This window comes from Phyllostomus hastatus, unplaced genomic scaffold, assembly GCF_019186645.2.
Source record: "Phyllostomus hastatus isolate PE091 unplaced genomic scaffold, TTU_PhHast_1.1 phas_contig_80, whole genome shotgun sequence".
Lineage (NCBI taxonomy): Eukaryota > Metazoa > Chordata > Mammalia > Chiroptera > Phyllostomidae > Phyllostomus > Phyllostomus hastatus.
Window position 1 is genome coordinate 17,293,150 of NW_025333960.1, and position 144,179 is coordinate 17,437,328.

General features: G+C 40.3%; 4 protein-coding genes and 1 pseudogene across 8 annotated transcripts; 1 reads left to right on the forward strand and 4 right to left on the reverse strand.

Moving 5' to 3' along the window:
* Positions 1 to 874: 874 nt before the first annotated feature.
* ENOSF1 (enolase superfamily member 1) lies at positions 875 to 33,312 on the forward strand. 3 transcript variants are annotated; one of them, XM_045849679.1, is made up of 17 exons: positions 875 to 1,022; positions 6,029 to 6,137; positions 10,936 to 11,051; positions 14,149 to 14,175; positions 16,340 to 16,426; positions 16,772 to 16,798; positions 18,562 to 18,634; positions 18,753 to 18,791; positions 19,203 to 19,285; positions 20,090 to 20,124; positions 22,880 to 22,967; positions 25,318 to 25,452; positions 28,469 to 28,510; positions 29,300 to 29,429; positions 29,694 to 29,793; positions 32,158 to 32,239; positions 32,861 to 33,312. In XM_045849679.1, exons 1-17 carry the CDS (start codon positions 939 to 941, stop codon positions 32,960 to 32,962), a joined length of 1,359 nt encoding a protein of 452 aa, XP_045705635.1. In that variant the 5' UTR covers positions 875 to 938; the 3' UTR covers positions 32,963 to 33,312. The 3 variants fall into 3 exon arrangements, with proteins under 3 accessions (XP_045705635.1, XP_045705636.1, XP_045705637.1); XM_045849681.1 differs by having other exon boundaries at positions 953 to 1,022; positions 6,069 to 6,137; XM_045849680.1 differs by lacking the exon at positions 14,149 to 14,175.
* A 471-nt stretch (positions 33,313 to 33,783) lies between these two features.
* On the reverse strand, positions 33,784 to 42,714 carry TYMS (thymidylate synthetase). The gene is made up of 7 exons (XM_045849682.1): positions 42,406 to 42,714; positions 40,613 to 40,686; positions 39,491 to 39,665; positions 37,116 to 37,217; positions 36,224 to 36,399; positions 35,775 to 35,846; positions 33,784 to 34,397 (listed from the first exon to the last, which is right to left on the reverse strand). Exons 1-7 carry the CDS (start codon positions 42,611 to 42,613, stop codon positions 34,260 to 34,262), a joined length of 945 nt encoding a protein of 314 aa, XP_045705638.1. The 5' UTR covers positions 42,614 to 42,714; the 3' UTR covers positions 33,784 to 34,259.
* A 7,009-nt stretch (positions 42,715 to 49,723) lies between these two features.
* On the reverse strand, positions 49,724 to 82,699 carry CLUL1 (clusterin like 1). Of its 3 annotated transcripts, XM_045850211.1 has the most exons (9): positions 82,596 to 82,699; positions 81,557 to 81,669; positions 80,295 to 80,443; positions 75,488 to 75,655; positions 73,177 to 73,609; positions 65,506 to 65,643; positions 56,974 to 57,188; positions 53,864 to 54,048; positions 49,724 to 50,215 (listed from the first exon to the last, which is right to left on the reverse strand). In XM_045850211.1, coding segments are annotated over exons 2-9 (1,395 nt in total). In that variant the 5' UTR covers positions 81,663 to 81,669; positions 82,596 to 82,699; the 3' UTR covers positions 49,724 to 50,214. The 3 variants fall into 3 exon arrangements, with proteins under 3 accessions (XP_045706167.1, XP_045706166.1, XP_045706165.1); XM_045850210.1 differs by lacking the exon at positions 49,724 to 50,215 and having other exon boundaries at positions 53,860 to 54,048; positions 82,603 to 82,699; XM_045850209.1 differs by lacking the exon at positions 49,724 to 50,215 and having other exon boundaries at positions 53,860 to 54,048.
* A 14,585-nt stretch (positions 82,700 to 97,284) lies between these two features.
* On the reverse strand, positions 97,285 to 97,998 carry LOC123826348 (annotated as a pseudogene).
* A 10,675-nt stretch (positions 97,999 to 108,673) lies between these two features.
* Positions 108,674 to 109,192, reverse strand: CETN1 (centrin 1). The gene has a single exon (XM_045850343.1). The coding sequence runs from the start codon at positions 109,190 to 109,192 to the stop codon at positions 108,674 to 108,676; it is 519 nt and encodes a 172-aa protein (XP_045706299.1).
* Positions 109,193 to 144,179: the final 34,987 nt, after the last annotated feature.

The window sequence follows — 144,179 nt, forward strand, 5'->3', positions numbered from 1 at the left end:
CTGTTGTATTTAATCTTCAAAGTATTCCCCACAGGTAGGAGCTGAATGTCCATGTGCAAAGCAAAAACTCAGCGCTCTATGATATAAAAACTTTGGTGTGTGCAAACCTCAAGTAGGGGGTGGGGGGAAGGAGCAGAGAAATGTTCATAGCTTTCTCTATATTCTCAGGGGGATCCTATGGCTCCGAAAATGAGTCCCTGCAATACAGAGGACAGAACCCAGAGTTTGCAGTCAGGACACTGCCACGTAGTTGTGTGGCCTTAGGCAAGTCATTTAAATCACTTAATTTCTAGGAATCCCTGTTTCTTCACCAGTAAAATGAAAATTAATTACCTTAAAGGGTGGGACAGATAAGAGGTAATGTATTTAAATTTGCATTAGCAGGGGTGTAAGAAATGGTGACCTGCCTCTTAATTTCTCAGGTGGCAACCTGAGGCTTAAATTGCTTGAAGACATCTACGATTTTCTAGGCCACAATTCCCTGGCTGGCCGGCCCCCGACCTGCGGACTCCAGGACGGAGTTTGTGGCGGGAATCTGCTTCTGGGAGTTGGATCATACTCTGGTCAGACCCTGCTTCTTTCTCTTAGGCGCTGTTTCTGGGAAGGTCACCTCGAGAGTTTGCAGGCCAGACAGATCAGAGACCAGCGGGGTACTTGTGGCCCCAAAGTCTGCCGCGGTCCTGAGCGCTCCGCACGGAAGTGCTAGTCAGCACACAGTGCTACCGTGGCGGGGATTGCCAGTGGGTTTCGGGACCCAGGAGCAGAACTTGCTGCTCAGTCCTGGCTTTTTCCTGTGCACTAACCCGTCCTGAGACCTCACAGCCAATTAGCATCCACTGAGCTGGGCTCTGCCCCCCTCTGTCTCCCTCCCACTCCGTGCACGGGATCCCTATCTGAGTTGATCGTACTGGCCGCTCCGGGGCGCCTGCAGCAGTGACATGGTGCAGGGCAGGATCTCCCGGCTCTCGGTCCACGATGTGCGCTTTCCTACGTCGCTCGGGGCCCACGGCTCAGATGCTATGGTAAGTGCCGACCAACCTCGGGCGCCCTCCAGCCTGGCAGATGCCAGGGCCCTGCTTAGGCCTGGGTAGCCCTGCAAGTCCTGGGGAGGTTGCCAATTTTGCAAGAGTTTTGTAAAGGGAGGCCTGGAAAAGGAATAAAGGTATACAGAAGCTTCCCACCCTCCTACGTTTTTTCTTTTTTCTTACTTCCTTTTTACTGGCGTTTAATATTTCCTGTTTTTCCCATTATGATTCACATTTTGCTGAAAATGGTAGAATGCAAAATAAGCAACAAAAGCAAAATGGTTACATGTTTGTTGGGGCTCCACCAACAAAACCCTAGAATGCAACACTGGCTTCTTATGTACTGGGGTTCTTGGTGAAGGAGGCCAGGAAGCGGGTGCATACGCTACAACGTGCTGTGTGACCTAGAACAGACCCTAATGTCTCTGGGCCTCCTGGGCCCATCTGTGAAATGAAGGAGTCACAGTCTGGCTAGGAAACCAGACAAACAAGCTCCTGGTAATTCTGAGTCATGGGGGAGGGGCTGTCATGAAACTACCTGAAAATGTGGTTAGAAGGGACTTGTCACGGTAAAGAGTTATGCAAATTTCAGTCTTCGAAGATGCAGCAGAGGCAGGGACTGTGACTCCTACCTAAATACCGATGGGCATTTCGCTTACTGAGAGTGTTAAAGGACCCCCACCCCCACTCCTACCCCCACGGTCTAGGGCAATGGTTCCCAGACATACGAGTTCTGTGCAGGGTATCTTGAGACCTGTCACCCACTGGATCCTCATTGCCCTACTCAGTCCACCAATGAGATGGCTACATTAGAAAAACAAAGTTGCACGGTATGAATGTGTGAACCCAAGCTGGGAAGTGAGAAACATTCCTGTTAGGATAATGGTGGCTTGTCACCTGAGTCAAGGAAGAGAATGGGCCCCTGAGGGCTCTAATTCACAGTGTAATGCAGTGCTTAAGAGGGTGGAGGGCACACTGATGCCCATTGCCTTACCTGTGTTCTTGTGTACCTGAAATATTTTATAAAAATAGTCCTCATTAAAAAATGCTATCTAAGCATAGTTATACATTTAAAAGAATCATTTATTCTGAGATTAAGTTCTTCCTGATTTTTAAAATCATTATGGTATTATAGTAAATGACATAAAAAAACTCCCAGCCGGCAGTCCTTTGTGGATCTCCAAGTAAATGTTTAAAGTTTTGCTGGCTTGTAAAACTCAAGTGCCTGATCTAGTGCAACTGCCATTGCCTCTCTGAGGTGTACTAGCTGAGGGGAAACTCAGTCTGTCCCAGCCTAGGTCTTCTCATCTGTATAATGAGATCCACTTCATATGTGTAAATGAGATACCTGTGAAGAGCCTGCCACAGAAAAGGCCATCACTAAGTGTTGGCTGTATTACTATTTATATATGAGGAAACTGAAGCAGAAGAGGCTCTGACTGAGCCTTTCCTCGACTTTGAATTTGTGAAGTGTTAAAGGGCCCGGTTTACTGTAGAATGGAATTTATCTCTGCTTTTGAGTGATCTGTGACATACAGGTCAGGAAATATCTGGCGCCTGTGTTGCAAACTTATAAATCCATAAGTATATATCCCCTAGAGATATGGAGTATGTTGTATGCTGATTCTCAAGTGCCTTCTTAAGAGAATGTGCTCCTTTGCAGCTCTTGGTGGCGCTGCCATAACTCTTGTGATTGCTTCCTGTGCCCTCATGGCATGCTGGACTCCGTGATTCAGCTGCATTCAGCACTTGGCAGCAGAGTGAGCATTCCTGATCACGAGCAGTTTATTTTCATGCAGGAGCCTTGAAACTGTCCCCCAAATCAGTTCAAGCAAAGGGTTACAGTTATGATTTCTTATCCGTCTTTTAAGAAACATGGAGTGCTCAGGCCTGCAGTGTATTTACACGTTGCCTGCTTGTCCAGGCCCTTTCTAAGGTCCGAGAGTCCCAGGGCTATGGGCTGACAGCCCAGCTCCAACTGACTCCCTCCACCTCCTAGCCATACTTTTCCTCTCCTGTCGCCACTGTCTGCTGAGCTTCCTGGAGTGGCTGTTTCAGACCTTGTCTTCCTCCTCTGGCCTTCGGTCCTACCCCCTCCTGCCAGCAGTTAGAAGACAATACCCACTGCATCATCAAGAAGAATGAAGACAAATGCACCCTTGGCACCATCTCTGCACATCAGTCTACAAACCAACCCTATCCTCTTCCCCTTTATTCAGTAAATGTGCCCTCACAAACTAACCTATTCTCCTCTTCCCCATTGCCACCCTTCTTGACCCCCTGACCCTCATTCTTATCACCTCCATCTCTAGTATTTTCATCTTTAGTCTCTCCTTTTCCAATGGTTTCTTCCCCATCCACATGGACAGGGCATGCCACTTGTGGAACATACTTTACTTGACCTCAACACCTCTCCACCACTTTCTGTTTCTGCCCCTTCTCTACTGAACGCTAAATTGCTGGTCCATTCCTATTGACCTGTACATCTGCTTCCTCCTCAGTCTGAAGTCGCCTTCTGTCTCCTTCGTTCTTTTGTTATTTCTCTTGTTGAATCCTCTTGCTATTTCTGCTCCCAGGGCCCTTTATGCACTCTCGGCTACCCATCTTCCTGCCGTCTCTCTGCCCCGCTGGCCACCTGCCTTTCTAACTTCTCCCTCTCCCATACAGAACCCCTTCTTTCCTCTCCAGGGCTCAGGTCTTGGCCTTTCCAGTTTCACTGCACTCTTCCACTAACCCCCCTCCATGTTTATGGTTTTAGCACCACTTTTATGCCAAAGATGCCCACATCCCATTTCTGCATCTTCCCTCTTTCCTCAAGTCCAGCTACCATTTGGGAACTTCCTGTTGAGTTTTTCACCTTCATGCTAAACACCATCCATTGAAATCCAAAGTTATCACCTTCCATACTCTGCCTGGATCTTCCTCCTAACTCTTCTGGATCATTCTGCCAGTTACAAGGACTCAAAAGCTTCAAGTCACTCTCAGCTCCTCCTTTGACCCTCACTGAAGGCTTCAGTGAAGGGTTTTCTTTTTCTCTCCATGTAGCCCAGAAACTTCCATGGGTCTTTAATTCTTGGAGTCTCCCTCTGAGCCTTATGTCCCACCTTCTCTCTCAGGAACCCAATGGTTAGGCCAAACCAGAGTAGTCACCAACTCTTAAATATACTCCAGCCTTCCCCTTTTCTGCACCTTCCCTATCTTCACCTGACATAAGATATTCTTTCCTCCCAGATTTTTCATGCCCCTTCCCATTGCTGCAAAGCTCCCCATCCTCCACTGCCCAGCTCAGATTCTTCTTTCATTATAAAGCTCTTCTAGCCCTGGCTAGTATAGCTCAGTGGATTGAGCTTGGGCCTGAGAACCAAAGGGTCACAGGTTCAATTCCCAGTCAGGGCACATGCCTGCATTGCAGGCCAGGTCCCCAGTAGGGGGTGTACAAGAGGCAACCACACATTGATGTTTCTCTCTCTCTCTTTCGCTCTCCCTTCCCTTCTCTCTACAAACAAACAAACAAACAAATAAAAATAAAGCTCTTTTAACTCCCAGTGCGTTCAGCTAATAGTGCTCACTGTCTGGCTTGCACATCATTTGCATCTCTCTCAGAGGCTTACCAGGCTTACCATGTTTTGCCTTGAAGTATTAGAGTTTCTGTAACCATGACTTCTAAACCAGAACTTCTTCAAGGGCAGACATGTCTTGCCCCTCAGCAACCTACTTGCACAATCTCTGATACGTGGCTGGTGCTCACCACACCATCACACCCACTGCCCTTCACTGGGCCTCCACACGCCAGCCACAGGCCTCCTGTCATCACGTATGCCTCCTCTTCCTCCTGAACATGGGGATTTCAATTCCACTTCTTAAACTCAGTTCTCTCATCTGTAAGATAGGGATGATGGCACCTACTTTATAATATTATTGTGGGAATTAAGTTAAATGATGTAAAGCTCTCAGAATAATGTGCCTATAATAATAAATATTATATAACAACAAAATAGTAATAAATATCCCAATGCAAATTTCTTCAATAATTGCATCATCCTACATTCTTTTTATTTTTTTAAACACATTCAGATCTTCTGCCTGGTTTTTGGGGGGTCTTCATTATTTGCCCCCACACCACCCATACAATCTTGTCTTTGTTCACTTACAAAGCAGTGCCCTCACAGGCCTTTTACTTCTCTGTCTCACAAGACCTCTGAGTTTCATATCAATCTCTTCTCCACATGCCTTCACCTGCCCCTTTGCCCACACAATTGTCTTTGGTCCCCTTCTTCATCTTTGCTCTTCTTCCTTGAACTTCTGTGATACGTCTACCCGACCACACATCAGCATAGAACCTGTAGTGTCATAGCAGTTGTTCTCGCCTGGTTCTTGTGTATTAACTTTTCTTTGCCAGTGTATGAGAAATTTCTAGAAATAGATTTGTGGTTTTTTACTTCTGCATCCCCGGTATTGACAAGTAGTGTAGGTTTCATAATCGTTGGTTAGTAAATGATTATTATCAAAATGCCTTTTGATAGAAAGTTCTTTTTAAAAGAACAAAATACAAAACAGGTTAATTTGTCTTCAAGTTTTAATTCTTCATTTTTCCTCAGTAATCCTGGAATTTATGCCTTTGTCTTTTCCAGTTTTATAAGAGAACTTTCTTAAACCTTAGGTTTCAGAATTTGAAGCTGCTTGGGTAACTATTCAAAGAGCTGACCAATAGCTGTGGGTGAAACTCCTGGGTGTAAAACTGAGCTGACTTTCTCTCCAGGACATTTAAATGGCATTAAAAATATACACATTGCACTTGTTAAAGTAATTTGACTCCTTTGGGAGAATGTCACTTTTGTCCATTCAGAGTGCCCACATTTTGGGGGGTAAATCCGGAGTTCCATTAGATTGGAGTTTTTCTTGCATGTCTCCCATTGCAGTTTCTATTCTTAGAGATGTCAGTGTTAGGTTTCAGATTTCTCATGTGTGTTGTATGGGGTTGTGGGGGGACATTTTCCCTGCAGCACACAGACCCTGACTACTCGGCTGCTTATGTCGTCTTAGAGACTGATGCAGAGGATGGACTCAAGGGGCACGGAATTACTTTCACTCTGGGAAAAGGCACTGAAGTTGGTGAGTTGGACATTTTCTTACAGTTCTAGGATGCTTACATTTTAGATTTCAGTTCTGACCTTATTTTTCTCAATATTTACTGCTCAAAGTGAGTATTTCATTGGGAGAAATTAAAAAGTGGCCGTATTTGGCCCTTCTCCTTGTAGTCATGGATAGACTGCAGGAAAATCCTCGAATCTCAGCCCATTTCTCTGCAGAGCTTTGAGGACCTGAACTAAGCAAGTGACTGAGAGGAGCAGACATGCACTCACACAGCGAGGCTTATGGAGATGTGCACAGTGTCTAACTTTTCAAAATACTTCATACTGAGTCAACTTCAAATTTGTTACTCTTTGGCCCTGCCCAACCAATTTCAGAGTTCTCTTTCGGGAAGAGCAGGTTGTGTAGGATGCACATTGAGCCATGAATTAATTAGTCATTCTTCTCTCAGAGCTGGACCAAAGCACAGTGGCGGTCTTGGGGCCCTCATTTTTCAGAGATAAGGAAATTGAGGCCCAGAGAGTCACACAGAACCCCCTCACTGCCCAAAGTGCTTTCTCTCCAGAGCATTTAAATGCAAATTATTTGGGGGTTTTCTCTCAATGCATAATTTATGCACAGGACACAAATTCAAGAAGTACCAAAAAATGACCTTTGCAAGATCAATTGCAATGTATCATTGGAGACAAAACCAAATTGTGATAAGTTTAAGAATTGGGGTCTGGGAAGGGCAGACACAGATTCTTTAACTTTGGTGGTGTTTCTCCTGTTAATATTTGCACTGTCAGCTCTCTCTTAGTTGTAGAATCAAAGTCTTGCCCCACTAAAAGATTTTAATATTGTCAAGCAGATAAAAGGAGAGAGGGGAGACAGAGAAAGCCAAGGAAAACCTTCATGATCTTTAAGAGGATACCACCAAGGTGGCCACTGTTCCAGCTCTCCACAGGGAGGCATTCTGTCATGCCATCAGCCAGTCATTTTGCAACTTCTCTTCAGTGCTTCTGTGTGTCAGAAACTTTGTCAGGCACTGGAGATAATAATTTTAACAAGATAGAGAAAGGAGCCCTGGCCAGATGGCTCAGTTGCTTGGAGCATCATCCCATACACTAAAGGGATGCGGGTTCGATTCCCTATTAGGGCAATGCCTAGGTTGCAGGTTTGATCCCCTGTTGGTCAGACGCATTTGAGAGGCAACCAATTGATGTTGCTCTCTCACATCGATGTCTCTCTTTCTCTTTCTCCCTTCCTCTCTCTCTCTTAAAAAAATCAATAAAAAAACATATCATCAAGTGAGGATTAAAAAGAGACAGAGAGGAAGGAGGGCAGAATTCAACGTACAAAAAGAAGGGATACATAAACTTCTCAGGGTGATACACATAAAAGAAATAATAGTGCAGTGTGAAAATAACTATTTTTTAAAAGTGGGTACAAGTTACATGGAAAAAGAACTAATTCATTGTCCAGGACAGTTAGGGATGGCTTCAGAGCAGAGGTGAAGCTTTGAGATGAGTGTTGAAGGGTGACCAGGAAATTTTACAGGCAGGATACAGAGAATCGGCCATAATTCCCTATCCACCTCTTCATCGTCAATGGTTTACTATTAACGTTTCTCCCAAGGCAGTAACTGTTGACCATGATAGGTTCGTGAGCTGTGTTTCAGCTTCTCCTATGACTTTACTTGTCTCTGGTCTAAGCTGAGCACTTTACAAAGCTGCTTTCTCCATACTGCAAACCATAAGGGTGTGAAAAACTCAGAAAGGTCAGAAGATTTGTTATGGGGTGGACCATTGTAACTACTCTCTGTTAAGAGCCAAGACTTTGAACTTTGCTGACTCACTCGCAGTGGAGGGTCCCTGTAAATGATGCATGCTCCTAAGACAGATATGAAGCTCTTGTGGGCTGGTTGCTGAGGTTAGTGCTTTAGGGCCTTCACAGCCCCTCCCCTCCTCCATTACCCCCACCCCATCCAGTTGTCCCGAGACATCTCAGGCAGGAATAAGTAAGTCCATTTCCATCTCTTTGTGACTTTAATAAGTGGCTCTTTTGCGGTGATGTTGTTGGCTTCTGCCTTTTTCAGACCACAACATGACAGTATCCATTTTAACATTAACCTTGCTGTATATATATCAGGTGACTCACTGCAGTCTCACTGAATGTGTTACAGGGCATTCGCATTAAAGATGAAAAAAGTCCCATTAGCTTATCACTGTTCTCCTACAGTTTCTATCAAATTACTTACCTAATCATTTTTTTATGATTCAAAAAAAGAAAATATTCTTTCCTCATTACTATGAAGAGAGTGCTTGTGTGTGAGAAAGAGAAAGATGGAGAGAGAAAGGAAGGGAGAGTGGGTGGGTAGGTTACGGGGTTTTTTAAATGTATAGAGTAGACTGATACAGTTTTTTTTAAGTAGGAAAAGAAAAAGAAAAAAATTGTAAAGAGACCAAAAACGGCCTTAAGCATTCACACCAGCACTCAGGTTCAGACACTGTGGTCATCCACAGGCTTTACTGACTTGTCCCACCACCCGTGGTGGAGGGTCCCAGAATTGAGTCCTGGATGGATATATTACAGGAGAGAACCCTTGGGTTTAGTCAGCAAGAAGCTGACTTCAAGGGCCAGTTTTTTCCCAGATGAATTTCCCAACTATCACATCAAACATTCAAACCTGAAGTGGACTTTTTCTCCACAGTGAATCAGACCATGACAACCCAAACTTCAATCAAATGCACCAAAGTTAGTTAACTTCTTGCAGTGGCCTCAGTTTGAGCAAGGAAAAGCCACATTCTATAGATCAGCGATTTTCAACTGGTGTGTCATGGCTTAAAACATGCAATACCTATTTATCTGCATTTTGCCATGTACAGTGCACACTTTTTTTTTGCCCAAATTTTTGAGGGAAAAATAAGGATGTACATTATACATGGGTAGTACTAATTCTGTATATATATATATATATATATATATATATATATATATATATATATATATTGTTAATTCTTTTATTTATGCTTATGCATTAAAAGTGTGACTCTAGAAAGCAATGACAATATCCATGTGCAAAATAATACCTTGGAGTATGATAATCAGTTTTGTTTATAAATATAAATAAAATACATAAAAATTCAATTAAAAAATTAATATGAAAGTTTTTTTCCTGAAAGTTTGGGCCAAAAATGTGGGTGCACATTATACATGGTAAAATACGGTAGCCAGGGGCACTGACCTCTCTTCTCTCAGATTGTCAAATTAAGAAATAACTTTAGGAAAAAAATGGCAACAGCCAAAACAATAGCTGTCTGGTGTGAATGAATCAAAATTATAGCTTTGTTTTGGTCAGATGGGCAAAAAAATTAACATATTTTTGCTATGCTGCAGAATTTTAGTATTAGTTTATGTGTGCCATGAGAGGAAAGAGGTTGAGAATCGCTACTCTAGATGAATACATTACTGTGGCTTGTGCATCTCTGAGAGATGTAAGAGACGAGATCATCCTTAACCTGAGTTAATGTATTTGCCCTTTCGACACAAATCAGAGGTGTGCTTCAGTCAATGATTTCTAGTAATCATCTCATCCATGAGATGAAGGTTTGATGTAGATAATGATACACCTCTGTCTGAGTCACTGACTTCCTCTTTAGATGGCTTTAATCCAAGCACCAACCACCAAGGACTGAGGAGGATTTTGTGTTCCCACAACTCTGGGGTATGACTATATGAACTACAATGACTCTGTATCTCACTAACAAAACCCTGAGAGGACACAGCCTGGTTGGTTCAGCCCTAAGTGCTCCGTAGGGGAGCAAGTACATTATTGTCTGAGAGCTATTTCACCCAGAGGCTAGGCATGTTCTAAGAGAATGTTTCAAATACTTTCAAGGGTCTCTCTCCTAGGATGTGATTGGTAGTAAAATTACACCTGAACAATTATCCTATTAAATTACCTGAGAATTTTAATATTGAAGCAATGGCAACACCAGAAAACAAGTTTATCAAATTTTTTTTCAATAAAATAATTGCTTTGGGGTAAGTTGGTGATTTGATTATTTTGGCCATGTACACATAAACAAAGTTTTTACTGAGCAAAGGATATTGGGAATAGAAATTCCCATTCAATTTGTTACTTTACTTATTTTTCATCTGGAATAACAAAACTAAAGCCTTTGTAAGTAAAACACCAAAAATAAATACTTGATGGTAATGCTGACCCAGATTAAATTTAATCTTCACATTACTTATGAAAAATATAGTATAAGTCAATAGTAAGAAACTTAATGTTTATGAATAGTGTTTTCGTATACTTGAACATTTTATATCTATTAGGCTAATTGCATATTCACTTTATTTCATCTTGAATAGCATATTATGTTGTGAATTCAAGATATTTTCTATACTTGACAATAATGAAAAGGCAATTTAAAAAATTCTATAAGTTAATCCTCTTCTTCCTTTGGAACAACGAACTAGCAAAGTGTGGTTTTTGATCTGTCGCAACACTTTACAAAGTGAACAAGAAAATAATTTGGGAACATGATTTAAATTTTCAGATCTACAATCTGTTTTTCACATGGCAACCAACCAAAATGTATTTTCTCGACTCACAAATTAAGTTCAATGTGCAGGTTACACTGTCCCACCTGTGTGCCATGACTGTGATAATCTCAGAAGCTGTGTGTGGGGCAATTTGTAAAAGCATGTACCTTTTGTATTTAAAATTATTTTCATAAAATGCCAACATTAGTTTGCTTGTGGTGCTTGCATGTCTCAATTTGTTGACTTCATACCAGAATATACATGAGAATTAAATCCTCTTTTATAGTTGTCTGTGCTGTGAATGCCCTGGCCCACCACGTGCTTAACAAGGACCTCAGAGACATTGTTGATGATTTCAGAGGTTTCTACAGGCAGCTCACGAGTGATGGGCAGCTCAGATGGGTAAGGGGTCTATTTTGTAAAATGCTGCTATTAATAATGTTACTAATGTCTCTAACATGTCCTTAGTGGAAAATGTAAAAATAACGACAGGTTTACAATGTTAAGGTAAAACGTTTTTAACTTAGATAAATTAGGATTTGAACCATTTGGATAATTCATGTTTTGAGGTAATTGATCCCTTTCTGTAAGACTTGAATCTGGACATTTTGGGTACTGATAGCTATAACAGCCCTTCTGGACTTCATCTCCACTCCCTGAATAGGAAGAAGTGGTCTTGACCCTCTAGAGGATTAAGCACTGAATGGGCAAACTTCCTGGTGGAGAGATCATGTATTATTAGCTTAAGGACAGAAACACAAGAGAAGTTAAGAAGATAGAGACCAGCCCTGACCCAGTGACTCAGTTGGTTGGGGCCTCATCCCATACCCTCAAAAGTTGCAGGTTTCATCTCTGGTCAAAGTACATACCTAGGTTGTGGGTTTGACACCCAGTCGGAGCATGTAGTGGTGTCAACCAATCGATGTTTCTGTCTCAAGTTGATATTTCTCTCTCTCTCTGTCCCCCCTCCTCTCTCTCTAAAATCAATAAACATATCCTTGGGTGAGACTTTTAAAAAAGAAGAAGAGGAGACCAGAGCACCCTTTATGTGTATAGATCTTATTTGAACACAAAGTTCAAGGCATGAAAAAAGTGTGATTCCCAAAGAAAGGATTCTATCACATTAAGACCAGTCATGTAACCAGGACCTTGCCCTTGTCTGCTGACACTGGCTCTGTCTTTTCCTAACTCTGCTCAGTCTTCTGTCTATGAATAGAGAAAAACACGAGAGAATGCTCTTTCACAATGTGGCAGATTTCATTTGTAACTTCTGCAAAGTTAAACTTGATTTTAAAGGAATCCTCTTGAAGAAGCTCCCAGTGGCCAAATCTGGCACAATTCAAGTATCAAAATAAATATGATAGCAATGGCTATCATATATTATATGATAGTATAACTCCTTGAATAACGTAGGCATCCATGAGTCCATTTAGATAGTACACAAACAAGGGAAAGCTTATCAACAGAACACAAACTAATATATAAGGAATGATAATATTATACAATCACCATATTATAACCATCATAACTATGATTGTTTGAGGCAAGAATTTCATTGAGTGCCAAAATGTTAGTGACAATATTAACCACCTTATTAGAAAGGGAACATGGTAACCTCACAGTGCAGAAGCCAAACGGACACTAAATTCCCCAAGTGCTTAAAGTTAAAAGCCCTGAGACTTCAGGTCAAGATGGAGGCATATGTAAACAAAACTCCCCTCCTTGCACAACCACATCAAAATTACAACTAAACTATCAAATAACTAGCACTCAGAACCATCAGAAACTGAGTTGAATGGAAGTTTGATGACTACATAATTAAAGAAACCACATCCATCCAGACTGGTAGGGGGGATGGAGATGTGGGACAGACTAGTCCCACATCCACATGTGGTGGATAAAAATTCGTGAGGGAGCCCTGGCTGATGTGGCTCAGTGGACTGAATGCCAGCCTGCAAATCAGATGGTCAATGGTTTGATTCCCAGTCCAGAGCACATGCCTGGGTTGCAGGCCAGGTCTCCAATAGAGGGGATGCGAGAGACAATCACACATTGTTGTTTCTCTCCCTCTTTCCCTCTCTAAAAATAAATAAATAAAATCTTAAAGAAAGAAAGAACTGGGTCATGTCTTCCAAAAAGTATTTAAAAAAAAATTCGGGAGGGATAGCTTGAGAGGAAGTAGCCCCAGCCCCACACAAGGCCTCCCAGCCCAGGGTTCCAGTGGCAGGAAGATAAGTCCTCATAATTTTTAGCTGCAAAAACCAGCAGGGATTGAGCTGGTGGAAGAAAATTCTTGAGTCCTAAGCAGTTCCTCTTAAAGAACCCACACGTGGACTTACTCAGAGTCACTCTCTCTGAGCTCCAGCACTGGGGTAGCAGCTTGAAAGCCACCAGTGGCATACAGGGAAGAACTGAAGTGTCTGGCATCATGGCAAGAGTTGTGGGATAGCTTTCTCCCAAACAGAAAGGCAAACAGGAAGAGACCGTTTCCCTTTTCTGAGCCCTATGCCCGCAGAGCCATGGAGCTGGCAGGCTGGGGCCATACCCGAGACTCCATCAACCTGCCTAACACTGGTTGCCCTGCTCTGGAGATCCCCAGAGACTCCCGATCCCACCCAACTTACTGGCTGACCTGTATATGAATAGTGGCTTCTCCATATGAAAGGCTGGTCTTGGCTCATGCTTCACAACTTCCTAAATCCTCTCAAACAAGCAATAGCCAGGCTCAGAGAACCCCCAGTCCATGTACCTCTTGCTAAGTGGCCCCAGGCCTGATACTAGCAGCAGCCAGCCTAAGTTCACAGTTTGGCTTTGCCTGGGAAATTCCAAGCACAGCACAAGTAGCAGCCATCTCAGATTGCTTTATAGCTTAGGCAAGATGGCCTTGGAAAAACACAGATGGGGGCTGACCTTGGCCAGCACCATCCAAGAAACCCCAGAGCCCATGCGCCCAGGGGTCAGCTACAGACCACCCAAGGTGGTGGGAACACTACCACCCTGCTCTTGCACAGCTGATACTCCATAGAGGGCAGAGGTTGGTGGTCAGTGGTCAGTAAGTCCTTGTACCTGCCTGGCCTGGGAAAATTCCTCCCATGGACCTGCCAACAGCAATCAAGGCTCAAATATAAAAGGAGGGTGTACTCAGCCCACATGGAGGGTGCACCTCAAGTACCCAGCTTAGGTGATAGGGGAGGCTGTGTCACTGGATCCTCAGGGCACCTACTATCCCAGGCCATACTACAAAGACATGGAGTCAAAAGCAGCTCTACCTAATACATAGAAACAAACACAGGGAGGCTGCCAAAATGAGGAGACAAAGAAACATGGCCCAAATGAAATAACAGGTCAAAGCTCCAGAAAAAGAACTAAACAAAATAGAGATAAGCAGTCTATCAGATTTAAAACTGGAAAAGCTGGTTTTCGTGCTGCCTGACACCTACCAGACCCAATGCACAGAGGCAAGGATTGAATCTTTATGGGTGGTTTTTTTTTTTTTCAGATAACCGGAGATCTGAAAAGACAGCAGGTTTGTAACCTAACAGACCATCTTAAATTCCATTTTAAAATGACCCTTTTTATAAGGAGAACAAAGTGTGTGTAAGGGGTTTGAAACTCAGGGAAAAGTTAATTGGATTTAAAAAACTGCAGCATTCTCTCACTGGGTGATGGTCTTTAGCTGTGTCCTGGGTGGTGATAACCTCACCCTGGTACAATGGCTCAGATACCATCTTGAATTGCTTGCAGTCCCCCTGAGGCAGAAAGGTGGAACTGCTTATGGTCTCCTGGAGTCAGGGTGGGTCATACCTTCATTACCTGGAACAATAGCTTTACTTGCATTGATTACTAAACTTATTAGCTATTAATTAAACTAAAATGTTCCAACTTTTGAGCCCCCATCAGATACAGAGTTCAAAACACTGGTTATAAGGACATTCAAGGAACTTTGTGAGGATCTCAGTAGCATAAAAAAGATCCAGTCAGAAATGGAGGATACACTAATTGAAATAAAGAAAATTTACAGGGAAAAAATAATAGAGTGCATGAAGCTAAGAATTAATGATTTGGAAAGAGGAATGCAAAAAACAACCAATCAGAACAACAAGAAGCAGCCCTGGCTGGCGTAGCTCAGTGGATTGAGCGCGAGCTTGCGAACCAAAGTGTCGCAGGTTCGATTCCCAGCCAGGGTACATTCCTGGTTTGCAGACCATAACCCCCAGTAACCGCACATTGATGTTTCTCTCTCTCTCTCTCTATCTCCCTCCCTTCCCTCTCCAAAAATAAATAAATAAAATCTTTTTAAAAAAAAAGAACAAGAAGAAATGAAAATCAAAGAAAAAAAAGTGAGAGTATTGTAAGCAGCCTGTAGAACAACTTGGAGCAATCCAACATTCACTTCATACTGGTGCCAGAAGAAGAGAAAGAGCAAGAAAATGGAAAGCTATTTGAAAAAATAATGGAAGAAAACTTCCCCAATTTGGTAAAGGAAATAGACATGCAAATCCAGGAAGCACTGAGTCCAAAATAAGATGGGAGTGGGATGTGGGAGAGTGGGTGAGAGGTGAGGGGATGAAGAAGTACAAATAGGTGGTTACAGAGTAGCCATGGGGATGTAAGTACAGTACAGGAAATGGAGTTGCCAAAGGACTTACACCCATGACCCACAGACATGAACAATAGTGGGGGCATTGCCTAAGGAATGGGGGGTGATGGGTGGAGGGGAAAAAAGGGGGGGAAATTAGGACAACTGTAATAGTATAATTAATAAAACATAAGTTAAAAAAATAAAAATGTCAATGGCATTTTTAAAATAAAAGTTGTTCAGGATAAAAAGAAACTGAAGAGACATGGTAACTAAATGGAACATGTGAATAAAGTGAAGTACATTGTTTGGGCCATTGATGGAATTTTATTCCGATCTGTCTTTTAGGTATTAGAATTCTATCAGTGTTCTAGTCCCTGAATTTGATCATTGTGCTGTGGTTATGTAGAGAAATAGCCTTGTTTTTAGGAACTACACACTGAAACATTTAGCGTTGAAGAGGCATGATACCTGCGACTTACTCGTAAATTGCTCAGTAAAATAAATGTTATTTATAATATACTTATGAAAGATAAAATATGTATTATAAATATGCATTTATTATATATAATGTATATATGCACACAAAGTGGCGAGAAAGTAGGTTTACAGTTGTGAGTGAGTATATGTAACAGAGTTTATTCTTATGTTTTATTTATTAATTATTGTTTTATTTTCCATACAAACAACTGAGAGAGAAGAAATATACAGGGGTCTGGCACAAATAAGTCCCTTTTTTTATTACAGAATCATAAGCATGTAATTCTGTAACATAACAATATCACACACAAGCACACCATATGACATTTTAGGTGAAATGTTCAAATTGAAACTATAAATTATTACACCCATGTTATTACCCTACTGAGCACACTGTAGCAGGCCTTACTTCTGCCAGACCCTGCATATGCCGGAGGGGCTTTTTTGCGCTATTCATGCAACTCTTCTGTAGTCACTATTTAAAAAACAAAACAAAACAAAACAAAACAAAACTTAGCATTTTAAGTGAGTTTCAATTGCTGCCTTTTAATTCTTGAAATATGACCCTGGCTAGGAGACCAAATATGCTTTTCATTTCTAAGATGTGCTGTATGTTTTGCTTCCTAACTAGATCGGCCCAGAGAAAGGGGTTGTGCATCTGGCTACGGCAGCTGTTCTCAATGCTGTGTGGGACCTGTGGGCCAAGCAGGAGAGAAAGGTAACTCGCTCAGGCATTTCTGTGGAACAGCACAGCCTGTGCAGAGGAATAAACACTTCCTCTACACGCAGCCTGAAAGACAAATACACAGCAGGCCCCCAAAGGAAGCACAGGCAATTGTTTGATTTTTTTTTCTCCCTTAGAGATATTGGCAGTAGTTAGGAGATCATAGAAGTCAGAAAAGACTGAGAAGGAAGTGGGGGCAGAAGGGTCAGAGGTGAGGAGCCAGGAGGCAGTGTTAGAGACGGGTGGGCAGGTGGGCAGGTGGGCAGGTGTTTGATGGGCGGAGTTCACATTTACTTTCACATGTGATGCATATGGTTTACAAATCTTCTTTTCTTCAAGCCTCTCTGGAAGTTACTTGTTGACATGGTAAGTAAATTCTTTCACATTATAATTGTTTCTGTAAATAAGTGGATATTATAGATTACTTGCCCTTTGATAATCAGTAAATATAGTCAGGACTGTCTGTGGATCACTGGGTGGCCCCATGGGAAGCACGGAGTTAGGTTCCCCGCCCGCCCTGTGGAGCTTTCATATTATTCTTAGAGCCTCTGTTTTCTAACTATGAAAAAGGGATGATCATACCTTCTCTGGGAACCTGGAAGAATTGGTTCAAGGACTAATGAGAGAAGTGATTTATAAACCCTGAAGAGCAAGATATTGTTAACATACTATTTGGTCACTTTGATTTTGAAAGAAAGTGACGGATGAGAACGTTGTGTCTGCACTATATGATTCCATCAGGGCAGGAGCCAAACACTGAAAGATAAACACCTCACTCTATGTTCCCCTCCACCTGTTTATAGCAGGGATGAGCATCTGCACCATCGGGCAGGCCTGGCTTTGAATCCGGGCTCTACCACTTACTGGCTGGGTGACCTTGGACAAGTCACTTCACCTCTGAGCATCAGCTGCCTCAGGGTGATGGTCACTAAAACTCTTGCAATCAACAAATGAAGGCCTCTGTTGTTATTTGGCATCACAATTAAGGAGAAAAGAGGACACTGTGGCCTTAAAGACAGTTGGGCCAGCAGACGTTGTCCCTTCTCTGGAGGAAAGTGAAGACAGGAGGATATCATACCGTCTCTCTGACATGGCTATGGGCGGCATCGGGGGACCATCTGAAGGGGAAGGATGGGACCTCTTGAGCCACCTTCAGGCTCAAGGTTAGCCTTTCAGAGAAATGCAAGAGGAGACCCCAAAACTGAATGACCTGAGGTGCCTGAAATCCCACCTGTGGATTTCTTCTTTTAGATTCTGTTTCCTCTTTCAATGCTAGTACTCATAAAAGAAGCAGAATCTCAACATAGAAAGTTCTTTTATGATTTTTAACGATTATAGTAGAGTATTATTCGTCACAGTAAAACCTGAGTGGGGAAGCTACCAGTTACTTCCTAAGTGTTTGCTCATTGGGATGGGGAGAGGTCTCAGCCAGAGGCCTAACTGAATGTCCTCCCAGCGTGGCCAGAGCCTGAGCCTGGGGCAGGAAGGGGAAAGGAGAGTACAGCCAGTGATGATCCAGTGATGAGTCAGCACACTGGGCACACTCATACTCAATCCACTTTGCTCCTGTCAGCCAAGTGATCACCCCTAGTTGAGAGGAGAGGTTATTGCCCAAGGTTATGCTGCTGGTAAACAGTGAGCACAGGGCTGACACTGAGTGGCCTGGCTCTGAGACCAGCCTTCTCTCCTCCCCCTCTAAGCTGCTCCAGTATAACGGTCAGCCCTGAAGTGTGGAGGCAGAGATGGAGAGTGACATCATGCGCTCATCTACCCACTTAACTAGTTGTCCCATAGAAGAGACAACTGTGCTAGCCTCACACCCCATCCCCTTTCCAGAGCCCAGAATGGGGAGCCTGGAATGAGGAGCCTAGGTTTAGAGGGAGAGGAGGGATGGGGAGGGAGAGGAGGGATGGGGAGGGAGCAAGGGGTCAAAGCATGAGGGCCTAAGGACTTCATCAGGAGGTGGCAATGAGCCTCAGAAGGACTCTGCACCAAGGGTGATGGAATCAAACAGTGTAACACAAATCCCAAAGGCCCTTTCCCCAAAAGGATAAGCCCCATGTATCAGTGTGAGCACAATCCACTTGTGAATTGAGTCCAGCCGTTTCCCCTTCCTGTCACGCTGCCAGGATCCCAGGATGCTGCTATCCTGCATCGATTTCAGGTACATCACTGACATCCTGACTGAAGAGGAAGCCTACGGTGAGTCATATTCAGGTGATGGAACTGGAAGCTCTCTGGTACATGCTGATGTGTAAACCACATAGTGCATGTAGCATTTGTTGTCTAAGAGAGTGATGATGCTTTTTACTTTTTCCAGAAATACTGCAGAAAGGTCAAGTTGGTAAAAAAGAGAGAGGTGGGTTATGAGGAAATTTCCTGCATTATTTTTTATCATTGTTTACTTTTGACTGTCTCTGTCCTTTTGGGGTTCACATTGTCCTCCCAAATGCCTCATGCCCAGCAGCCAGGTCCTCAAAAGCCAGTTGAATCTGGACAAAGAAGCCTCCTGAGTGTGGTTTGACTATGCGGGGAGGCCCTTGGCTAGTGGGCAGTCCTAGAGGGTATCCTGATCACTGTGTAACACCCCCCCTCCCCCGTTTGACATCTTCAGAATGTGCATGATCTTGAATGCATCCTAGAGCTGGACTAGGGGCTGGGTGCAGGATCAGAAAGAGATTCTCTGAGGAGCAGCAGCTTAGCTACAGGCAATCTAATTCTGAAGGCCCCTGGAAAGAACAAAGTGTTGACGAGCATTGTGTTTCCACAGAAGAGCAAATGCTAATGCATGGCTACCCTGCCTACACCACGTCGTGCGCCTGGCTGGGGTACTCAGATGACACGCTGAAGCAGGTAGGCATTTGAACCCAATCTGGTAGACAGGTTTTATATTCCTGGCTTCCTGGAAGAGTTTTAATATTTTCTTGTTAGCCTTTCTAAATCCTTATGGCTCCGAAGCTTCACGCTGGAAGTACTTTTGCTCAAGCAAAAGCAAAGCCATTCACTTTTTGGATGCAGGACTCTGACACGGGACAACTGGGACTCTGTGACCAGTGACTCCCACTTTGGGTTCTGAAAGCCTAGGATTTGATTCCCAGGCAGAAGCAGCAATGTAACATTGTGCAGGTTACACATCATCAAGCTGAGTCTCAGGTTCCTCACTGTGAAATGGGGAAATATTTTCTTACCTCATGGCTGGATATGAGGATTCAGAAAAATGCTGTAAACTGTGTGGTGTTTGCAGCACAGTCATCGTGTGGCTGACTTATCACTCTTTTCCATCTTACCATACTCACCCACAGCTGGGTCAGAGAGAGACTAGATACTGTTTCTTACCCTTACATCCATTAATTCTGTGGATGCCACAGAATATAGCTTTAAAAAGAGGGACATAAAGGCTCCACTCCCCCTCCAGGAATGTTGTGACAATTAAAGAAACAGTTACCATAGAAACGAGGAAAAAAGTTATCCTGTGAGTACAAAGAGTTATGCTTGTTGGCTAAGCTGTTTCTGCTCTGAATTTCAACAACACATGGCTATTCTTCTGGTTCCTGCTAAAACCAGTGTTTGTGAAACCAGATCAGAAATTACTGAGGTGCTCAATAGACCGAGAGAGCTTTTCAGTGTATGCTGATGGCTGTGCTCCTCTCCCCGCAGCTCTGCATGGAGGCCCTGAAGAGCGGCTGGACCAGGTAAGTTATTTGTGTGATAATGAACCTGACTCTTCCAACAGGCAGCATGAGAGGCTCAGCAATGGAAAGGAACCAGGATCAAGAGGCACTAAGAAGGCCAAGATTCTCTCAAGAGCAGTCTGGTGTGTAGAGATACACTAAGAGGCATTTCAGCTTAGGCCATGCTCTTTTTCCAAAGATAAGAGGTGAGGTGATGGCCGGGCGGTTCAGTTGGTTGGAGCCAAAGTCCCATACACCAGAAAAAGGTTACAGATTCGATCCTAGTCAGGAAACATTACCTGGGTTGTGGGCGGTCCCTGGTCAGGGAGCATATGGGAGGCACCTGGTCAATGTTTCTCACATTGATGTTTCTTTCCCTCTCTCCCTTCATCTTTTTCTAAAATCAATAAACATATCCTTGGGTGAGGATTAAAAAAAAAAGATAGACTTGAGTCCTAATTAGAATCATAGAACATCAGAGTTGAAAGAGACCTTGGAGATCACTGGTTTCAAGCACCACTCAGCGTAAGCAAATTCTTAGAAATCCACTGGAAATCCATTCTTTATTATCACTAACAAGCATTGATTGAACTTTTAGTTGAAAACCTCCAGAAGCAGCGAGCTTAACTTTATAAGGCACTTTTGCATTGTTGGAAGGCTTCAAGTGTTGGAAAGAGCTTTAACGTCTCAAGCCCTTTGTTTCCATATAACTTTCAGTCACTAGTCCCAAATCTTCACAGAGTTTCCCAGAGCCAGGCTCTTGAGACAGCCCGTCTCTTCCTCTGGGCCATGTTCTAACCAGACTAACCATCTGCCCTTTTCTGCTATCTCCCTCCTGCGTGGTTATGGAGCCCTGGGCACCCCTGGTGTCTTCCTCTGGGTAAACCAGTTGTCAGTGGCCCTGGATTCTGACATAGTACAGGACACAAAGGGACCATCCTCTCCTCATATAGTCAGTGTGAGTCCATCAGTGTAGCTAAAGGTGGCTCGTTGGCCTGGGAAAAATCACCAGGCTGTACATGACGCTCAGTCAGTCTGGCCACCTGGCTGCCTGCTGCTCAAAGTGTAGTCTGTGGAACAGGTGCATGAACATCCCCTGGAGCTGGTCAGAAATGCAGACTCTCAGGCCTCTCCCCAGACCTGCTGCATCAGAATCTTCATTTTAACATGACTCCTGGGTGATGTGTGTTTGTTTGAGGCAGCAGAATTCTTATGAACCCCTCAGCTAAATGCAGGGTGGTGATTGAGAATTTGAAGGAGGCAGCATGATGTGATAGAAAGAGGCTTACACATGTGATGGATTCAAAATCAAATCTTACCCTTTTCCCTCATTGCCTGCTAGTATTTGCTGTGTGATTATGGGCAAATTGCTTGACCCCTCTGATCCTCATGTTCTTTCTCTATAAATAGGGAATAATATTAACTCATGATTCTCCTCAAAGTTGCTATCTGAAAAGGACCAGCACAATCAGGATTCACAGCAGGTGCTCAGTACATGCTGGCACCTTCCCTCTGGCACATACCCAGGAAAGGTTGGCACAGCCATATCTGGTGAGTCAGAGAGGGCTGAGGGGAGATTGCAAAGACCTCCCATCACAAGAAGCCCACATCCAGAAGCTGAAGCTCTCTTCTGGGATAGAAAGGTGTTTTGTGCTGAGCAGAGGGGAGAGAATGGCAGCAGGTGCCTGAGTGTGTGTGGTGTTCTGCAGGTTCTCTTGTTGGCACGGAGGGTGGGCATCGTACAAAGTAGAGAGAGGACCTCAGGTTCTATCTGGAGCAGCAGACTTGATGTTGAGTGTGCAGGGCAGGGAGGCTGGTGAACAAGGGAGAGGATACCAGCCTCACCCGTGGTAGTGGCACCTCTTGCACGTTGCAGTGTTATAGTCAGAATGACCACACCTCTTCTGACCAGCAAAACAACTTCAGCAGAGTCATGGGGAGCAGTGTGGAGGCCCAGGTCTGGAGAGCAGTTGGGAGTCAAAACAGATTAAGGGAGCCCCTGCAGTGGCCAGCTATGATGTAAAGGAGACCTCTGCTGCTCCCTAGTTATGTGACCAAGGCCCCTGCACCATGGGGTCCCTGTGGCCGACTACTCACTGAGTTGATTTTGGATGAAGCCCTCTGCTCTGGTAAAGGACCATGCAGACAGGGATATTCTGTCAACTCTACTCTTCATTCAGGGTGTGACAGGAAGGCTCACTCGGCTCTCCTTCCCAGTCCACTCTCTCCTCTTTAAGTTTATGGCTTTCTCATCCTTAATTCTTTTTTTTTTAACATTTTGTTTATTTATTTATTTTTAGAGGGGAAGTGAGGGAGAAAGAGAGGGAGGATAACATCAATGTGTGGTTGCCTCTTGCATGCCCCATACTGGGGACCTGGCCTGCAGCCCAGGCATGTGCCCCAACTGGGAATCAAACCAGCAACCCTTGGCTTTGCAGGCCTGTGCTCAGTCCACTGAGCTATACCAGCCGGGTCATCTTTAATTCTTTTTCATGGCACAGCAAAAACTCAGTTAATGTTATTAAAGTCTAATTGCTCTCTCCAGTTTCTTAACTTTAGGTCAGTAGGTAATTTATAGTCATTGCCCTGTGATAGTGAGAAAAGAGATACTATTTGTAGGATTTATTCTCAAGTGATTTGTCTGAAGATTGGGAAAGAGCAAGAAGTCACTAGAAAATGTGATCTGTGAATTATTGACAGAGATGGTCACTTCTGCAGAGAATCCAGTTATCTTTGCTAAATCAGGGCACATAAACCATCAAACCAAATTTTACAGGTTTAAGGTAAAAGTTGGTGCTGATCTCCAGGATGACATCCGTAGGTGCCGACTCATCAGAGACATAATTGGACCTGAGAAGACTTTGGTAAATATCTTCTCCTCCCACTGAGAAATAAGCAGGCTTACAGGAAGTCTTTGTCCAGGGCCAAACTACAAATTTCCAACAAGGATTAAAAAGCATTAAGAGTTTTGAAACTGAATGCCAGAAGAAATACAGCTTTGTGGTTTTGTTACAGCAGGAGAATTCTTTTAAAAATAAACAATTGCAGGGGCTCATGGTTAAAATTTTTTTTATTCTTCAGAACTAGTGAAGATCAGGATTAGGTATAATTCCTTCTTGCTAATATGGATGCACCTGAGCAAGCAAATAGTTCTCCCATGGGTGCCCCACTGTGCCCCAGGGAGATTAATCTCTCAATCTCACTTCTTAACAAGTCTGCCCCACACGTAGCTCACCAGGTAAGTGGGTCTCAGGAAGCCATTGTTGAAGAAATGCTGGAAATGTGACTGAGATATATGAAAGGATCAGTATGCCTAACTGTATAGTCTTGAAAACATTTATTACTATGTGTGAAGTATTTTCATAAAAGGAAGTCACACTAAGATGTTTTTATGAAGTTTCAGAGGCTTGTTTCCCAAGTTAAAATAGACGTTTGGAGTCCTTGACCTAGGATCAGATGTCCCATTATTGATACATGAATTAATGCTACTTTTTTTCTTATGAGGTCATCATCATCTAAATTATTTATAATAATTGACTCTGGGTGTACTGCCCTCTGGTTCTCACAGTGCTCTATGGAGTGCTCTTACCACATGGCGCATTCTCCTAGAGCAGCAGCTTTAACCGGTATGCCACGAGAACGATACTTGACTATTTAGTCAGGGGCATTGCCCTCTTTTCCCTTGGATTGTCAAATAAAAAAAAATGACAACAGCCAACACAACAATAGCCATCTAGTGTGAATGCCCTGTCTTGAACCATAAATATGTAGATCATATAATAGAGTTGCATCTTATTGGTCATGTTGCATAACAAGGCTGTGTCTAATTGGTTAATTCTTGGTACCAGAGATACTTATGTACAAGTATTGGCACCTGGTGTTTTTAAAAGCTTTTACTTATTTTTAGAGACAGGAAGGGAGGTAGAAGGACAGGGAGAGAAAAATCGATGTGTAAGAGATACATTGGTCAGTCACCTCTTGCACACTCCCAACTGGGGATCCAGCCTGTACCCCAGGCATGTGCCCGAACCAGGAACCAAACCAGTGACCCCCTGGCTCACAGGCTGGCATTCAACCTATTGAGCCACACCAGCCAAGGCAACACCTGATTTTTTAAAAAGTCACTTTGGAACAAAAAGTGTAGGTAATTACTATTATTTTTTCCATAAATTAATCAAAATTATGTCTAGTTTTTGTCAGATCGGCAAAAAATATATATTTTTTGGTGTGCTATGGAATTTTAGTAATTAGTTTATGTGTGCCATGAGATGAAAAAGGTGCAATATCGCTGTACAAGAGATGGCTGTTTCTGTGTCTCTCTTCTGGAAGCGTGATAGTGTCAGGGATGGAGGAGCCCTTTGTTAGTTTCTGCAGACCCAGCACCTGGCTCCCAGGCAGGGTCTCTGCACAAAGAGAGCTAGGGCCTTGGAGTAAGGGGCCTAGACTTGAACTTACCACTTACTTGACTTATTATTCGTAGGCAAGTTACTTTTCTGCATGTCAGTTTTAGCTGTAAAATGGGTTAATATGAACTGTTTCATAGAGTTATTATAAATATTAAATGGGGAAAATGCATAAAATGCCTAGTGGCATAGATGCTAAACTAATGGTGGAGTCTGGTTATTTATTACTACGCCAGAAACATGGTAGGCACCCATAAATGACCACTGACCAAACTCAGTATTGGCTGTGCACGATTTAGAATGTGGTAAAACGGTTCCCACAAACAATGAACACTGCAACACGAATGTATTTGGGTGGCACCTAAATGCAGACTGGGTCAGAGCTCCAGGGCCAGTGAACACTTGCCGAGGGCCCAGCTCAGGGCACTTCCGGACATCCCCTCCAAAGACAGACAGTACAGGAAGTCCTCACTTATGTCATCGGTAGGTTCTGTGACTGTAGGTGAAACGATGAGTAAGGAAACCAGCCTTACCATAGGCTAATTGATATAAACAAGAGTAAATTTCCTGCAGCATCTCATAATTTGAAGACTTGCAGTATCTGGAGCCCAAATTCTGGTAGCAGTGGCTGCTCGTTGATTCCCTTTGTTGTGGCTGCATGCTGGTCCTCCAAAGATGGAGTGTCAGGCTCCTTAGGGGAGCCTTGCTCATCAGTTGGTGGTACTAGTGACAGCATTTCCTTTCTGGGAGCCACAGCCCTGCAGCAAGGTCAGCCCCTGGCAGACCTTACCTCCCAGGTCTCTCCTTACAGATGATGGATGCCAATCAGCGCTGGGATGTGCCCGAGGCAGTGGAGTGGATGTCAAAGCTGGCTGAGTTCAAGCCACTGTGGATTGAGGAGCCAACCTCCCCTGATGACATTCTGGGACACGCCACCATCTCCGAGGTAGAAAAACTACAGCTGCTGCTGTCCTGTCACTGTCACGTTATTTTCTGCTTGGTTTTCCAGGGTGGCCACAACAGATCCTAAAATTCTTTCCCTTATCCCCCTTCACTTTTCCTGATGAAGTAGGTGAAGTAATCGTTCACTTCAGTTTATCAACTGACCTTATTTCTATTTATTTTAGAGAAAGTAAATGGCTAAAAGCTGAAAGGCCACGCCAACCATTTTGTCAGTGTTGACAGACATGGTTCTCATGACTACAAATAGAAATCTGATTGACACTAAATATTTTACTCACTGAGAATAAAACAAAAAATGTAGATTCCTCTGGATGACTCAAAAGAAAAGGCTTGCTCAGCTGCGCCAAGGCCAGGCCTCCCCGAGATAAGGCCGTCTGCCTGTTTCCCTCGTACCAGGGCTCTTCTTGCACAAACCCACCCCGACTGGGGGCTGGCCGTGCTCCCTTCCAGGGTTAGTTAGAACCTGACTTGTCAGAACATCTGAGAAACATCTCATCTCTCAGAGAGTCTCCCATTAGCTCAGCTTACAGCACGAATATATAAAACCAGAATGCCAGTTGGTTAATTTAGAAGGAAAATTGTAACTTCTGGGAGATCTAGATTTTGTATCCTCTGACCAGAGCAAGCTCCATGAGTAGCCATATGCAACCGAAGGCTACTGGATGAGTGAGGAATCAGGGCAGGAACTGGTTATGGGGTTTGAGAGTGTGGTGACGTCAGACTGAGGTGGCCCAACACATCCATCTTTGCAGTGCAGATATACCTGCCTCTGTCTGGCCCCAGCCGTGCTGAGGCTTAAACCTCCCTAGACAGTCCTTGTGCAGGCCCTGCTAACATACACCTCTGACCCCCCTTTCATTTTTTCATCTGATACCCTTTTCCCACCACACTGTGCCATTGGGTTAGTACGTTCATTTGGCTTAAAGGCCAGCCCCACCCACCTAGGAGCCTAGGAACAGTTTTTTCTCCTTGAGGCGACTTGGCATTGCTCTACTCTCCCCTCTGTACTTGCTGCTCTTAAAATTTCCCTCTGAGCACAGTCTTAGTCCCCAGTTCCAGGAGGGATGCCTCATTATGTACCTACATGAAGTCACAGGTCCTACTGGGATGTGGGGTCCATGTCTCTCAGTAAATCAACATAAGATTTCCGTATATTCGACACCACAAAAACCCGTGTTTAAGGAGTGCCCTCCACTTTCCCCACTTTACAGCCTGGCTGGAGAGAAAACTAGGATCCATGGAACAGACAGGCGGAACGTGGGGCCAGGGCTCTGAGTGCTGAGGGCAGTAGAAAGAAGGTTGGAACCTCTGCCACCTGGAGGGTCTCCTCAGAAGCTCTCCTGGGCTTCAACCCTCCAAGGGTGTGGGGGAGGCCGTCCCCTCAGACGCATCTGAAGAAGGTGGGGAAGAGAAACCGAGGCTGGGGGAGCTGAGTGAGCCAGCACAGTAGGGCTACGGAGGGACCAGTGGAATGGGAGTGCGTGGTGGGGGCTGTGGAGACGGCAGGTGCATGGGGCCAGGTTATGGGTCCACCTGCTCAGAAGAGGCAGCGGAACACAGCACAGCACTTGAGGTTCTTGAATGAGAGAAGGGGAGTAAAGACAATTTGACTGGTAGCAGTGTGTAGGCTGGGCGACATGGGGGTGTAGGAGAGGTGAGGAATGGGCAGAAAGAGAATGGAGGCTGGGATAGGGGCTAGGGGGCTTTTGCATTAAGTGGGGAGGAGGACAACTAGAATAGGGCAGATTGAGGAAATATTTAAAGGAGGAAATAAAATTTGGTACCTATTCAGAGTTAGAAACATGCTTTAAAGATAGTAGAATGAATAAGTCAAATGGCTGTTCCTCCCCACCATCTTTCTTCCTCTCCATCCCCATTTTTTTTTGAGATAAAGGACCCAGCCTACTTAAATTAGGAGTTTCAGGAACCATAAGCTGTTGGTGCTAATGGCACCTTGGTGACCAGCTGCTCTAACTCCTGACTTGCGGGTAGGCTATGACTCACCCAAATCCACACATCTTGTTAGAGACAGGCCAGGGAGTGGAACTGGGGACACCTGGTTCCTAAATTAAGAATTTTCCTTCAGGAAAGTCAGCATACCTAGTGATTCAGATGCCTCCACTGGCTCTGGAGTCATCTGAAATTTCAAGCTCCGGCTCCACAACTTTCTAAACTTTGATCTAGGACAGTTAATACACCTGTGCGCCTTTTTTCATCTGTGAAATTGGGATCATGATGGCTTCTATCCCACTGAGTTGTGATGAGGAGTCAGTTCACTCAGGGTTTTGCACAAAGCCAGATAAGAGCCCAGAAACTGTTAGCCATTAGCCTCATTGATATTGTTCCCTAAACAATGGGAAAGCCAAGCCATGGAGAAACCAAACATGCCTGAGGGGAGCGTGTGGCTGTGCAGTCCCAGTGGGACCTGGGGAGGTATGGGCCTAGAGCCCAGGTGGTGGGGAGTGAAGTAGCTTCAGCAGGGAAGACAGAAAGAGCAGCATCACCAGAAGATTCCAGTACCTCACCCCCTGAACCCAACCTGTGAAGCAAGATCTGTAGCCACCCACTGAGCTTGAAGGGACAGGGCTCTAGAATAACCACTGAAGGGGGAAAGAAGATGGGAATAAAGAGAGTGGTGACCTATAAGAAGGACTCAGTCAGGGGCTGAACCGCTCGTGTCTGTGACAAGCCGACAGGCCACAGTGGCTCCTGTCTTCTCCCAGTTCCGCCTCACTGCCTGGGCTCCAGACAGAACCTGCACAGCCGGAGCCAGGAAGGGAGCAGCACATGATAAGCACGGCCTTTCCCCTCTGCAGACGCAGGCAGCCCCTCCTGTGTGCTTGCACTTCCCCTTGACTGCCTCGTGCCACTCAGCGGCTGGACATCCTTTCTTCAGCTCTGAATATTTAAACATTAAATAAATAGCTCTAAATTTTAAACACTGAACATTCAGTTCAAAAACTTAGGAAAATAACACCAGGTTGTCTTGTATTTTATAGGCATTGGCCCCATTAGGAATTGGCGTTGCCACAGGAGAACAGGTAAGTGACGTGTCCGTAGGGTCAGTGCACCCCAGCCACCTATTGATGACATTGTCATGTTAGGCTATAAAACTTGTTGTATCTTGAGTTGGGAAATTTTCATAATCTTAGAAATTGGATCATTTTACAGCACTTCATTAGTGTGAAGAGTCAGATATAGTCAGAAGTTTCTGGATTACTCTAAAATTCAATGACTAAGGTCATTCTTATCAAAGTGTCAGAAAGAAATTTATAAGGCAGCAATTTAAACTTGCTGTTATTGCAAGGGCATACAATGCAGTGTGGTTCTGAGAAAGCCAGCTTCCAACTTGAGTAAACATGATTGCGTTCACATTTTGTGTTTACAAGTGAAGCACAAGTGCATGCCAAAACCTGTGGCAGCCAGCCCAGGAGCAGAGCACAGACAGGGAGCAGAGTCTCGGTTTTCCCAGCAGAAGGAGCAGTGCTGCTCTGCCATGGTTGTTTTGCTGTCCGTGCCACCTGCTCATTGCTGTCCTGTATTTCACCCTGATGCCTCATTTCACTATGGCAGTTATTCCTTAAAAGATAGCAAGCAGTGTGACTTCACATGACTCACTGTTCCACCAGCAGACTTGTAAGCAGTGAGCAGGCAGTCCCCACCTGCGCAATCAGAGCATGCCTAATGCCAAGTGAGAACAAAGAATACACACAGTGCAGGTGTTCTGAAGGTCACTAATGAGTGACTTAGAATTGGTGCGTTGTCAGGTTTAGAGATCCTGAAGGCCAAGGCTGATTCTTCTGTTGGTTTTATTGTAATTCTATTTTCAGTGCCACAATAGAGTGATATTTAAGCAGCTCCTACAGGCGAAAGCCCTGCAGTTTCTCCAGATTGACAGCTGCAGGCTGGGAAGTGTCAACGAGAACCTCTCAGTATTGCTGATGGCCAAAAAGTTTGGAAGTAAGGACACAGCAGCCTGGAGACCAAACCTCCATTTCCCCGACCATGAGACACCTGTGGTTCCCTCTGTAGTTTGCCTTTTTTTTTTTTTTGTCTTTTAGGCTTAATCAGGTTATCTTTGATGATTTTCATCTTGGAATTTCATCCCTAAACATTAACGAATGATTTAATCACTTGCAGGCAGTAAGAAATACTGTAATCTTGCACCCCTTCCCTCTCTCTGCCCAACTCTTGGCATTCAGTAGAAACCTGCCTTCATTTCAGTTCCTGTTTGCCCCCATGCCGGTGGAGTCGGCCTCTGTGAATTGGTGCAGCACCTGATTATATTTGACTTCATATCAGTCTCCGCAAGCCTCACGAACAGGTGAGTAATATGGCATTAACTTCAGCTGTGTACTTCCGTCCAGGCCAGATCTTTTTTTAATAAATTGGTATTTTTTTATAGATTTTATTTATTTATTTTAGAGAGGGAAGGGAGGGAGATAGAGAGAGAGAGAAACATCTATGTGCGGTTGCTGGAGGTCATGGCCTGCAACCCAGGCATGTACCCTGACTGGGAATCGAACCTGTGACACTTTGGTTCACAGCCCGCGCTCAGTCCACTGAGCTACGCCAGCCAGGGCTTGGGCCAGATCTTTTAACCCTGCTCTTGTGACCAGAGGCACAAAGAACCCTGCCCATTGGCACCCTCTGTGACTCAAAGACCAAGTTCATTTTGCTTCCACTTCTCCATGAAGGGCAGCAACAAGGAGACCTAGCAGTGAAGTATTTTCTTTTAGAGGGGTAGGTTCTTGGTAATAGAATCACTGTTTAGGAGGTAAGTTTTCAACCAGATGAAAACTGGAACTCCTTCCTCAACCAGCACCTGTTTCTGACTTTCTGAAGCCCCGCTGTCATCATAGGTGTGTTCTCCACTCTGTCCAAGCTCCTCTTCCTGAGTTTTCCCTGATTTGGTCACATCATTATTATTTAGTTCCATCTGATTTCTCAACAGGCCCCAGGTGAGCTTTAAATTAAGACAATCTCCTTTTAGTCATCTATACACATATGGATTTATTATGTTCTTTTCTCTTGGAATTAAACGTGGTGTCACAGAAAGATCCCTAGAAGTATGTAGTGAAAGCAAGAGAACATGTGTGGCAAAGGTAAACACCAAACAATTCAGGATTGTGAGGAAGGAATGGGACCGGTCAGGGTATATAGGGGGCTTCAGTTATAAAGTACTGGCTTCTTTTCCAAGCTGGATAATGAGTAGGCACACACTGCCTTTTAATGTTAGAAGTATTTTATTTTTTAAAGGATTTTTATTTATTTTTAGAGAGAAGATAAGGGAGGGAGAAAGAAAGGGAGAGAAACATCAATGTGTGGTTGCTTCTCATGCACCCCCTACTGGGGAACTGGCCCACAACCCAAGCATGTGCCCAAGACTGGGAATCGAACTGGCAATGCTTCAGTTCACAGGCCAGCACTCAATCCACTGAGTCACACTAGCCAGGGCTGTCATAAATATTTTAAACTATAAAAAAAATCCCAAAAGGACTCATGGACATGGACAACAGTGTGGTGATTGCTGGGGGGAGGAGAAAAAGACTAAATGGTAGTAGAAAAAAATACAATAAAGATTAAATTTTTAGAAATCCCTAAGTTACTCTGATTTTGCCCCTCATATCATTTCTTGAAGGCAGAACCAAGGGGGTTCCAACCAACTTTGAAAGGCTCTGGTCTTGAGAGATGAGAAAAAATGGGTCAGCCCTGAGCCACCATGCACTGTGACCCCAAAGGAGTGGGTGAAAGTGCCTCGTTCCACTCTGGAAAGCAGACCTCACTGCTCAGGAATGCCACTGTGCAAGTAGCGAGCCATAGGCAGACACTGTGCTGTCACACCTCAACACCACTGCTTTGTAATATTCTGTGTGGAACACTGTCCTCTGTTCAGTCCTCAAGGCCTACCTGTCTCTCCCAGGGGGCTGGTTCTTGATCTGTCTCTACAGATTATAGGTAGCAAACAGTAGAGTTGATGACTTAGCATGTATGTCCACCGAAACCACGAGACCCTCTTTAGCCAATTTCTTTGTGTAGCCTCCCCACAGGCACATGCCTGCCCCTCACAGCAGCTGTCATTAGCTGATGACTAAGGTTAGGCAGCAGAGTTAGGCCACTTACCCCAGGTCACAAAACCAGAAAGTAGCTGACACCAAATATGAACAGGTTGGTCTCATTCTAAAACCTGTGCTCTTCTAAATCATGTGTATAGCTAGAAGGAACCCCATTTGGTGATTTTAATCTATTCATCTAAATTTTGGCTAAAGTCACCCAAATAATCCCAGGTCTTTATTGAGTCTAAATTGATTCCTTTTGGGGTTATAAAACCTTTAGTTAGTTAAAACAGACTTCACAATTCAATTCATCCAAACCCCCACACTGCTATATTTCACAGATGAGAAGAACCGGAGGCACAGAGGTTGAGGGAAACATGATTATCAACCAAGCCTTGACAAAGTCCACCCTTTCTTTTCTTAAAATATTTTATTTATTTATTTTTAGAGAGTGGGAGGGAGAGAGGGCAACATCAGTGTGGCTGCCTCTCTGTGTTGATCCTTAGGTTTGTAGACTGGCACTCTATCCACTAAGCCAACCAGCCAGGGCTACCCTTTCTGCTTTAATAGCTGGCAAGAAGTGAATTATCTAACTTAAAGCATTATTGCCCCACCTGATCTCTTCCTCCTAGGATGTGCGAATATGTTGACCACCTGCACGAACATTTCAAGTATCCTGTGATAATCAAGAATGCTTCTTACATGCCTCCCAAGGTGAGCTCTGGTAGGAAGGCATCCCTGAGGAAGCCACTGCTGTATTGGTTTGCATGAGCTAGAGCACAAAGCTTTGACTCCTTAGGAGTTTATTTTCTTATCTAGAAACAAATGGCTCTTTAGTTCATCAACCTCAAATTCCCAAGACCTGAAGGTCAGGGTGTGGGGGTAAAATTTTCGCGCATGAGGCTTCTCTAATGTCAGCCTTTCCTCACAGGTTGAGTCCTTAAAATGTGCACTCCTTGTGCAAAAAAACAAACCAAAAGAAAAAAAAAAAAAGGAAAACCTGGCACTGACCAGCAGATCAGTCAACTGACAAGTTTTAACTACAGCTATGCTATCTGGGCCATTTATCCTCAACATTTTCAAGAGATCAGGCCTTATTTTCACACACAGGGGTTGACCTATCAGAGGAAATTTGATCAGCTCACCAGTCCTGGGAAGTGGCCAATAGGGTGCCCTCTCCTCCATTTCAAACAACCAGAAAATTTATCTTAAAAATATTAACTCAGTTGCCTCTGGCATAGATTTAAAAGCATTTACAGGAGCAGCAGAAATACAGAAATGCTTTTTCTTCCAGGTGGTTACTAGCACTACTCCATTTTTCTTTTTGTCTGATAGGAAGCTGGTTATTCCACAGAAATGAAGGAGGAATCCGTAAAGAAACACCAATATCCAGATGGTGAAGTCTGGAAGAAACTCCTTGCTGCTCAAGGAAACTAAGTGTTCAACCCTCACACCCATTTGTTTCTTTAAGTGAAAAGGCTTAAAATTTCTTCATGCCCATTTGTTTTTTTAAGTGAAAAGGCTTAAAATTTCTTGGGTATGGTTTTACAAAAATTGGGAAAGAAAATCATCATACCAATGAAAACAAATTCAGCTGAAAGTCACATTAACCTCAGGAATCTGCTCAGCAATTATTACTACTTCTTTTAGCAAATAAACACAAACTCTTTTACTTAATACTTAAGCAAATTTAGATTTAACTAACTTGAAATCCAGGAAAATGTTCTTATAAGATTTCTATCAAATGCTGGTACCCAGACATTAATTAAACTGTACTTTGAAAATAAGAAGCAAGTTGCATAATTTGTTGGAACAATTCCTTATTCTACTTAACACTTGTCAAAAATTAGCAGAATAAAAATAGTTCTGCAGCACCGTGGGGTATCTGGTATGCAACAAATATACAAAGATCCCCCTGAAGTGGTGCCGCGTCTCTTTTCCAGCTCAGCCCACGCTCATTACAGAACTCACATCACACTGAAGCTAGTGAGGGCAAAGTGCTATATCACAGACTGTCTTTTATAACCTTAAAAAAACCATTTATCTGAAATAATTTTTACTAATAAAATGTAGCTAGAATTAGATAAATCACAGAAAAAATTTAAAATATAGTTTAGTCAGCATTTCTAAAACACATGCTACTTTCTCAGCAGCATCCAAACAAGAATACAGCATGTTTATTTAAGAGGGTTCAATTCTTCTGTTTTAGGTAGGAACTGTGCAGAACGACAATAGAGAATTAAAAACAAAAACCCAGATGAATGCAGAACAATTCTTTATTATAACAATGTATAAAACAAATAAAATCGTATATATTGATAACCACACCAACTATACATTATGACTGATGTTTAGTTTGCTCAAATTTGAGGGAACAGCTTTAATTCTTGAAATCATTAACCTTCATACAAACATGGGATTGAAATGCACGTTCATGTTTTTGTTAGGAGTGTGTACATTTTTACTATTCTCATTTTATTCATAGTCTCAGCATTTGCATGTACCCTCACTGGGTTGTTAACGGAACTCAAGGCCCTTTGTCACTAACAGAACCAGCACAGGTATATTTGCCAGTGGCACCAGTCTTAATGAATAACTGACAGGTTAGCAACTGATCTTTCACCTAGTTTCTTCTTACTTTAGAGCAAAAAAAATTTCCAACAAAGCACCCAAACTAACAACTAACCCCTAAGAAGATTCACAGTGTCCTTTAAACAACTCCTTTAAAAGCACTCTAAACGGCCATTTCCATTTTAATAGTCGGATGAGGATTGTACCCTTCAATCTTAAAGTCTTCAGCCCTGAAGTCATCGATTGTCTCAACTTTTCGAAGGATTCTGAGCTTTGGGAAAGGCCTTGGTTCTCGCTGAAGCTAAAAACAACGTAAGTGGGGAGGTGGGCAAACAAGACAACCAAAATAAAGTTAAAAAGAAAAAAAAAGGAGTCATCTAAAAAAATAAAGATAAAAAACGATAAAAACATAAGACCATTATTTTGCTGTATCTAATTCTGCTTTAATTCTGCTCCCCATGTCCCTTCATGAAATAAGTACACAGCATTTTATCTACAGGGTGTAATATTGTAGATACCTTTTCCATGGTTATACAATACTGGAGCATAACTAAGCGATGCCCTCATACACATGCAGAGAGGAGGGTACTTTGTGGAATCATTCAGTGTCAGGAGCCTGGTGGCTCACCAAGTGTAAGTTCTTATGATTAATTGCTCTTGGTAAATTTATGAAGGATGGGACACAGTCTTTTACTTTTTATCTGTAATTGTTGGTAGGTACTCAGAATGGTTACGTGAGTCCCATAATCCCCAATCCAACAGTCCCTGGCAGAAAGGGCGAGGAAAGGTGACATCTGTTGACAACAGAAAGGGAGGCACAGTGGCAATGAGGGTATGGACACAGGTGTCCTTAAGTTATTCTGTCCAGCATGACAGGGACGGCCAGAGAGAAGCATCTGTAAGCCTTGAAGTCACCCTCCAAGTCAAAGCAGACCGATTTTCTCAAAGGAGTCTTCTAAGCCTGGACCTAACCTGGAAGGGCCTAAAATGTTTTTGGTTTGTAATTTTTTAAAAAAGATTTTAATTTAATTTTAGAGAGGAGAAGGGAGGGAGAAGAGGGGAGAGAAACATCAATGTATGGTTGCCTTTTGTGAGCCCCCTACTGGGTGCCTGGCTTGCAACTCAGGCATGTACCCTGACTGGGAATCGAACCAGTGACCCTTTGGTTCACAGGCAAGTACTCAATCCACTAAGCCACACCAGCCAGGGCTGGTTTGTCATTTTTATCTTGGGTCTCTTTATGCACAGATACTCATTTTATTGCTATTTCAAATCATTTGTTGGCTGCTACAATTTATGGATTTGAACAGATTTTTGAAAGTTCAGACCTAAATATTGTATTTAGCATAAAATTAAGGCAGAACATTTGCATTTAAATTCTCTAAGTAAAAATATGGTTGAATGCCACCTCTGGGAAGGTCCCAAATTCTCTGGTCTGAATGTGGCTCTCCCTCTCTGACACTGGTACTTAGTCCCCCATGGCACATGTCACATTAGGTGTCTTGGTTGCTGAGACATGTGTTTGCCTTGTCTCTGGCCACCTGCCACCCACCTGTCCCTAAACTGGGGCTCTGCAGTCAAAGCAGGTCACCTTATCTCTGTCATAGCACCAGGAAGAATCAACATTTTATCAAGAAACACAACCAATCTTCAAAGTGCGGTAAATAACAATTCTTACCTGCATTTTCAGCAGCTCAATGTGATTCAGGTAAATGTGCGCATCTCCCAAGGTGTGTACAAAGTCACCTGGCTGAATGGCATGGAAGGAAGCAAAACAGTAAGTGTTTTAGTTTTAATCCCTTTACAACACACCATCATATCATTTCAAAACACATTATATGGAGTAGGCCGACATCTCAAAGCTTTTCAGAAAGTAAAGAATTTAACCAGTGTTGCTTTTAAGAAAAGTTAACTCCTAAAAGTTATCTTGTATTATAAATAACCTATATAAACCTGTTCGTATAGACCACAAGGACAGGAAAGTTCCATGTAAAGTTACAAAGTGAGTCAGTTCATTTTTTATTTAAAACTAATAAGAATTCTGTGCAATTCAGTTTTTTCGTGTTAAAGAGTCCAAGAGCTCAGCACTTTAGACAAGCAACTACCCCCTTCCTAAGCATCGCCCACCTTTAGGCCAGTGAGGTGTGCGATCATGTAGGTGAGCAGGGAGTAGCTGGCGATGTTGAAGGGCACGCCCAGGCCCATGTCTCCTGACCTCTGGTACAGCTGGCAGGACAGCTCACCATTCACCACATAGAACTGGCAAAGGGCATGGCACGGAGGTAGGGCCATGGAAGGGAGATCTGAGGAGCCAGCATGGACAAAAATAAGGAGAGGCGGTTGTTTTAAAGAGCACAGCTATAAGCAAAGTAAAATAGGAGCGACGCACAAACCTACTCGTAAGTGGGGGGTCATGAGAAAGAGCCACTGGGCCATACTGACCCCTGTGACCCACCTTCCCCTCATGGCAAAAGCACACTGTTCCAATCCCAGGAATGGCACAAACCTGACAGGGACCTGTCCATTAGCAGGAGCTTTCTGTGATGTTTACAACTGAAGCAACACCCTCCCATCTGAGCTGAAATTAACTATTTGTGCTACCCTTACAGGAAGCATGAACTCATTTGCAGAGGCCGCAGGAAACTAGGGTGTTGGGAACACCCTTCTGTATTCCAAGTCTCTATAGTGTATGTAGATATTCCACTCAGAGTCTTTATTACACCATGGTAAAGTTTAATTTTAAAATACCATTGCTAAAAGTCTTAATATCAAGGTAAAGGGATCTGAAATGTCATCTGCCCCAATTTAAAATGTTAAAATCTTACAAGTATTTTTATAGGGAATCTGAGGGTGAAAATATGGCCAAGTGTGACGTGCCCAGGGTCACCCGAGGAGCCATGGGGCTGGATCAGTTCCCAGGACCCGTCTCCCGCAGGAGGCCCCCGCACAAGGCCTCCTTGCCTCCCCATGTGCTAATCATACAGTGAGGACATGAGAGGATGGCCAGGACGCTTTCCACCTTTTGGATTCCAAGCACACAGGATGATTCTTCTGTCATCAGGGTTGGTTTTGATTGTGTCAATCACCTTTTGCAGTTGGTCTACTCCTTGACCTGAATAATCTGTAGAATTACCAAAGAGAGAAAACGTGCACACATTTATCACAGCATCTCATGAGATGGCGTCACACGTTGTCTATCACACTGTCCTTCCACAGTTCCCTCTGGCTCATGGTTATAAGATAGCCAATGCACTCCATAAATTTCTTGGATCTCACTGGGTTATGTTTAATTTAAGGCCTGGTCTAGGCTCCTAGGTCTGTCTTCTAGAGCCATAACAAAGTCTATTTTTCTTCCTATATAAAAGTCCTTTAAATATTTGGTTGGTCATGGTGTCACCTCCTCTCCCTCCCCCATTTCAACACTTTCTTCCAGTGGTCCCCAGGAGACTTAGTCTCTACACCCGTCTACCATTTCTGTCATGCCCGATGGACATGCTCTTGTTTATCCATGTCCCACAGAAACTACTAGGCCTTAAATAGAACATACAGTTCCATACACATTAATGACTAACAGAGGACTGTGGATTCCTTTCTGTGACCTTGACAGCATCCTTCCAACAGTTGCATCTAAAATTACAATTTAGCAGGTAAATGCCAAGTCATCTGTAAATATCAGCAAACCCATATTATACCACTTTTGTACTTTTCTCCCATTTGTGGTCTCTGGACTTTAACTCCTGGCCTTCCTTCTAAAGCAGAACTGGAAGCTGAGAAGTACAGAATCTCACATTCTTCTCTGGTTAAATTTCCACTCATTGGTGTCACATTGTTCTAGTCCCGCAGTTCTTAATTTTTTTGGAGGAAAGCTGGACACAGTCAGTTCCGGAAAGGTAGTATCAAAGGTTTTAAAAAGATGAACTGTAATGGAACAGTTCTGTATCTCGACTTTGGTGGTGGCTACACACCATGTGCTAAAACTGCATACCCACATGTGCTAATGAATACACGTGAAACTGGAGAAATCTGATAAGCTCTTGTGGATTTTGCCCATGTCAATTTGTACAAGATGTTACCTTTGGGGTAAACTGGGTAAAAGGTACAGGGACTGCTCTGTACTTGAACTCCTAATTATTTAAAGATTAAAATTTAAATAAAAAGGACAAACACTCTTACTGAAGTCCAAAAGCTGAGCATTCATGCAATGTTAAACTGAGGCCATGATTTTATTAGGCCCCTTAAGCAACAATAGAGACTTGAACACTTGGCAGGATTTCAGGCACAATTTAGGCAGGGAAGCAGCTTCACAGCCTGAGGTGTCCTAGGACAGAGGTTGCAGACCATTTACTTACAGAAATAATTTGGCCCACACAACACTCCTTAAAGTTTACATAACATTAAATGTTCCATTTTAACCATTTTTAGGCTTGCAATCAGTGGCATGAAGTACATTCCCAATGTTGTACAACCATCACCAGCATCCACCTCCAGATCTTTTTCACCTCCCTAAACTGAAACTCCATACCTTTGAACATTAACCACCCCCCACCCCACCCCTGGCCACCACCATTCTATCTATCTCTATGAATTTGCCTAATACAGGTCTGCCCAGCACTTTAAAACTTAATGAAGTTGCCAACATTCAGATCTCAAGATTACACAGAAAATGCATATTTTAGGCTTTAATTGAAGAATTATGACAATGTCAGGCTGACATCTCTTTAGCTGGCTGGAGATGTGACTGTCTCCTTTGGATGATACTCATGCTCTCCAGGTGGAAGGTTTTTGCCCAGCCAGCAAACTGTCACCTCCTGCACACACCATGTATGCACACAGTCAGAGGGACACATCTGCTTTTGTAACCGGACTTAAGGATAAGTGGGACAAAGGGGCAAAGGACTTGGGCTGGATTCAGCAAATGGCACCACCAAGTGACAAGGGGAGGTGGACATCCATTAGTGAGATGTTTCATCTTTCTCCACCAGCAGGGTGGAGGGGAGATGGCAACACCAGAAATGGTTACCACATCAGTGCCACCTACAGTGTGAAGGGCCGCTCAGTGTTGAAAAGGGAGATCGAAGCCTCTGCAAGGCAATCTCTGGGTATTTAGTCCCCCTGATGAACTTCCCACCTTATTCCCTGACACAGCGACCAACTGTGTCATTATTTGCTAATGAAACACGGTACAGAAAGTGCCAAGCACCCAATGCTAATCACTGAGAGTGTGACCTGACCTCCACGAAGTGTAGTTGCAGTTCCCGAACCTGAACCAGCCTCTCACAACATTCAAGTTATGTATCAGCTCCCCAGACAGTGGCTTCTTATCCCCAACACTTCACTTGAAACCATGAAGCTATGAAGGGTGCTCAAATATCTGAGGCAGCACAGTCTCCTCACCTGAATCCATATCTTTGTATTCTGCCCCAAAATGCCTCCACTGAAAGCCATAAACTGGTCCTAAATCTCCCTCTTTTCTGCTAGAGAATCCCAGGCTGTCCAGGAAGTCACGGGACCCATTGGCATCCCAGATTTTCACTCCCCTGGCTGACAGTTCTTTAGCGTTCGTGGACCCCTGGAAGAGATGGGAGAGCAGAGCAGGTGAATTCACTCACCCAGCAGACTTTGGAACCATGTGGGCTCATCCACCAAGAGCCCCCACCAAGCTGCCAACAGGCATTCAATATATCCCTACGCAGCCTGTCCTTTTAAAAAAAATCCTCACCTGAAAATATGTTTATTGATTTGAGAGAGAAAGAGAGAGAGGAGAGAGAGGAGAGAGAGAGAGAGAGAAACATTGATTGGTTGTTTCCCATACATGCCCCTGCCGGGGATCAAACCCACAACCTTTCTGTGTACGGGACAATGCTCCAAACAACTGAGCCACCCAGCCAGGGCAGCCTGTCCTCTCTTTAAGCAGGCTGGTCCCAGCCCAAACTCTGGATGGCCTTCAGGCCAGTCTGATCCCTTCTCTGGAACGACCCCCCCCCAAAAAAACTTTTTTCCTGTTCCTTTCAACGAAATTTTCTAGACTACACACCTCCAAGTCCTTTAATTATTCCCACACCATCTAGTGGTTTCGTGTTTCTTAACCGAATGTGTTGTGTCCAAACATGATTCCCAAAACGAAATTAATGTTTCATGTGCAATCTGTTGGGAGTAACTTAGAGCTGGTATATACAATATTTCTAGTGATTGGCCTAATCAGCACTAGCTTTCCTGGCAAAATGGATGTCACATATCTTCTATGTGTTGTTATTGAATTACGTTTATCCCAACCTACACTTGCATAGTTGACTTGTTTTTGCCAAGACATGCCTCATGTTCATTTCTTTTATATTTCATCTTATTAGATTTGGCGCTTGTCATCCTAACCTGTATCCTGATTGTGCATCTAGGTCAGGGACAGACACCCACTGGCTTCTGGTATCTTCAGGTATGGTGTGCCATAGTGGGTACAAGCAAGACGACAGTCCCACACAACCTAGGCTCTGTGCCTGCTTTCTAACTTCCCTTCTTTACCTTGATAAACCACAACAGCTCCTCCAAAATACCCTTCCAGAACACACGTTTGGTTGTCAGCAGAGGAAATTCATCTGAAAAACAGTTTGCCATATAATTTCAAAATGGGAGAACAGCACATGCCATCCAACTTTCTCTGTGGAAGAAAATTTCCCCAGGACCTTAGGCCCGGGAGTGACCATAGGACCTACTGGAAAACTGCGACCCCTGCCAAGTGGGAGCCCTGGATCAGGGTGGAGCTCCCAGGCTGCAGGGCAAGTCTGCGACACAATTCACACTGAGACTGCCCTCCTGAGCCCCGCAACCACCAGACACACAAGTTCTACATGAGATGGGGACAGGGAAAGAGCACCATCCATTACCCTGCTGGCAAGACTCCTTCACAGAGGTGTGAAGACAACATATAAAGCATGCCTCCGGAAAGCCTGAAGACTCCCAGGGCTATTCCATGATTATCCTGCCAAAGAAAACTTGCTCAGGGGCCAGGGATAGTATATATAACGCTGGTCAAAACTGAAGAATAGTTTTTAAAGATCTACAAAGCAAATAACCTTTATGTTTCAGTTGTACCTAAACAGTAACTGTTTAAAGACTTCATATACATGATCCTATTTACTCTTCAAAACAATCCTCTCAGAGGCATCTTTGTGATCTCCATTTTACAGACACCAGGAATGAATACGGAAGTTTGCATCAAGAAATAGGAAAATAAGAATGTAAAAGCTTGTCTCTACTCAGCTGTATAGTTGATATCCATGTAACCAGGATAAAGTTTCCAAGCACCTAATTTTATCATTATTGCCTGAACATTATTTCCTCCACTCCAAGTACATGGGGAAGTTTAAGCCCAGAGAGGTTAACAAGTAACTTGCCCAAGGTCTAAAAATAGGAGGTGGAGTAAAAACTAGGTTAGTGGTTGATTGAAGGCCAACACTCCTAGAACTGCGGGAAGGTGGATCCTTCTCTGCTCAGCAAAACTCCCAGAGTTGTCCAAGGCAGTTCAGATCTTTTCCACTGCAGATGGGAACTTTCCATTTTCTAGAATGTGTGTGGGGTGCAGGGTTCACACCTGACCACAGCAAATCCGCTTTACTAATAGTGAGGGCCCCCCTTAAAACCACCCCCAGCAGTGTCAAGGATATGTGTCCGTGCACGGCCCCACTCTGCCACTTTGTCTCCTGAAAGCCTGACCCTAGCAACCCCCAAAAGACATTTCTTCCCAGGAGCCATCCCGTTTTAAAGGAAAAAACAAATAGTCACTTCTACTCGGACCATCGAGTTCTTGTTTCAAGGTTTAAGAGGAAAACTGGTTCGCGGGTCTAGAAAGGAAAAAAAAAAAAAAGGTCGGGAACCCCAAGTTCCCGCCCCTGCCTCTCAGTTCACTCTCTTCCCGCCGTCGTTATCGCGCGCACAAAAATTGGCTCCTAATCTGAAAAACTGCTAGACGGAAGGGCCAACACTGAAGAGGAGGGGCGATAACCGGGACAGATCCTCTCCCACCCTAGTTCGGGCAAACACTACAGGATCGTACCCGCTTTGGGGGAGACAACGGGGTGTTAAGTGCACAGGTCTTGGAGCCTGAAGGGCCTGCGTAGTTCTACCCCCCCAGCTCTCTCCCTCCGGTCCGTAAAACTCTACATAGATCAGCTCTCTAATTCATGCCTCAGTTCCGGCGTCTGGGAAGGGAGATTGGGACTAAACCTAGCCCGCGGCCCCCAGAGGTTTCCCAGCTGCAGCTCCAAGCCCACCAGGGCGCCCGCCCGCCAGCCCGTCCCCGGCAAGGCCGCTGTCACCTCTCAGGCTGTAGCGCGCCTGCAGGCCAAACACCGACAGGGTGCCGGTGCCGGTGCGGTCATCCTTTCGGAAGCCACTACGGAGGATATGCTCAATCTGCCCAAGGTACTGCAGTTCCCCGTGGGGCCGCGGCTCGGTGCCCTGCTCCTGTGAGGCGGGCGGCGACGGCGGGAGCAGCTGCGGCCGCTCGGGTCCGGAGGCTGGCATGTTGCTGGCGTGTCCGCAGGCACCCGAACAACGGTGCGCAGAACGTTAAGACCACTTCCGAGCGCCTTTTTTTCCCCGCCATCCTTTCAGCGACTCCGCCCCTTCCTGCCCCATAACCTCCGGTCTTTGCGCCGCGTAGCTCACGGAGCTCACGGGGTCCAAAACGGGCCTGGGTTTGGGAAAGCGCAAGCTTCCCAAAACGGCCGCATAAATGTAGCTCGATTTAAAAGTTGAGAACTTTAAGCCTAGAATGCAATCCGTATCTTGGTACATTGGCCGAGAAAGGCCGCTGTAGTTGGAAAGTCAGGATCGACCGCAATGTTCACTGATTAAAGAGAGTTTGGAACAGTCTGCAAGTATTGGTGAAATACATGAACAAACCCTCCTTATTTGAGCTGTTTTCTTAAAATGGGGGAGCATGCTAACAAGTGATTTGCATTTTCATTTCCTCCCTGAAGGCCCAGCTGGAGCAAGTGTAATAAAACAGCTTATTTACATAGTTAATGAAACCAGAAGTTCTTAAGTTTTTAATACAAAAATTGCAGTTTTAGGGAAATGTTTATAATGTAAATACGGTGGGTGGGCACTAGTTGATAATGAGTTTAAAATGTACTAATACAAAAGTACACACAAGTATAACGGTGCAGCCACGGTGGGGGTGCAAATAGGGATAAGAACTCAAGGTGTTCAGGAAATACTAGAGAAAAATATATGTATGATGTCCTCAATCCCCCACCTGTCTGAGCTGGGGGATGGGACATATGGAGTAGGGCCATTGAGAGCTGTTTTGTGCAGCAGCAGCATTGCATCTAACCTCTGGCATGGTCATTTAACTATCTATGACATTTAACTGGTTTCATAGCTATGTTAAATATCTGTGGCCAGGCTTTGAGCCAGGGGGATGGGAGTGACCTCAACCCTGGATGTAACTGGGAAGCAACCCGCGCCCCCCCACCCCCCACAGGGCGTGCATGAGAGCTTTGAGAAGATTGGCACCACACATGGGGCCATGCCTGCCTAGACTTGCTATGGCAGCCCAGTAAAGCTGGAAGGATACAGGAATGCTGGCATGTGTAACTGATTGTGGGAGGAGTCAGAAATGGGGCTGCAGAGTAACATGGGGTGGGGGGGAGGAATAGGGATTTAAACCCAGGTGTAGCAGCCATACCCAGGTCAGGACTAGGAGGCTTTGGAGGAGTTGGGACCACCTGGCTGTGACAGGAAGGGGGGCCACACAGCTTCAGGGACAGTGAGGACCACATGGCTATGGGGTGCTCTCTTTTGCCACGTGGCTTAGGCAGCAGGAGAGACTTTGGCTGAAACAAAAGGGGTAAAAGGACTCTTGCTGGTGGGCCATGAGAAAGTGCCACATGGCTTTGGATTAACTGGAGATCATAGAGGCTACACAGCTGATGGTGCTGGGAGCCTGAATCACAAACTTCTACTTCTTTTCCTGAGATACGGTACCCAAGACTGGGCGAAGGGAAGAAGGAAGGACTGTGTGTATTTGTAGGTATTCTAAAGAACTTTAGTATTTTAATGAAGACATTAAGTCATTACTCTAAGTCTATATAACTTTTAAATAAATAATGCCTTTACTTTTCACCAGTCTCTGGCATTGAGAGACATCTTTCCTCTTGCAGGGAGCAAAGTGAACCTACTATGGGGAGGGGAACTCCCAGAGAAAAAAGGGGGATCCTTTTGGTAATAATATATCATTCACCACCCGCATCTGTTCTGTAACACAAGCAGTCTTTAAATCAACAAGTGTTCATTGAGCACATAGTAGATGTTCAATAATTTATTGCTGTGTCTGGGGTTAGGCCGAATAAGATGTGGGCTCTGACACATTTTAAACACTATTTCTCACCATTCAGTAAAGTCAATGGTTTATCTTTGTTGTTTTTTTTGTTTGTAATCTCAACAAACAAAAATTTATTATCTGTGCAAGTATTACTGGAACTTGAATGCCAGGTTCTTGAGTCTCAGTGCCATAGAAATGAGCACTGAACTCAGTACAAGATCAAGCAGATAGAGTTTATTGGAAAGAGCTTGTGCACTAGGAAGTCTACCAGAAAAGAGAAGTGGAGCTCCCCAAGGGGTTCTTGTGGCTGGCTTACACAGGGGCCTTGGGTTGTGTGTAGGGGCTTGAGAATTCAGATGAGGTCAGTTGTCCCAAGATCCACAACAGGCGGCTGTTGATCCTGGGGTAGTTATAAGATGTTTTTCCGTGGTTAGAGGACCACCCAAAGGCCCTGTAAAATAATGCTTGCATAAACATTCTGGTTATCATTAAATTGACAAAATGACTATTTTGCAGAACAACATGTTAAGAATGATGTTATTATTATACATTCTTTCCTTTAAAGATGTGGTTAGGTTAATTTTAACTACAGAACTTTATTGAAAGTAGGGAGTCATAGGCCTCCAAGATGGAATTCTTTTAGTCAAGATGGAAGTCCAGTGAGTGTTACCCCTACATTGTCTCACAAGTTTCTGGATTCTTTTTGCTAAAGTGCACCTTTCAAACTCAATGTTACCATATTTAACAGGAAAACAGACTCTGGGAGGAGATAATATTTTTCACTGGCAGCTCTGACTAATCTGTTCAGCAAAAACAATGCTGCATGCCTTTTTGTGGCACAAAGCCTATACAACATAAATTGAACCTCAAAGACAATTTATAAAATACCTGGCCATTTAGGTTAATTGGAGAGAAAAAGAAACTGACCTAAGAACAGACTAAAGAATTGTTTCAGGGAACATTTCACAAGCCTCATAGTCGGAAAGCCCATTTTCTTGCTGTTTGGTTGTATGAGTGCCCACAGAGGCCACAGTACACTGAAATGCATCGGTTCACAGCAGGGTGTCCGACCCATGGCCCATGGGCCGCATACAGCCCAGGATGACCATGAATGCAGCCCAACACAAAACTGTAAATTTACTTAAAACCTTATTTAGTTTTATTACTAAGTTTTAATACTTAGATATGCACATTTTCTATGTTAGCGATCACAAACTTGGGACCTGCTCAACGATTTTAAAAGACTATAGAAAGGGCCACTGCATAATTAAGGTTATTTATGTGAGGGCTTTTTTCCTTATCTGGGGTGGCAGGTATCATGAAAATTATGCATGGACCTTTATTTTGTTCATCAGTTTTCCTTAGTGTTTGTGTATTTAATGTGTGACCCAAAACAACTCTTCTTATTCCAGTGTGGCCCAGAGATGCCAAAAGGTTGGACACCCCTGGCTGACAGGATAGCAGATATTTTCAGTGTATTTAACCCATCACAATACTAGGTTGGCCTTTCCTAGGTCAATGTAGATTCATTCTATTCCTCCTCTAGCATATTCACCACCCCAACCACATTATAGTTTTAAGAAGTTACCTGTATCTCCTTTGGAAATGATGGGCCTCCTGTGTTGTGTTGTACTGTTTGGATAAGGTAGGAGACAGTGGGCTGTCTCCAGATGTGTGGGCGTTCTTTTTGATGGTAGTTTGTGAAGAGACATGCTTGGCCAGAAAATCTAAACCCAGCAAACAGGCTTTATAGGAAAATGGGAACTCATATGGTCTGCCTAGCTTGAGCATGCCCCTAGGTGAAGGAAGCTAAACATGAAGGAACAGTCCTGGTGGGCCAGGAACTACAGAGCTCTTCGTTGCATGATATTGCCCTGCATGTTTTGGCAAGGTTTTAATATGTCTGTAGAAAGTCAACTAAACGCAGGTATTCACTCAACCCCACACCTACCAAAAAGTCTCTCCACACATTTTCAACCATGGGAGGATCTCAGGCTGAAAATATCGCAGATTGCCCAGTTACAAGTTACCTTCTGCGTCTATTAGCCTTTCGTTGTTTTGAGCTGAGTTTAATTGTTCCAGTGGAATATCGGTTGTACCCCAAGGTTAATCTCAAGTCATAAGAGTAGGCTCCCTGCTGACAAAGAGATTCCTCTTCCACTGCGGTACTTGGAGGGTCTTGCATTGATGATAATAGAGAATGGCTCCTTCCCTGGTAGCTGCTCCATAAATGTAGGGTAGAATGAATAATCTCAGGCAGCATGTCATTCATTTATTCATCCAATAAGTACTTATGTCAAGTGCCTACCACCTGTCAGCAAAGAACAGATGAGGTCCCCGGTTTCACAGAACTGATATTCTAGCAGAGGGGAACAATACATAAACACCCGCACAAAACACTCGCAGATAGTGACAGGTACTGTGATGGTTTCTAACTGTGGAAAGAGCTTCAGAGGGTACAGAGGGACTACTTAGGTCTCATCACCAGACCAGACCTTCCTGAGGAGGCCACCTTTGAGCTGAGACCTGAAAAGTGAGAATCCAGTAGGGGAATATCTGGAGAAAGAGCATTGCAACCTGGAGTGCATTGTGCCAGCAGATGTCCCAGCACTTAGGAAAATAAAAATGAAAAACAAGGGTGGTATTGATGCTCTGTTATTCTAGGAAGAAGTAATAATTATTAACTTATTAAGGGAATAGCTCCTTCTCATTAAAAGATCTATTTATATTAGAATTTTCTTTATGTTTAATAGTCATAAAAACTAGTAATAACTTTGTTATTTTAATCAATTATGTGCAAATAGTAATTACAATGGTGACTCAATCCAGCATGAATATGTGATACTTAGATCTTTGTGTCCCAGGAAACTTTTAATTTTTAAAATTTAAAAATATTTACATTTCATTGATCAACAAAAGATGTTCAAGCATAAAAATATATTACATTAGGATAAAGTTCTCTGAGGAAAGTAGAATGGAAATAAGAGTTTAAAGAGAAAATGTAATGAGATAAAATTTCTTACCGTTAAAGGAAAAACTTGGTTGTATATTTTTACATGAAAGATGCTGGGTATCAACTTGTCATATTTAGATTCCATTGGGTAGATTTTAAAGAGGGATGAAATAGTTTCATTTAAAAAATATTAATACTTCAAATACATGGGAAAATTAAAATTTGATATTGTTTCAATTTATATTGAAAAATGACATACAAGAGCCTATATAACTTTTTCAGGTTCTTTATAGGATGTATCAGAAGAAAAACACTTGAATGTTATTGCTTTAGGGATATCTTCCGCTTTTCTTTGCACGACAAACTCTCAAAAAGTGTTGATATAATTAGGTAAAGGAAAGCAGGAAATTAACATTTTTGAGAGTCAGGTAGTTCATAAGAGTGTTCTTTACATAGTCAAAGTTACTATTATTGATGGTTATTATGATTAAGTGTAGTTCTCACAACTACTTTATAAAACAAAAATTCTTACTTGAACTACTTTATAAAGTCACTGAGGTTTAGAGAGTGTCAACATAAGAAACATCCAAATCTGTAAGAACCTTTTTATGAGTTTATTTGAGCCAAACTGATGACAATTGCCAGGAACCTCAACGGATTGAGAAAATGCTTCAGAGAATGGCAGTTCTACATCTTTATGCATTACAATCAAAATAGAGGGCATAAGTGGTTACATGAAATCCATTGGTGATAGATCAGGGAGGCAGGAGAAAGCAAAGTGGGGAAACTTCTGGGATTGGGTAAAAAGTAAAATGGTAGACCACACTTCTTGTAAGTAGGTGGATACAGGATAGTTAAGAGTCAACAATTAACTCAGTAACAATGACGGGATTTGTGGTTTCCACGTTCCTGCTTTGTCTTGTATCTGTGCTTTGAGGTTTCCGGATAAAGGAAATTATTTTGACATTTTAAAGGAATGTTACCATAGATGCAAAAAGGCAATAGATGAGCTTAATTAAGGTAAATAAAGATTGACTTTTGTCAGGGAAGATTCTAGCCCAGGACATGATTACCTGCCATAAACGGCTTTTAGTTAATAAGTTTTCATTTCAGACCACCCTTTGTGGTTACTTTAGGGCCCTGAGTTAATCAGGCTTCCCTCAGTTTGTAAGGTTTAATATGTTGACCCTTTTCATCCACAATAGATTAAGGATCTTGTCCAGTCACACACCTAGAAAATACAGCAGTCAGGATTAAAATCCAGGTCAGCCTGCACGCTCAGGCATTTTACCACCTCGCTGCTTTGAATCTAATCTCTCCCTTTTCTCTTCACTCTACAAGTTTTTGATTGACTATACATTAGTTTCTCTTTACAACTTTTTGGCATCCTCTCTGACAAATGCATAAAATGTATGACTGAATAGGCTGTATTTATTTGAGATTTATTCTATATTAAGAAATCCAGGGCCCTATCAATAGTGCACTAGTTTTTTTATAGCCTCCAGTTATGATCGGAAAGGCTTTGTCTTTATTTGAAGTTGATTATATTGAATGGACCGTCTGTGAACTCTTTCTCTTACAAGCCTTTCTATCAAATAGCCCAAGACTAAGTTGAAAAATGCTTTAAAGGTTTTGAGTCCACTCTTTAATTATACTTCTTTTTATAATTTGAAATACTAATTATAAATATATCTTTCCCTGATATAATTCTTAGTGACGTGTATACTGGCAAATGACTCTCCTGTTATTACATGGAATCAAGGCCCAGATTTTGAGGTTATGCAAGTGTCAGTCAAAAGCACCTTGTGTTTTCCATAAAATATGTATGACATATTGTATAGATAAAAAAGAGAACACTATTGTGTGTATTTTAAAAAGAAACTATACAGTACAGCCATGTTCATAGCAGCACTATTCACAATGTCCAAAAGGTGAAAGCAACCCAAGTGTCTGTCAAAAGGTGAATTGGTAAACAAAATGTGATACATACACACAATGGAGTAGTATCCAGCTTTAAAACACAAGGTAATTCTGACACATGTGACCACATGAATAAACCTTGAGGACATTATGCTAAGCAAAATAAGCCAGTCGCAAAAGAACAAATACTGTATGATCCCATTTATTATGAGGTACCTAGAGTAGTCAAATGTTTAGAGACAGAAAGTATAATGGTGGTTTCAAAGGACTGGGAGGAGGGAGAAATGGAGAGTTATAGTTTAATTGTAACAGAGTTTCAGTTTGGGAAGATGAAAAAGTTGTTGAAATGGATGGTGGTGATGGCTGTACAATACTGTGAATATACTTAATGCCACCAAAATGTGCACTTAAAATGGTTAAATTAGTAAATTTTGTTATGTATGTTTTACCACACATACACACACAAACCTTATGTAGAAGCCATAGATCTTTACTAAACAAAGGCATGAATCATAGATTTATTCAAAAAGTTAATTATTATACATGAAATTCAAGAGCAAATTGAAGAAGAATTCTTTGTTAATTAGAAATTGGGATATATATAGTAGAAGTGATAGAACACAGATACCTTGGTGATTTAATGTTTAATATACAAATACATATAAAGAACTATTAATGTACCACAGAATATAGTAATATGTACATTTGGTATTTTGAAAATGAATTTTTATTGTAACTCAATGTGAATAGTTTTTAGACTGCCATTCAACCTAAGAGAATTAACAATACTCCATAACATGTAAATGGCAAACATCCCTGCAACTACATTTGCTGTGTTATTCCATGTGTTCCAGGATTTTCAGGTCTCAGCTAAGGTGATGATTCTACTTGCTGGAGGTAGGATGTATCAGATCTTCTTACCTTTCTAAAAAAAAGCAATAATCAAAATATTAATAAGTTACTTATAGACTGAGTATATTTTTTAAAAGTGCAGATGAGTAATACAATAAATGCTGTTGGCTTCTGAAAAAATTAACACGAAAATTAATAGCGAAATAACAGAAAATCCTTATGTATGGATAATTTTAATAGCACTATTTGAAGGAATATCACAGTTCCCCTAGTGTGCTGATCTTCTGACCCTGCCTCTGATGTGAAACTAGTGTCTGTTCTGTACTCTGCATATATACAATGTTTGCTCTTAAACTTCTGTTGCTTGTGACTGTTGACCTGGAAAAGGAATATATCTGCCAAGAAGGATTTCCCATGGTAACTGGGCCCCAATTCCTAACCAGAGTCTAACAGCCATTGCTGACAGAGACCTCTCAAGCACACTGCCTGTCCAGGAAAACCCACTAACTGAACAGCCAAGCCTTCTGCACTGTGTTCCTGCAGTCTCAGCCCACCTTAGAAAGGAGTTCCTGGAATCCTATTTCCACCAATGGGCTGAGACCTGCCCTGTCCAATTGGAGCTGAGCAGCTACACCTTCATTTGCATCTTTATAGACCAAGTAGAGTAGCTCCATAACAGTCAATCAGGATACACAATTTCAGCCACTCAGAATAGTGCTATTCAGACAAATAAACAAGGCAAATTTGGATTCTTCATTTGCATAAAAATGGACCAATCAGGGACCATTTTAATGCAAATGGTCCATGCAGGGCAGGTACATTATATAAGTGGGCCTCCCCTGTATCTGAGGAGCACACATTCAGTTCCCACCTGAGACTGCATTTCTCTGGTTTGCAAACTGTCCACCTGAATAAAGTTTCTCCATTTACTCCGCTTCAGACTGGGGACTCCTGTTGGCATTGGCTTGGTGGCAGCAATCTTTTTATTGACATGACTGTTACTTTATTCAAGGGTTTTTTTATGTATGCCTTTCATGATGATCATGTAGGTAAAAACCAATCAACAAATGCATATTGACTGCTTGGGATGTGCGAGACATTCTGTTACAGACTGTAAATGTTGATCCCAGCCCTGGCAAGTGTGAAAGTTGGGATATGGAAATAAAACACTTCTGCAAACCAATCAAGAAAGTCAGGCACTCAAGAAGCTAGATTACTTGAGGAGAGTTCCAGAAGAAGGTTCTAGATATATGCTCCACCCTATAAAATTGGAATTCATATTTTAGCAAGCTACATACTTGCAACTACAGTACCACACAAATATTTACATAATTGGAAATCATGAGGTAATTCTTCATCTTTTCCTTAGTATTTTTCTCTCTCACTGTTGGTAGGTTTGAGAGTGATATAATCTGAATATTGACAAATCTTATTCATTCTACCGAATAGGATGCACAAAAGAAGAAATTCAGTTGGTAAGCAAACTTGGAAGAATGTCCATTCTCTTGAATAATCAAAAACATACAAGTTATAACTAAGATAAAATTTCCATTTATTAGTAAAGTTTTAAAAATTGAAATGCTAGTTAGGAGATGAGAAAGTGGTACTTCAGACATAACCGCTATCAAATAGACAAGAAAAATAAAATGTTAACCTTTAAATAAATAATTCCATTTATTGGAATCCATCTAAGAAAATTAGCAGAAAACGTGAATAAGAAAAAAATAGTAAGATGATAATAGAAGTTTTGTTGAAATGGTGAAATTATGGGTAATTTTTGTCTTCTAAATTTTTGGAATTTGTGATCTTTTTACTTTTAAAATTCAAAAACTCTAAATTAAAAAGAAAAACATTAAGATTGCTTTTGTGAAAGATCATCTTGTGCGCCTTATTAGTAAATATTGTGCTCAGTATCTCAATTTCTCAATATCTTATTTTACATTGTCATTACTCCCTCATCATTACAAAATCTGCAAACAGATGATTTTATTGAAAATATTTTTATTTGGCCCTGGCCAGTGTGGCTCAGTTGGTTTGGGTGTTGCCCTGCAAAGCAAAAGGATGAGGGTTCAATTCCTGGTCAGGGCACATGCCTGGGTTGCAGGTTTGGTCCGTCTCTCCCATCAATGTTTCTCTCCCTCTCTTTCTCCCTCCCTTCCCCTCTCTGTAGAATCAATAAAAGAAAAAAGTTTAAAAATATTTTTATTTGGATATAAGTGCATAGTCAATACCTATTTGAGCACTGGCATATTGTTTTCTTCTCAAAAGCCTATTGTGTCTCACTGTACCCTATAGAGTTCGAGCCCCAGGTATGGCTGTCTGACTTCCCCTTTGATTTTGTGAGTAAGAGAGTATTCTTCCATTTCTTTTAGCTGGGCTGGTCTTGGTTACTACAGCGGAAGAACCCAAACTCACATAGGTGGAGGTTCCTGAACATAGGAAGCACAGAGGGCCCTACTGGGAGAAATGGGTTTAAGGGGACTTCTCAATATCTCTTGTACCAAAACACTCCACTCCTTTTGCTCTGTTTGCTCACACTTTCCCCTTTTTTGGAATTGTTTTTGGAATGTTCTTCCCTTCCACCTCCACATTTTTATTTCATACATATAAAATAAAATATATATTATATGTAAAATAAAATTGCTTATATTTATATATAAAATAACACTGTATATATATATTTTTTTAAGAAAGGAAGGGAGAAGAGTGGCAGGGAGGGAGGGAAGAAAAACAGCAAAGGAGAGAAGGCGAGTGGGGAAGGAAGAGAAAAAAGAAATATGTTCAACTGAGAAATTTCTCCCCCTTCAGGAAAGTAAATGACCCTCCCCTCAACTTCCAGAGGCTCCCACCCTTGGGCACTCATGGAATGGTTTGCAGTACTGTCTCCTGCAAGTATCTTTTACAACCCCATACCGGCCACTGGAGAGAAAGCTCATTTGGGAAAGGATCTTGTTGAATTCACTACTATCCCCTCCACGTTACCTGCACCCTGTGTCTTCACTTAGTAGATGGCTATGATATTGGTTGTTTGACTGATACAAATTGAAACACATTCCTCTAGAACTCACAGGTAAAGGTGGAGGCAGCAAATCCAGTAATAGCTAGCTTAATTATACATTGATGGCGACCTACTAACAAGGTCCTTTATGAATAATAACTGAGAATTAAATTGTAATTATTCTTTAAGGTTGATCATATTACCAAATGAGAGTATTGTATAGTTTTAATTGTGCTACTAATTTAGAAGTTATTTAGCCATAACCTACTTAACCATTTTCTTGTTTTTAGACAATTAGATTGTTTTTAATATTTTACTATCTTAAATAATTTTGCAAATGTACACTTGGGGTAGAGAGAGACTTTTTATCGAATTTAGATTTATTCTTTAGGATTGACTCCAGAAGTAGTTATTTTATCAGGAAGAAATTTTATGGCTCTGGACATATATAATCATGTAGCTTTTAAAAAAGGCAAAAACAGTTTATATCCCCCCAACAACATACAAGAATGCCCATTTCATCACACTCTTATAACGATTTTGTATTTTTTTTCTAATTTTCAAATTTGATAGTCAAAAAATTCTATTTTGTCTTCTTAGTTTTCAGGTATTTGATTATTAATGAGGTTGAACATATTTTTCAGGTATTTTAAAACCAGGTTTTTTTTCTTTTATGAATCATATGTCTGTCAACAAACATTCCTAATCAGGCACTCTGCTTACCAAGTTTTAAAATGTTCCTTAAAATGCTGTACAGCTTTTTCCAGCATGTAGCTTACAAAGTTAGAACTCTCAGCACTTTCTTCAAGAGGGATCTGCAGCGTGAAATTGGGGGAAGGCAGAATGCTTAAGTCCATCATTGTTTCATCTTGTTTGGAAAAATTTCCTTGGCGAATGCCTGGAACTACCTGAGAAGAAGGATTATACAGTAAAGGATTACTAAATCCAGTGCACAATCGGGATTAATTTAATACCACATTAGTCAGGATAGGCTAGGTTGTGCTGAGGTAACACACCCCACCATGTGGTTTCATACAACAAAAATTTATTTCTCACTCATGTAATACGTCCATTAAGGGCTCTGTACCACCTAGACATTCAAGACTCTCATTGACAAAGTCATGTCACCTCTTGGTTATAGTGTATGGGACACATGGCTCTCTTTGTGGCCTCAGTAGAGAAAAAGAATGGGTAAGCACACAACTCTTCACTATCTCAGTCCAGAAATAACCCTTGTCATTTTTGTTCATGTTCATTGACCAGAACTTGCCACACGGTACCACCTAACTGTAAGAGGAGCTGGAAAATTTGAGTGAGCAAATATTAACATAATGCACCAAGTTTTAATACTGAGTTTTCCTACAAAATTTACAATTTATGGTTGTGTATATGATTTTTGTAAGAACCAGTCATCTGAAATGTGTGACACTTACCTCTTAATGGCTTCTCAAGTGGATGTACTTTGATCTTAATACTATAAATGAAATTGTTTTCACATGCAACTTGATGTAACCTAAAGAGAACTAGTTTGAAAATGTTTTTGAATAAATTCCCTTATAAAGAAAACTAAAGCAAAGTGTTAAGAAGACAAATTAAAAACTATTAATTTCTTAATTCTAGCTTATAAGAGAATAGCTAACACAGCTTTTCCTTTCTGGCAAATATAATACATATAAAGACTGCATAAAGCATTTATGTCTAGTTTAATAAATAATTATATAGCTAGCACCATCTAACTACAAACCAAGGGGCATACCGTTTTTCACCTGCTAGAATTTGTATATTTTTTACACAAAGTTCATTTTCAGTAGTTGCTATTACATGGCTTTGCACTTTTATTTTACATGATGAATTAAGAACTGTTTTGAGAAAAGTAACTTTTATAGGCAGATCAGCAAAGGGGGTAAGCCACTGATTCTGGAGAAATGTTGCTTGGGTTTGAATCCCCATCTTCCATTTACTAGCTGTGATCTCAGACAAGTTGTTCAACTTCTCTGTGCCTCATTCTAAAAATTTGGAAAAGAGTATTTCCTATCTTACAGGACCATTGAGGATATTAAATGATTTGATATATGGAGAAGTTCTTAGAACATTGCCTGACACATAGTAGGTGCTCGTTGGTGATGATTATTATAAAAATGTATCATTAAAATCATAATTTATTTTATATGGAGGTTTTTATACTGAAGTACCTTGTTATCAACATAAAGAATTTTAGACAAATATATTAGTGTTACTCAAAAACAGTAGAATGGAATTAAAGTGTAGCATAAAATGGAAAATACTATGATAAAAACAGTTAAATATTGGCTGTACCTTTGTCAAGATTGAAAGTATTGCTAAATGTTTCCTTACATTTTTATTCTTCAACACAAAACTTTTTTCTCATTAAACTAAAAGGCTATATTTGTGAGGATGATCAAATATTTTAAATTATTTTGTTTTCCTAGGGTGTAATCTAGTGAGTAATAGAATCGGAGAGTAAGTAGGGACTGGAACAATGGCTTTCAAAACCTTTTGACTGCGGTCTGCAGTAGCAAATACATTTTACATCATAACTCAAAGCACACATATATCTACATATATGTATACACACATATGTGTACACACACATAAACACAAACATAATGGAAATGAAAATTCCATTATATGCATATGACATTAAATGTAATTAACTATAATACCTTCTCTTATAGTCTGTACTATTCTGTTTGTTGTTTTAGTTTGCTGATTGTGTCTCTCTAGACTTATTTACTAAACCACAGGTGAGCCACAGCCTTGCAGTTTCAAAGAGAGTGAAACATTATTTTACAGAAATTCAATAGGTCAGATTCCCTAGAAGCAGAGTCTGAGACTTTAACACAAGTGATAGTGTTAAGGGTGCCTTCAGGTAAAACTTTTAAGGGGATGAGGCAAGCAAGATTGAAAAGAAGCAGAAGCTAGTCGTGGATGTGGACTCCAGTGACTTCCAGCTTCAGTCTGATCCTTCTGGGAGCTCTGGAGCATAGGTAGCCTCAAGGACAAAGCTTTGGAGAAGGTTGCAGGGCTGAACAGTTAGTAGCAACACCAGCTGGAGATGGCAGTTGGATCCTCAGGGATCAGGATAGGCCACCAGCATTACATGCTGCCCAAAATACTGTATCTTCAATTGCTCTCTCCAATGATTTTTGTACCTGGTTTTTAAAGAAACTTGTCAATACTGACCTCATCAGGATTCGCTACTTGCAGGATTTGCTCACCTGGCTTACTTGCTGATTAATGTAATGTGTGTGGTGGGGAAGGGATGGTCAGGAAAGAAATTCAGTCACTGTTAAAACTAGTAAGAGCTATAATTTAGAGTCCTTGTATAAGGTTCCTTTGTATAAGAAACCTATACTAATCACTTTACAGATACACATTTTAAAGTGGTATTATTAGTTCCATTTTCCAGGTGGAAAAATTGAGGCCTAGAAAGATTGAGGAACTTTCCCAAACTTACTCAGCTGGCAAGTTTCAGAATTAGCTTTTGAACTCAAGTTGTTTAACCTGAAATTCTTCTCTCTTAAAGTCTATATTGGCAAAGTTTCTTCAGGGTTGCCTGTATCAGTAGAACACTTTAGCTCTAAGCAGAATGAGCCATCTCTGGATTAGAAACTATTGTGTTTTAAACAGGTTTTGTTTATAGAAATTTTTGTTTTCTAAAGACCATTCAGTACATCATATCAAGTCAGCTTCTATACAGTCACAATGGAAATATGAATATTCTCCTATAGCTTTCTTCAAATACATAAATTAACAGAAAAATCAATGTATGCATATGTAATCTCCCTATCTGTTCTTGGATCCTCCACTACCTTTATGGAGTTGAAGATGTTCTCAGTTTCTGGAGTCTGGTTTGCCAGTTCAGTCACCCAGCCAAATTCCTTTCTCATCTTCTCCATCAGATATGTAGTATCCCCCAAATGATGCTGAGTCACCTGCAGAATCTGGATATACTGCTGATTGGATATGTTGACCAGTTTAAGGGCCTCATCCACTTTTGTATGTAATTCAGGAACATCAGGACAATCTAGCAAAGAAGAAAGTTATTTGGTAAAGGAAATGGTCCATGAAATTTGGAACTGGGTGATGTGGGTTTAAATCCCAGCTTTTCATCTTTCTACATTATTTCCAGCCTTTTGACTTTGAGTGAGTTTTCAACAAGAAAAAATGAGCAGGAATGAAATAATGTAAAGTGCCTGATCATACAGCACACATTATATAGATTTAGCAAATGTGACTCTTCCTCTTCCTTATTTCTGTGCCGTCTCTGAAGGCCATTAGAGCTACTCACTGATAATCTGATCAGGACACATCAGGAAATATGCTTCCCTGCCCCCTTGAAGTTGAGCATAAACTTCTTCAAAGAAATGTATCTCACTTCTGGAGGAAGCCTTTGAGAACAGTTTGGGATTTATCATGTCCCCTTCCCTCTGACAGTGGAACTGGTTTTGCTCCATGTGGTGCAGGCTCTGTCATCCCAGATGAGGAGATATGCTATGCGGCAGAGCCCTCGTTCAAACTCTGACACGCTGCAGAGTAAGAACTAAAGCTTCGTATTTACAAGCCACTAAGATCCTCCAGTTCTTTGTTATTTTTGCCCAGCAGCCCATCCAAATGGTATCACGGTAATAGGAACTTATATAGGTATGCTGATGAACTGCTGGATAGTATGTAAAGATTATTGGTAGACTATGGAAGTGCTCATGAGTTAGAGCATCTGAAATCATAAGAAATCATTGTTGTAGAGAAAGACCACAGCCTCTATAAACCATGTCTTTTGCTGCTTACTAAAAAACCATGCCTTTAGCAAGATAGGAGTGGGAAAAAATACACCAACCAGAAGCCAGGTGACTACCTCATCTCGGATCTTAAATATCACTTAATGGTTCTTTTTGATACATAGATATAACCCAAGGTTCTTTGGGGCCTCAACTTTTGTGGAGATTGTTTTGGGATCTTCAGGAGAGGGAGACCTTTGTATTTGCAAGTGAACACATTTGCAATAGTGTATGTTTGAAAAATAACTCAAGAAAACATTGTGAAGTTGTCCTGACTGGTGTGGCTCTTGGGCTGGGCATCGTCCTGCAAACGGAAAGGTCACTATTTTGATTCTGGTCAAGGCACATGCCTGGGTTGTGGGTTTGGTCCCCTGTCAGACTGCATTCAGGAGGCAACTGATCAATGTTTCTCTCACACATTGATGTTTCTCTCCCTCACTCTCTCCCTCACTAACCCCCTCTCTAAAAATAAATAAACAAAATTTTTTAAAAAGAGAAAGTAAACAAAGGTAGTCATAGTTAACATGGTACAGTATACATTTGAAAGGAGATACAGATAGTCTTTTAAAATATCTTTATTTGCAACTTCACAGTTGTTTAATTTTAGAATAGAATTTAAATATATTTTTTTAAAATCATGAGGGGAAAGGTGGTGATTTTCCTCATGATCCTACATGATTCTAATCAAGCAGAATTTTATAAGGGATACTCATTTACTCTTTTTAAGAGTGCTACCCAGTAAAAAGATTTCCCTAGAACAAAAGTAGAACTTCATGCAAAACACAATCATATTGGAAAGGAAAAAGTAAAACTTCATTCACACATTTCGTGATATTGTATGTAGAAAATACTGTTATACATGCAGACAAAAATGCTGTTAAAACTAATAAACAATTCTTCAAAGTTGTAGAACACATGACTAACATAAAAATCAGTTGCATTTTATACACTAAAAGTAAACAAATGAAAAATAAAATTAAGAAAACAGTTCCAATTACAATAGTATCAGAGGAAAAAAAATGCTTACGAACAAATTTTTAAAAAGAAGTGCAAGATTTGTACACTGAAAACTAAAAAATATCTTTGGCCCCGACTGGGTAGCTCAGTTGGTTAGAGCATTGTCCTGTGTGCCAAAATTGCAGGTTCAATCCCTGATCAGGGCACACACAAGAGCCAACCAATGAATACATAGATAAGGGAAACAACAAATCAATGTCTCACTCTCTCTCCTTGCTCTCTCAAACAAATAAGTAAAAAATAAATGAATAAAAAAACTTTGAAAGAAATCAAGATGACTTAAATAAATGGAAAACTATCTCTGTTCATGGATTGAGAGAATTAATATTGTTAAGAGAGCAATACTCCAGAAATTGATCCATAGATTTAATGCAATCCCTATCAAAATTCCAGTGGCTCTATGCAGAAAGCAACAAGCTGATCCCAACATTCATGGAAAAGCAAAAGGCACAGAATAGCCAAAACAATCTTGAAAACAAAGAATAAATATGGAGCACACACACACACTCACGCACACACACACACACAAACACTTTGAATTTCAAGACTTACTGCAAAGTACAACAATCAAGATAGTGCAGTATTGGCATACAATAGGCCTATGGCACAATGGAACAGACCTGAGGGTCCAGAAAAGAGCCCTTACATTTTCTGTCAATGGATTTTCAACAAGAATGCCAAGACAATTCTGTGGAAGAATGAATAGTCTTTTCAGTAAGTGGAACAAAGACAACTGGATATATAAGTACAGAAGAAAGAAGTTGGGACTCCTGCTTAACACTATATATAAAAACTAACTCAAAATGTATCAGAGACTTAAATTCAAGAATTAAATCTATAAAACTCTTAGAAGAAACATAGGTATAAATCTTTGTGATCTTGGATTATGATGTTCTCTTAGATAAGACACCAAAATACAAAAAAAAGAAAAGAAGTAGGTAAACAGGACTTCAAATAAAAACTTTTATGCTTCAAAGGTACCATTAAGAAAGTGAAAGGACAGAACACAGGAGAAAATATTTGCAAATAATATATCTGCTAAGGGTCTAGTATCCAGAATATATAAAGAACTCTTACAACTCAACAATAAAAAAAAAGACGATAAAATTAAAGTATGGGCAAAGGATTTGAATAGACATTTCTCCAAAGAAGATATACAAGTGGCCAATAAACACATAAAAAGATGCTTGACATTATAGTGATTAGGGAAATTTAAAAAAACAACAACACAATGAGATACCACTTGACAACCACTAGATTGGCTAAAATAAATGGTTAAGCTGTAACAAGTGTTGGCAAGGATGTGGAGGAATTAGAACCCTCATGCATTTCTGTAGGAATATGAATGGTGCCCCTAGGTTGGAAGAGAGTTTGGAAGTTCCTGAAAATGTTAAATATAGAGTAACCATGTGATGTGTGGCAATTTTACTCCTAGGTATACACTCAAGAGTATTGAAAACATATGTCCACTTATGGTCAAGATGACAGCATAAGTAGACATAGCTCACCTCTTTGCAGAACCACATCAGAATTACAACTAAAATATAGAACAACTGTCACTCAGAACCATCAGAAATAGAGTTGAATGGAAGTCTGAAAACTACAGAATTAAAGAAACCACGTCCTTTCGGACTGGTAGGAGGGCCCAGATGCAGAACGGGCTGGTTCCACATCGTTATGCAGGTGATAAAAATTCAGGAGTGAAATTTCAAGAGAGAGGAGTCCTGGCTCACACCAGGTTCCTCTGCTCAGTGTTCCAGTGCCAGGAGGGTAAGTGCCCACAATTTCTGGCTGCAAAAACCAGTAGGGTTTGAGTCAGTGGAAGAAAGTTCTGATTCCTCAAGCAATTCCACTTCAAGAACCCACACATGGACTCACCTACTCAGACTCACTCTGAGTTCCAGCACCAAGATGGCAGCTTGAAAGGTACATGTGGCATGTAGGGAGAGACTGAAGTGTCTGGCATCAAGAAGGACAGAGGTCATAGTCCCTTTTGTAAACCTTCCCCCACAGAGCCAGAGCTGGCAAGCTGGTGCCATATTTGAGACTCATCAACCTGGCTAACACTGTTTGACCAGTGTAAGAGATCCCCAGAGACTCTGCCCCACCCAACTTACCGGCCCACCCAAGTTGCTTTTCCATATGAATGGCTGCTCTTGGCTCATGTTTCATAACTTCCTAAATCCTCTCAAACAAGCAAGGCTGGCCTCAGGGAGCCCCAGGCCCAGCACTGGCAATAGCCAGCCTATGTTCACAGCTTGGCTCCACCTGGGAATCTCCAAACCCAGCACCAGTAGCAGCCATCTCAGATTGCTTTATAGCTCAGGCAGGGTGGCCCCAGGAAAAACATAGGTGGGGGATGACCTTGGCCTGCAGCACCAACGAAACCCCAGGGCCAGTGGACCCAGTAGACAGCTACAGACCATATCAAAGTACCACCACCCTGCTCCTGCACAGCTGATCCTCTGAGTGCAGAGGTTGGTGGTCAGTGATCACAACCAGTCCTTGAAGCTGACTGGCCTGGGTAAATCCCTCCCATTGACCTGTCAACAGCAACCAAGGCTCAACTACATCCAAGGCTCCTAAGAGGAGGGTATACTCAGGTCACATGAAGGGCACACTGGAGTTCCAGCCTGGGTAATAGGGGAGGCTGTGCCACTAGACCCTACAGGATACCTTCTACATTAGGCCACACTACCAAGACATGGAGTCAAAGCAGCTCTACTTAATACATAGAAACAAACACAGGGAGGCTGTCAAGGTAAAGAGACAAAGATACATGGTCTCTATTAAAGGGACATATCAAAACTCCAGAAAAAGAGCTAAATGAAATGGAGATAAGCAACCTATCAGATGCAGAGTTCAAAACTGGTTATAGGGATGCTCAGGGAACTTTGTGTGGACCTCAGCAGCATAAAAAAGATCCACTCAGAAATGAAGGATACACTAATTGAAATAAAGAACTATCTCCAGGGAAACAACAGTAGAGTAGATGAAGCCAAGAATCAAATCAGTGATTTGGAATATAAGAAGCAAAAAACCCCCAACAACAACCAATCAGAACAAGAAGAAAAAATAACCCAAAGAAATGAGGATGGTATGAGCAGCCTCTGTGCAACTTCAAGAGGCCCATCATAGGGCCTCTTGAAGTTCCAGAAGGAGAAGAGAAAGAGCAAAACATTGGAAACCTATTTGAAACAATAATGAAAGAAAACTTCCCTAATTTGATGAAGGAAATAGACATGCAAGTCCAGGAAGCACAAAGAGTCCCAAACAAGATGAATGCAAAGAGGCCCACTCCAAGACACATCATTAAAATGCCAAAGATTAAAGATAAAGAGAGAATCTTAATAGCAGCAAAAGAAAAGGAGTTAGCTACAGTGGAGTTTCCATGAGGCTATCAGCTGATTTCTCAAAAGAAACTTCGAAGCTAGAAGAGATTGGCAAGAAATATTCAAAGTCATGAAAAGCAAGGGCTTATAGCCACAGTTGCTCTGCCCAGTAAAGCTATCATTTAGAATCAAAGGGCAGATAAAAAGAGCTTCCCAAACAAGAATAAACTAAAGGGGTTCATCATCACCAAACCATTATTATATGAAATATTAAAGGGACTTATTTAATAAAAAGATCAAAACTATGAATAATAAAATGACAATGAACACATTTCTATCAACTATTAAATTAAAAAACACACTAAGCAAACAAGAAGAATGGAAACAGAATCATAGATATGGAGAGCATTTTGATGGTGGCCAGATCAGAGGCAGTGTGGGGGAATGGGTGAAGAGGTGAGAGGATTAAGAAGTACAAAGAAGTAGTTATAGAATAGCCATGGCAAGTAAAGTACAGTATAGGAAATGGAGTAGCCAAAGAATTTATACGCATGACTCATGGACATGAACAGTGGTGTGGGGATTGCCTGAGGGAGTGAGGGTGCTGGGTGGAGGGGGAACAAGGGGGAAAAACTAGGACAACTATCATAGCATAATCAATAAAATACAATAAAAAAACATTTCCACACAACAATTTGTACACAAATGTTCATAGAAATATTATAATAGCCATAAAATTGAAACAAATTGAGTGTCATCAACTGATGAATAGATAAATATGATATATCCACACAATGGAATATTATGCAGTCATAAAAAGGAATAAAGTTCTGATATATGCTATGATGTGGTTGAAACTTGAAACCATTATACTAAGTTAAAGATGTCAGTCACAAAAGATTGTGTATTGTATAATTCCATTCATTTGAAATGCCCAAAATAAGCAAATTGACAGAGACAGAAAGCAGGTTAGTGGTTACCAGGGCTAAGTAGGAGAAGGTGTAGGGGGAAGGGGAAGTGGTAGCTAATGAGTATGGCGTATCTGTGCAGGTAGATATATTCTAAAATTAGATAGTGGTGATGATAATACAACTTTTTTAATATACTAAGAAACACTGAATTGTATCCTTTAAAAGGTTGAGCTTTATGGTATGTCAACCATATTTCAATAAAGCTTTTATTTTTTAAGATAAGATCAGTAGAACCCAGAGAACCTTAAGGCATTTTTAGTCACCACATAGACATAAAAGTAAATGTTTTGAGAGAAGCCCATATGGGAAGAAAGAAAACCCATATTTAGCAGGTGTCTCTTTTGAAATGTGACAATATGTACGCATTAGCTTTTGCTGCATGAAGAGGACGTGAGGTAGAAGAGGCAGAGCGGGGACTTCGTCAGTTCTGGTAATGTTTTATTTCTTAATCTGGGTGGTAGACACATGAAGTTCTATTATTTTATTCTTTATATGTTCAAAATAACATGCACTTTATAATAAAAATTTTAAATGGCATGGGAACACATTAGGACGTCCTTTTCTTTATGCATCGCCTTTGCAGTGATCAGTTTGGGTTTCATGTATCCTGAGTTATGTGCTGTGTGCTGTCTCTGAGGCATTAGCCAATGTATTCTCAGTATCTGGTGCTGTACTCTGATTGTGTTTATACTGTATTATCTAATTTCTTCTGAATTATCTTTTTTCCAGTTTTATTAAGAAGTAACTGACATATGTCAATGTATAAGTCAGCACATCATTGCCATGTATACAGCATGCAATGTAATGCATGATGGATTGGTTTATGTATATATATTGTAAAATGATTCCTGTGTTAGGATTAGTTACTATCCATTTCTCTTATAGACACAATAAAAAGAAGAGAGAAGAAAATTTTTCTTGTGGTGAGACTTCTTAGGATTAACTCTCTTAACATCTTTCATATATGCCACATAGCAGCGTCAGCCAGTCATTACATTGCACATTACATCTCCAGTACCTATTCATGGTATACCTGGAAGTTTGTGTCTTTTGACCACCTTTGTCCAATCCCCTCCCCCATCTTCTGTGTTGTTTTATGATAACCAGTGAGAGATTATTCATTAAAGCTTCTAACTGGATGAAAGGAAGTTAATGATGAAATATTTGAGTGGGACTATTTTTCTAAATGGTTATTATAGCAGTGTATATTTTTCTCTTATAAAAACATCTGTTTCTGTATGCAACCTTACAACTGTGACTTAAAGTACAAGCACTTGTATAATGAGCATCATTAATACTTCAGACACTTTATTTAATCCACAAAACACCAGTATAAAGTAGCTATATTAATCCCATTTTCCAAATGATGAAGCACAGGGGCAGAGAGTAACCCAGTTAGCAATGCGGGAGAAACAAGATCTTTCTCGCTCTAACAAAAAGGTCCAGTTTACGGCTCATATATTCAACCTCCTACTCCAAGTCCTTAGGCACATTTTTTAGAATTTTTTTTCTTTAGAGCTTTAGCAAGGTAAAAAAACAAACAAACAAAAACAAACAAAAACAGAAGCACCAAAATCATAAATTCTTCTTGGTGTTTGCAGGGAATTTTGTGTTCAGGCATTAGTGGGCGGGAAAAGCAACTCTAGTTACCAGAAGTAAAGGGGATGAGGGAGGGGAGGAAGAAATGCAGGAAGAGCCTGGTGGAGAGGATTTCTCTCCTGGGGGTGGGACAAAGGCAGTAGTCAGAGCTCAGAGGAAAAAGTCTGCTTGGAGCTTGTGAGGAGAAGGCACTTCCATTTTTAAATACCAATTAGTACTTAACCCACCAACTGGAAGAAGTCTAATGCCACTTTCAAAAAGAAAAAAGAAATTCACTTGGCTACAAATTTGCTTACCTAATAGGCAGATTGCTTTGGTGGGTTGCCTTTTCTTTTGCAGCAAGAAGGAAGGAGGTGTCCTAATTTGTTCATAGTTCTCTTTTGTACACATTTGTATTTGTTTGGTCTCCAAACATAAAAACTTTTACAGGAACAGGTAGGGAATTTTAAAAAGGGAAAACGTGATGTCACCTACTTTTGAATAATAAAAGTTTATAAACCTACACTGAGCACATCCAACTGGAAATGAGCTTGCAAAAAAAGTACTTGCAGGAAAGCAAATGAATCCACAATGCATGTAAAAGTGACAGTTTTGACTTCTGACCAGAATACTATTAGAACCCTGAGAAAATAAATTTCATTATTTACCTTTCCATAGGTAATCCTGACATTTTTGGCATCTTGCATGAACTTGGACACATTCTGACAAATTCTGGCCACGTTCTCCACACAGCCCTCTGTCCTGCACAGGTACTGTCTTTGAACTCTGGTTTGCAGGGTCAGCGTCTGCAGGTAACACAGCATTTACACATCAGCGTCATTAGAGTCTGTGCTTTAAGGGAGTGGATACAGTGCTTTTCTTTTTCTTACTGGTGCTTTCAAAATCTTCTTCCTGAATTCAATCACAGGAGTGCATGTTGGTGCAACCATTTGCTAAGACAATTTGACATCTGTTAAAAATTGCATATATCCCTTAATTCAGCAATTTCATTGCTACTCTTATTACTCATCATTATTAGTACGTTCCCTTTGCCCCACCTCCAGAAAGACTTTTAGTTTCTGGAAGGGATCATGAGGAATTATTAATGCTAACTGTCTTTCAGAGAGAGATCTGATGGGGTAGGACAGGGTAGCTTTCATTAGTTTTATTCTTTGTATATATGAATTATTTTAAATTTAGTATGTCGCATTTTTATCCTCATTATTTCTGATGTCAATAGGGTTAACTAAACAGGAGATTGTAAGATACTTTTCTCTTTAGACTTGTATTTAAAAAGTCTAATAATTATTGTAATTTTTAAAGCTACAATTGAGAAGTACATTGGAGTTTCAAAGATATTGAACATGTCTGTTTCTTAAACTAAGTAGTAGGGATTTATTTTAATACCTTTTTTTTTGCATTTCATATATATAGTTATAAACTGGGTTGTTTAGGAGAAAGCATCTAAAGCAGATCAACTTTTTTCTGGAAGAATTAATTATATAAAAATGATGATGTGCCCTGGCTGGTGTAGCTCAGTGGATTGAGCATGGGCTGCGAACCAAAGCATCGCAGGTTCAATTCCCAGTCAGGTCACATGCCTGGGTTGTGGGCCAGGTCCTCAGTGGGGGCCACATGAGAGGCAACCACACATTGATGTTTCTCTGTCTCTCTCCCTCCCTTCCAGTCTCTGAAAATAAATAAATAAAATATTTTTTTAAAATGATGATGTAAAAAGAAGCCAATCCAACAGCACACTGACATTCCCAATTGAGTGTTTTATGTTAGGAAAAAAATCATTAATTTATAACCTGTTGATTTTCTGTTATATTTAATCCTCAACATTTAAAGATGAAACATTTCATCTGGAGATGAAGTGTGCAATCCACTGCTTAAAACCCCGTGAGGCATTTGTTAGGACATATGGCGTGTGAGGCAACCATCTCCTTTGCTGGACAGGAAGTCATTTTCTCCAAGCTCCCAGCTCAGAGGCATCTCCTCTTAGTGGCATCTCCTCTTGTCCCCCAGGACCTCCATGGGCAGTTCTACTGTGAAACAAGTTTCTGCTTTATGTACTATTCACTTGCTTATCTTTTCTAGTAGACTCCCACCCCCTTGAGGGATGGGATTTGGTCTTATCCTTTTAATCTTTTTAGTCTTCCACCTATCCTTCTTCTATCATTTCACTTGTGATATAGTAATGTAATTGCGCACTGATCTGTCTGTTTTCCTTTCTCTGGACTGAGCTCCTAAAAGTCGGGGGCTATGTAATAATATTGTCATATTTCCAGCATCTGGATTAATACTTGGTTTACATACCAGGGATGGCAAACCTCGGGTCCCTATGACACCGATTCCTCATTCTACACCACAGCAGTAACTCACCTCACTTCAGTCTCCCCATGACAGAGCCTCGGGACCCCGGGACCATTCTAGGCAGCTGTCTCTGATACACATCAGCTACTATGCACCTGCACCTGTTTCCTCCCACAAAGGAAAATTAAGGTCAGCAAACACTTTCTGAAGTAGGATTGGAACCCAGATCTCCCAGCACCAAGCACTATGCCAAGCTACTACACTGAACAATCTTATTCAACAGGATCTCATCTCTTCTTTCCAGGTGATAGGGGACTTAAGAGTTGGAAAATTTTAGTTTAAGTAATAGCTAATAAGCTTAGTAATCAATGCATGTAAAAGCTTTTGTTCTGAAACAAAAAGCTTTTGGAACTGAAAGTGTGACCCACCCTGAATCCAGTAGACCATCAGCAGTCCCACCTTTGTTCCTGAGAAAGCTGCAAGCAACTCAAGGTGATATCTGAGCCATTGTACTCCAGGGTGAGATGACCACCACCCAGGACACAGCTAAAGACCACCCACCATCTGGGGCACAGCTTAAGACCACTGCCCAAGGTGAGAATGCTGGAGTTGGGTTTTTTTTAATCCAATTAACTCCTCCCTGACTTTCAAAACCCCTCACCACACCTTGTTTATTCTCTGCTATAAAAACCTTGGCCTGAAATTCCAGAAAAGACAAGATGGTCTGTTAGGGTATGAACCTACCATCTTCTCAGATCACTGGCCATCTGAATAAAGCACCCATAAAGATTCACTCCCTGTCTCTACTTATTGGGTTTGGTAGTGACAGGCACCCCGAACTCCAGTGTCTTTTCTGGTTTCACAGGGATTTATAAGTCCAGTGAGGACAATTGAAAAAGCTGTTTTATCAGAAATAAACCCAAGTCTCTATGGTCAATTAATATTTGACAAAGGGGGCAGCAACATAAAATGTAGTAAAAATAGCCTCTTCAACAAATGGTGTTGGGAGAACTGGATAGCTATGTGCAAAAAAAATGAAACTCGAGCACCAACTTACACCTTACAGAAAAATAAATTCAAAATGGATAAAAGACTTAAGTATAAATCGTGACACCATTAAAGTCCTAGAGGAAAATGTAGGCAGGGAAATCTCAGATATTTCACGCAGAAACATTTTTACTGACATGTCCCCTAGAGCAAGGGACATAAAGGAAAGAATAAACAAATGGGACCTCATCAAAATAAAAAAAATTCTGCACAGCTAAAGAAAACAGTATTAAAATAAAGAGAACCAACTGTATGGGAAAACATATTTGCCAATGATACCTCAGACAAGGGTTTGATCTCCAAAATATATAAAGAACTTACACGACTACACTCTAAGAAGACAAGCAACCCAATGAAGAAATGGGCAAAGGACTTGAACAGACACTTCTCCAAGGAGGACATACAGAGGATCCAAAGACATGAAATGATGTTCAATATCGCTAGCTATCAGAGAGATGCAAATTAAAACCACAATGAGATACCACTGCACAACAGTCAGAATGGCCATCATAAACAAAGCAACAAACAACAAGTGTTGGAGAGGTTTTGGAGAAAAGGAGACCCTAGTGCACTGTTGGTGGGACTGCAGACTGGTACAACCACTATGGAAAACAGTATGGAACTTCCTCAGAAAACTAAAAATGGATCTGCCTTTTGACCCAGCAATTTCACTGCTGGGGGTATATCCTAAGAACCCTGAAACACCAATCCAAAAGAACCTTTGCATCCCAATGTTCATAGCAGCACAATTTACAATAGCCAAGTGCTAGAAGCAACCTAGATGCCCATCAGTAAATGAATGGATCAAAAAACTATGGTACATTTGCACAACGGAATTCTATGCAGCAGAAGGAAAGAAGGAGCTCCTACCCTTTGCAACAGCATGGATGGAGCTAGAAAGCATTATGCTAAGTGAAATAAGCCAGGCGGTGAAAGACAAATACCATATGATCTCACCTTTAACAGGGACCTAAACAACAAAACAAAGAAACAAGCAAAATATAACCAAAGACACTGAAATAGAGAACAGGCTGACGGTGACCAGAGGGGAGAGGGGAGGGAATTTCAGGGGAAAAGGGGAAGGGTTTACAGGAACAAGTATAAAGGACACATGGACAAAAACTAGGGAGTGGGTAATGGGGGGAGGTAGGGAGGGATGGGTGGGTGGGCTGGAATGGGAGTAAAAAGCAGAAAACTGTACTTGAACAATGATTAAAATAAATAAAAAAAGAAAAAGAAAAAGCTATATTATTATCTTACAACATGTTCAGGAATTGAGGTCTTGAAAGACCAAAGTAGAAAAGAAATTCTTCCACATGGAGATTAAAATGAAACAACACTCACGAAACTAAAAATAGTATGAAACAAACTATTCTTGCATTTGGTATTGCCTCTTCTCTTTTAATAGTATCCATTATCCAATTTTAGCTGTTTTTCGAATTTTGCTTTTTGGACAATCATGACAAAAACAGCCCATTCATGAGGCCACCTGTGCTCAGTGATCACTCAGTGAATGTTGGCCACTATGCTGAACCAGACATGTGTGATAGTTTCCTATTACTATTGTAACAAATTGCCACAATTTAGTGACTTAAATCAGCATGTGATCTTACAGTTCTGTAGGTCAGAAATTTGAAATGGGTCTCATCTGGCTAAAATCAAGGTGTTGGCAGGGCTGGTTTCCCTAGAGACCCCAGGAGAGAATCCATTTCCACACCTTTCCAGCTTTTGGAGGCCACCTATACATGGTCCCGTTTTCCATCTTCACGGCCAGCCAAGTGCAGTTGAGTCCTTCTCAGGCTGCCATCTCTATTGATTCTTTTCTGTCTCCTGTCCCCACTTAGAAGGATCCTTGGAGGCCCTCGGATAATCCAGAATAATCTCCCTATTTTAAGGTCAATTGATTAGCAACTCAATTTCATCTGCAACGTTACTTTCCCCTTGCCATGTGACCTAACATAATCACAGGTTGTAGGGATTAAGGCACTGACATCTTGGGGAGCTGCTATTCTGCTGACCACAAAGAGTAAAGTTCAAAATATCTTCTCATTGGATGGATTTTCTAGGGCAACAGACTTGTTTTTCACCTGCCACCTGTCCAGAAAAGTGATGGAAACCGCATGTAAATACCTTCTAACCCCTGCCTGCCTATTTTTTTTCTTTTATCCTCATCTGGGACCTTTTTCACTGCTTTTAGAAAGAGGAAAGGAGAGAGAGAAACATTGATGTGAGTGAAGCATCAGTTGGTTGTGTCTTGTACATGCCTGGACCTGGGATCGAACCCACAACCTTTCGAGCCACACCAGCCAAGGCTACCTGCCTATTCTTGATAAATTATCCTCATGTGTTTATCTGCGAAGAGAATGTTTCCTCTGTTGAGTTTGCTGTGCACCATCTGGTTAGGGTAGACGTACTGGATAAAGAAGAATATAAAGGTGTAACACAGGCTCTTTTTGTTTGCTATTTTGATTTTTGTCTTTAATTTTTGCATTTATAGGGGACCGTGGATCTCCAAGTTATCACTGAGGTGAAGGTGGTACAAGAGACAGGGAGTGGGGGTCCACGAACCAGCTGAAAGTAGGGTCTGGTCCAAGAGTGTGTGAATGGGGACTGAGCCCTGGCAGGCTGGTGAAAACCACATTCTGAGTTGGCGGGAGAAGGGAGTTGCAGTGGTTGGGAAATTGTTTCCATTTCAACTTCGTGAATTACTAGTACTCCTGTGCACATCTGAATGTAGCAAATCACATGTAAGATTGCTATACAATGTGAAATATGGTGTAGAAAGGGGGCATAATTTTGTTTTAATGAACATGTTCTTTATTATTGGAATATTACTCCAAGGCAATTGATATCTATTTAAAATTTCAGGCAAAAATTATCCAATATCATCCCCACATTGATATACAGGATCTGGCAGAAGTAAGGACTGCTTGAGTATGGTTGGTAGGGTAATAATATCGGTATAATAACTTATAGTTTTAATTTGAACATTTCACCTAAAATGTCATAAGGTGTGCTTGAATGTGATATTGTTATGTTACAGATTTACATACTTATGATTTTGCAATAAAAGATTTTGTCATTAAAAAGGGTGTTATTTGTGCCGGACCTAATATTTGATCTATTGCCCTTGTGCTTTTCTTGAATATTTGGTGAGCTTGGAATCTCAGAATGGAATACCAGACAAAACACCTGACTTACCAGAAAAGTCCACCAGACCCTGAAATAGAACCTAACAACAATTCCAGGAATGATGGCTGTTCCACTCATAGAACAATAGGACGGGAAGGGTGTAATGCATTTTTTTCCTGGCTTCAGTTTCTGACAGTGTGAGGTAAGCCCCGCCCACACAGAGGCCTGTTATGCAATGTCATGGCAATTTTAAGAATTTGATTCAAATGTTGCCAACTACAGCTGATATAATTGGGAAATATTTTGAAAGAGCCCTTTCCCCCCTGCATACAAAAATATCTATATACAATTAGTATATACAACTTGATGAGTTTGGAAATAAGTATATACCCATGAAATCATTCTCACAATTTATACCATAAAGCTATCTATCACCTCCAAAAATGTCTGCCTGTCCTGTTATTATTAATTATTATTATTATTATTATTGCCAAGAACTCTTAACATAAGCTCTACACTCTTAGCAATTTTTTTAAGTATCCAATAGAGCAAGGGTGTCAAACTCATTTTCACCAGGGGCCACATCAGCCTCGCGGTTACCTTCAAAGGGCCAAATTTAATTTTAGGACTGTATAATGTAACTACTCCCTAACTATAGGGGCAAGGAGCTCAGCACTGCCGCGGGGTAGAAACAAGGTGCCAGGCCAGATAAAACAAGGTGGAGGGCCGGATTTGGCCCACAAGCCTTGTGTTTGCCACCTGAGACATAGAGTATTGTTAACTATGGGCACTATGCTATGCAATAGATCTGTAGCACTTACTTATTTATTTTACAGAACTGAAACTTTGTACCCTGACCACCACCTTCCCATTTCCTCTTCCCTTCAGCACTTGGCAACCACCATTCCACTCTCTGCTTCTATGAGTTTGACTATTTTAGATTCGTCATACAAGTGAGAGCTAATTTATTTGTCCTTCTGTGTTTGGCTCATTTCACTTAGCATCATATCCCCCAGGGTCATCCATGTTGTCACACATGACAGGATTTTGGAAGGAGCCCATTTTATTTTCGGTGTCAGGGGAGCAGCCTCTGTGGTCAGTAGGAAAGAAGTCCCAGGAAGTGCAGATCCTACAGTTGGCTCACACAGCAACTTTCATTTCTGAGATGCTGCGTCCTGGCCACTCTACAGAAGCCTGAAGACGTTTTCTCCTTCTGCCTTGAAAAATGAAGCAGAATTGTTTTTTCGACATGAAATATTGAAACATGGGCATAAGTGGCATTGATAGAAGGCAATGCATATGTTTTACAGAAATTCTTATTTCTGATGTTTTGGGTTTGTCTATGAGAAGTTTCTGTGGTTCTGTGCATAAACGTTACGATTTAAGGAATTACAGTAGTGACACCGAGGAGGCCATGGGGGTACTAAATGTGGCCTGTTCTTATGCAACACTAGGCCTCTTCCCTACTGGGAGTTGAGGATCCTATTATTTTAAAGAAATTCCATGATGTTCCACCAGAATGGAGCTGAGCATCTACAGGAATTTTAGTGAAGGAGGCAACTTTTTTCTTCTCCAAAAGTTCTCACCCTATTCTCATTTTCCTCTTCAGCTTTGATAATTTGCTTTAATTACAGAACATGCCCACCGAACTCTCAACAAGAATGGAAGAGGGACAGTGCTTGGCAGACTTCAGAGCTTCTAAGAGCCTCTGAAACTTTGATTATCCATAAATTGTCACTCTCAGAAACATTGCACAATGACTTAGAAATGTCTACCATTCACAAGCTAAATAAAACTTGATGTTAGTATGAACATCTAAGTAAAAATAATCTTTTAATACTTGCCTTTGTGTTGTTTGGGTGAATCGTCTGTGGCATTCAGCGTCTCAGTAACCGCTGTGCTGACACTTTGATAAAAGGAGAGACTGAAATCACTGAATAGCTGGAAGAAGCTGGGAATGTCCCAGCTTTGCACAGGACTTGCTTTTCTCATTGGCTCTTTGAATAAAGCTGGAAAAAAGTAAGGCTCAAGTAAGTCTGTATCTGACATGAAATATGACTGAAAAGCCTGGTCAAATTCTTGCTGCATCTGTTTGAAGACGTTAAAACTCTTGTTAAAGAGAAATCTCACGTCCACCATCAGCTGGCTGAATACATGCTCTATCTGGGTCACTTGTGCATCTTCCTCCATGACCTTTCCACCAAAAGGGAGATCTTTTTCAGTATCTTCATGGAAAGAAAACAGAAATTGATATATCTTCCTGAAAAACTGTTCAATCTGCGGGGTCAGGGACAGAATAGAATAAGAAATTTATTATCTTTCTGGACTATTTTTTATTGTAAATTTTAAAGTCATCTTATAGTAGTCATTCTAAATCAAGAACAATTCTGGGCAAACTAGGAAAAGGTAATTCAATATAAGATAATTTATTAACACTCTCGTAGTGACTTTGACTTTGACTATAGAAATAGGATCTGAAATTCCTTTTGGTTTATGTTAGCCTATAAAAGGCCTAAAAAGGCCAAGTTTTCAATATTTTTGACAAGCCACAGGCTAATGTACCTAGTGGTGGCTGCCATAACCTGGTCCAACGGGTACTGTGTAAATTGCCTTAAAACTATGAATAAGGCTCTTGTCTTTCACCTCTGTCTTAGTGTCTTAGTTCTTCTCTTTTTTTCCCTTTAGCAGACTACATTAGTGTCTATGCTCTGCTCTTTCTCATTTCATCAAAACATTTACACTAAACTGTAGATGCCTAATACAGCTAAATAGGTTACTTAGGATGTTACTCATTTGCAGTCATCAAAGCCCTTCTTGGCTGTAGTGAAAGGAATGACGCTCTGATTATGGAATTCTCTACTCATTGGGAACAGATTTTCCATCAGTAACACAATGTTCTACTTCATCTTTGTGACACCTAAGTTTGTGCCAGAACATAGTTGCCCTTATATGATAGTAGTATGGTTACTACTGTGTGTTATGGAACATACACCTCACTGCTACTAACTCCCAGTGCTGTTCAAAGAGTTCTCCAGAAATTCTTAGAGTACTCATGCCTTTCTAAAAAAGTAATCTGGGTGGATCATCTGCCTCTCCCTCTGACAGCTTCTGTTTACCTGAATCCATTTACAAAAACAAAACCTTAAAGCCCCAAGAAATTTTCATAAGGCCACACAACTGACACAGATAGGAATGGTCCCCAAACCTCCTGACTTCCAGCCAGTGCTTATTCAACCACATTCTGGTGTATTAGAGAGTGGCAATAAAAATAGAGCAGATGCAATTAACAGGGGAGGCAAATTAACTTGGCATATAAATCATCCTAAGGGTTGCTCACTCTATAATTGGGTATGGCACTGCCAAGCCAGAAGCATACTCTAATTAGTGCATGCTCTAATATGGAGAGGGAAATTTCACTCCATTTCATATTCAGCTCACTTCTTGAAGGGGAAGGGAAATTCAGGCCAATAGAGTAGGAGACTTTATAGGGCAGAGCTCATCCTATTCAGGTCACCCCCCTCTGTGATTCCCTCTGTCCAGAAGATAGCCAAAGGAGACAAAAAAGAAAACATGCCAGTCCTATAAGACATGCATGGATAGGCCTAAAGGGGCCACGAATCTCTGTGTATGCACACTCGTGTGCATGCTGTCATAGAGGGCAAGCCTATTGAAACAGATTCAGGAGGCAAAGAATGTCTTCAAATGTTTGGTCTCCAGGGGAAAATATTAAAGCAGTTTGAAATCAGAGACTATAAGACTATCATTCAGAATACAATCCAGAAAATATTTATTGGATATTTATAATGCTTTAATGAACATAGATGGGATATGGTCCCTGCCTTTAAAGAGCTTACAATCTAGTGGAAATGTGTTCACAAATAATAAATACAAGACAGAAAGAGTCAGGGTGTTTCTAAGAGAGATACATACAGTGTCATTAAATGGTGGAGCAAATACTGAATGGTTGTTTTAACTTATAAATTGTATATACACAGGTGAATCATATATAAGCATGAATGTTAGAGTCTAGATTGCAAAAGGCCAGTATCAGACCAGGCATCTATATTCTAAATATTAATATAAATTAATGTTTTAAAAGTAAGCTGAAGTAGGTACTTAAAAACTTTGAAATCTTATGCTCTCTTATTCCCTTACCATATTTTCCATAGAGGACCAATGAGGTCGGCAGGCTGCATGAAATCTCATGCAGTCACTTTCCAGGCAAGACTTGCATTCGTCCCAGGAATCTGCCAGAGACTCCTGGCATAGCCTTTCTCCCTCTTCCAGGTATTCTTGAACTTCATTCATAAGTTTCAAGGCCTCCTAATTAAAAAGCAGAAGAAAAACATCCTATTTGCATTTCATGACTCAATGTATTGCATACCTCATTTGATTTCACTCTTTAAAAATATGCATAATCTAAGCTACTTCACTCCTTCAGGTCCCTAGCAAGTGACAGATCTACCCAAAGAAAGCTTTCTCTTTGATTAAGAAAAGAGCACTGAGCCCTTGCGGATGTGGCTCAGTTGATTGGGTATTATCTGGCATAGCGAAATGTCACCAGTTGGATTCCTGGTCACGGCACATGCCTGGGTTGTGGGTTCTGTCCCCTGTTGGGACACGTGAGAGAGGCAACCAATCAATGTTTCTCTTCCCCCTTTTTCTCCCTCCCCTCCCTTCTCTCTAAAAATAAATAAATAAATATTTTTTAAAATAAAATCTATTCCCTTCACTAAAAAAGAAAACAAAAGAAAAGAACACTGATGGGTCCCTTTTGAAGACTGTGCAAATCTTACCCATCTGTTCATTTATTCATTCACTAGGTATCTACTGAGTGCTTGCTATGGGACAGACATTGCTAGATGCAGCTGAACCAGCAATGAAGACACAGTCCCTACTCTGGGGAGCAACTGTAATTCACCTATTTACTTGTCTGCCTTTGCATCTAGTCCTTGAGGGATGTGGAAAGCAGTTTTAAGGCTTAGAAAGCTGATGCATTTATTCCTTTCAATTATGCTGCTTTTAATTTTTGTATGTTTTTAACTGCAAGAAAGCACGATTCTTGTATATCAAATCACATCTTCCTATAAATAATTCTAATTGCCAAGATGCTGTTTTGAGCATCTTCATTCTTCTGGTTCATATTCCAAGCACTCCACCTTGTGGCGACTGGGTGTACTTGGCCAGGTCCCACTCTGGGTGGTAAGGAGCCCAGCAGAAGTGACCCTGTCCCTAAGAACCTCAGTCTTGTCCCCTAAGCTCCTCTCAGGCTGGCACCCATGCCAAGACCCCTGGCATCCCTACAGGTGTGAACTTCTGAAGACAGGCTCCCTCTGTGCCCAAGATGTAGTTTAGGGGAATTACGGGGTGTAATGGACCCCCCCCCCCCCATAACAAGACAGCCTCAGAGCTAATGGTCACTCCCTTAAGTGAAGATTACACGAGGGAACAAAGTTTCTGTACTTAAAACCAATTTAGTGTGCATCTTCACCTAGTGGGAAAAAATAATTTACCCTTTTCTGGCATATTAAGCCCGAAGAACACCGGGGCACTGAAAATCTGCATCTCCTTGGCTGGGCTCACGTGGTTCGGCAGCCTTCATGGCAGAATCCTAAGGCTAAGCCAGGTGGCATTTGCTATGTGCCATAAAAGAAAACGGGCAGGGCCGCAGCCTACCAAATGTACCTTGTGACCCAGACAGGACTTTCCCGTTTCCTTGGGCTTTACAGAGCAGCTTTGGAACCCCATACTTCTCAAGAAAGTTTGTCTCACCTTGTCACTGATTTGTAGTAGTTCCCAATTTTCTTCCACTCACACCCAAGAGCATGACAAAAACCAATACCAAATCACATGTCCCAAGTTTTGGTGGGAAATGTTGCCACAGGGGATGTAGATCTCTGGCTTGGGAATGCCCATTCCATTTCCCCCTAAATATCCACATCAATTCAAGTATTTTATATAGACCTGGAGTGGGGGCAAGTTACTTTAAGCCACACTAAGGTTTTCCAGTTCAGTAGGTTTCCTATACTCCCACTAAATATTAGTAGGGAGGGGCTGAGGAGGGGCAGTCCATGATGATGTTGGGTCACCTGAGGATGGGTGGTGCTCTGTCCTGGGAGATTGGGGGCACCAATCACTTATTTGCCAGCTCATAGTTTGTCTGAAGTATCCCCTATTCTAGGGTTAAAGTAATTTTAGAGAGGGAGACTCCTAATTTTTTAAATTATCTTTTTAATTGAATGTCTAGATCTTAAGAGTGTGAATCAATGAACTTTTAATAAGTAGTTTTTAACAAAAATTAAAATTCTATGGGTTATAGGATTCTTCAGGGTCAGAATGAAACCAACATTTGCTTACCTGACCCATCCATAACTGGAGCTTTTTAAAAAAGATTTTATTTATTTATTTTTAGGAAGAGGGGAAGGGAGGGAAAAAGAGAGGGAGAGAAACATCTATGTGTGGTTGCCTCTGGAGCACCCCCTGCTGGGGACCTGGCCTGCAACCCAGGCATGTGTCCTGACTGGGAACTGAATCGGCAACCCTTTGGTTCACAGTCTAGCACTCAATCCACTGAGCCACACCAGCCAGGGCTGGAGCATTCTTTTCATAGTGCTGCACTCTTGGCTTGCCAGGAGGCTGGGGAAAGGGAGAAAAACAGAAAGTCAGTAGGTCCCACAGGCAGAGCACCAGCCAACTTTCTCCCTGGTCGTTCATGACAGCATTTGGATTAACATATTCATTAACATCATTTATAACCTCAGTTTCCCTATCTGTAAATGAAAGTAATGGTGTCATTGGTTCCAGTGGCCAGGCTCACAAGCCCACCATGGAAGACTGCAGCTCAAGAGGCTACCACATTTTCCTCAAAAGGAGCTATTCTTAATTTCCTAAAAATGTTTTGATTGCTGCCAAATGGAAGGAGAGCTTTTAGCTGCTGGTCAGGCAATCTCCTTTCCTTGCTAGGGACCCTGCAGGATGCAGGGTGTAGGTGTGGCCAAAACATCAACCAGTGTGGTGACAGCCTAGCCACAGCTCTGTGGTCAGCCTGTCATACAACCCTGCCTCAGTTGCTCACTGGATGCCAGGAGGCCACAGTGCTCAGAAGTGAAGAGAATTCTAGCAGCTATCTGAAACTTGGTGGTCCCCAAATTTATAGGCGTAGGAAGGAAATATTAGAAACTCTACTTGTATTTTTTAATTTAAAAATAGACTCTGGGAAAGGAAAATGGGGAGTTGTTTACTGGGTAGAGAGTTTTAGTTTTGCAAGATGAAAAGAATTCTGGAGCTTGGTTGTCCAACCATGTGAATGTACTTAATGCTGCAGAACTGTACACTTAAAAACAATTAAGATGTTAAATTTTATATGTGTTTTACCACAATTTTAAAATTTATTTAATGAAAACAAATTTTAAAAGTAACTTACTCTCACTGCTAAAATTTAAAATATTTTCCAAGTTCTATTTGTTAAAGTTTTGATTTCCTCTTTGATTTAAGGGTAATTTTGGAAAACAAACTTTTTAAAAAATTTTAATTGTTTTGAGTATTATGTTGATGGTTAATGCCATTAAACTATGAGCCATGCAAACTAAATCATGTCTATGATTTAGAGGTGGGCTGAGATTTATAATTGCAACATGAATAATTTTTTAAATGTTTTGTTTATTTATCTTTTTAAAGATTTTATATTTATTTTTAGAAGTGGGGTAGGGAGGGAGAAAGAGAGGGAGAGAAACATCAATGTGTGGTTGCCTCTCATGCACCCCACCCCTATAGGGGACCTGGCCTGCAACCCAGGTGTGTGCCCGGACTGGGAATCAAACCAATGACTCTTTGGTTCACAGGCCAGCACTCAATCCACTGAGCCATACCAGCCAGGGCCCATGAACAATTTTTAACATCTTCCATGGACATTTGAGTATAATGTGTATGCTCCGTTGATAAGATACATAGTTTGAGCCACAGCTGTCAGGTAAAGGTATTTGAATTTAAAAATGATTAGGCTGGTGTACTATTTCACATACACTGGTCTATTGTACTTTTGTCAGGAGATTGCATAAGGCCAAGGGCGTGTGAGGACCCTGGGGAAGAGAGGCCTCCACATCCAGAAGCACTGACACTGGCTTCCTCTTTCTCTGGTCACTTGCAGCCAATTGCAATGAATTGCATTTAGGAGGACTCAGTTAAATGATGGCTTTTAATGCCTAGTTTTAACTAAAGTAGTCCTCACTAAATGGACAGGAGGCTAAAAAAAAAGAAAAGAAAGCCCCAGCAGGTTATGAATAATTTCAGCTCAGAAGGACAAGCAGCAAAGGCAGAGCCAACACTTCTTCATTCTGAGCTCTTTATTGGCCAGGTGACAGAGGAAAAAATATGACGATCTAATCTGATTTGGTAAGTGGGCTAAAAAATGTCAAAATATCTAGATTATTTAAAATAGAAACTACCTCCACGCTAGTTAACCACAAACCTCATCCTAAGTGTATTTTGTGCCTTGAGCAAGTATTTTGCGCCAGTGGTAGCAAGTCATGTTTCTAATTTATAAATAAATTAACATGCATATGTTTAGGAGTGAATGCTAACAAATATTTTAGTAATAGGGATAGAGATCAGAAACTCTGGAGACCACTGATCTAGCCAAAAACTCCCTGAACACTTTTGACTGAATATCCTAACTCAGAAGGAACTGAGGATACAGCATTTTTAAGAAAGCAGCATTCCCAAACAGAACTGAGTCCCCAGAATCCCCGGTTTGGAGCCCTGCACAGGCCTGTTCTACAGGGAATATGTTCTGTAAAGAAATTAAAAATGTCCTTCAGACTCTTCCTTCAATAGGGGCTGTTCTCCAAAAAAAAAAAAAAAATCTATTACTAGGGAAAATAAGTAATTAATCAATTTACCTTTATGGTACAATATTTATGGTCTGGATATGTTCAAGAACAGATATTATTTTCAATCCCAGTACCTGTTTTTCTTCTCTGCATTTCTTCAGGGTTTTCATTAGATTTGTATGCTCCTCCTCTCTCCTGTCCATCATGATTTTCATCTGCTTCATACCAACCAAAGCCTTCTTCACCTCTTCATCAGCATCTATCTCCCTAGCCTTGGCAAAACCTAGAAGATATATTGTAATTTTTTTCTTTGAGATCTGATCACATTACAGTGTATTGGTATCTGCATCAAAATACAGTGAATTCACTTATTTTTATGTCTCCTAAATAGAAGCTTAGTTGTTCTTTTATAGCATCAGACTCTGAAAGCAGATCATAACGAATTAGCAGTCAGCCGCCGCATGGACTCAGCAGCCATGCGGGCAATACCTTCTGTTCCTCACTGCGGAGCTCTTGGACAAGTCAGCGTTCATTTAGCCTCATTCCTGCCATTTCCTCTGGGCCTGTTTTCATTTTCCATGTTTGTATTATAGAGAGTTTTGAATTTTCATCACAATTTATATTAAACACCAACTGGGAACCTCAAACCCAGTGAACAATTTCCCTTTCTCTCAGCTTCAATTACCTTCCTAGGATGCATCATACCTCAAAAGTATTTCATATAGTGCAAGATTCTTTAATAGCCTACTGGACATGTCTTACACACTTTTAATGATCTTGTAGTGGGTATAAAATTCATTGTCATTCTCTCCACAATAGCCAACGTGGCTTCCTAAGGAGCTTATTCTTGCCTCCAAATTTAACTACAGGCTGCCCCCACAAAGCAACATTTTAACTAAGTTATTTTTCTAAGTGTTAAGTACCCAAAGCATATATTGTCAAACAAAGGTCAGAAGTTAATGAGCACAGACCAACCAGATTCAATGTCATTATAACCCATTCTCTCACTATCTCAAGAATAACAGCACAGATTACTTTAATTGTTTAAATTTTTCAAATGCTAGAAAAGAATTTCACTGTTCATTAAAACAGCTTAGAGGACACCAAACATCTGGATGATACCAAGAAATGCAGCCAAAATGTTGGCAAGTTCTATCTGCATGATAGCGAACATCTGGATATGAGAATGTTCTCAGATACTCAATTGGAATTTTCTATTTTTATCCAGATGTTTGGCATCACGTCTACTTGGTTTAAGTGCCTTGAGAACGTCTCACCGTGAAACTAGCAGGCTGTAATGAATACGGTTATCTTATAGCTGTAAATCACTGTACATGCCAGCAGGACACGCAAACATGCAAACAGGACATGGCACAGATAACGAAACTAAACACACCCTTCAGGTCTCCGTGGACAGCAGTTTTGTCCTTCCAAGTAGGTGCACAGTGACAGTCTTTCAACCACAGCAGATATACAATAAACACCAGGAGTGGCAGCGTCATGTTCCCGCTGTTGGTGCAAAGGAAAAATAAACCTGCATCAAACGCCTGCTGTCAGGTTGGTTTCTGTCAGCACTAACTGAAAACACATGGTGACTCACAGCATTTTTCTGTCAAATTTTCTTTATGACTTCAGACAATTCCTAGGCCTAGAATATAAATGTTTTTTAAAAAGACAACTCAAGTCTCTAGTTTGTTTACATTCTTTAGGACAGTAAATAAGGTTATCATCTGAAGGACTTGAAATTTAAAGTAATGAACAGTAGGGCTCGAGACACCATAGAATTCAAATTCCATTTTATTTCCTTGTCAACAATAAACATCACCAAACACAGAATTAGCTAAGATATATCAGAGGGATTTCCCCCTCCAACTCTAAATCCTCAAGTGAGTTTTCACCTAGATGGTTGAACACTCAAGCATCTTTTTTAAATTTATTTTTTTATGAAAGCAAAGCAGCCACGCACATTTTCTCATACTTAGAAAGCGTATCAATATATAAAAATAGTTTACAGTTAAATGTTTTTCTTCTCAGATAATGAATCTCCTTTTAGATTTAATTTCATATACATTAACTATAAACATTTCAAATGCAAATGTTTAAAACTTCACAAAGAAAAGTGAGGCAACTGTATGCTTTAGTAAAGCTAAATCTCTAAAATGTTACATTATCTTAACTCTTCCAAAAGGGGGTATTTATCCATTTTATGTATATTAGCTATTTTGGAAAATAAAACCTTCCATTATTCCATCAATATTTCATCAATGTTGAAATTAATCAACATTTGGAATTTTTTAATATAGTAATAAAATCACATAGTACTAGTAGTTACAAAGTTATCATCACACTTTACATACATCTACATCTATCATTTGAAGTAACTCTTATCTCTCTATTGTGACCCTATTTACCAAATGAATCTTAAATATATTTACCACTAACTTCGAAGTATAGTATCTCTCTGGAGAGGTTACCGCCAGCTCCTGGAAGGACCTTCACTTTTCTCTAATTTAATTTTAATATGTGTCAGGTATTTAACCTTGTTCTTTGAATTTGATGACACAGTTCTTAATCCTGTTAACCTAGCTAGCATTTTGAGATTAGGAGTGTGGTTTGAAACTTGGTAGGATTTAGAAAGAAACACTAGAGGGCAGGCTGTGCGCGTGGTCAGAAGCAATGACCTCAAGCTATTTTATTTTACACAAACGTTTTGGTATGACTTGTGAAAGCCTTAAAAATCTTTTTAATCTGAAGTTTATGGTATGCATATTCCCAGGTAGACAAACAAATTGTATTGGAAACATAAGCAACTATATGAAAGAGAGTATGTACACTCTTAGATAGGAAGCTTTGAAGATTATTTACATAGTTTTTTTTGGCATTTTTTGACTATATACAAACACATTTTAACTAAATAAAGTGATAAAATTTAGCACATAAAAATTCAGTAGATAAGTATTTCAGGCTCACTACAACTTGATAATGATGAACTGAATTGATAAGTGGCCCCTTAATAATTCATTTAAGAACAATTCAGTTTTTAGTCAGGTGCAGAATCTACAGGGATGGGTCTCTCTGGCTACTGAAATCTGAAGATTGTCTTGGGCCCCCTCTGAAGGTTCTGAGGGATTAGCCCATCCATACTCATTCTGTGCTCAGTACTTTCTAAGCAGGTTAGACTGACATTTCTGAACTGGCCCACCTGCTTTTCGAGGGCCCTTAGAAGTTGACCCTTGTTTTTGAGCATCTTGTTGTCTACAGTGTATGTCCACTCCACTTGGGCACGGGAGTGGGCAACTAAAGGACACAAAGTCCAGCTCCTGCCCTGTTTCACCTGTCTTGATTACCACTAGTTCTCTGTTTTAGTCAGAAACCTCTTAACACTGTTAGAAAACAGATCAGCTCAAAGCAAAACTTGAGCTATTATTTTAAGCAGCCTACTGTCAGTTTGGAGCAACTGCATTTCACACCTACAAACAGATGTGTCTTATCCTGAGAGGTGACCAGATGGTCGATGGAGGAAGCAGCACTATAGGCCTTTTTCTAAGGAAGAGAGAACACTGCTCTGAAAAGGTCAGTCATAGGAAATAACCCAGCGCTACTCCAACCCTGAGAACTCTCGCTCATCCGTTTGCTGTTGTGCAAGTGTGGGCCCACTTGAAGTCATTCATGGCTGACGTCTGCATGTTCATTTACAACAAACCCACATTTTGCTGGAAAAGGGACCAATTATTTAGGCAGTGCAGTGGCTCACCCCTTGGTGGCAGGCGGAGTTTTTCTGGGATCCATGTTCCCTCTTTAAGTGTAATTTCTGAGAACAGAACGTTATTGCCAACTGGTACTAGTTACTTTTTAAGACATCTTGAAGCCTCCAAAAAGAAATAATTTCTTCCTCTAATTATTTCATCTGTTTTCACAGCTGCCATTTTGTTCTTAAGCTTAAGCAACACTTCATACAAGTCCAGTTACTTTCATAATTATGACATCATTATGTCCAAGATTTAAGTGGATTATAAAATATTATAAATATCTAATTGGCAACTGAGACCTAAAAGCAAGGTCGTCATAGTTTTAAAACGCAGCAGGAAGAGGCATGTGGTATCAGCCGAGAAATAAAGGAATCAATCAGAAGGACTTCAAATGTCAAGTTAAGTCATTAAGTTCAGGCTTGACCAGACTTTCTTAGGTGTGAAGCATAATGGACTTGCTAATAAGTCACCACTGATTAGATTTGCTCCCTTCCCCTTAGTCATAGGCCTGGTCAGACAACTCTGGGCTTCCCACTGGGATACTCCCTTGGCAGAGAGCACACCAGAAAGCTTGTACTATTCATGCCGTTTCCTACATGGAGCCTAAGTCCAGCACATGAGGTCAAAGGTCCTGAAGTTGTACAGCCTGGGGGCCCTGCGTATGTCCTGTAGACAAGCTGGGGTTTTCTGTCTTGTTCTACTAGTAAGGTTGGAAAGGGACATAAAGAGTGAATCTCAAATCCACAACAAATGTGGTCTAACAGATTCTCCCATGAATCAAATAACTTACTACTGCTTAGGAGGGCAACAGAAAGGAGTTCTACCCTGTTAGAAGTCCCTCCACAGTAACACAAGTCAGTCCCGTTCCCAACCCCAATTTAAAAAAAACATCAAGGAGGGAACACATAAAAGAAGTTAAAGATAAAAGCTTAAAGATCCAAATAAATTATTTATGTAGATTTTAATAGTAATTAATTTCACTAGATCTATCTCCTTTCCTTCTTTCCTTCCTCTCTCCCTCTCCCCTTCCCTCCCTCGCTGCTTCCTCCCTTCCTCCCTTCCTTGCTCCCTTCCTTCCTCCTTCCCTTCCTTCCTTCTCATTTATTCAGCCACTTACTTAACAAACCTAAAGGGCATGATTTACATTAAAAAGCACAATTTTAGAAGTGGAGTGTCAATTCTCTTTAAAAAGTGTCCCTTTGCAAGCAAAAGTTGGCTAGCTCAATGATAGAAAGAAGACCAGTGGTGAAATATAAAGATCACTGATTTAAGAGATCAGGTTCCATTAAAATCCCTGCCATACTGTGCCTTTTGATACTTTGTGTCCTCATCTAAAAATGAGAAATAATTGGAAGAAATAATCTCAGTTATTACTCCTAGCTCTAAAGTTCTGTGATTATCATTTGCTTATTCTCACAAAGGTTCATCACAGTTTGAGTGTAAAAAATCAGTCAAATCAAACTGTAAAATAAAACATTATAGCTACCTTATCTCTTTTATAGAGTTAAGGTCAATTTAGTTGACACAAATGAAAATGTTTTACTAATCTATGAAGAACAATGTAATTGGAAGGCAGATCAACACTTTTTTAAAAACTTCAGACTACACTAAAAGTATTATTTTTGGTTAGTATAACATAGGCAGCAAAAGCAGACACTGAATCCAGACTTCAAAATCTTTAATGAAAAAGATGAAGCTTAAATATAATATGAAGAAGGTATATCTCACTTAACCTCATCATGAAATCAGAATTTATATGTATAGACAAGCACCACATAAATTTATTATTGATCAGATTGTGTATAAATATCAAATAGGTTCTAAAATTTCCATTATACCCAATACACTATTTCTTTTGCTTCCAATAGCTTATTCAATAAAGGTATGGTGGGTACTGATGATGTTCCACACACTGAGGCTACAGCAGGATCAAAATAAGCTCTCTGCTCTCTGGAAGCTTTTGTTGCATTCCAGTGGAAGGGAAGTAACTGGAAGGAGAGGTGCTACTTTGGAAGGATGGACAGCCAAAGAAGGCCTCTCTGAGGAGGGGACCTCCAGCTAACACCACTCTTGAAAGCAAGTCTGGCTTTTTTAATTTGAAGGTCTTAGTGAAAAATGAAAAAGCAAAGCCCCTAGTTCAAAAAGTATTAAGAATTTTAAGACAAGGGGAGGAGGTATTAGGGGGATAAATGGTAATGAAAAGAAATACAATTAAAAACATAAAATAAATTTCTCACCACACACACACAGATGAAGAATTTCAAGACGGCAACAGCAGAGCATTAAGCCAATCACTGGGTCTTTCAGAGCATGAACACAGGTCACACATTCATGAAGCTGGCCTTGCATGAGAGACAGAATAGCCAAGTGCAAGGGTAGCAACAAACTTAACCTATTTAAGGAACAGAAAAGAGTCTGGTGCGGTAGAGTGTAGTGAGAAGTATATTAAGTGAAGAGGCAGTACAGATTGTATGGTATAGCAGGGTAAGAAATTAACAATTTTTTAAAAAGTAAGGTGGGATGACTGGAAAAGGTCTTACACAGGACAGTGACATGATCTGATTGACCAGTTTTGAAAGACCACTGTGCTGCTGTGTGAATGGGTTACAGGATAGTAAGGTAGGAGGGACCCTGTTTTTATCACCAGGACAGAGACAATGGTGGCTCTTTGGGCAAGTTAGAAGTGGACAGATTTGGGGTTTCTTTTGGAGGTAAGATTGAATTGTGAAGTAAAGAGCAAAATTAAGGATAACTGCTTGACATGACCACCAACCTGCCATGACCACAGAACACTGTGGATGGGTTGTCAAAACACGAGAAAAACATACACAGGGACAACCGAGTCCTGTGGGCAAATAGGGATGAAACGGCCAATCTCTCTAGGGGAGAGCGCCTTGTTCTCCAGCCTGAGCAGGCTTTTATTGGGTTTGTTTACATAAGAATTCAGGTAAAGCTCATTACTCATTGCTAGAAAGTAAAGATCAAACAACAGGTAACAAGGAAGTCTGAGGGCCTATTTTGAGTCAGGGTCAAAGAGCTGTAAAAAACTTTAAGGAACAAACCTACTTTTTGCTTGGACCCTTATCATTTCATTGAGAGCATTCTAAACAAAGAAGGTTTCACAGGATTTTACAAATTCTTTCTTAGGCCTGATCACCTGGGGAACCCCCCCTTTCCAGCACAGGGCTGCTCCACCCTCTGTCATTGTTTCAGGCTTGGGTGGAGCAAGAGAAGTAAGGCAGCCAAGAGATTAGGAGATTTTTCTCGCAGACAATGAGGACTCAGCCAATGTCAAAGCCAAGGGACGAGGGTCCATCACCCCCTTTTGCTGTAGCCCCCAAAGTCCTTCCTTGGGGGCCTCCCGCATGATCGTGCCTTAGATTGTTCCCCCCTTGGGGAATCTTACGCATCATTGGCTAACCGACCAAGCATTGGGGGCCAGGCAGGGTGAAGTAAAAGGAGCAGAAGCTGCGCTCCTGCCAGGGAGATAAGCTTTTGTCTCCTTGCTGGCTTAGGGTCCAAGGTTGTTCCCTCAGCCTTAGCCTTGGCAGGAGTTACAGCTTCTGATACCAGGCAGGGTGGTTCCCAACGACTGCTGGGTTTTTGCCTGAGTACAGCTGGATGGTGATGCTATTTTCAAAGATGAGAAAGGCTGGGGCTTGTTGCCCTCACTCACTTCCCAAGGACTCCTCACCCCGTGCAGCCTGAATTTCATTTCACTGCCAATGTGAATTTTTGTTGCTACAAGCATCAAGGAGCTACTGATGACTAAATCCACTGCTTACATTTAATCCCCTCTCTTATTTGTCCTCCATGTGGCATTTGGTATAGTTGACTTGCAACTCTTCTTAAAAGCGGCCAGTCTTTTAGTTTTGGTGAGCCATTCTCTCTGAGTTCTCCTCCCACTTCCCCTTTTATTTGCCTTCCCTTCATCCTTCTAATTCCATCACATTCTCACTGGAAGTCCCCATCCTCCAAGTCTCCTTTGTTCTATCCATCCCCAAATCCCTGTGCAGGGAGAGGGTCTTTTAGGACAATAACAAACCACAGTTATGCCTTAACAAACAATTACACTGGTGACAAGGTGTTTATCTCGAAGGTGCTCCACTGAACAGTGTGGCAATGCAGATAGGTGGGAATAGTTCACTGAGGTAAACTGAGCCAAGACCCTGGAGAAATGAAGAAGAGGGAAGTGTGAGGAAGATCACGGAGGAAGGGGACAGGGTATGTGACGTGAATTCAGTATTGACTGGAAGGTGATCTGAGAAGAGGAGGCAAAGGGCCTCTGGATTCCATGCACATTGCTGATTAGCTACCAATAAGAATGGGCTGGGCCTGTTTGCCCACCCAACTCGCTGGCCGCAGGCCCAGCTGCTGAGCCACATTTCTTTAACGTATTTGCAGAGGGCCTGCTATGTGCCAGGCACTTTCCAGACCATAGACAGCTGTTCAGTCCTTCCCCTTCTTCCCACCCTTAGATGTTTATATTCTCTAGGGTTTTGTTCTTGGGAACAATGCCAAGGAACCCTCTTAGGGTGATATGACACACAGCCACCCTTCTACTGGCTGTTTCTCTGATCGCACAGCCCCAGGGTTTTCATTCAACAGTTCCTAATCCAGCTTTTTCTCCTCAAGCGCACCCTGCCATGGTCTCCCTGTCACCAGATCCAGACATTTGGGAATCATCCCAGACTTCGCTCTCTCTTTCAATCTAGTGGCTGGCCCAAACAGACTGCCGGACAATGTATTGTATCTGGGTCCATGGAATGTTAAGGCCCATGAGAGTTAATGCCTTTGGAAGTACTGAGCTTTGTTATTAAGTTAAAGCATGTAGAAATCAGCAGACCAGCAGAGCAAACACCTGAAATGATACAAATTAACAATCAAGTTTTCTTTAATTCTGGCTATGTTATTATGACTCTGGCAAATGTCTTAATTTGGCTCTTAACCTCCATGACAACAAGAAGGGGAAAATACCATAAATATTTGATGATAACTGTGGCCTATCCCAATGACCCATAGAGCACTACATCATTTTATCAGTTGTACAGTAACATTTCAGTCTCACTTTCTGATCCAAATTGCCTAAGGAGTTGCCCAGGACTGTCCTGGTTTTAGCACTGGAAAGTCCCTTCACCTGGGAAACCTTTAGTCCCAGGTAAACTGGGAATATTGGTTACCCTAGATTCATTAAGAGTTATTATTAAAAAATGATTAAACTATTATGGCTTTTTGACCTTGAATTTTGCAAAATTTAGAGTATTATGTAATTGGGATTGGTAACTCCGTAGGTTAAACAATTAAGAAATCCTCAGAAAAACCCTTCACTGCCAGTATTCTCTTAACCCCAATTCTTACAAAACAACTTGAACTAATTAATTCCTCAGGTGTAAAATCAAAATGTACTCTATATTTATGGAGATAAACTTTTCTTCCTACTGATTTCTGTAGGCTTCTAGATATAATTCCACAAACTTTGCCAGCCTTTTTCTCTGCAAACTGTAAGTCCCTTGTTCTAACATTCTATACAAGGAATATGTACACAATACTATTATACCAGTGGCCATTTCTAATCTTTGTATAGTATTCCCTTTCCCCTTATCGACAGTTTTGATTTTCAAGGTTTCCAGGTTGACTACAGATAACCACAGTCAAACACAGTCCAAAAATATTAAATGGAAAATTCCAGAAATAAATAATTTATAAATTTTAAATTGCATGCCATTCTGAGCAGCATGATAAAATCTCATGAAGTCTCACTCCATCCCTCCCGGGATGTGAATCATCCCTTTGTCCAGCGTCTCCATGCTGTGTCTACTCCCTGGGCATTAATTACTCAGTAGCTGTCATTTTGGTTATCAGATCGATTGTCATGGTATCATGGTGCTGATGTTCAAGTAACCCTTATCTTACTTAATGACAGCCTTAAAGTGCAAGAGTAGTGATGCTGGCAATTCAGATATGCCAAAGAAAACCTGGACAGTGCTTCATTTAAGTGTGAAAGGGTGAAAGTTCTCAACTTAATAGGGAAAGAAAGAAAATCATATGCTCAGGTTGCTAACATCCACAGTAAAAATAAATCTTCCATTAATGAAATTATGATGAAGGAAAAAGAAATTTGTGCTAGTTTCGCTGTTGCTCCTCCAAGTGCAAAAATTATGGTCACAGGGCATGATAAGTGCTTAGTTAAGATGGGAAAGGCGTTAAGTTTGTGTGTGGAAGACTGGAATGGAAAATGGTTCTGACGGACGTCAATGAGTTGCGCCAGAAAGCACTGGGCCTATATCAGCAAGAGACCCCCTGAGAAGGGACATCAAGCCATTTACTGCAAGTAAGGGGTGGTTACGTAGATTCGGGAATAGGTTTGGACCAAAAAATATAAAAATTACCAGAGGGATATTTCTGGCAGAGTTGAAAAAATTGATTAAAGAGAGAGGATTTCATCTAAAGCAAATCTTCAATTGACATGAGACCAGGCTTCAGATGTCCAACAGAACTTATATTCATAAAAGTGCAAAGGGGGCTCCAGGGCAAAAAGCATAACAACACATATTAACTCTGGTAGTATGTGGTGGTGCTGCAGGGCATTGGGTAAGCCAGGCACAGTGTACAGAGCAAGGAGCCCAGGTCTCGTCAAAATAAACACAAAAATTATCAAATTATCTGCCCGGGTTCTGGCAACATAATGAGAAAGTGTGAGTGATAGTCACCTTTTTTATGGAATGCATTACAAGAAGAAGGGTGAGTACAGAATAATAAAATACTTTGAGAGATAAATAGAACACATTTATATAACTTTTATTACAGTATAGTTTTATAGTTGTTCTATTTTATCAGTTATTGTTAATCTCTTACTGTGCCTAATTTATAAATTAAACTTTATCATAGGTAGGTATGTATAGGAAAAACCATAGCATGTAGAGTTCAAGCATCTACTGGGAGTTTTGGAGTGTATTCTCCATGGATAAGGGGGACCACTCTACATGCTAAGTGAGGAAATAGTCGAGAACAATTTAAGAGCTTTTTGCAGCAAGTCTTTATCCTCAAACTCTTGGCTGACCTGTAGAAACTTGACATGCTATAAAACTGCCTGGTTCTTGAAATAGATAAACTTTTTAAATTAGTGAGAAGCATCATATACAGAAGTATGTGTCCTTATGTAAGTATAGGAAATATTCATCCAGCATATAGTATTTATAATTTACAAGAGGTTTTAGGAAAAAATTGGCAAATGCATTACTTTGAATCTTGGTAGGAAAAGCTAATGCTACTGAAGCAAATTTTAACAAATCCAACTGCAGAGTGCAGTAGCAGCATGCTGTGGGAACAGGCCGCACAACAGATTGCATGTAAGAGGAACGGGTAAGCCAGTCACCAAAATTAAGATTTGTATGTAATATGATATTAAGGAAATAGTTTCATTAACTTTGTAATTAAAATCATTATTAATTTCTTAAAAACTAAAAAAATTTTAATTACCATTGACATATAATAGGGATTAGACATTTACATAACTATGGAAGCGGTCACTCCCATGAGTCTGTACCCATCTGACACCATACATAGAGTTATTACAATATTATTGACTATATGCCCTATGCTATATTTTACCTGTCTGTGACTGTTTTTATAACTGGCAATTTGTCATCTTTTTAAAAATATTTTTTTATTGATGTTCAAATACAGAAGTCTGCATTTCCCAGCCCCCGCGACTTCCCCCTACCCCAATCCTCCCTACCTCCCTCCCCTGATTCCACACCCCTTTGGTTTTGTCCATGTGTCCTTTATAGAGGTTCCTGAAAACCCTTCCCCTTTTCTCCCCATTACCTCCTCCTACCTCCCCTCTGGTCACTGTCAGTTTGTTCTTAATTTCAACATCTCTGGTTCTATTTTGCTTGCTTGTTTCCATCCCCTTTTTCACTCTTCCTCTCACCCCCCTTCCATCTGGGACCATTTTGTTCTCTGCATTTATGAGAAATTGTTAATTTCTATGATTATGGCAGTCACTGACATTTTTGGTGTTAAAAATAAATCATTTAAATAATCTAAAAAGCCAACTATTTTAAAAGCTTAAAAAAATTTACCTATGTATCTTAAGTCACCATCACCTGAGGAAACTACAAATAATGAGAGCTATGTTTACTGAGCATCTTATACTGTCTCAGGCACCCTGTTAGACATTTGACATAGAATCTCATTTAGTCCTGCTAACCCTGTGATATGAGTATTACCAACCCCATTTTATTTTATTTATTTTTATTTTTATAAAGATTTTATTTCTTTATTTTAGAGAGATGGGGAAGGGAGGGAGAAAGAGAGGGAGTGAAACATCAATGTGTGGTTGCCTCTAGCATACCCCATACTGGAGTCATGGCCTGCAACCCAGGCATGTGCCCTGACTGGGAATCAAACCGGTGATGCTTTGGTTCACAGCCCACGCTCAATCCACTGACTACACCAGCCAGGGCCCAACCCCATTTTATAGATAAACAAAATGAGGGTCAGAGAAGTTAAGTAATTTGCCCAATATCACAAAAATTTCTGTTCTTTATCAAAGAGAACTATTAGAACTATTAGAATTCTATCTAACCCAGATCTTTGTTCTTTCCACTACATTACATAATTACCTTGAAAGATTAAAGACATGTAAAAACAATATTTTGGTAACTGTATTATATTGTTTCTGTCTACATAAATTTATTATATTTTGCTAATTAAAATTAAATTAAATAAGAAGCCTTATATAGCATTATAAGATTTATAATGATGCCTTTTTTGTGTACTGTAGAGGTATTTGTACCATTAGTACTTGCTGAATGGTACTTACTAATGTTACTTATTTTGCTAATTCGGTCATATATTTCAATTTCTGAAAAAGTTGCCAAAAGCTCTTAAAAGGGAACAATGGGAGTACTTTTAAAGTTTAGTAAATCAAAACAACATGGGCACATGCTAAAGATTAATTTGGGATCATTTACATATATGGCATCCTTTAAAAAAGGAGGCACTTTTTTAAGTGCAGAAAAAGGAATGCAACCTATTTCTTGCAAGGGCATATGAGTGGATCTCATATCCTCACACATGGCTTTGTTTTCAAATTCTTGAAAGTGCAGAAATTCTTTTAATTTAAAGGTGAGCCCATGGAAAATCTGGAACAGCTGTAGAAAACCATAGAGGAACGCACTGGCACAGCCACTTTCTCAGTGTGTGACACCACCCCAGGGAGATCTGACCCTCTGCTCACCACTGTTCCAAATTATCAAAGAGTGGCACCCCAGTCCCTGTTGCTGCAAACGAGATTCTTCCATGGAATTGCCTCGTTAGCTGATCCTTCCTAAATGATGTTCAGTGTGGAGGGGATTCAGGCAACTCTTTGGGCTCAGGAGAGACTCCAGACTTCACAGGGAAGAAGGCTCAGAAAGGGTCTAAGCTCAGCTCACTCCATAGTAAGACTTGGGAACAGCGGTATCTCAAAACACGCCATCTGAGGGACCTGGCAAAACATATCGCCATGACTTTCTTCAAGGTCACGCAGAGTTTAAGTGATTTTTACTATCCGACATTCCAGCGTGTCCGTCTCTATCAATTCATTTCCCCTGGTAGTTCATCATTCTATATTTATGGCATTTTTATTAGGTAACAACATCTCATCTCTTCTCAGTAATTGTGCTGTTGCATATTTTTGGAAACTTCCACCGGTCACTGCCAGGCACTAAGAGGTTTCATCAGTGTTCAGGGAGGAGTTTGAAAATTCTGTTCTGGAACGAGACAGGTAAAAAAAACACAAAACACATCTTATTAGGATTTCCATTTCAATGTCCAGAGACAAGTTCTAGGGGTAGAAAAACAGATAACAGAGCACTGTGATGTCCACTGATAGCACCTGCTCACTGAAAGTAGGCTAAGCTAGAGCAATCAGCTTAATTAGCCATAAATAGTGGATGCAACTGTTTCACTGCATCAGTTAACCAGGACCCATCAGGACTGTGGATGGAAGTCACTGGTCTCCTCCACCACTTCCTCCACTGCGGAACTCAGCAAGCTGTGTTGAGAACACCAGGAACTGCCGGGTCTTTGATTCTTTGCTGCATTCCTCAAGTGATTCTTTTTCTGCCTTTTTTTTTTCTTTTTCTTTTTTCTTTTTTTGTTAATGGCTGTCTCCCTGCACCTACCTCTCCCCCACTGGCTGTTTAGGTAAAGATAATAAGTAATCTGGAACAGCTGTGGGGGTCCTCTGAGATTTGCTGGCAGCCTCTGATGCAGCCACCAGTGTTTCTGCACTCCCCAGCAATAAAGAGGTGAACGGAGGGCAGAAAACTTCGTTCTGCCCACTCTCGAGGGGCTGCACATCCACGGAGTTCACCCTGCGGACCTGGGAGCAGCTTTCTCTGGCTCTCGGGAAAAGTGGGCGGGAGCCGTGAGGATAGAAATTTCTCCCACCTGAAGGATGCCATCCCTCACCTGTTACTGATACGCGCTCGAATGCTGCCCTCTGGAGGCACCTATGCCACTGGTTGGAAGTCAGACCAGTTAGCATAGAGCATTAGTCCCCACTGTAGGTGGGAAACCGAGGATAACAGGCTTCCATGGTCCTGCGGAGAACGGAGTGTCCGGGTCAGAAGGGAGCTGCGGTCATTGGGCTCCAGCTAAAAGTCCATTATTGTCAGGAAGGAATGTGAACCTCCGATGGAAAAAACATCCAGTTTTCTAAAACTAGCTAGAAATACTGACTCTTGTGTGAAATCCTGACTTTTCAAATTTAGCAATCTAACTCAGTCAAAAAAAAAAAAAAAAGAGAGAGAGAAAGAAAGAAAAGCAAACAAAAATCATCGTGGTGGCAGACCATGGGTAATATAGACAATGCCTTGTACAATTTAGGAAAAAAACATCCCTCTGAGCAGATAAAGTTGGGTGTGGGGTGGGGAGGCAGCCAGGGCCTGTGTGTTAAGTAAAATGTACATCTGAGCAGTTGCTCCCTGTGCCAGAAGCTGGGCTTCATGTGTGAGTCCTAGTTGGACTTCAGTCTCTACTTGCTTGCTGGCTGGGCACCTCCTGGAGAGGCACCCTGCACAGTGGCAGGCAGCCCTCCTGTAGCCACCAAGTGAGTCATGTAGCCACCAGTCGCAAGCCAGATTCTGTCCCTGGGCCTCAGGTTCACAAACTCTGGATGAAGGAAGAGGTAGCTAGAGAGCAGAAAAGCTGACATAAATTACAAGTCCACCCTTGCTAAGAGGCTACAACATTTAAAAATATTACCACCCTTACCCCCCAAACCTCCTGTCAGTAGTCCTGGATGGGGAACATTGGATCAGTAGGCAAATTTTTGACAGTATTTTTCTGAGGTTATTGAATGTGAGAAGGGTGTACTTTTATTTAATCTACTTTATCTTTTTTGGTATGCTTCATGTATTTTTATTTTAATTCTCACCCAAGAACATGTTTATTGATTTCTTAGAGTGAGAGAAAGGAAGAGAGAGAGAGAAAAAACATCAATGTGAGAGAGAAACATCATCAGTTGGCTCCTGTACACACACCGACCAGGGATTGAACCCGTAACCTAGTTATGTGCCCTGACCGGAAATGGAACCCTCAGCCTTTTGGTGTATGGGACAACACTCCAACCAAGTGAGCCACTCATCCAGGGCACTTCATGTATTTTTTTCCTCTTTATGCCCCTTTATTCCCCTCCACCCTGCACTACCCCCCTCTGCTACCAGCACTCCCATCCCCTTAGTTCATGTCCATGGGTCATACATATAAGTTCTTTGGTTTCTCTATTTTCTATACTATTCTTAACACCACCCCACCCCATTTATTTTGTACTTACCAATTATGCTTTTTATTCCCTGTACCTTTTCCCTCCTTCTCCCCCACCCCTATCCCACTGATAACTCTCCATGTGATCTCCATTTCTGTGATTCTATTCCTGTTCTAGTTGTTTGCTTACTTTGTTTTTGCTTTTTTTTTTCCAGGTTGTTTTAGGTTTAGTTGTTGATAGTTGTGACTTTGTTGTCATTTTACTGTTCATAGTTTTGATCTTCTTTTTCTTAGATAAGTCCCTTTAACATTTCAGATAATAAGGGCTTGGTGATGGTGAACTCTAACTTTTCCTTACCTGGGAAATACTTTATCTGCCCTTTTATTCTAAATGATAGCTTTGCTGGATAGAGTAATCTTGGATGTAGGTCCTTGCCTTTCATGACTTGGAATACTTCTTTCCAGCCCCTTTTTACCTGTAAGGTTTCCTTTGAGAAATCAGCTGATAGTCTTACGGGAACTCCTTTCTCTTGCTGCTTTTAAGATTCTCTCCTTATCTTTAATCTTGGGTAATGTAATTATGATGTGCCTTGGTGTGTGTTTCCTTGACTCCTATTTCTTTGGGACTCTCTGAGTTTCCTGGACTCCCTGGAAGTCTATTTCCTTTGCCAGATTGTGGAAGTTCTCCTTCATTATTTTTTTAAAATAAGTTTTCAATTTTTTGCTCTTTCTCTTCTCCTTCTGGCATACCTATGATTCGGATGGTAGAATGTTTAAAGTTGTCCCAGAGATTCCTAAGCCTCTCTTCATTTTTTTTGGAATTCTTGTTTCTTCATTCAGTTCTGGTTGAATGTTTCTTTCTTTCTTCTGCTCCAGATTGTTAATTTGAGTCCTGGTTTCCTTCCCTTCACTATTTGTTCCCTGTATAATTTTCTTTATTTCACTTTACATAGCCTTTATTTTTTTCCTCTATTTTTTTGTGAGCATCCTGATTACCAGTGTTTTGAACTATGCATCTGATAGGTTGGTTATCTCTTTGTGGTTTAGTTCTATTTTTGGAGCTCTGGTCCGTTCTTTCATTTGGGCCATATTTCTTTGTCTCCTAGTGCCTGGTACGTAGTAAGGGGTGGAACCTTAGGTATTCACCAGGATGGGGCAACCACTTGGCTGTGTTGCAGCACTGTTTTGTGTGGGAGGGATCTGAGAGAGAACAATGCCCTTGCTCAGCTCCTGGCTGGCTTTTAGTCACTTCCCCTGCTACCCATAAAACAAACTGGGCCCTTCTGGTGCTGATTCTTGGGTAGGTTTGTGTACGTTCTAGGACCCTGTATGTCTCTCCAATGAACTCTCCTGTGAGGCTGAGAATTTCTCCTCCCACCACAACCCCCACAGCTTTTTATACTGAGGTATTTGGGGGTTTTTTTCCCTTTGCCATCTACAGAGAGAGAGCCTTCAGACAAAGATTTATTCTTGTAGGAAAACAGTCTGTCCCCAGTGCCCTTCCTTGTCTTTATCCCCAGCAAAACAAACAGCCTGCTGCCCAGGAGCTTGGGGTAGTCCCATGAGGTCAGGAAGCACCGGGACTGGGCTGGGAGCCCTCAGTTCCACATTCCGTCCCTCAGCAGCCATCATCATCCTCTGATTCTTCTGCTGACTCAGATGAGCTTTCTGGACAGTCATCTCCCATCTGGTGGAAGCTTCCAAACTGTGCATCCTATATGTACTTCATGGTCACCTTGAACTCAGCCATCTCATACCCGATAAGCTTCAGGATGCAGGCCTGCTCTGGGGGCAGCAGGTTGCCGTCCTTACACACCTCATAGTCAGATAGCAGGGTCACCACACCTCTCTTGAAGGCAGTGGCAGTCCCAGCTACCTCAGCTGTGGCTCCATGGAGTGAGGAAACTGCCCCAGGGGCCCTGGGTTGAGGTTCACAGTGAAAGTTGCTTTATTTCCAGGGCAGGCATAGTCCATTTCCGTGTACTTCATGAACCACTTGTTCACTTTTCCTTAGTGTGGTAGGTGAAAAAGAGACTTCACCCCTCAACTTCTTGCTGACCTGATGCAGGTTGTCTTTGTACTCATCAGATGGGCTTCAACCCAAGGACATCATCATCATTTTGTTTTAGCCAAAGAATATCCAGCTGTGCTTCCAGGTATTCCAGATGTCCTTCAACTTGCTGTTCTTCATGTTGGCCACAGAGAAGATGAAAAGGTACTTGTACATTTCCATATATTTCCATAGCTCTTCTATTAGGTTCTGATTCAGTTCCAAGTCTTTCTTAGCAGTTTTAGTTAAGGAATCTTTCTTGTTGTGATTGGATTTGGGCATTACTCTGTACCCACGTGTGATGGAAGATGGGGTTCAGAGGTTTTAGGCTTTATTTCCCCGTGCTGGAAGCCTGGGTTTCGCAGTCTGTCTCGCTCCCCAGTTGTTCCTCCCAGTTTATACACATGGCAATGTGGGACCAGCAGGTCCATCTTGCCACGTGTCCTCTCTGACTGGCTGCTGATCTCTGCCCCTCCTACCAGTCTGGATGAATGTTTCTTCTTTAACTCCCTGTTTGTCAGACTTCCATACAGTTCAATGTTCTGGTAGTCCTGGTTATTTTTTGTTTCACTTCATGTATTTTTTTCATAGAGTACTTTTACTGGTCTACTATGTGTCAGATCACTTTATATAAGTTATTTTTAATTTTGACAACATACTGACAAGGAAATATAATTCCCCTTATTTTACAAATAAATATTCTAAGGCTTAGAGAAGTAATTTTCTCCCAAACTAGCTAGGAAATAGCTCTGTGATGGGCTTCAAACCTAGGTCTGTCTCTCTAGGAAGCTGTTGCTGCCCTAAGGTGATATGATGACTGTTTTTTCTACCTGATATGGCAAAGGCATTGTCTTTTCTCCCTTATATCACCTATATTATTCAAGAACTTAATACATGGGAATATTCTTTTTCCCTCTCTTATTTCTTAATAAGTGCAAGAACAGTTCTTTTAAAAAGCGAAGGATGCATCTGTGCAGATACAACTCTGAAAATAACATCACCAGATGTACACATCCCAATGAGTGTTGTTGTTTCCAAACACTGGGTTGCCTTGGTGACTAGAGACGTATTCCAACAATGTTGACAGAAATGTCCTTAGTCATTACGTTTCTGGCACTTCTCTTTTGGAGGTGCCTTCATAGCCAATTTACAAACCATTCAAAGAAATTAGGTTCATTATTTTAGTGGCATTTACTGTTTGAATCCTCAAATGATAATATCCAGGTTTTCCAGCCATCCTGTTCTTCAGATTTGACTACAAATAACTTGAGGCTATTTCCAAAAATTAAGCCCAGTCTCAGGGAAGTTAGATTTGCCTTTTGAGAATGTTCAGAAGAATATGCTGGAGGTTTTTACACTCTACAAAAGAGAAGTTCAAAAAATATTCTGAGCCCAAAAGCACCATCGGTTAAGTGTATGATCTTTGAAGGCATACCTGCATTGTACTAGACAGTTCTTGACAAGTCAATTAAAATAAAGAGTTAGGGTGGTGGATAGTGCTTAGCTTTTAGTCTGGATTCAAAGATCAGAGAGATTGGGTTCAAATCTACCCTTTACCACTTACCTGCTATGTAGTCTTGCATAAATTATTTTATCTCTCCATGCCTCAGTTTGCTCTTTTATAAAATGGGGATAATAATAAAATCTGTAGAAACTCCTAGAACAGTGGGTGGTTTGGAGTAAGTGCTATTTAAATGTTGGCTATTGTTAAAATCACACATATCACTTTTAGCATTACTTTGAATTATAAATATATCAAGCAAGATCGATAACAAGGCAGGCATGTTTTCTATTAGTAGTCATCATCCACTGTAGTATAAAATGTTCTTATGTAGGAAAAGTAATTTCGATTGTTAAAATCAAAATGAAATTGGTTGTCTAAAGTTACTCTATCAAAATATATTCCATTTTATTTTGTATCCAAGAAACTCATAAAAATAGAGATCCCTGGTATGTCATATGAACATCAAAAGCCTGAAATACCTGTGGTATCTCGGAAAAATATTCATCTAACCCATACGTCCACATCTTTATGACAGGAACATTATCCTTATGCAGCACAGTTTATCTTTGGGCAGTTGTTGTTGTTGTTGAAAAATCTTCCTGATACTGAACCGAAATCTCTTTCCCTTATTATTCCCTCTCACTGAAACCCCTTGGAGCCCTATGGGACATCTTATTATTTTGGAGGTCATATGACTTCAGAGTATTTTCTTTTCAGGAGGAATAGCCTTAGGTCTTTTAAACCATTTGTGTTAGCATGTAGGTTTGTACCCCCTCACTCTATTTATCCCACTGACCTCCACAGGCCTCAATTTCTCCAATACTTTTTATGATGTAATACCCAAAAGTGAGCACAGTCCCCCAGATCATAGAAACAGGCCTCTTTCCTCATTCAGCAAATTGTATTTTTATAAATGTACCCTGGGAGCCATTTTTTGTTTTATTCTAGTTTAGTTCTTATTTTGACAGCACACTGCACACTTACTAAAGTGCCAAAAGAAAAGAACTGTTAACCTAGGTTCCTGTATCCAGTGAAGATACCCTTCAGGAACGAAAGGGGAAATAAAGTCACTCTCGAAGGAAAAAGCAAAAAATGAAGAGAACTCGTTACTGGCATATCTGCATTAAAAAAATGATTGGGGAGACTCTAAGCAAGGAAGGAACATGAAGAATGAAGAAAGGCTGTGGTCAACAAAAATGTGGATAAATACAATAAGCTTTCCTTCTCCTCTGAGTTTTGTAAATTTTTGATAGCTGAAGGAAGAACTATAACACTGCTCTGATTCTAAATATATGTAGAAGAAATATTCAAGACAATTTTATATAAACAGGATAAAGTGAAAAGATATAAAGAAAGAAAAGTTTTCCAACTTCACTTGAACTGGTAAAATCACAACAGTATACTGTGATAAGTTATATATACATAATATAATACCTACAATAACCATTTAAAAAGCTATATAAAGAAATATACTTTAAAACACTACAGGTAAATCAAAATGGAATGATAAAATGTTCATGTAGCTAATATGAAGACAGGAAAAAAAAACAGAAACAAAAAAATGGAAAGAACAAAGAGAAAACAAAATACAAAATAGTGGATGTATGCTCTTATATATCAATATTTACATTAAATACAAATGGTCTAAATATACTAGTTAAAGACAGGCATTGACAGAGTGGACTCCAAACATGACCGCTGCATGCTGTCGACAAGAGGTTCAGTGCAAATACAACAATACAGGCAAGTTAAAGTAAAAGGATGGAAAACAATGTGTCATGTAAATGTTAATCAAAAGAAGCAGAAATGCTGTTTTTATATCATATAACATAGACTCAGAGCAAATAAAATTACCAGAGGCCACAGGGTCAGGCCATGGAGAGGTCATAGCAATCCTACATGCCTGTGCAACAAACAACAGAACTGCAAAATATGTGAAACAAAAACTAATAGAACTGACAGGAGAAAATCCATGTAGACAAATCCACAATTATCTCAGATATAATCTGAGATTCAAAATCCCTCTCTCAACAACTGATAAAATAACTCAACAGAAAATCAGCAGGGTTATAGAAAAACTCAGCATCACCAACAACCAACAAACTCTAATTATTTAAATAATAGATATGCTAAGGGTGATAATGGAAAAAGTGGGTAATATGAAAGAACTGGCATTTATGTAAGTAGAGACATGAAACTCTAGGAAAGAATTTTGGATAAAATGCTAGAGCTCAGAAACACTAGAAAAGAATTGAAGAATGCTTTTGATGGGCTCATTAATAGACTGGACATAGCCAAAGAAACAATTAGTGAGCTTGAATGTATGTTATTAGAAACTTCCACAACTAAAATGTAAAGAGAGAGAAAATAAAAAATATAAAACAGAATTGTGAAAAAATTATAAGAGGTATAACATGTACATACAGGGAATACCAGAAGGAAAATAGAGAAACAGAAAAAATACTGAAAGTAATAATGGCTGACAATCTTCCAAAGGTAATGACAGACACAAGCCACGGGTATAGGAAGCTTAGACAACACCAAAAATCTACACATAATTACATTCAAACTGCAGAAAGGCAAAGACAAAGAAATTCCTGAAAGAAGTCACAGTGGGGAAAAACAACTTACTTGTAGAGAAACAAGGATAAGAATTACACTGACTTCAGAAACCATGCAAACAACAAGAAACTGGAGTGAAATATTTAAATATTTAAATATTTAAATTCACTGGAGTGAATATTGAAAATATTGAAAGAAAAAAAAAGCCAAACCTGTAACCTAGATTTCTGGATTCAATGAAACTATCCTTCAAAAGTGAAGGAGAAATAAAGACTTTCTCAGATTAGCAAAATTTGAGGGAATTAGTAGACCTGCCACCAGTAGACCTGTAATATAAGAAAGCAGTTTTTCAAGAGAGAATGAAAATAATTTAGGTCAGAAACTCAGATCTACATAAAGAAAAGAAGAACAGTCAAGAAAGAATAAAATGAAACTAAAATAAAATTTAAAATTTTTTCTTATTCTTAATTGATCTAACAGATAATAACTTATTAAAAAAATAAAAGCAAAAATGTATTCAGTGATTATAGCTTATGGATAAGTGAAATGTTATGGAAGACAGAAATCTTATAGTGCTTTGGGAATAAAGCACTATATGTGAAGTAGTCTAATGTTATTTGAAAGCAGTCTTGAATTTAGTTGTATATGTATAGTGCAAAATCTAGGGCAATCACTACTTTTTTTTAAAAAGTAATTGTCATTGATATGCTGATGGAGAAGAAAAAATGGAATCATATAAAATTCTCAGTTAAAGTCGGAGAAGGCAGAAAAATAACAGAAGAGAGAAAGAAGAGAGAAACAAAATCAATTAATAGAAAACAATAATGAATATAGTAGATATTAATCCAACTATACCAATAAATACCTCAAAAGTGAGTGGTCTCAAAATACCATTTAAAAGACAGAGACTGACAGCATGGATAGAAAGCAGTACCCAAGTATATGTTGTTTATAATAAAATCCACTTTAAATATAAGGACACAGATGGATTTAATAGTAAACAAACATAATAGTTCTAAACAGCACATAGGTCAAAGAATTCTCAAGAAAAATTATAACATATTTGGAACTAAAAAATTGCAAACACAACCTATCAAATGTGTGGGATACAACAAAAGCAGTGCTTAGAGGGAAATCTATAGCATTAAATGCATATATTGGAAAAGAAGATGGAATACTACTTGACCATAAAAAAAGAAGGAAATCTCACCATTTGTGACCACATGGATGGACCTGGACAGTATTATGCTAAGTGAAATGGGCCAATCAGAGCTAGACAAGTACCATATGGTTTCACTTATATGTGGAATATAATGAACAAAATAAACTAACAGAGAAAATAGAACAGACTCATACATACAGAGAACAGACCACCAGCTGTCACAGGGGAGGGGCATCGGAGGGCTAAGTGAAAAGGGTGAAGGGATTAAGCAAAAAACAAAACAAAACAAAAAAAACCCCAAACTAATGGACATAGACAACAGTATAGTGATTACCAGAGGGAAGGGGGTGGGGGAGGTAGAAAAGAGTAAAAGGGGGATAAATGGTGATGAAAGAAGACTTGACTTGGGTTGGTGAACACACAATACAATATATAAATGATGTATTAGAGAACTGTATAACTGAAACTTCTATAATGTTATTAACTAATGTCACCCCAATAAATTCAATAAAATCTAAAAATAAAAATAGCTCTGGCCAGCGTGACTGAGTTGGTTGGGTGTTGTCCTGCAAACCAAAAGTTCGCTGGTTGGATTCCCAGTCAGGGCACATTCCTGGGTTGTGGGACCCATGCTCTGTCCCCAGTTTGGATGCTCACAGAAAGCAGCCAATCAATGTTTCTGTCTCCCATCAATATTTCTTTCCCTCTCTTTCTTCCTCCCTTCTCCTCTCTCTAAAATAAAATGAAAATAAAACATTAATAATAAATATAAGAAATAAAAAGAAAAGAAGAAAGAGCAAAAATAAATCATGTAATCTGCCACCTTAGGAAACTAGAAAAAAAAAGATGTATCTGGGATCAGGCACAAGCATGGCCAGAGGGCCCAAGTACGCTGCATGAGGAGGAGATGCCCCATGTAGTCCACCAAGTTGCCCCAGAGCTTCTCCTCAGCTCACACATGTGACCACATGGGTGTAATGGGTCCCCTATGACTAGCTGTTGGAAGAGTAAAAGGCTGAACTTGATTCCAGGATAGGTCAACTTGGTACATAATGGATTATAGAGGTGGACCAGAAAGATAGCAGTGAAAGGGGAAATCTTCCCAGTGGGCAGAATTTTTGGTGGTGTACTTGGTTATTTACTCTGTGTGGAAAGAGAAGTGGCCTCTGATCAGAATATTTGTGGACTCAAGCAGTGGTGAACAACAGGTTGGCTGATTGTTCAGGACCATGGGAAAAAAATATCAAGGATAAAAAGGTCTGGAGAAAAGGCACATAGATGGATTTATGGCAATGGGTAGAAAGTGTAAATATCTTTGTAAGTCATTTTAACATGTATCAGAGATAGTTTATCACAGAAGAGACACCAAGCAACCAAGAAGACAGAAAGACTTGGCCAGTTGACATCAGTCTCTCCCTGTCTTTGGCTACCACAGTGCTGGCACAGTATGTACATGAATGGAATAGTCACTGTGGTAGAGGTCGAGGCTATGCATGGGCCCAAGAGCTTAGGCACCCAGTAACCAAGGATGACACAGCTACTGCTGCTGCCCAGTGCAGAATAGCACTATCTCTCAAGGAGAGGAATGGGTCTCTTTGTGGCAAGTAGTCCAATTGGACCCCTTCTATTTTGGAAAAAAGAGTGATTTCATCTTGATTGGACTTGACACATATTTTGGTCATGAGTTTGCCTTTCCTCCTTGCAGAGCTTCAGCCAACACCTTATCTGAGTATTTATTCTACTGACATAGGATTCCACATAATATTGGACCAAGGGACTCATGTTACAGGAAAGAAGGTGCAGCAGTGGGCATATGGCCACAAAATCTACTAGTCCTATCACATGCAGATTTCAACTTAATGGAGCAATGGAAAAGCCTGTTGAAGATGCCTCTGAAGAACCATCTTGGACATAATAACCAGTGAGAATGTGGTCACCTTCCAGGATGCAGCATATAATCTAAATCCATGACTATTGTACAGTGTGGTGTCTCTTAGGCAGAACACGAGTTCAGCAAACCAAAGTTGGGAGTAGTTCTTACTTTAATTCTCAGTAATGTGCTCTTTAATATGTGTTTCTCATCCCTATAACTTTGGACAATGTGCATTTAAAAGTCTTGACTCCTAGAGGAGGAGTGCTCCCACCAGTGGGCCCAGAAAAAGGACCATGAAATTTCCAACTACAGGCGACCCTCAATCACAGTGGGATCCTCATGCAGAGAAAGCAACAATGAAGGAAAGGAATCACCATCCACAGGTAACTAATCCTGGTCATCAGGAGGAGGTAGAGTTATAGGAATTATATGGTAGGAGTATGGTTGGCACCCAGTAATACACTTGTGTATCTCTTGGTGCTCCTTTACTCAATTCTGAGGGCCAAGGGGTAAGTACAACAGCAATAGCCTGACAAGAATGAAGCTCAGATTTCTCAGGGATGAAAACCTGGGTCATCCTACCAGGTGACTCACCTACATCAGCAAAAGTGCTGAGGGTAAGGGATTCTAGATTGGATAGTGGAGGGAAATGGTAAGTGGCCTTGAGACCAACTGCTATGGCAAAAGCCACAGTTTGTCCCTATACTCTTCCTTTTATAAGTTTCTTTCAGGAATAGAGGTCTATCAGAATCCTGAATTTGTTTCCCTCAGAACTTATGCAAAGACCTCAGTGGTGAAAGGAGTGGACTATAGTGGAAGCTGTGGGGCACTACCCAGACCTCCCCTCTGGCCCTGCACTTCATAGCCGAAGTCTTCATCCTTACAGGTGTTGGAAGTGTCAATAACTAACAGTTTGCAACTGAGTTCTCCCAGTGATTACCCTTGGTTGAAGAGGGCCACCTTGATCAGGTCATATCCCCTTCCTTGGGGAAGTTCATGACCAGTGACTGTCAACCAATGAAAAGTTTCATAGGCCTAACTTCCTTGTCCCAATATGGGACACTTCTTCAGTGTTGTCTTCACTCCAGAGATCCTCGCCAGATCTGCTGAAGCCTTTCTTGTGATTGCATTACAGCTCAACTTCTCCCTCCTCCCAGTTCTGCTTTCTTCCCCGCTCCACCCATGTGATCTGGAGAACATACTTCTTACACACAAACCTCAGACTCAGAGTCTTCTTCCCATGGAAACCAACCTGCAATGATCTTAAGAGTTATACCTATCCCTTCCCATAACTTCACAAAATTAACTAAGTTGCCTTTAAAATTCTCTTTGTTGTCCTCTGCTCATTTGGATCCTTCACTTTCTTGATATTAATACAACTTTGATACTGTCATATTTTCATCCTTGGTCCTATGCTCTGCTTCTTACCTGTCCCATTTATCATAGAAATCAAGGCCTTATCCATGAGGTTCCTACAGTCACATGAGTTTCTTCTGTGTGTTTCCTGCTACTTTATTAGGACCACTTGAAATAACCCAGTGAAAGTTACTTTAGTTCTTCCCAAACTTTGCAGCTGTGTTTCCTCATCTGCAAAAATAAAATGTGTCTATAAATTCTCTTTGAATTTTTTGTGTTCTACTTTTGTAAAGATTAGCATACATGTCTGACCCGGCCAGACATGTGGGATTAATTTCTCTTAAAATTCAAATGTCTAGTGGGAAAAAGGGGAAAAAAATTGGGAACATTATAATAGAATAAATAAATGAATGAATGAATGAATAAATATTCAAATATCTAGACCCGCTCTAGTCATTTCCCCTCCTCCTTTTACCTGCAATCCCCCAGAGTATGAGCCCACTGAGAAGCAAGACTAATAATAGCGCACTGAGAGTTTCTTAGCTGTGAGTGGGATTCAGAAATATTCTGGAGCCCCCTTTCCCTGTGTGGGATGGTTGAACCCTCAAGGGAACTCTTTTAGGTACTTGACTGCAGCCTCCATGGCTGACTCCTTGGTGTCTGAGCAGCCTGACTGCAGGGCTTCCACCCAGGTTCCTGATTTTCACGTCAACCTCTGATGGGCCAGGTGCCAGTCCATTCCAGCCCAGCTGGCTAAGGCTTTGACCCTTCCTCCTAGTTTCTGCCAACTTTCTTTATTTCTAGTATTTCTACTTTGATCCATATGTATATTTTTGGGCCAAAACTGGCCAACAAGATGCCAGAAACTATTGCCCAGAATGACACACTCTTCTTGCTCTCACATCAGCCCTTTACACCGATGCTGCCCCAAGTTGCACCTGAATTCTCTACAACTGCACCTGAGTTCACACTAAGACCTTGAACCTGAACTGTTAGCATTTGCACTGTGGGTGAGTTCCCTGCCCAGTGCCAGCCACCTTGGCCAAATCCTTTCTCATGGTGAACCCATCACTTCAGTTAGTATTCCTGCCTTGACAAATTAATCCCTGTTAATGAGAATTAAGACTAGAGTAGTAGTTACCCTGATTAAATCCACCACCTTTTGAAGGGTAAAATTGCTGGCCAAGCAAGTGACAAATTTTCCAGAATTTCAGCATTTTTCTTAATGTGACTTTACAGATTTAATTTAGGTTTAGATGTGACTAAAATATCTTGCATATTTAAAAGTTTTGTTGTGCACCATCTCAATATATATATATATATATATATTTATATGTATATATATAAACTTCCCATAATTATATTATTTAAATTTTCCATAATTTCAGATTTATAGATATTCAGAAGGGTAGGTATCTCTTTTCAAAGCAAGAAGGGCTTGATTATTACAGAAAACAAATAATATTAATACACTAGCATAGACAATTACTTATATGCCAGACACTCTGACATCAACTATATACTAGAGGGGGGAGAACACCAAGTATCAAGAACCAAGGTGTCCTAAGAATTAGCAGGTAGATAATGACTTGTAATGAAGCATTATTCAAAAAACTACAGTTATGTTTTAGTAGTCTAATAACTAAAACACTTGTTGACCTTTCCAAGGACAAATAAACAGCATAGAAGATATATTTTTTAGAATTTTCTACACTAAGATCACACATTTGTAAATATTTACTCAACATCATTAGTTAGCTTAATCTCTTAAACAGATTATACCTCACCTGGCACAATATTAAATTTCACCTTTATTCTGTAGCCCCACATATATATTCTGGCCCTGAATAATCCATAGTAGATGAGTTCCACACAAATGAAGAATCATTTGCATGTGATGATGTTACAGAATAGTTTATAAGTGCACAATTTAGCAACACACGAAAGCAAGCCTATACTTTAGAACAGTATCTTTCCTGAGCTCAGTAAGTGGCTGTGCTGCTTTCCTTCAAATCAAGATTCAGTTAAATGAGAAGCAATAGCTAGGACACCAGCTGGCTGATTTCCCCTTACCATGCTGGAACAATGACTTGAATTTAAGGAATAATATATGAAGCAAGATAATTTAAGACCACCAAAGAAGTAACAAGGGAACCAGGGCACTGTCTGTCCCAAGAAGCCACGCTGGGTTTAGTTTAATGGATTTCCACCAATTCAAGGCAAAACATGGGCAGACTGAACTTCAGGGCCTCTTTTAAAAAAAATTCAACCTAGGTACTCTGAGTCTGCTCTTGAGAATTAAAAACCAAAACGCATGTTAAAACCATCTTTATAATTCTATACTTGAGCCACAGATTTGGAAATAGAAGCATCTAGACAAATTGAGGGGTAAGAGGAGGGATAGAACTATCCTCTAACTCAAGGTTTCACGACGCAGAAGTAGGGAACCCACCAAGTCACTCAAGTTCTCCACACACGCTTGCGGGAGAAACCGTTAACTTTAATAGAGGTCGGTCTTTTTCATGATGCGAAGAAACTCTTCCTCGTTCACTTCGCCGTCCCCATCCCGATCTGCTTCGTCGATCATTTCCTGTAGTTCCTCATCAGTGAGGTTTTCCCCCAACTCGCTGGCTACACGCTTTAGGTTTTTAAAAGAGATCTTCCCAGTTTCATCGTCATCAAAAAGCCTGAAAGCCTTTAGAATTTCTTCTTTGGTGTCTTTCTCGGCCATCTTTTGAGTCATCACTGCCAAGAAGTCATTGAAGCTGATTTTCCCCGTGCCTTCCTTGTCCACCTCGGAGATCATCTTCTTCATCTCTTCCTTCCTGGGTTCAAAGCCCAACGCTCTCATGGCCACCTTCAGCTCCTTCACGTCAATGGTGCCACTTCCGTCGGCATCGAAGAGGTCGAATGCTTCGCGAACTTCTTGCTTCTGATCTTCAGTGAGTTCAGGCTTAGGACCCACTTTTCTTTTCTGGCTGCTAGAGCCTACACTTTGCTTCTTAAAGCTGGAAGCCATTCTCCTGCAGTGGCCGTTACCTTTTTAACGGTGCCACCGCAATCCCTGTGCTCGCGCCAGGGCGCGTGGGCGCCGGGCCTCCCCTCATTCATTCTCAAAACCTTTCCTCACGCTGTTCCAGTGAGGCCCAGCTCACCAAGCCTGTCATAGCTGCAAGGTCGTATGTCGTTATAATCCACAGCTCCCTTAGTGGTTACCCAGTTTCTATGAGCTGAGAGCTGCTCCGCAATAGCTGCCTGAAGCCACAGTTTTCTTCTATAATGCATTGGCACTTGCTAGTCTTTCCAGGCCATTTGTCAGAACCTGTAGAACCAGGTTTACAGGGTTATTTAGAAGTTCTTCCTCTCTCCTTTTTTATACTGATTTTTCAAAAAAAAAAAACAACCCTCTTAGTCTGAGGTTACTTAGGGTAAATTTAGGATAATCAAGATCGGGTTTGATCCCATGGCATTAAGTGCAGAAGAGAAGGAAGGGAGAATACTAAAAGTCACACCATGTGTTCAAATTGACATAAGTGGAAAACAGATAAAATGGAAAAAGTTATGCATAAAATTTGCAGAAGTTTGTCTCCTGACATTACACTCAACAATAATAAAACTTTGCCAGTTTATTTGGCATACACTGAAATATGAAATATAATACCTAAATGTATGATTTACTTTCAGTGTTTCAATTTTATATACTCAGTATAATTGCACTCAAATAACAGTCATAATTTCATTCACTAGGCTTTTCATTTGGAGAGCAGGGTTGGAATAGTGCATTCTGGTATTCTGGCATTTAAAAACAACTCTAGCAGCATATTCATCTCACTGTTTATCATCCAATCATGCTGTGCTGAAATCCACACTCTGATTGCCCTGCTTTGGCAGTGGACACGGGCAGATGATGACAGAGCATGTTGGGATTCAAAATTGCCTTCTGAGAATGGAGAGGTGAGGGAAAAATAGAAATTTTGGGGGTGAAAAAAGAGAAAAAAGTAAACCCATAAAGAAATTGCCTTGAGAATTGCTTTATATTTCTTTAACTTTTTAAAACAGTTTTGAAAAACCTTTTTTATTGTTATTCCCCTCCCCACAAAAATCAATTTTTCACTACTCAATTTGTTACAAGAGAGGGCATTTTTAGGGATATTTATGGAGGAGCTTTTGTATCCCCAGCATCTAGAACAGTGCTTGATGTATAGTAGGCAAATTAATAAATGATTTTGAATAAATGAATGACAGTGTTGGTCTTAAAATACTTCTGAATTGTCAGAATAAAACAAACAAATACCTCAACAGTTTTAATTGTGCTAAGAATATTCTACAAATTCTGTTTTTTTTTTAATTAGTGATCAGGTTTTATTTGACATATTTAATTAGCCAGATCTCACCACCTGCCCTAGTCCATATGTGACATAATGGACAGAGGGCCCTGGGCACAGGGTCTTCTAAAGGTCAAGGAAACTTACTTGGGAACCACCCACCCCAAGCTGTTGTCACGGAGAGTGTCAATGCAGAGTGGACTTGGGCAAGTAGACATTCCAGTTGCTAATCTTTCAACAAAACAAATCCTCCTGCTTTCTTCACCAGGTGGAAACCTGAGAACTTATCCCAAATTCATCTCTTATTATCTCTGCCTGTGAGAAAGTCAGTTAACCTCCCAGACTCAGTTTAAGCACCTGCAAATTAGACATAATAATACAGCTTCCTAATACAACTCCTGTGCATGTTCAAGGGGCTACTCCAGGGACAGTTCCCTAGTCGAGTCACAAAGGACTTGGAAATTGTTGGTTGAAGCTGAATTCCTCCCAGACATTGTTCACTTCTTTTGACACCCACTCCTCTGCCCAAATTCAAGCCAAGCTATGCTGTGTTGGGAAAAATGAAGGAGAGAGGCTGCCTTATCCAGAGCTACATTTGGGCCAAGCTGAGCTCACAGCACAATGGTTGTCATAGTTTCCAGATGTGTGCAATCAACAGTCACAACTAAGGGCCACCAAGAACTTCCATTATAGAAAACAGTGCCTTCAGTCAGAGTCAGCTCTTGTTGAGGAGATACTTTATGTTCAATAATCTGTAGTCTGATTTTAAAAAGAAGGGAAATTTATGTTGATTATGTGCCTAAGATTGAATTTTCTCCTCTCATCTGCTGTCCTTTTTAATCCTTGACATTATTTCCCATTTTGCAGATTAAAAAAAAAAAAAGAGGTCCAGGAAAGGTCTGTAACATATCCAGCAGTACACAGCCGACAATAAATGGTGGCTCTGGGATTTAAACCTTGGCCTGTCTGAGTCCAATGCTGAGGCTTTGTTTACAACATGTTGCCTTCTCCAAAATTCGATACTATTACTAAAATGTAATATGGGAAGATACGATGCTGATTTTCTTCCCTAATAACAATAATTAAATACCTTGTCTAGAAATGTTTAACAAGATTTTGTAGTATCTTACACAGGGTCCCATTCTGGGGCAATTCACCAAGAGAAAGAACAATATACTTGGTATTTACATTCATTCTTTAATTTTGCTTCATTTCATTCCCTGCTTTCAGCTCCAAATATAAGTTTAATGGGAAGAAATCTGGGCTAAGTGCTTTTAATTAGCTTTAGTGAGAGTCTATGTAGTGCTTGTGAAAATCAGTTTCATTGCTTTACTGTCACTTTTCAAGTTATAGTAAAACTGACATAAAGCAAATGAGATGTCCTGGAATATCAATGGATACAAAGAATTTTGTTTTGTTTTTGCACTTAAAATTCTTTGTACAAAAATGTCCTAGGTAATATACTAAATTGGTTGTTGATTATCTGAGAGAGGGGAAAAGAGGTGGTTGTTTAAATCTGGTCATGGAAGCTTAACAGCTGGAAGGGGGAGAAAGAGGTGCTAGAATTTCACAACAGAGTCTGGGGTCAGCTGAGACCAAGAGAAAGGACCCATGCAGCTTGCTTATTCTAATTATTTGGTTTTCCATTTGAATTGCATAGCATGAAAAAGGTGAGCCTCGGGAGCCTTTTAAAATTTAAGTTACACTCAGCAAATTCAGCACATTCCAAGTACCACCCAAGGCAGAAAACATGCATAATAAAGTTTCTTTATTTCTGCCTATTTACTTTCCAACACATGCAGAACAGAAAAAATACAAATGCTTGACACTGCTACTAAGCAGGACAACTGTGCTGAGGTGGTGGAGGAGTGACCCCTGAACCAACAACAACAAACTAAACTATTTATTCTTGAATATGAGGAGCCATTTACAAGAAATGGACAGAGCAGCAAAAATTTTACAATCCCTGTGGCCTTTGAATGAGATTTTGAAGTTCAGTGCAGTGACTCAGCCCAGGACGTTTTGGCAAGCTTGGGGACAGACTTGAGTGTCCAGCCAAGGGCTACATAATTTCTCATTCCATGAATCCCAGAAATAAAGAAATACTCCTCTCAGATATAAAAGCAAACTGTTTTAGAAAATAATTTACCAGAATCTCATACTGTTTCTCAAACTTTCACCCAAATACTCCTAATAAGGAAGGGGATTTAAAGCACCCCCTGGAGACCCAGAGAAACATTTGGAAAAAGCCTATACTGGCAAGAAATGTCTTTATTATCCTGTATTTTATCTTTAAAAAATGACTTGCTCTGCTCCATAGCACACTTGCTAGTTTTATTCTGGTTTTGAATGGCTGACCATCGAGCAAATTTGATTCCCTCCCAAAAAATGTATTGTGCTTATGTTGTGACTTTAAGTGTACCCTGAGGACATGACCAGGGGTTAACAGAACCTTATATGCTTTAGCAAACTGATATGTGGGATCTAATGTGGAGCATGAGGTGAAAAAAACAAAGATCAACCATATTCTATTCCCACCTAATCAAGTTCCTCTCCATATATGCATCATTTGAATTTGGGAGTCAAAGAAGAGGGAGGTAGGAAGTGTGAGGAGCAGATAAAGGAAGACAAATGAATCTCCAGAGCACTTTGAACTGGAGAGGTGAAGAAATGCATCCCACAAAAGAATGACTGTTCACCTTTCCCAAAGCCCAATCAACCCAATTTAAATATTGCTTAGATGGAAAAAAGCTGAGAAAAGACACAGTCTATGTTGATAAAGACTCAATGCATAAGCTCACAGGATTTATGATCTAGCAGTTCACCACCCTGTAAGAAATCTGCAGAGCCCACCAAGTGCAGCCATGCAGCAGAGAATGCAGAATCAAGAGGCTTGAGAGTGGCTTATGTAGATTTTTAAAATATCTCAGAGACTAAGCTATTGGTTTACTTTTTGATCCATCTTTTTTCATTCTCCAAGAGACTTAGCATCTGAAGCTGATTCCTCTGTTAACTGAGAAAAATGCCCTGCTCACCAAAAGTGGAAATATAATCCAGTAAACCAGGGCATGTGGACGTGGCACCTTGATGCATGGACCAACAATCAATGTTGAGGGAAACAGGTTTTTATTTACAGGATTCCAACCTTGGGGGGCCTGAGAGCATCCCAGTTCAGAGCTCTGTTCTTTCATGAGACCCAGAACTTCCCTTGCTCCCCACCAGGCTAAAAACCAAAAACATGTCCAGTAGTTCCCCATATCCTTATCTGTTCTTCAGCCAGCTGTGCAAACAGTTCTCTATCTCCTCTGGAATGTACACTCATGGGTTTCAAAGTCGCTATCCTCTTACAGCAGCTCTCTCCTTCAAGATCTGGGGTACATTGTCCTCAGCCTCCATGTAGTAGTCCATGAAAACATATGCTGTTTTGCACTGAATCATGGTAAAGAACAGGAAGGTACATATCCCAAGAAAGTGGCTTCTCTGTACATCCTTCAGAGAAGCAAAAGTCTACAGTCTCAGCATTCCAGCCACAGTTCAGCATTCTAGGAATTTCCCATGAATCTGTGCTTGGTTAGGCAGGTCCCTGCAATTCTTAGCTCCATCAGCTTTGCCAGCATCAGTTCTTCAGGCAGACTTCCCAGCACGTCTCTTCTTTCTTACTCCAGCTCCTACTCACTACAGGCTGGCATGGCTGCTTCCTACTCTACGTCCCACATAGCTGCATCCCCTCATAGCTTCCTCTTCCTTACTACACCTGGCAGAATCCTGATTAGTAGCTGGCATGGCTCCTTATTGCTTCCTCATTACCCCATGGAAGACCAGCCCTCTCTCTGCCCACCCTTATGTTAAATCCTGATCCAGGGCTTCCTATGTGACCTCATCTCCAATTCCTCCCACAATGTGCTACATTTGCCAGTCCCCCTGTATCTTTTACATTCTTTTAGCTGCCATCTTTAGTTAAGGCAAGAGTGACTTGTGACACAGGGGTCTCCGCCTCCCTTGGCCATGTCATGAGTCCCTCAATGCTCTTAAAGTCACATAGTTCTTTTGCCTTGGTCAGTAGCACAACTATGAACTACCTATCAACTTAACATAGATATGCAAAGTATCTTAATTGCTGTATTGTCTACTCTCTCTTCCCCATCCCCCAACCATGTGCTGTGCAAGATATTCTTGGGTATCCCCACTCCCCACCCCATTACAGAAAGGTTAAAAGCCCATAGGGGTATTAGTAACACAGAATGAGCCAAGTGAACTGCATGTTAGGGTATATTTAAAGATTAGCAGACATCTGGAGAGTTTGTGCACTTTTAATTGAAATTAAACTTAAACTGAAATTAATACACTTAAATTGAAATTAAAAAACAAAACAAAATAACTGTGCAGGCCCAAGAAAACAGGTCAGGCAGAACTTGGCCTATGGGTTGCATGTTCTTACTCCAGATCTGCTCCTACTCCTCCTTCTTCTCCTTCTTCTTCCTCTAAAAAAGACTTTATTTATTTACTTTTTACAGAGAGGGGAAGGGAGGGAAAGAAACATTGATATACAAGAGAAACATCAATCGGTTGACCTTCCCCAACCAGGGACCTGGCCCACAACCTAGCAATGTGCCCTGAGCAGGAATTGTACTTGCAACTTTTTTGTTTGTGGGATGGTGCCTCACCCACTGTGCCACATCAGTCAGGGCCTTCCTCCAGTTCTTATATTGGCCACTTCTGTTGGGGTTCGATTAGTAGGGATACTTCTTAGAGAAAATGACAGAGCCAGAGGGAAAATTGAATTGTAGCCCGAAGTCCTTCCATACTTAGTTCCTTTAGCACAGCATAAATATCTTATTGAAGGATAGATCATGCTATAGGAACAGCCCATAGAGGAAAGTGAACTACTACAGATACAGCAATTAATCTGTTTGGTTCCCTTTTCTGAACTAGCTTGAAAGGAAAGGAGTGCACAATGCTCACCATGTCTCTATGTCCTTTTTACCAGCACCCATTTGGTCCTGGAGAGTCCCTGTGATTGGCAGTGAGGCTGATCTGGGTACAGTCTTGGAGGCTATTCCTGAGGTCCTATGCATGGCACAGTGAGGGATAACTTGGGACTGTGACTTTCTCTCATATATGAAACAACAGCCATGTTTTCAGAAATCTGCTCCCAACTCATTGGGAATTGGAGAAACCAAATGAAAGTGACAGTAACATATGACTTTTATGAAGAAAGCACTTGCAAAAATATTCTGAGAAGTGAATTTCAAATAAAAATCCATTTCATAACTGCAATGTACATTTAAAAGTAAGCTTCTGAACTAAATTACAGTTCTATTACATTCTGAAGTTGAGCAGTTGTGTCAGCAAACAAAACATTAAAAGAAACCAATAGGTTATCTTAGTTTCCTCTTAAGCAGCAACTAGAAATCCTTTCCTCAACAAGTAATCATATTACAGCTCGCTCTTGCTAAGCCTCCAAATAGGAAAGCGGGTGCAATTAGAGCAGGAAGAGCGGATGTCTCTCTCATCCTTTCCAATTGGCAGCTGACCATACCCATGGAGGCTGTTCATTTAGATGTAGTTTAAACATCTTTTGAAACTCAGTGGGTTCAGTACTTAGAATTGATGGCCTTCCTACTTTTCATCATGTTTTGTATTTGCTCCTTTACACCCTCAAAGTCATGTCCAAATTCCTTTGGTGTCTGGATCATTGTTACCTGAAATCCATTTTCTTTTGTTTTTTACCTTTGGCACCAGTCAGAGTTCCTTTTACGCTGAAGAGCGGTGCATGAGACACAGCTTAGATGGGAAACTGGGTCATTTTTTGGGGTATTGTTTTCACTTACACATCATACAAAGTATTTGCTTGCCAGGGTCATTTCAGGCCCTGTTGCACTAGTGTGAGCCCATAGTTTGTTAATTTTAAAGTTTTCCACATCCTCTGAAAACATATTTCATACAAGAGCTTTGAAATATAATATTTAAGGGATGACAGATGGAAATGAGGCAAGGGGAGAAAGAGGAAGCAAGTGAGCTCTCAGATATAAACTCACACCTCAAACTCATCTACCAAGTTCAGTTGAAAAAGGCAGGGAGGATATGAATCTCACCACAGACCTGTCTTTGTGAACTTTTCAAAACTGACTATTTAGCGATTCCTTAGGAAGTAAAAAACAGTATTATCCTCATTTTCTGCTTTAAAATTGAACATCTTAATTTCTCAACACAGTCACATTTTTAAAAATGTATTTTATTGATTATGCTATTACAGTTATCCCAATTTTCCTCCTTTGCTCCCCTCCACCCTATATTCCCCTTCCCTCCAGCAATCTCCTCCCATTTAGTTCATGTCCATGGGTCATGCATATTAAGTTCTTTGACTTTTCCATTTCCTATACTATTCCACACACCCCCTGTCTATTTTGTACCCACCAATTATGCTTCTTAATCCCAGACATTTCCCCCCATTCTCTCCTACACCCGACCCAGCTGATAACCCTCTAAATGCTCTTCATATCTATGATTCTGTTCCTGTTGTGGTTGTTTGCTTAATTTGTTTTTTTGGATTCAGTTGTTGATAGTTGTGAATTTGTTGCCATTTTACTATTCATAGTTTTGATCTTCTTTTCCTTAAGTAAGTCCTTTTAACATTTCACATAATAATGGCTTGGTGATGATGAACCTCCCTTAGCTTTACCTTGTCTGGGAAACACTTTATCAGCCCTTTGAATTTAAATGATAACTGCTGAATAAAGTAATCTAGGTTGTAGGTCCTTGCTTTTCATCACTTTGAATACTTTTTGCTAGGCCCTTCTTGCCTGCAAAGTTTCTTTTGAGAAATCCACTGAAAGTCTTATGGGAACTCCTTCATAGGTAACTCTGTGCTTTTCTCTTTCTGCTTTCCAGATTCTCTCATTATCTTTAATCTAGGTTATTTAATTATGATGTGTCTTGGTGTGTTCCTCCTTGGGTCCAACTTCTTTGGGACTCTGAGCTTGCTGGAATTCCATGTCTATTTCCTTGCCAGATTGGGGACGTTCTCCTTCATTATTTTTTCAAATAAGTTTTCAATTTCTTGCTCTTCCTCTTCTTCTGGCATCCTTATAATTCAGATGTTGGTACATTTGGAAATGTCCTAGAGGCTTCTTATACTATCCTCATAGTATTTTTTTTTAATCCTTGTTTCTAATTGCTGTTCTGGTTGAATGCTTATTTCTTCCTTATGTTCCAAATCATTGATTTGAGTCCCTTTTTCATAACCCTCACCTCTTGGTTCCCTGTAGATTTTTATTTCACTTAGTGTAATCTTCTTTTCTTCCTTTATATTCTTGTCATACTCAAAGAGTTCTTTGAGCATCCTGATCACCATTATTTTGAACTCTGCATCTGATAGGTTGGTTATCTCCATTTCATTTAGTTCTTTTTCTGGGGTTTGTTCTGTTCTTTCATTTGGACCATATATATTTTTTTCTCCTCAATTTGGTAGCCTCCCTGGGTTTGTTTCTGTGTATTAAGTAGAGCTGCTTTGACTCCCTGTCTTACTAGTGTGGCCTATTGTAGAAAAGGCTCCTATAAATTGTGTGGGGCAGAGCCTTAGGTAATCGCTAGGGTGGGACACCCCACGTCACTGTCCTGTGACTCTGTGCAGGCAGAGGCTTTTTAGAGGGGACAGTGCCTCTTCCTGGCTTCTGGAGGTTTGCCCAGCACTTGCTCCATTTCTAGTTACCTCACTTACTCCCCAGATGGAAATGGCACCCTTTCAGCTCTTACCCTAGTGCTGAATCTGAGTGGGTAAGTTTGTGTATGTTCTAAGACTGTGCAGGCCCTTTAATCAGAGCCTCCTGAATATCCAGCAGTTTCTTCCACTACCCTAACCCTCACTGCTCTTTGGTTCTTATAGCCAGAAGTTATGGGGATTTGTCTTCCTGGCATTGGAAACTTGGGTGGTGCAGTCTGGCCTGGGGCTGCGATCACTTGCTCCCAAGGTATCCCTCCCAATTTTTATCTACTACATATAAATGTAGGACTGCCCATTCTGCTGCTGCCGCTACTGCCTCTCCATGCCATACCATGTGTCCTTGCCTCTCCACCTGCCTCTACATCTCTGCCCCTCCTACTCATCTGGGTGAATGTGGCTGCTTTAAATCCTTGGTGGTCAGACTTCCATATAGTTTGATTTTCTGACAGTTCTGGGTATTATTTGTTTTGGGGTTTAGTTGTAATTTTGTGATTGTGCAAGGAGTCAAAGCATGTTATCTATGCCTCCATCTTGACCTGAAGTCCACAGTTGAATTTTAGAAACTAAGGCATAAACAATATATCGTATCCTTGCATAGTATTCTAAATAAAGGAAAGGATGCTTTGGAATTCCTGGCTCATTAAATATTAATTTAGAATATACAAGAACAAATAAATTTTAATTTAGCACTCCAGAAATTTCCATGGTTAGGATTAATGCCTAGATAAATGGAATAAGATTAAGAACATTTTCAGGAATTGTATTCATTATCTTACTGAAAAGCGGCTGTGGGGTTCTGAATGAGTGTCCCCAAAAGGGTCCACTCTGGCACACAGATTATTTCAAGATGAAATAACCTGGCCTTCCCTTTTACTGCCTGAAAGACTTCAAGACAGAGAACCTGCTCCAGGAAGGGAGATATCATTGTTTAAACTGAACTAAACTCTAGTTTAATCTGAAACAGTTATGGTAGACAGGGAGGAACCTAGTAAAGCCTATTTGATCAAAGTCTTGCCTGTGTCCCATTGTTTGAAGATGGCCCAGCAAACATTTATCTGCTAAACATTAACTCTTTTCACACCCTTGTAAATTTGCCTTACTTTCTTGAAGTCCTAGATCCCTGCTTCCCCTTATTTGGTTCATAATGACACATATACCTCATTTTTGCCTTACTGTCTTTGGAATTTTCATGTTCATGTGAATTCCCTGTGCTCACATATTAAAACATGAAATTTTCCCATTAATCTACCTTATATTTTAATAATTATACCAGCCAGTAGAACTAAGAGGGGAAGTTTCCCCATCCCCAACACAGCTCACAGTTTCTCCTCTGACTGTGGGTCATTCCACCTCTGCTGGAGCCTATGAAGAAACCAGAAATATTGCTGCTATACAGTACATTTTAATCTGAGATGAGTTGTCTAAATTATGTTGGTGGTGTATAAAAATAGAGGTTTGTGATCATATGACCCATGTGCTCAGTGCACGATGTGGTGGGGAACTTGAGAGTGGGCCCAGAGCCTTTGAATGCCAGCCCCACCTACTACTAGTTACATGATCTCATGCAAGCTATGCTTCAGATTCCTATAAAATGAGGTGGAAAAGCAGTTAGTTCATAGGATTGCAGTGGTAACTTTATGGCTCACAAAGCACTTCAATAGACATGTACTATCTTGTTCCACCTCTCAAAAGCCTACAATGTACATTTCCTTACTACCATTTTACCAGTGAAGCAGCTGAGATCAGAGACCTAGCCATTTTCCTGTTCACACAACAAGAAATAGAGCAATGGCCCAACCTGTCTTCTGACCTCCACTCCAGTGCTCTTCCTTTATGGTCTCCCCTTTTAAGCATAGCGCAGGTGAACTTTTTTAGAGCTTCTAAGTCCTTCTAAGGCCTTCTAAGAATATATATCAAAGCTTAAAGCTTCATTTAACTATATTTTGCCTAATAGGTAAAGCCTGGGCTATTGAGCCAAACATACCTGGGTTCAAATCCCAGCTCTGGCACTTCCATATTGCACAACTTTGGTCAAGTGGACCCCTTCTCTGTACCCATCTCCTCCTTCATAATGTAGCACAGTTTATCCTTTGGTTACTATATGCATTTTGAAGGGTTGTCTTATTTAAGGTTCTGTCAAGTTAGTTACTTATTAGCTATTGGATATAAAGTTTAATTATTTTATGAGTGTATTTTATATTTCAATTCTCCTTAAGAATTGGTGTGATACGTTGATATAAAATAATTAAAATACCATCTTAGCATTGCTTCAGTTTAAAATACACTTTTCCATGGTAAGAATTTGTATATTTAATAAAATATTTAGAGGGATTATGTTTCAGTGGAAATACCACCCAGTTAATTCAAAAATTCAGTGCCAAATTGTTGGGCCTTTCTTTGGTGTCATGGACTGAGCCACACTGTGGTGTGATTTTCAAAGTGATTGTCATGTAGACCATGGCTGTCGACTCTTTCCTGATGCCTAAAATTTTTATTCACTGTGTGAACAAGTTGTTCCAGTTTGATGTTTACAAACTTATAATTACCAGACAACTTTCATTAGTTTTTAAAAACAGTTGCTTAAATGAAAGAGATTAATTTCTCTCTGTTGTACATTCCAAGCTCATCTGGCTACTCAGATAGTCCCAGGGTACTAACCTCCTTTAATCTCATTGCTCCAGCCCTCCTAGGCCATTTGCCTTTGTTAAATGTCTGAGACCCTACTGCAGGCACCTTGGCCAGCAAGAAGGGAAATGTATCAGGACTCTCGTAAGCACCACTTCAAATCTTCTCAGCCCTACCTAACTACTCCTGTGATGCCCAGAGCTGTACAGGTTTTGCCAGCTTGCAGAGTTGCAACCTAGATGTGCCTCACCTTGGTCCAGATGCCAAGCCTCTCACTTTCTGTTCTGCAGTTTCTTAGACATCACAGCAAACACAACAGCAGTGTAGGAAAGTTTTGACCAATGACTTTGACCAGATGAATATCAATGGATATCTCCCACTGTGCCTCCCCATCAGAAGATCTTATGGAGTTGAGTACAAGGAACCTATAACAGTGGCCAGCCAACTCAGTAACTCATTCTTGCATTGGCTCTCTCTTTCCTTGTGGCATTTTTTCATATGACCCTTACTCCTGCTCCCTGGGATCACTTCCAAAATAAAAATGCAGTGAAGTTTTAGCTTCAGATTCTACTCTCAAGAGAGCACAGGCTGAGAGAGGAGAGCAGACAAGACTTCCATGAACCAGAAGTTGCCCACATCCCTTCTGCTCACGTTCCATTGGCCACATGCTACAAGGGAGGCTGAGAAGTGAATTCTGTTTTTTAAAGATTTTGCTTATTTATATTTAGAGAGAGCAAGAAAAGGAGGGAGAAATACAGGGAGAGAAACATTGATGTATGAGAGATACATAGATCAGTTGCCTCTTGCATGCCCCCAACAGGGGACCTGGTCTTCAACTCAGGTATGTGCCCTGATGGGGCATCAAACCAGTGACCTTTAGGTTTACAGGCCATAAATCAATCCACTGAGTCACACAAGTCAGGGCTGAGAAGTGAATTCTTTATTCTGGATGGCCATGCTCCCAGTTAAAAATTCTATTACTATGGATGAAGTCTCTGCAACACAATTCATGTGCATATTCCTCTTAATTAGACAAATGTGAGTTTGTGCAAATACTGTATGTTGTTGTGGATAATGTGCTCCCCTATATAATGTGCACCCCTGTTTTTGGCCCAAACTTTCAGAAAAAAATCTCATTTTTTATTCAATTTTTATTTATTTATATTTAGATACTTGGTTTTTGTGTTATAAAGGAATTTTAGCATTTATTTTTTAACATATTATGGTACAAGAAATTTTATGTAACAAATTACAAAACACAAGAATGGATACAAGGTATTTCAGGTACGACTCATGTATAATGCACATCCTTATTTTTCCCTCAAAAAATTTGCGCAAAATATGGTACTTTATGGAGAGATCAGAGATTATGACTACTGAGATAAAAGACGTGAGTTATTGTCCACATTCTTTGACTTATTTTCTATGTGAATTTATGGAAGTTGCTTGCATAATATGTCTTCTGGGCCTAAATGTTCTTATTTGTACAATGGTGAAAGTAACTACTCCTTTCTCTGGGTAATTGTGAGAAAAATGAGCTTGAAGACAAGAAAGCACTTTAAAACATGTAAAAAGATGTAAATATAGGTTAGATGTGGCTACTGCCTAAATATAAACAAAAAACTAGGGACAAAATATTTTATTACATTCTGTTACTATATTACCAGACAGATATACCTACCTATGGTGCAATCCAATTCCCCTGATAGGTGGATGAACTTGCCCAGCCCACAATCCTGATAATGCAGTGAGACAGTGATCAGTATCAGGTTAACATTTGCTGTTTAAAAGGTTGTGCTGAATTGTGTTCTTGCAGATAATTTCTCTTCATTGCATCATTATTTCATTCTCTTCTAAAAATTTATCTACTTCTGGAATTTGTCCTTTTAAAAATAATTATATGAGGGGCCAAGATGGAGGTGTAGGTAGATATGCTTTGCTTCCTTGCACAACTGAAACAATGATAACAGCCAATTAAAAAACAAACAAACAAAAAACAACCAGAACCGCCAGAAAATTGAACTATATGGAAGTCCAACAACCAAGGAGTTAAAGAAGAAACATTCATTCAGACTGGTTGAAAAGGCAGAGATGGGCAGCCATGACAGAGAGGACACACAGCAAAGTGTCAGCTGGTGGACTTGGTGGTCACATATTTGAGTGCAGATAAACCAGGAGGAACAGCAGGGAAGCAAAACAGACCGCACAACCCAGGGTTCCAGCGCTGGAAAAGAAAGCTTCAAAACCTCTAGCTATAAAAATCTGTAGGGGTTGTGGCAGAGGGAGATACTCCCAATCTCACAGGAGAGTCTGTTGGAGGCACTCACAGGGTCCTATAATGTACAAAAACCCACCCATCCAGGAATCAGCATCAAAAGGGCACAACTGGCTTGTGGGTAGCAGGGGAAGTGACTGAAAGTGGGGCAAGAACTGAGCACATGACATTGTTCCCTCTTGGACCCCTCCCACACATACAGTGCCACAACACAGCAACATGAGTTGCCCCACCTTGGAAAATACCTAAGGCTCCACCCCTTACAATGTAACAGCTATGCTGAAACAAAGAAACGTGGCCTAAATGAAAGAACAGATCAAAGCTCCAGAAAAAGAACTAAGTGAGGAGGAGATAGATAACATATCAGATGCAGAGTTCAAAATACTGGTAATCAGAATGCTCACAGAAATGGTTGAGTATGGTCCAAAATAGAGGAAAAAGTGAAGGCTATGAAAAGTGAAATAAAGGAAAATGTACAGGGAACCAATAGTGTTAGGAAGGAAACCAGACTCAAATCAATGGTTTGGACCAGAAGGAAGAAAGAAACCTTTAACTAGAACAGAATGAAGAAACAAAAATTCAAAAAAATGAGGAGAGTTTGAGGAATCTCCAGGACAACTTTAAATGTTCCAACATCCAAATCATAGGGGTGCCAGAAGGAGAAAAGGAAGACCAAGAAATTGAAAACTTATTTGAACAAATAATGAAGGACAACTTCCCCAATTTGGCAATGAAATAGACATGGCAGTCCAGGAAGCTTAGAGAATCCCAAACAAGTTGGACCAAAGGAGGAATACACCAAGGCACATCATAATTACACTACCCAAGGTTAAAGATAAGGAGAGAATCTTAAAAGCAGAAAAGAAAAGGGGACAGTTACCTACAAAGGAGTTCCCATAAGACTATCAGCTGATTTCTCAAAAGAAAATTTACAGGCAAGAAGGGGTTAGAAAGAAGTATTCAAAGTCATGAAAGGCAAGGACCTACATCCAAGATTACTCTATCCAGGAAAGCTATCATTTAGAATGGAAGGACAGATAAAGTTCTTACCAGGTAAGGAAAAGTTAAAAGAATTCATCATCACCAAGCCCTTATTATCTGAAATGTTAAAGGGACTTATCTAAGAAAAAGGAGATAAAAAATATGAACAGTAAAATGACAACAGGCTCACAACTATCAACAACTGAACCTAAAAACAAAAACAAACTAAGCAAACAACTAGAATAGGAACAGAATCACAGAAATGGAGATCACATAGATGATTATCAGCTGGAAAAGGGAGGGGGCAGAATGGGGGAAAAGGTACACAGAATAAGAAGCATAAATGGTAGGTTCAAAATAGACTGAGGGATGTTAAGAATAGTATAAGAATGGAGAAGCCTAAGAACTTATATGTATGACCCATGGACTTGAACTAAGTGTGTAGGGGAATGCTGGAGGGATTGGGGTGCAGGGTGGAGAGGGGTAAAGGAGAAAAAAATTGGGACAACTGCAATAGTCTAGTCAATAAAATATACATAAAAATAATTATAAAGATAAGAAAGGAGGGAAAAATTTATGAATGATACTTGTTATGTGAGCCTGAGGGACAAAACTGCATTCTCTCTCTCCATCAATAACTTAAACTTTCAAACATGTAGAAATAGTTAAGGATTCCTTCTGGACTATTTTAGGGAACGAATTTATTAGTTCTATAGCATCTCGTAATCCTGAGGTATTTAGAAAAACTACATTCTTTGGATTCTGAAACCCTGGCTGTTTCCTTGAGCTACTTCAAACAATGCAGCTTTTGCTGACAGGGTATTCTGTGGCCCAGCAGTGTTGCTGAATTATAAGTAAATAATCTTGAAACAAATCTGTGGTTGACACACTGTCATATTATGTTTACTGCTCCTGGGGAGGGATTTATTCTGAGGATATTGAAAAATTCCACTGCTGTTTGGGGGAAGTGACAATTGGGATCACCCATAAATTAAAGTGACTGCCCCCTGTAGCACAGACATCGTCCAAAACATTGCACGCACACTAAAATGTCATGTGCGAAATGGAACAGTGCTGGATAAGAATATATAACATTGCTAAATAAAAACAGATACTGTGGATCTGACATATGTTTAAATTGCCAAGGTTGACTTCTGCTATTGTTGAATGTTTCCCAGGATTAATAAACACGGGAGTCCTGAAGTATAGCAGAAAAAGTAACTTCAGTTCAACTGCATCTCGCTTTATTTTTGCATAGATTTCAGGATGTAATTTAGATTGATTTTTATAAATGGTATAATATGTAATGAGCCAGACTTTTCTTGTAAGAATGGCATTAGTATTATAACTTTCTAAAAACTGGTACCTTCTTTGCCATCTCCATCTCCCCTGCACCTGGTTCACCTGGGGACTGGCCTGGCTCTGCAGATGGTGGGTTTTGGTGAGAGAGGCTTTTTATGAATTAAGGGACAAATATTCAGGTGGGGTGGGCAACAGCCACAGTCCTTCATTTCAGCAGATGCTTCTCTAGGCTAACTCATCTAAATCATAGCAGCATGTAATTACAGAAAATCAAGAACAAAACCAGGATAACACTATAATATCCCATTGTGTACATAATAACCTTCCTTTGATACCTTCTACAGCCTTTTAAATAGGAAACATGTTCTTTTTTGTGATGATTTTCCTATGTGTAATGATGGCCATACAGGTTATTTGGAAGCTAATTACCCCATTGTTATTTGGAAGCTAAACCCAAACAATTCATCTGTAAATATTTCTGTATGAATTAAGAAAGCTTTGATTCCTGTGCCAACCTTATGTCCACAATCCCAACCATATCTAAAAATATAATTTTTCTGTTCACTGTCATGAAGATGTCTGTTCTCAGCAATTGTTTGGAAGGCTATTTGCCACTTAAAATACATTATCTATGCAAAATCTTTCTATAACCAACATTATTTAAACTAGAATTATTAGAATAATATTAGAATAAACACTCATATAACCATGAGTGAGCTAAAGAGAGAGAGAGGGGGAAAGGAAAATGGAAGGGGGTTGGGGGGGGAGAGGGAGAGAGAGAGAGAGAGAGAGAGAGAGAGAGAGAGAGAGAGAGAGAGAGAGAGAGAGACTCTACCAGTATCTCCTTTTTCTCGCCAGTTATCCTGAAATTTGAGCTAATCATTTTCTACACACACATCTCTGTGTGTATATGTGCTTACCATATGTAAGTTTGGACTTCTACCAATTTATTTTTGGCCTATTTGTGAACTTTTCATATAAGTAGTATCACACTGAAATATTCTTCTGTGACTTTTTCACTTCAACATGATGTTTCTGGAATTCATTCATATTTATGCAGGTCTGGCTGTGTAGACCATTCATTTCTACTGCCTTATAGTGTACCATGAATCTACCATATGAATCTATCATATTTTATTTATTCATTTTATTGTTGACTGACATTTGGGTTGTTCTTAGTGTCCCCTCCAAAAAATGCTCCAAAGAATATTAGTGTACTAGTCCTCAGGGCATATGTTCAAGAAATCCTAAGAGTAAAATTGCTTATGTATGCATATTATCTTATAGATAAGGCAAACTTACTTTCTGATTGCATTATTTTACATACCTCCTAGCTCTTTACAATAGTTCCTACCAATACTAAGTCTTGTCTGACTTTTAAATGTTTGTTCTTTGATAGATTTAATGTATTTCCCTGTTTAATAATGATAGTAAGCATCTTTTATATGATTAAGGGCCATTTGTGTTTTCTCTTCTATAAATATCTGTGTTTTTGCATATTATTATTATTATTGGTCTTTTTCTTGATGATTCATAGGAGCTCTCTAAATATTTTGGATACTAAAACTTTATTGATATATAGACGTCTGCAAAGAAGGCTCCCAGCAGTTTCTCCCATCCCTGTAGGCCCTCGCTACCGTCATCAAGAACTGGGCTCTACTTCTCTTCCTCTTGGATCTGAGCATGTTTTGCTTTGATCACAAGAATGCAGCAGCAGTGATGTCATAGGACCTCACATCCTAGGCCTTGTAGAGGCCTTGATGCTTCCACTTCCCCCTCTTGGAAGCCAGCTGCCATGTGAAAAATTCTGGCTATCCTTCTGGAGAGAGGGGCCCTGTGGAGAGAGAAAGGCCCTACAAAATAAAAGACTGTGTAGGGTAAGAGGCCCAGGCAATCCTTAGCCCTCCCTTCCAACCACCTCAACTCATACATTATACATATGAGTGAAATTATCTTGGAAGCTCTAGCCCCAGTCAAGTTTCCAGCTGGATGCACATCTCACCTCAGTTGATGCCTCTGGAAGCAGAAGAACTGCCCGTCTGAGCTCAGCCCAAATTCCTGACCCACAGAGTCATGGGCAATAAAATAATTGTTTCCAGCCTTGAAAGTTTTGCAGTAGTTTGTTACACAATGGATAATAGAGACAGTTTATTGTATATGTTTCTAAAAATCTTTCTAAAAATGTTTCTAAAAATCTTGCAGTTTCTGGCTTTTTTCTCTATAATATCTTTTGATTATCAAAAGTTTTAATTCTACTATAGTTGAATTTTTCAATATTTTCTTTTATTCTTAGTGCTTTTATTTTTGAGGAATCTGTCCCTACTTTAAGTTACTATATTTTCTACTAAAAATTCTAAAGTTTTATCTTTCATGTTTAAGTTCCTTAATCTACGTTGAATGGGGTAAAGCAGGGCTTCCCTTTCATTCCATGCTACCCCCTGCCCCACACCCCACAGTAACTGTTTCAGCATTATTGATTGCATGAGCTTATTGGTTTCCCATGTATGCTGGTCTGTGGCTAAACCCCTGATTCTGTTTGTTTGTTGTTATACCATTATCTCACTATTGTAATTACTACAGTTTTATATTGTCTTGATTTCTAATAGGGAAAATTCCTTTCTTTTATGTTTCATGAATGTATTAGCTATGTATTTTTTTAACATGGACACATTTTTACTAAATCAAGTTATTAAAAATAAATCATTTCTTTCTTTGTTCTTCCATTTATTCATTCATTTATTTACCCAATGACAGTTTACTTTATTGTATTTATTGCTCCTTCTGTTGGCTCTATTCTTGGCTATTTGATCTTATAAATTTTAGCATCATCTTGTTACATTCTGTAATAAATCTTCTTTCAGATTTTGACTGGAGTTTCATCATCTCCATAAATTATTTGGGAAGGGGGATTAGTCTTTAAATATTGAGTATTTTTTGTATATAAACATCTTATTTCTTAATTTAAAAAGGTATTATTCAATGTATTTTTTAAGTTTTATGATTTTCTACATGTAATCTTGCACATTTTTTGTTGGATTTATTGCTAGGTATCTTATATTTTTGTGGCTAGTGCTAATGTTACGTTTTTATATTTGAATATTCTGTTTGTATCTGATGAAGAGAAATGCAGTTGGTTTGGTATATTGATTTGGTGTTTGGGAATGTCGCAAAATTTTATTCTAGTTCTAATAATGTATGAGTTGCTTTAGATCTTCAGTGTAGACAGTGATATCACCTTTGAATGACAGCTTTGCTTTCCTCTTTCTAACTGTCAGATTAAAAAAAAATCTAATGTGTTGGCTAGGACTTTCAAGTGTTGCTAAGGAGAAGTCTTGTTGTTTTCATAATTTAAAAGCTTTACTTTTAATGTTTCGTGATTGATTATCATGTTTCTTTTCTGTGTGTGTAAATATGTATGTGTTTAGACACCTTAATCAGATAAAAGATTTTCTGGTTGGTCAGATGTTTGTTTTATAATTTTGAATGGTAAACTGAATTTTTAAATTCTTTTTCTGCATATTCTAAGAAGGTATGTTTTCTTTTAAACTATTATATTACTTGACTTTTTAATATTGAGCTAGCCTTACATTCTTAGGATACATCTAACTTGGTGATAATATATTTTTCATACATTACTGTATACAGTTTGCTAATATTTCATTTAGGATTTTTACATCTATATTCATGAGTGAGATTAGCCTATATTCTTCCTTTCTCCTAGCGTCCTGGTCAAGTTTTGATGTTAAGGTTAAGCTAGCATCATAATATGAGTTTAGGATTAGTCCCTGTTTTCTATAAACTGAAAATATTGTGAAGCTTAGAAAACTTTTATTCTTCAATGTTCAGTAGAACTCAACAGTAAAATAGTAGATCTGGTATTTTCTTTGAGGAAAGATTTTGAGTTATTTCAATTCCTTTTATGAATTCAATTCCTTTAATGACTACTTTTATTATTCAGTTTCTTTAATGTGTATTGAACTATTATGTTTCTATTTATTTTTGAGCCAATTTTAATCATTTAAAATTTTCTGGTAATTTGCATAGTTCACTTACAATTTTAAAATTTATCAGCACAAAGTTGTATCAAGTTTTATCACATAGTATTTTAAAAAGTAGTATCACATAGTGTTTTAAATCTCTTCTGTAACTATAGTTATGTTTCCTTCTCTATTCTGAACATTATTTATAAATGTTTCATCTTATCTTTATTTTTTGGTCAGTGTTCCCAGAGATTTAGCACTCATATTAGTCTTTTCTCATAACCAATTTTTGGCTTTGTTGATCCTCTTTAGTATAGCTTTTTCCCTCCATTAATTTCTGTTTTGCTATGCTTTTTCCTGAAACTATTTTTTTTTAAAGATTTTACTGATTTACTCTTAGAGAGAGGGGAAGGGAGGCAGAAAGAGAGGGGGAGAAACATTGATGAGTAAGAGAAACATTGATCGTTTTGCCTCTTCATGTGCAAGAGAAACATCAATCCATTGTGCCCCCCAACCAGGGATCTGGCCTTCAACCCAGGCAGGAATTCAAACAGACGACCTTTTGGTTTGTAGGATGATGCCCAACCCAGTGAGCCACACCTGTCAGGGCTCCTGCAGCTCCTTTTAACTTCTTAAGCAGCATGCTTAGTTCACAAGTTTTCAGCCTTCATTCTTTACTACTATAAGCATTTAAGGCTATAAATTTATCTATACCCCTTTAGAATATTTTTATGTTTAATAATCAATAACATTAATATTTTAAATATTTATTATTAAAAATACTTGCTTCCACTTTACTAGGACACTAAATATACTTCATATTTAAAATTTTTGTTTTAACAGCTTATGATACAACTGCATGAAAATCTGGTTCCAAGTTCAGTTCATTTCTATACTTCATTTTAATAACATTTATAGGTAAAAAAGATACCTCATAAAAATATATAAATACAAAAATGAAAGATGTATGTTTTATATGCACTTACCAATGATGATTTTTATTTGTTTTGTTTTGCTTTGCTTTAGTTCTGAGCACCAATTATGCAAGAGTTTTGTTACTATTTGGTTAGAAAATTTCTATCTTTCCTGATCTAAGACTTAATGTTGCCTTTTCATGCTTTTGACAAACGGTTCAAAAACCATTGACATTCTTTGTTTGGAAGAGTTAAGAAATAAATTTTTCCTGAGTCTAAGTAGGCAGATAAAAGAGTTCTAAGAGGTGAAACACATTTTTTAGGCAAGAAAGTTATATAATAATGGAAAGATTTCTAAACATACTTTGCACAAATTATCTACTCCCTGTTTATCTTATCTTTGACATAAAATATTTGACTAAGTTTCAGTTCAGCAGAAGCCTCTTACTACCTTATGGTGTTTCATTACATTTAATCTTAATCATAATTTTAAAAATTTATTGATTTGAGAGACAGAGAGGGAAGGAGAGAGAGAGAGAGATGAGGAAACATCGATCTACTGTTCCACTTATTTATGCATTCACTGGTTGATTCTTGTATGTCCCCTGATGGAGGATTGAAACCACAACCTTAGTATATTGGGATGATGCTCTAACCAGCTGAGCAACCTGAAAGAGCATTAATCTTAATTGTAATTTTTTTAATGTCAAAGATTAGATAGTGGATCATTTAAAAGTATGTCTTTTTATTTATTATTATTATATATTTCAAATACACAAGCAGCTAAAACAACAAGATGGACATCCACTATCACTTTATTTTTGATCCAGGTGGTTATATCTCTAAGTAACCAAGCATTTTGTTACTGCAGTGCATTCACACATAGTAGGCACTCTACAGGTAATGGATGGTTAGGTGACCATCCATGAATGGATATGAAGGAAGGAAGGGAGGGAGGGACCACTTTTTACATAGTAGTAGGTGCTAAATATTTTTTGGAAAGAAGGGAAGAAAGAAAATGAAGGAAGAGGAGAAAAATAGAGAGGAAGAATTGTGTACGTTCTTATCTGAATGTCTCAGTTAAAAGGAATGCCTAATAGTCTTGGCCAGTTCAACTTTGACCTTATTTAAAGCCTTTACAGAGCTTATTTTTAATGAGAGCAGTCAACTCCCTATGTGAAAATGTTTTCCCAAGGGGTAGAGAACTAGTGAATCCTATTTTCATAGTCTCAAGGTTACTCCTAATTGCCTGTGGATTGAAAAATATTTCTTTGTCTTCGATGTTACTTTTTTACTGTCTTCAAAAAAATAAAAAGCCAGTGGAGGTTTGTGGCTGGATTTTGCTCCTCGCACCTCAACCCTGGAAGTCCGTGGTGGGATAGATGATAGAGTAAAACTTCCAGTCACTCAGAAATGAAAGTGGATAAAAGCCTTGCTGATGGCTGCTAATACTCAGTGCTGCATGTTTATATGTGGGATGCACACTTGTACCCCACACTTTATCTCATGCCAGGTTGTTTAATCAATGCTTCTGACAAAGTTACATGGTTACCTGCAGTGGGACTCTGTAATACTTTTAGAAATCAACCTACCATGAACTCTAGCTGTGAAAGTATTTAAATAATTAAAAACATTCCCTTATCAAAGGAGGCTCCTTCTGACAGTGGAATCCATAATTTCAGCAGCTTTTCTTTTCAAAACACTTACATGAAAGAGATTGTTGAGTTTTATGCAGCACTGACAATTAAAAAAAAATAAGGCCAGATATTGTTAAAAAACCCTACTTGATGAGAGTCTTAATCATAGGTTGGGGCAACCAGCTTCTTACTGGGGTAAGACGTAAAGTCTTCCTCCAAGAGGAAGGAATGGTATAACTGTGCTACATAAACAGATGTTTGTATTTTCTTGTTTGGATCTTGATAAGCTGTTTTTGTTTACATAGGAAGTCACTGGGCAGGAAGTCTCAGCAGTAGGTTTCAGGCTCAAATCCCTGAAGATCAGTGAGAAGGGAAACAGAAGTGCCTGAATGTGCACACACACACAGAATAGTCATATCTTACTCATTGTGGAGGAAATACAAACAGCCTCAGGAAAGGCCCTGTGATTTACGATGGGAGACATCTGGAGGGGGTGGTCAAGAGGATATGACGATGCTCAAGTGAGGGAAATACCACCCTCTAAGCATTTTTTTTTTAAAAAAGACAACCGTTATAAGAGCAATAACTTCTAAGATTGAAGCTATTGAAATTCACCTAGACAGATCCAGATGGTCTGAGGCCCTGTCTGAAGGAAAGGGCCCTGCTGTGGGGTTTAGAGATGTTACTGATGAGATTAACATGCCTCTGCAGATATCAGGAAGAGCAGGCACCATCCCTGCAATGTTTTGTCCCTGGATGGTCACCCACAGTGAAAACTGGATGATATGGAGGAGTGTTGTCATAGCAACAGAAAGAGATGGTCACCAGGGAACCTGGAAAAGGAAGCTTCTGTTTAGCACACCAAGGAGTTCTGGTATGTGTGGTAAGTTGTTCCTGCAGCAGAGCACAATGTCCAGCTAGATGAAGATCTCAGTCTTCGTGTTAATACTCCATTCTCTAAGCTAATTTACAAAGAAAGGTGGGACCTGGTCAGTGGGCCATGGCAAACACATTTCCCATTGTAATTGAGAGATGTGTTACTGGTTCCTAAATCAATTTCTCAAGTTTGGCTACTGTAGACATTCATTTCCCAGGCTTCAACATCCCTGAATGAACTGGTCAGAGCAAGGTTTTGAACCACAAGATAAAATCTGAGGCCTCAGTGACTTCATGACCTCAGCTGCTTGTAAGACCCCCAACTGTGCCAGACACAGCTATGACTCCAGTCACCTCAAGCAGCCAAGGAGGGACTAAGGGACCATATTATAAAGCCGAATAGGTTACTCAATTTGCAATCCGTTCTCTACTTTGTGTCTTTTCTGACCGTGGTATCAGCATTCAGCATTGGTACCATGACTACCCCACCTTCTGTTAGTCTGATTTACCACTCACTTTTGGGGGAATTTACTGTTTATAAAACCTTTCACATTCACAACCTCATTTGGCCAACACAACAACCTGAAAAGTAGGAAGTGTCATCATCCCCATTTCATGGGTAAGAAAATGAGGCTCAAGGAAGCAAAGTGACTGATCATGACCACTCAGCTACTGGGCAGTGGAGCCAGAACCTGAACCCAGACATTCTGCTTTGATTTTTGTCTGATATGTTGTCTAAATTCTTAAACCACTGATTGGCAATCTATTTTCAGCCTTATAATTTTGTGAAAATTATACTCCAAATATACATATGTGAATTTACCTACAAATTACAAAATGTATGACAATGTTAATATAGTGCATTAAGATAGCACATTATAGAACACACAAACAGACACTTTTGAAAGAATAAAAATTAAATAACCGGCCCTGACTGGTGTTACTCAGTGGGTTGGGCATTCTTTTTGCAAGCTGAAAGGTAGCTGGTTCGATTCCTCTTCAGGGCACATACCTGAGTTGTGAGCCAAGTCTCTGGTTAGAGATGTGCAAGAGGCAGCTGATTGATGTTTCTCTCACACATTGATGTTTCTCTCCCTCTCTTTCTCCCTCCCTTCACCCACTCTAAAAATAAATTAATTAATTTTTAAAAGTAAATGTTTTTTAACTAATTTATTTTATTTATTAATTAAGCAAAAATAAATTTTGCTCCCAAAATTTTTCATTTTCTAAATATATTTTATTGATTATGCTATTATAGTTGTCCCATTTTCCCCCCTTTGTTTGCCCCACCCTACATACCCCCTCCCACCCGCATTCCCCCCTTTAGTTCATGTCTGTGCGTCGTACATATAAGTTCTTTGGCTTCTACATCTTCTATACTATTCTTAACCTCCCCCTGTCTATTTTCTATCTACCATTTATGCTACTTATTCTCTGTACCTTTTCCCTCTCTCCCCCTCCCACTCCCCCCACTGATAACCCTCCATGTGATCTCCATTTCTGTTGTTCTGTTCCTGTTCTAGTTTTTGCATAGTTTGTTTTTATTTTTGTTTTTGTTTTAGGTGTGGTTGTTAATAACTGTGAGTTTGCTATCATTTTACTGTACATGTTTTTTATCTTGTTTTTCTTAGATAAGTTTCTTTAACATTTCATATAGTAAGGCTTGGTGATGATGAACTCCTTTAACTTGACCTTATCTGAGAAGCACTTTCTCTGCTCTTCCATTTAGGCCCTTGCCTCTCATGACTTGGAATATTTCTTTCTAGCCCATTCTTGCCTGCAAGATTTCTTTTGAGAAATCAGCTGATAGTCTAATGGGAACTCCTTTGTGGGTAACTCTCTCCTTTTGTCTTTCTCCTTTTAAGATTCTCTCCTTATCTTTAATTTTGTCTAATGTAATTATAATGTGCCTTGGTGTGTTCCTCCTTTGGTCCAACTTCTTTGGGACTCACTGAGCTTCCTCGACTTCCTGAAAGTCTATTTCCTTTGCCACATTGAGGAAGTTCTCCATTGTTTGTTCAACTAAGTTCTCAGTTTCTTGATCTCCCTCTTCTCCTCCTGGCACTCATATGATTTGGGTGTTGGAACATTTAAATGTCCTGGAGTTTCCTCAAACTTTCCTCATTTTTTTGAATTCTTATTTCTTCATTCTGTTCTGCTTGAATGTTTCTTCCTTCTGGTTCAGACCATTGATTTGAGTCCCAGTTTCCTTCCCTTCACTGTTAGTTCTCTGTAGATTTTTTTTATTTCACATAATTTGACCTTCATTACTGCCTAGGTCTTTTTTATGCTGTTGAAGTACCCAGTGAGTTCCTGGAGCACCTTGATAAACAGTGTTTTGAACTGTGTGTCTGATAGGTTGGCTATATCTTTGTCGCTTAGTTGTATTTTTTCTGAAGCTTTGCACTGTTCTTTCATTTGGGCCTTTTTTGTTTTTTGGTCTTAGCATGCCTGTTACATACTAAGGGGCAGAGCCTTAGGTGTTCACCAGGGCGGGGCAAGTTGCTGCTTGTGATGCTGTCTGTGGGGGAGGGGTGTGAGAGGGAACAGTGCCGTTTGCTCTACTCTCTGCTGGCGTTCAGTCACTTTCCCTCTGCTACCCACAAAATAATTGGGCCCTTCGTATGCTGATTCCTGGGTGGATGGGCTTGTGTGCATTCTAGGACGCTATGGGTCTCTCCAATGAACTCTCTTGTGAGGCTGGGAGTTTCTCCTGCTGCTGCCTTAACCCCCACAGGCATTTTTAGTCAGAGGTTTGAGGCTTTATTTCCCCGAACTGGAACCCGGGGTTGCACGGTCTATCTCACTCCCCAGTTGTTCCTCCCAGTTTATCTGTACGCAAATGTGGGACCACCCACTCTGCAAGCTACCGCCTCACCCAGTCCTCCAGCCACCACCTTGCCTGAATCTTCTCCACCCAGCTGCCCATCTCCACCCCTCCTACTGGTCTGGATGAATGTTTCTTATTTAACTCTTCGGTTGTTGGACTTCCATACAGTTCGGTTTTCTGTCAGTTCTGGCTGTTTTTTGTTTTTAAATTTGTTGTTGTCCTTGTTTTGGTTGTGCAGGGAGATACAGTGTGTCTACGTACGCCTCCGTCTTGGCCAGAAGTCCTCAATATAATTATTAACAATGTTAATCTTTAGGGACCTGTGACAGTCAAAGCCTTAGTATTTATAAAAATCTTGGTTTAATACTTAGCGATGTAGTGATTTTCAAATTTGCTCTTCAATTTGATATATTTTGACACACTAAAAATAAACTATTTTGGAATTATTTTATTAAAAATTTTTTTTAGATTTTATCTATTTATTTTTAGACAGAGGGGAAGGGAGAAGGGAAGAGGGGGAGAGAAACATCAGTGTGTGGTTGCCTCTCATGCGTCCCCCACTGGGGATCCAGCCTGTAACCCAGGCATGTGCCCTGACTAGGAACTGAACTGGTGACCCTTTGGTTCACAGGCTGGCACTCAATCCACTGAGCCACAGCAGCCAGGGCCTGGAATAATTTTAGATTTACAAAAAGTTGCTTAGATAATACAGAGTTGTGCATACCCCTCGCCCAGGTCCCCCATTAACATCTTACATTATTGTGATATATTTGTCAAAATTTAGAAACTGACATGGGTGCACTATTATTAAGTAAACTCCAAATTTCTTTGGAATTAACCACTTTGATGTTCTCTTTCTGCTCCAAGGTCCAATCCAATTTCCCACATTGCATTTAATTTTTGTGTCTCCCAGTCTCCTCTGGTCTGTGACAGCTTCTTAGTCTTTCCATGTTTTTTATGACCTTGACAGCCTCAAGTAGTGTCAGCCAAGTAGCTTGTAGAATAGCCCCTCAATCTGTGTTTGTGTGATTCTTTTCTGATGGTTAGACAGGGGTGATTAAAAAAACATTTTATATATTTATTTTTAGAGAGAGGGAAAGGAAAGGAGAAAGAGGGGAGAGAAACATCAATGTGTGGTTGCCTCTTGCATGCCCCCTACTGGGAACCTGGTCCATAACCCAGGCATATGCTCTGACTGGTAATCAAACCAGTGACCCTTCTCACCAGTTCATATGCTGGTACTCAATCCACTGAGCCACACCAGCCAGGGCTAGACTGGGGTGAATTTTTTTTTTGAACGAATACTCCAGAACTAATGTGCCCTTCCTTCTCATTATATCATGCCAAGGGTACATGATAGCCATATGACATCACAGAGGATGTTAGCCATCACTTTATTAAGGCAGTGTTTGCCAAATTTCTCCTCTACAGAGTTAGTATTCTTCCCTTTTCCTACTCTATTATTTGTAGGAGAGTCACTAAGTCCTGCCCACCATTATGACAGAGAAGTACAGGCTGGGAATTAAACTCTAACCCCTGCAGAGGTAGTATCTACATGCATTGTTTGGAATTCTTCCATGAGGAATATTTGTCTCTTTTTCTCCCATTTATTATATCAGCATTGACTCACGAATATTTATTTTATAGTTTGTGTTATAATCCAATATTATGCTATCTATTTTGTTCAAATTTGTTTCAGCTTTGGCCATTGGGAGTTATTTTAGGTTGCCTCTTCTGTCCCTTTGACTTGTCACCATACTTTTGTGTAGGGGGACAATTAGTTACTTTTTGGTACTACAAGTTGCTCCAGGTTTTTCTTGTATTTTCCCTGTCCCAGTCCTGGAATTACTAATTTCTCCTAGGAGGCCTAGTTCCCCCCACCTACTTTTTTTTAAACTGGTATTTAGAAATCATTGTGTGCTCTTCATTGTTCTTGAGGAATGATTTCTTCTAGGCCCGTTCAGTAGACAGAACTAGTACATACACACAGATATGTGTACTAACTCATGTTTACATACATGATACTTGCTTTCAGATACTTGCTTTAGATACCTGCTTTTTAGATACTTTCTTTTAGAGAGAGGGGAAGGGAGGGAAAAAGAAGAGATACACTGATGTGAGAAACACCAATTGGATACCTGCTTTTTAACAGGCAACATAGAAAAGATTTCTTACAAGGATAAATAGACCCAAATAGAAGAATTACATCTAAATTTTCTAAATATGATACCTAATTTTCAGTTGTATGTACCAGTTATACAAAACTTTTTATTTGAATTCATCTAGTAAACTAAACAGTTCCTGGTGTTAATCAGTTGGTTCTTGCATACTAAAAAGTGTTGCATTTCTGTATTGTACATTCACAAGTGGATTCCAAGCTGACTGAAACTCTTAAAAAAGAAACTAGAAATTTCCTTCCCAAGTTTTAAAAAAGCATAGATACCAGAGTTCTTATAGATGATACTATTTTTGGCAACAGAATTCCATAATCATGGAAATATTTCCAGACATGCAGTTCCACAATGCTTTTCCCACAGCACAAACTCCATTCAGACAATATTTACTTTCTCACTCATTGTGAACATGTCACCTTTATCATAAAGTCACAAGAGTATGAGTATTTTTATTTATTTATCTATTCTTTTTAGAATATATAGGACACAAAAGTTACCATTTTAACCATTTTTAAGTGTGCAGTTTAGTGGTAATATTCACATTGCTGTGTGACCACCACCATCCATCTCCAGAATGTTTTATCTTATAAACCTGAAAATCAGTGTTAAACAATAACCCCTCATTTCCCTCTCCCCCTGCTCTCTAAGACAACACCATTTTATTTTGTCTCTATTAATTTGATTACTCTAGGTACTTCATATAAATGGAATCATACAATATTTTTCCTTTTGCATCTGACTTATTTCACTTAGCATAATATCTCCAGGGTTTATCCATGTTGTAGCATGTGCCAGAATTTTCTTTCTTTTTCAGGATGAATAATATTCCATTGTATGTTTGTGTCATGTTTTGCTTATCCATTTATTTGTCAATGGACACTTGTTTTTTACTGTTTAGCTGTTGGAATAATGCTGCTATGAACAGGGGTATACAAATATCTGTCTGAGTTCTTTCTTTCACTTCTTTTGGGTATATATCCAGAAGTAGAATTGCTGGATCATACGGTAATTCTGTTTAATTTTTTGAAGACCACTGTACTGTTTTCCACAGAGTCTGCACCATTTTACATTCCCATCTGCATTGCACAAGGATTCCAATTTCTCCACATCTCGCCAACACTTGTTATTTTCTGTTTTTTAAAAAATATGGGTGTGAAATATGGTATCTCATTGTGGCTTTGAATTATATTTCCCTAAAGATTAGTGATATTGAGCAGATTTTCATATGCTCAGTGACAACTTATATATCTTCTTTGAAGAAATATCTATTCAAATCCTTTGCCCATTTTTGAATTGGGTTGTTTTTATTCTTGAGTTGTAAGAGTTCTTTATATATTCTGGATTTTCATCCCTTATCAGATATATATTTTCTCTTATTTTGTTGGTTGCCCTTCACTCTATTGAGAGTGTCCCTTGATGCAAAAATTTTAAACTTTTATAAAGTATAATTTACTTATATTTGCTTTTTGTTTTCTATGCTTTTTTGTGTCATATCCAAGAAATCATTGCCCAAATTAATATCACAAAGAATCCTCCCAAGTTTTCTTCTAAAAGTTTTATATTTTAGCTCTTAAGTGTAGGTCTTCAATTTATTTTGAATTAATTTTTGTATACAGTATACGGTAAAGGTCCAACTTAAAAATACTTACTTTAAAAATATCATGTAAAGTAGCAAATTACTAACAGCTATTTGTCATGACAGTACATTTGAAACTGTTTTGTAAAAAAAATTATGACTTATCTTTATATTCAACAATTCTTTTCAAATCACATTTTACCCATCATATTGTACCCAAAAAACTATGGTACATTTTATAATGGAATATTACACAGAAGAAAGAAAGAAAGAAAGAAAGAAAGAAAGAAAGAAAGAAAGAAAGAAAGAAAGAAAGAAAGGGCTCCTACCCTTCATGACAGCATGGATGGATCTAGAGAGCATTATGCTAAGTGAAATAAGCCAGGCAGTGAAAGACAAATACCATACAATCTGACCCATAAGAGGAACCTAATCAACAAAATAAAAAATCAACAAAGGTATAACTGGAGACATTGAAATAAAAAACAAACTGATAGTAACCATAGCACAGGAGGGAGAAGGATAATGGGGGAAAATAGGAGAAGGATCATCAAAGAATATATATAAAGGGCACATGGACAAAGCCAAAGGGGGTAGGATCAAGGGTAGGAGGCGTGGATGGGTGGAGAGGGGGGAGTGGTGGGGGAAAATGGAGACAACTGTACTTGAACAACAATTTTTAAAAATATTTTTAAAAATAGAATAAATTACAGTTGACATACAATATTATATAAGTTTCAGGTGTACACCCCAGTGATTAGACATTATATAACTTACTAAGTAATAATCCAAATAAATCTAGTACCCACCTGGCACCATACATAGTTATTACAATGTCAGCTATATTCCCTTTGCTGTACTTTACATCTCCATGACTATTCTGTAATAACCAATTTGTACTTCTTCCCCTTAACTTTTTTCACTAATATCCCTATCTTCCCTTCCATCTAGCAACTACCAAAATGTTCTTTGTATCTATGAGTCTGTTTCTGTTCTGCTTTTTTATTTTGTTTTTTTTTATTCAATTATTGATAGATATGTATTTATTGCCATTTTATTGTTCATATTTTTATATATTTTCTCCTTTCTTCTTGAAGACGAGGTTTTAATATTTCATTAATGTTAGTTTGGTGATGATGATCTCCTTTAGCTTTTTTCTTGTCTGGGAAGCTCTTTATCTGTCCTTTGATTCTCAATGATAGTTTTGCTAAGTAGGGTAATCTTGGTTATAGATCCTTGCCTTTCATCATTTTGCATATTTCTTTCCAGTCTCCTCTGCTCTGCAAGGTTTCTGTTGAGAAATCAGTTGACAGTCTTATGGGAGCTCCCTTGTAAGGAACTACTTTTCCCTTGCTGCTTTTAAGAGTCTCTCTGTGCTCTCACCTATAAATGGAACCTAATCAACAAAATGAACAAGCAAGCAAAAATACAACCAGAGACACTGAAATAAAGAACAATCTGACAGTAACCAGAGAGGAGGGGGGAGAGGGAGAATGGCACGGGGAGCATCAAGGAACATGTATGAAGGACACATGGATAAAGCCAAAGGGGGTGGGTTTGAGGATAGGAGGAGGGGATGGGTGGGGTAGGGGGATGTGGTGGGCTGAAAATGGAGACAATTGTTCTTGAACAACAATAAAAAAGAAAGTCTCTTTTTGTCTTTAACTCTTTGCATTTAATTATGATGTGTCATGGTGTGGACCTCTTTGTGTTCACCTTGTTTGGGGCTCTGCACTTTTTGGACTTATATGTCTATTTCCTTCACCATTTTAGAGAAGTTTTCCATCATTATTTTTTCAAATAGATTTTCAGTTTTGTATTCTCTCTCTTCTCCTTCTGGCACTCCCATGATGCAAACATGGGTATGCTTGAAGTTTTCCCAGAGGATCCTTACACTATTGTCATTTTTGGATTCCTTTTTCTTTTTTTTATTTCAAATTGGGTGGTTTGGTGTTTTTTGTTTTTTCCTCTTCCTTATATTCCAAATCACTGATTTGATTCTTGGCTTCATCAATTTTACTGTTGATTCCCTATAATTTTTTGTTCATTTTGGTTAGTGTACTCTTTTTTTTCTGACTGGTTCTTTTTTATGCTGTTGAAGTTCTCACTAAGTTCATTGAACCCTGCATCTACTAGATTGCTTATTTCCATTTGTTTAGTTCTCTTTCTGAAATTGTGTTCTGTTCTTTCTTTTGGAACATGTTTCTTTGTCTTCTCACTTTGGCAGCCTCCCTGTATTTGTTTCCAGGCATTAGGCAGAGCTGCTACATCTTCCAGGCTTAGTAGAGTGGCCTTATGGAGTACGTGTTCTGCACAGTCCAATGGCACAGCCACCTTGATCACTCAAGCTCAGCACTGCAGGTGCAGCCCCTCACAATTTCTGTGTAGGCTATGTATACCCTTCTATTGTAATTAAGCCTTGATTTCTGTTGCCACATCAATGGGAGGGATTTAACCCCCAGGTTGATCAGCTTTATGGACTGGCTGCCACCACCAATCACCTTGGAGGATCAGCTGTGCAGGAGTACCTCAAAGAGCAGGACTTATTCAGGAGGGCACTGGTGCTTGCTGAGTTAACCCCTAGAGTGTGTTACTTGTAGAAGTGGTTGGGCAGTGCTTCAACATGATCTGAATCTGTTCACTGGGTGTGCTAGCTCTGGGTCCTCCCAGGAAATGCAGGACAAGGTCAGCACCTGTGTTCTGTCCAGGGCCACCTGGCAAAAGCAATAAAGCAATCTTCACATAACTGCCACTTGTACTGGGCTTGGAGGTGCCCAGGTGAGGCCATGCTGCATACCAAGGCCAGCTGCTGCTAGTGCCAGGCCTGAGACCACTTAGTGAGTGGTATGGGGCATGCTGACATTAGATGTTGCTTGTTTGAGGGATTTTAGTAAGTCTGAAGTATGAGCCAAGATAGGGCATTTGCAAGGAAAAGCCACTGGAAACAGCTTGGGTAGGTCCACAAGTTGTGTGGGGTGGGGTCTCAGGGAATCACTAGGGCAGGGCAAACAGAGTGAGCCAGTGGATGGTGACTCAGCTATGACACCCACTTGCCAGCTCTGTGGAGGAAGGGTCTCAGAAAAGGAACAATGGTCTCTGCCAGCACTTTTGTCTGGCAGAAAGCTGTTCCCCCAGTTCTTGCCCTGATGCCAGACAACTCATTTCTTCCCTGTATGTCCCAGGTGCCTTTTGAGCTACTGCTGGAGCTCAGAGGGAGTGAGTCTGAGGGAGTCTGCACAGGCCATTTAAGAGGAAATGGTTGGGCCTCCAGAGGCCCTCAATCTCACTCAATCACAATATCCACTGGTTTTTACAGCCAGAAGTTGTGAGGACTTCCTTCCCTGGCACTGGAACCCTGGCCTGGGTAGCTTGGTGTGGTGCTGGGTCCCCTCACTCCTCAGGTGAACCTCCACAGCTGAGACATCCCTCACAGTTTCTATCTGTTGCATGCTGGTGTGGGACCAGCCTATTCTACATCTCTATCCTTCCTACCAGTCTCAGTGTGGCTTCTTCTTTAAATGCTTAATTTTAGGACTTCCACTCAGTTAGATTTCAGGTAGTTCTGAATGGTGGTTGTTCAATTCTTTTTTAAAGATTATTTACTTATTTTTAGACAGAGGGGAAAAAGGGAGTAAGAGAGGGAGAGAAACATCAATGTGTGGTTGCCTTTCACATGCCTCCTACTGGGGACTTGGCCCATAACCCAGGCATGTATGCTGACTGGGTATCAAACTGGTGACCCTTTGGTTCACAGGCCAGTGCTCAATCCAATGAGCTACACCAGTCAGAGCTCAACAATTCCACCCAAGACCATTAGCAGTATGGAAGATTTTCTTGGTCACTTTCCATTTCACTATAATCTCACTTTTATAAAGTCAATCTCTACAAATACACTTTTAATATCTTAAAATATGCCCTGGTTGGTGTAGCTCAGTGGATTTAGCAATGGCCTGCAAACCAAAGGGTCGACGGATCGATTGCCAGCCAGGGCACATGCCTGGGTTACAGGTCAGGTCCCTAGTAGGGGGCACATGAGAAACAACGACACATTGATGTTTCTCTCCCTCTCTTTCTCCTTCCCTTCCCCTCTCTCTAAAAATCAGTAAAATCTTTAAAAAATAAAATAAAATCTTGAAATATACAGAAAGTGAACATAAAATGAGAGCCTCATTTTTTTTCATAGTAAACACAGTGTGTGTGAATCTAACTGTTAGAATACAGGTTCCAGTGGCAGTTGTATCAAATATTAGAAAATCTTAATTTTTCTTATTTATAAAACCAAATTTTAATGTAGCCAGAGAGCTTTTTTTCTTTTTACAAACCAAAAGACTGCTGCTTCAGATGTCACAGAAGAGAGTAGGGGTGAGTGATGGCCTGAGTCAGGTTTTTGGTTTGCCTGTCCAACCCTCTGCACCTTGGACTGTTGTCACCAACAGCAGTGGGGGATGGGGAGATGAGTCCCAGGCCTCCCTCCCCTGAATGCTCTGCTGTTCTTCCAGTTGGCACTGCCACCAATCCAATTAATCACTTAGGTCTCATTAACCCCTTAGGATCTCAAATCCTGAGCCCAAAACATCTTGTTGAGAATTTATCCATTTTCTTAGTTTTCCCATAAACAAATATAGCAGAAGGCTTTGAGTTCCTGTGGTATGTGTCAGGATTTACAATAGGAATTTGTTCAGTGAAATCGACCCTGGGATTGGCATGTCCTGTCAGTGTTAATAAGCATTCAAAAATTGTTAGAAGTTTTTGATTAATTGATATAAGTATAAAAGCTCCTGCTGGGAC

Excerpts from the sequence above, each read along its gene's own strand:
- ENOSF1 (XM_045849679.1), top strand. The coding sequence starts at position 939 with ATGGTGCAGGGCAGGATCTCCCGGCTCTCGGTCCACGATGTGCGCTTT. Across the intron at positions 18,792-19,202 it reads AGTTGGTAAAAAAGAGAGAG|AAGAGCAAATGCTAATGCAT; the intron begins GTGGGTTATGAG and ends GTGTTTCCACAG. Across the intron at positions 29,430-29,693 it reads GATGGCCAAAAAGTTTGGAA|TTCCTGTTTGCCCCCATGCC; the intron begins GTAAGGACACAG and ends CCTTCATTTCAG.
- CLUL1 (XM_045850210.1), bottom strand. The coding sequence starts at position 81,662 with ATGACGCTGCCACTCCTGGTGTTTATTGTATATCTGCTGTGGTTGAAA. Across the intron at positions 80,444-81,556 it reads TGTCCACGGAGACCTGAAGG|GTTTTGCCAAGGCTAGGGAG; the intron begins GTGTGTTTAGTT and ends TATATCTTCTAG. Across the intron at positions 65,644-73,176 it reads TTCACCCAAACAACACAAAG|ACGCTGACCCTGCAAACCAG; the intron begins GCAAGTATTAAA and ends TGTTACCTGCAG.
- CETN1 (XM_045850343.1), bottom strand. The coding sequence starts at position 109,192 with ATGGCTTCCAGCTTTAAGAAGCAAAGTGTAGGCTCTAGCAGCCAGAAA.
- TYMS (XM_045849682.1), bottom strand. The coding sequence starts at position 42,613 with ATGCCAGCCTCCGGACCCGAGCGGCCGCAGCTGCTCCCGCCGTCGCCG. Across the intron at positions 40,687-42,405 it reads GGCGCGCTACAGCCTGAGAG|ATGAATTTCCTCTGCTGACA; the intron begins GTGACAGCGGCC and ends ACTGTTTTTCAG. Across the intron at positions 34,398-35,774 it reads TTGAGCTGCTGAAAATGCAG|CTTCAGCGAGAACCAAGGCC; the intron begins GTAAGAATTGTT and ends CGTTGTTTTTAG.